Source organism: Musca domestica, unplaced genomic scaffold (genome assembly GCF_030504385.1).
Source record: "Musca domestica strain aabys unplaced genomic scaffold, Musca_domestica.polishedcontigs.V.1.1 17, whole genome shotgun sequence".
In the NCBI taxonomy this organism is placed as follows: Eukaryota; Metazoa; Arthropoda; class Insecta; order Diptera; family Muscidae; genus Musca; species Musca domestica.
In genome coordinates, this window is record NW_026712230.1 from 12,254,829 (window position 1) to 12,399,007 (window position 144,179).

At 34.6% G+C, this 144,179-nt stretch overlaps 2 protein-coding genes across 8 annotated transcripts; one reads left to right on the forward strand and one right to left on the reverse strand.

The window, feature by feature from the left end:
• Positions 1-34,957: 34,957 nt before the first annotated feature.
• Positions 34,958-52,000, reverse strand: LOC101896525 (zinc finger protein 569). 5 transcript variants are annotated; one of them, XM_059120551.1, is made up of 12 exons: positions 51,171-52,000; positions 45,886-46,016; positions 45,739-45,815; positions 45,450-45,668; positions 45,010-45,146; positions 43,950-44,052; positions 43,295-43,619; positions 43,058-43,222; positions 42,432-42,615; positions 42,186-42,352; positions 41,469-42,117; positions 34,958-39,451 (listed from the first exon to the last, which is right to left on the reverse strand). In XM_059120551.1, exons 1-12 carry the CDS (start codon positions 51,300-51,302, stop codon positions 39,149-39,151), a joined length of 2,592 nt encoding a protein of 863 aa, XP_058976534.1. In that variant the 5' UTR covers positions 51,303-52,000; the 3' UTR covers positions 34,958-39,148. The 5 variants fall into 5 exon arrangements, 4 of the variants coding, with proteins under 4 accessions (XP_058976534.1, XP_011292432.2, XP_058976532.1 ...); XM_011294130.3 differs by having other exon boundaries at positions 45,010-45,170; XM_059120549.1 differs by having other exon boundaries at positions 45,010-45,184; positions 45,449-45,668.
• Positions 52,001-59,847: 7,847 nt separating this feature from the next.
• LOC131800356 (DNA-binding protein Ikaros-like) lies at positions 59,848-111,313 on the forward strand. Of its 3 annotated transcripts, none has more exons than XM_059120552.1 (7): positions 59,848-60,963; positions 107,019-107,768; positions 107,846-108,064; positions 108,130-108,469; positions 108,602-108,997; positions 109,907-110,023; positions 110,090-111,313. In XM_059120552.1, exons 2-7 carry the CDS (start codon positions 107,023-107,025, stop codon positions 110,483-110,485), a joined length of 2,214 nt encoding a protein of 737 aa, XP_058976535.1. In that variant the 5' UTR covers positions 59,848-60,963; positions 107,019-107,022; the 3' UTR covers positions 110,486-111,313. The 3 variants fall into 3 exon arrangements, with proteins under 3 accessions (XP_058976535.1, XP_058976537.1, XP_058976536.1); XM_059120554.1 differs by having other exon boundaries at positions 59,850-60,963; positions 108,602-108,991; XM_059120553.1 differs by lacking the exon at positions 59,848-60,963 and adding an exon at positions 74,109-74,351.
• Positions 111,314-144,179: the final 32,866 nt, after the last annotated feature.

The following is a 144,179-nucleotide window of genomic DNA, read 5'->3' on the forward strand; positions in this document are numbered from 1 at the left end:
TAAAATTCTAAGACGATTTAGCCCTGTCCGTCTGTTGTAATCACGCTACAGTCTAAACGAATTAAGATAGGAAGCTAAAATTTTGCACAGATCTCTCTTTTGTCTGCAGGCAGGTCAAGTTCGAAGATGGGCTATATCGGTCCACGATATCGTATAGCCCCCATATAACGGTACCCCCGATATTCTGTATTTTTATGATTTTACCCACATTTTCCAAACGTATTGTCTGAAAATCCACACACGGAGTTCTTTGTGAGCACTTTACACCTGAAACGGAATTGTCTATATAGGTCCACAATATCGTATATCCCCCATTCAACGGTACTCCCCTATATTCGGTATTTTGATGATTTTAGCCACTTTTTCCAATGGAATTATCTGAAAATCCACACAAGGTGTTCCTTGTGAGTACTTTACACGCAGATAAGATTTGTCTTTATAGGTCCACAATATCGTATATCCCCCCATATCGGCACCTTCCTATATTAGATATTTTAAAGATTTTAAAAGAATTTTTAATGGATTTTATTTTTTTGAAAATTTTCTAATTCGTTCTAAATGGTGGAGGGTATTCAAAGTTCGGCCCGGCCGAACTTACTGCTTTTTTACTTGTTATTGCTACATTTTCCCAGCGCCTCAATCGCACTCAAAAGTATGTACAAAGTATTTTGTACACCATTTTAAAGTCTTCCTCCTGTAGAGCAGTTTCTGAAGGTATCATCTTAAAAGAAGACTACATAAATTGCAAAAATTACTTACAAAAACGACCTTCTTAAAGTCCTTTATTGGAAAGAACTCCTTCGTGAGGCCTCCTTTGATAGAAATGCATTCTAAATGTCTTCTATTTATAAAAACCTATACAAAGCTAGAGAAACACTTCAAGAAAGAATCCCTTTTTATTGGAGATTTTCATAAGCTATTCTTTCTATTGACCCATAGACAGATGACCCCCTGTCTACCAGAGAAGTTCGTATATCGATAACTTCTTAATGCCTTTTGCTTATATCAGACCTTCTGATCTTCTCATTTAAAAATATTCCAAAGCAGAGCTTTGATATATACTTTAATAGGTGATTCAAATATACCTTAATACCTACTTAAATTTCCAAAAAAAAATAAATAAAAAAACAATATATTTGAAATTCAATACCCGTTAGTTGTTGCTTTGTGTTGTATGCGATTCCAGCTATTTCGTTGACTGATTAACAATTTCTGTTCGATGACTTTATTGGAAATATGACTAAGACTATCTTTATGTGATCAATAAAAATATGTTTAGTTTGACAACTAATATCACAGTTATGACAAGAATCTTTACTAGACACACTTGAAATTCTATAAAAAAAGAAACTCAAAACAGATAATCGCTTCTTTTGATATATCAATAGTATTGTTCAATTCAATCCATTTGATGTGGAATTGTGTTTCTTGTTCTTTGAGAATTGAGTTTGAAATAGAAAAAAAAAACAACATTATTTAAGCGTTAAGAAGACTAGTTGTCCCCAACTTGGTTATTTTGGGGACAATAAACTAATAAAAAGTAAATACTTGGAAAAAAGATTGTAAAAATATAAACTCAAAGTGAAGGAGATAGAAAAACTTATTCACATTTGAAGATTTGAAAAAATTAATCATTTATTTGAAATATAATCAATGGACGGAATTTTTTTCGTATATTGTCAATATGTGTGCACGACAACCCAATTATTTATAAGAATTTGTAGGATCATTGGATTTTATTCGGTAACTCAAAAACATAACATTTGAGGTACTGAAAGCCTTTGCTCAGAGTTGGTACCAACCCTGACACCATAAGTCCAAGGGACCTAATTAGACCAATTAAAAACAGAATACTAAAAAAGTAACCCTTCACCATTTGACAGGAATTTGAAAAATTTTAACGTTTTATAAGTACTCTATGTAAGTGATTTAAAAAGCAAAAAACCTTAACACTGTAATTCATTTAAAGTAAAAAAATAAATATTAAAAGAGATCATATTTCAATGCAAAAGCCAAACTCGTACACTTCGTATAATTTAGATAATTTCTAGACATTAATATTTTATATGCATTCCTTTACATTTTTTACATATACCTTTTTTACTATACTTTTAACAAGTTTTTCGCAAAAGCTAGTTTCAATTTTTTGTCATTCTTACAACAAAGCTTTCTTCAAATCTTCTTTGCAAGATATGGTATTCTGGCGGATTTTTCTATCGCTTCATTTGCCTTTCTCCTTGCATAAGGTCTGCCATCTAAACCAAAAAGATTGAATTTGATCTTCCAAAGTGATAAATCTTTTGATATGTGCTCCTTGGCAAATCGCAATCTTACTTCTTGATTTCGCTTGCTGATTAGAGGTTTATGTCTAGCTCTTCTTCCATTGTATTACGACTTATGCAGTATATTTCTTATTGTTGAGGGCAAAATACTTTTCCCAAATCCTTTTCAGCAATTTTTGTGAGCTTCGGTGCACCCAAAAATAGATCCTTTTTGATCTGCCGTAAAATATACTTTTCATCACTCAAGGTAAAAATTCTTCTATTTTCCGTTTTTGACTTATTTTCTACACATCCATCTGTTTTGAACCAATTTGTGTTGTTCTGAACTGTAGATCGGCTTCTATTAACAATCTCAGATATCTGACTAAGCGATTTATGGTTTTTGTAATGTTTAATTACTAAAATTCTCACTTCAATAGTGGTTTGTCTTCGTAGTCTTCCCATATATTTTTATATTTACGTCAGCACGTGGAAATTTGTGATAAATTAGCTTTTAGGGACTTCCCCAAAGACATTTTCCAACAATCGCGTGAAGTTGGACGCAGTTCGGAACGGGGTTATACGAATACGTGGACCTGCATAAATAACTGTTTGTCATAGACTGTACCACCCATTAAGATCTTCAAATACGAAATTTGAAACAATAATGTCGCTAAAATCATCAAAATACCGAATAAAGGGAGACACCGTTGCACGGGGCTATAGTACCCACTACAAACTTCGAATACAAAATTTGAAACAATTCGGGTGAATGATGTTGCCAAAATCATCAAAATACCAAATATCGGGAGGTACCGTTATGTGGGGCTATGCGTCGGCCACTGCGACACGGGTTTCGATCAAGTCGCTTCTTTACTTTTCGGACCATTTCTGCTGATGTAGCTGTTTTCTTCCGTCCACTTCCTCGACGTCGGGAAACGCTGCCAGTATCACGGTAACGAACGATGATACTACACACAAAAGATTTATTCACATCTAAATGCTGGAGTGCTCTAACGATAGCCACTTGTGGTTTTCCATTTCCAAATTTAATTGTCAATCCGGCTCGAAAGACCAAAGGTAAATGAGAAAAGAATACAACCGATTCGTAAGAGTGTAGATTCAATTCTGCTATCCGGTTAGAGGGATGAATGCAGAAAGTGAAAAAAAACAACAACCTTGCAACAACGGTTCGATTCTAGATCCTCCTTGAAGAATCAATGTAGTAGTAGACTGTTTTATTGCCACAGTGTATTTTTGATACATAATATATTTATTTTCAAATTTCATATGGCAACGCTGCCTAACATCAATCAGCTGATACATTTTTTTAAGTTTGTTACACAAATGGTATATCAGATTTTTAATTAAAAAATTGTTGAAATTTCAAATATTCGGAAATACTGTAAATATTGGAATTGCTGGTTATAAAAACTATCTAAAACAAATACAAAAAAATAGATAGATAATTCTTGTAGTACATGTAGACATCTTTATTTGTAACAATCAACAGAAATATGTTTTCTTATCAGTTATATTTATCAGCTGATATCGAAAAAAGACAAAAAAAAAACAATAATAATAATAATAAATGACCAAAACAATAAAAATAACAAAACAAATGGAATGGAATAAAGAGATTAGTCATCGATCTATGGGAATCGACGGTGACAGCACCAAGTCAAATTAATCCAATGATTCAACAACAATGTAACGGAATGGAATGCCTGATAGTTTCGAATAGAACTTCATATTTGGTATTGTTTATGCCTACTTACCTATCTGTTTACATGATAAGCCTACAAATTTTTTGCATAAATTTGTGATTATTATTTATGTTACATAATTGATAAGCTCATGATTGGGTAGGGTTTTCAGTATTAATTTGGTCAATGAATGTTGCCATATTTAGTATTACAACGGGTTTGGGTATCACTCTCTTACTTTTACACTCAGTGATATGTTAGATTAAGTCCTATTATCAAAAGTAGCTCCTAAGAAATATTTTTAATAAATAAATGGGTGTATATTTTAAGTCCCCTGTTCACATTGGTCCTTCGAGCCGGATAAGTGGCCGGCAGTGGGGAAAAATCAATGAATAAATGTTAAGAAATTTGCCTCAATGTAAAGGAATTGCTGATGAGGAAATAGCACATGTGGTAAGAACTCAAGCAAGAAAGTGAAATTACTTTCGGCGGAAGAAAGTGAAACTACTTTCGGCGGTTTGTCTGATTCGGAGTAGGCTCGTAAAGTGGCTGAGACAGGAGCTGATGATTTCGCTGCGAAAATAGCAAAAAAAATTCCGGCAAAGATTTAAATTGGAGTAGAGGGCCCCATTACTTAAGTTGAAGTACTTGGGGAAGAAAATAAATCATAAGTGAAAAACCAGCTACGTTCTCGGCCGAACTTTTAATACCCTCAACCATTTCGAAGGAATTTGAAAATTTTCAAAAAAAAAAAAACTCCGAAAACTACCTCTTATATGGGGACTATACGAAGACGTGGACCTGCATAGTACCAATACGGAATTTGCAACGATTCCGTGAATAATGTTGCTGAAATCATCAAAACACCGAATATCGCTATGTACCGTTATATGGGGGCTATACGAAGACGTGGACCTGCATACAACATTTTTTATCATATTTTGTAGTACCCATTAGGAACTTCCAATACGGAATTTGCAACGATTCCGGTGAATAATGTTGCTGAAATAATCAAATTACCGAATATCGGGAGGTACCGTTATATGGGGGCTATACAAAGACTTGGACCTGCATACAAAAATGTTTGTCATAGGCTGTAGTACCAATTGCGAACTTCAAATACGAAATTTGAAATAATTCCGGTAAATAATGTCGCTAAAATCATGAAAATACCGCATATCGGGAGGTACTAGCAGTATTTACGAACTTAACTAACTATGCATGTATGCAAAATTTTAGCCTTCTATCGCAACTCGTTCGAAAGATAGCGTGATTACAACAGACAGACGGATATCGCTAGATCGTCTTAGAATTTTACGCTGATCCAGAATATATATACATTATGGAGACATGGGGAGGAGCTTCCTGGTTGCTACAAACTTCAGTTATATTTAATAATTTCCAATGCTCCATTTTTTAAAAAGTTGTATTTTATATATATGTCTCTGCCGAGAATACTCACAGCTAAGTGAATATGTTTATACTCTACAACACTATGTGTTGGGGGTATTATAAGTTTGATTGGGCCAAAAATTATGTAACACCTCGAAATATTGATTTCCCACATAGGAAAGTATATATGGATCTTCCTATCTCGCCGAGTTGAGTCGATCTAGCTATGTATGTCCGTCCGTCCGTCCATCTGTCCGTCTGTCCATGTTAATTTGTAATCACGCTACAGGTCGCAATTATGGCCCGATCTTCACGAAATTTAGAATGGAGGTGGGGCTAGGGTCAGAATAGAACCCTATTTCTTTTGGAGATGATCGCATAATATTTAGGAGTCGAAATGGAACAGAAACTTAAAAAATTTCGGATTTTGCAGTAGCTATAGAGGTCGCAATTATAGACCAATTGACGCGGAACTTCATGTAGCTAGAGTTTAGGGCGGGGAAGAAGCCTACCAATTTGGGTGGTCATCGGATAATATTTAGCGGGTAAAATAGACTATATCTTTTGTGTTGAAAAAATTCAAAATTTTTCATTAAACCGCGAATATTTTAAATCCCGGCAAAATCACAAAGCCATGACAAGGTTACTTCTGATCTTTACATTGATGTTAACATCCAACAAAACGGATATATAGCAATATATGTGCGATATATATGTCTATCAAAGAAGATATGCTTGAAAGATCTATTACATGTCGAGAACGGCTGAACTGATTTCGACAGTTCTTATTAATTCAGAATGGCCTCTTGGCAGGAAAGAAACAACGTCTAAAAAATCGCATAAAATATCTCTCTAAAGATGAAAACATTGATTTTGTAAAATTTTCTCATATTTTTTTCAATTTTGTCAAAGTTTTGGCATATTTTCATTTTGAATTAAACATTTGGTAATATTTCTACAGCTAACAAAACTAAGTAGTTAGGATATCAGGATACCATATACAGATCGCACTTATGGCCCGATCCTTACGAAATTTTGCATGGGGATAAGATGAGGGTCAGAATAGAAGCCTACTCTTTTTGGAGATGATCGCCATATATTTAGGGGTTGAAATGGACCAAAAAGTGCAAAATGTCAGCAGGTCGTAATAATCGCCCGATCCTCACGCACATTTGAATGGGGGTTACCGGACATTGCAAAAGCCAAGCAGTTTTGAATGGCCATCCAAAAATATTTAATGTGTGAAATAGTCTGCCAACTTTTGTAGACAAAATACGAAAATGTCCATTCCAGTGACTTTTTGGAGAATTCCCAAATACAGGAAAGACGCACTTCTGACTATTTCATTAACGTTGATTTCGTTGAAGAATATAGTCAAATGTCTGTATCTTATATAGATGCGTTTGAGTCAAAAACCAATAATAAATGTTAATCTTTTGCCTCTTCTGAGAGATTATAGGTCTTTGGGAAATATTGGTTCCAGATCAAGGAAGACCATTTAAGTGCAACATCTACCAATAAATTGGAAATGAGCAAATTAGTTTAAGTTGCTACTATTCGAAAATTAGAGAACGAAACCTGATGGTTTTCTTTTATTATTTGTCACAATATCTTGTGGAATTCTTTCGAGTATCTCGCCCATATAAACTGTACCGTTTATTATAGTGTTGTAGGATATTCAACGGTCGGCCCCGCCCGACTGTATACTTTGCTTACTTGTTTTATAATAAAATAGAATAGTGAGTCTACCTAGTGTAGAAATGTTAAATTTTTGTTGACCAGCTATTTTTAATGCAGCCCAAAAAAACTGATTCGGTGCAGAACATAGTAACACAACATCATTGGATGCGATATCCACACAGTTAAGTCGAGGACTAAACTAAAAGTATTATTTTAAATATCTTGCATAATTGTTCTAAGAACCCACTTTCTATAAGTCTTCGAAGGGGGTTTTTACATATTCCGTGGAGTTTTTACACCTCGTATTTCCTCTATATTCTAATCCTTCAATTAAGAAAGCAAGGATGTCCGAGGGTATGTCTGATAGTCGAAGTTAATTTTTGGAAAAATCGTAGAGTCCACTTTTAGTAATCTAATACTCGAAGGTTAGATTGGATGTTTTCATCTTTTGGCAAAACTTCATATCGAAGAATTTAAAAGCGAAATCGACTTTATTGACTTTGGTTTGAAAGTCGAAAATAGAAATTAAAAATCGGTTGTGTAAGAGTCTCTTAAGGTTTACCATCCATGCCAGAGACTGTTTATACTGTTTCAACTTTTCTGAATGAGATCCCATGTTCAGCAAGGCCAACCCACGCAATGATATTTCTCATTCGTTTGCCACAACATTGAAATTGAAATTCTCGAATAATTTTCTTCAAGTCATTTTAATATCAACTACAAAATAACAAAGTAATCAGACATACAGGCGGGCACAACATGTACACATGTATGAATGGTGCGTTCCGTACCTTGTCGAAACGGAAAATAATACAGCCCGCAGAAATCTAAACAACAACGTCTACAATAATAAAAATAAAGAAAAGTAACTTAAATTAAATTCACCTTGAAGACTGATTTAGGGAGTGAACATAAAGCTTCTCTACAAACTAAGAAACTAATTTAGAATGGAATCAAACTCTCGTGCACAAAACAACAACAAAAATAAAATGACGATGATGGTGGCTATGGCGGTGATGACGACAACTTTTTTTGGGACATCAACACAATCAGCAACAACATACCAAAATAAACATATATACAAAATTTATAACCTCAAATTCCAACAACATTTCAGGAGAGTAGTTTGCTAGAGTTCAGTACGATTTCGAGAGAGAATGTGAGAGAGCTAGATAGGGAATACTAACTCAATATGGTCAGATTAGATGTGGAGACTGACACGCGAACAAATCAGCTGAGGCAATTGGGTAATTCATACCTTCAGCGACATTAGGTATAAAATCCAGGGATGGAAATGCAGTGCGATTGTATTTTTCGGTTCTTTTCTACTGGGGAAGGTATTATCAGCATTTCCCAACATTAGCTCAATGAAAGAACGTGGTGAGGAAGAATCGCACAAGAGAGATCGCCTCTAGTGGGCAGTACTGGAATGTATGGGGTTAGCGGTTAATAGCTGTGAACTGTATTATTTGCCTAATACTAGGAGATTACAAAACCCACAGGGAGGTGTGGCATTGCGTCTTAGGAAGACCTCCGTTCTTCATTTTAAATGAGGATTCCCCATCCGAATAAGAGGAGAGTATCGCAGTTCTGCAGGCTTGATTTGACAAATTAACAGTGGATGTCAAACTGTGGGTATAAGAAGAAAAAATTGCTTATCCATACCGATATGAGTAAGAGATTAACACCCATGTCGGCTGATACGAAGAGAAGAAGAAGATGTTATTCAAAACCAAAATATGTGTTGTGAACCCTAAGATTGATAGGGCGCAAGAATTATGTTTCTTATATGTGTTCCCGCCGAGGAGGTACGACCATAGTTTACGATGGGTGATGTTACAAATCTAATCCAAAGGACTAATTCATCCAAAGTGTTGGTCTGAAGTTGACTACCTGATAGAAGTCCTCAACCTGTCGCTATCCACTCACATTGTTCCCGAAGCCTGGAAAATGGGACGGGTGGTCCCGCTACTAAAGCCAAACAATGATGCCAGCAAAAGTTAGTTATGGAGACTGATTTGGCTTTTGTCGCCAGTAACGAACTTTTGAGGCTTTACACCTCCCCATCATTAGAGCAAGCTATCCAGTTCCCTACCATTAACTCGGATTCCGTCCACAATATAATACCACAACAGGATTGCTCGACGTATACACTCGTAAGTCGAGGACCAAACTAGAGCAAGTAGTTCATAGAACAGTGTTGGTATCCCTTAACTTATCACAGATATCTGATACAGCAATTCCCTGTTTGAAAATGGCGAGAGAATTACCGTACGGGCAAGGTTGAAACGTTGTATAATCAGCAATATGTGTGGACCCCACTCGAACGTAGAATTCCGAAACAAAAATTTAAAACTCCGTAGATATCTCCGGAACTGTTTATCCTCTACATTTCGGGAATTCCCCCAAGACGATCATAAGGTATTCCAATGACTGCACAGTCATGTCGTGTCTCACGGAGCTTCTACAAAGCGAGGAAGATGAAAATATCCGCCACTAAGTCAACGGCCATATCTTTTACCACATGATCTGTGGAAAAGATAACAACGCTGAATATGCAGGTCGAGAGACGTTTATTTCCGATCACAAACTACCCTAAATTTCTAGGGGTCTTCGTGCTATCTGCGAAAAATTGAAAAGTAGAAGCAAGTTATTCTATGCGCTACAAGGTAGCACTTGGTGCGTGGACAGGTACACCTTATTGGCATCTTATAAATAAGTCAGTCTTCGATTAGCTATGATTGTGGTCTGCTTATACTAATATTACTTGCGGAAGAGTATCCAGACCTACCAGAATGCTGTTCCGAGAACTGCAACAAAGTACCTTCCTATGACACCCAAGAACCATCTACATGCTTTGTATGCATTGTAGACCGCCATAACGCAATAACACTTCCCGATCCATGCATCTCACGAAGGGGCTTACACGATCTAGAGAGGGAATCAAAGTTATGAGAGAGAGTCTCTAGAATAAGAGCTCTCTCGACAGTCCAATTTCTCTTAGTTCTATTATAAATAATCTTGGACAATATTCATATTAAAAAAAGATTGAAATTAATCGTTAAATATTAAGAAAATAGAAAAGGACTTATTTTAAAATAGCTTCTGGAGAGAATATGCTCGACAAAGAGGATAGGTGGCTCTTTCCGAAACGTAGGTATTGGTGGCTCTTTCAGAAACTTAGGTATTCCCTGCCTTACCACCTGGTAAACGTTGTTTATACTTCAAGGATTATCACATACCAAATCTTCTTAAATACCAAATTTGAAAAAATTTTGTGGGTAAATGTGACTAGGATTATCAAAATACCGAATATCGGTGTGTATCGTTATATGTGGACCTCTACATAATATGTTCCACCAGAGGAGCTAAAATCCACAACGAACTACAAATGCCAATTTGTGGACAAATCCGTTGAAAAATGTGGCAAAAACCATCAAGACACCGAATATCGGGAGGAATAGATATATGGGAGCTATACCAAAACGGGGACCAATACATGTTCCACCACCGGAGCTAGAATCCATTATGACCTACAAATACTAAATTTTAAACAAATCCGAAAATCATCAAGAGCCTGAATATCGGGAGGTACCGTTATATGGGGGCTATACAAAAACGTGGGCCTATACATACAATGTTTCGCGACCGGAGCTAGAATTCATTATGACAAACAGATACCAATTTTCAAATAAATCCGTGGAAAATGTGGCGAAAATCATTAAAATGCCGAATATCGGGAGGTACCGTTATATGGCGGTATCAACCATCTTAGACACAATACAAATTCTGCCAATTTTTGTAAGTTCTACGTCAAATAATGTGGGCTGTATCGTTTTCAAGCATCTTAGACACAATACAAATTGTTCTGCCAAATTGTGAAGCTCTACGTCAAATAATGTGAGCTATATCGTTAAATCCACTTAGAATTTTATGCTGATCATGAATATATACTTTATGGGGTCTACGACGAATATTTATGGATGTTACAAACGGAATGACAAAGTTATTATACCCTGTTTTTCAAGGTAGAGGGTATACAAATGTTGTTGAGCAAACTTTCTGTTTTTAGCTTCTACTATTTGAAAGTGTTAATTGTAGTTTTCGTTTTGTCAAAAATTATTTTTCCATCCCTGCAACAAACCCTACCCATCATTTATATCTATTCAGCTGCGCGAGAGAGAGAGCCAAAGAGTCTAGTCAAAACTAGAAAGCAAACATCTGAAGGTATTTAATGTACCCGGTGGTATCTTTGCGTTTCTTCTACATGCCTACCTGTATGTCATACCAAATACCACATCTGTAGGTATTTACGAAGCTTTGACGTTGATTTTGGTCATGCAATACAACAACTTGCCGATATAGGTAGGTATGTACATACCTACGAATACGTAATCAAATAGTTGCTCGTGCGGTTTCTTCATGAAAAAAAACAACTACCACAGACGAAAGGTAACACCAAAGCTAAACACCATTCATACCACAACCATACATCGACTATAGAACTTGTCTACTCTCCTATGCCACATAACAGAATGGCTTTCATTACTCCAAACGCCTAACAAAAAACGCACAGCAAACGCCAAGCAGTTACAGCAAAATGTTAGCGATTGAAAAAACGTAAACTTGTTTAGATTACCACAATCAACAAGTGTCAGTTGTTTCCACTCTCATTGTGTTGTTTCAAAGATATTCTGAAGCTCTCGGGTGAGTACCAACAAACTGACATACTCTCACTGTCTACGTCAAATACAGCCCCCATTAAATACAATAGAGCTAAATATTTATTTTCTAATAAGAAAGAGAGATAGTATTCAATAAGGAGGGAACTTTCTCTTTACACTGTGCTCTTAAAATATGAAGCTCTTTCTTTCGTTTCTATTTCTTAATTAACTTTTTGCTTAATTTTTTTCACTGTTGGGAATGCAGCCCATGGGTTCAATATAATTTTCTAAAACAGCACATATACTATTCCTTATTACCGGGGCTGCTCAAAAACAAGAGCTCGATCAGTAGTTCAATTTCTTTTAGCTTTCTATACCCTACACCACATAGCAGTAAGGGTATTATGTCTTTCTGCATTTGTTTGTAACAGGGAGAAGCGATATGGACCCATAGTTACTTTTGAGGATCTCTATGAAGAGTTGATTTATGCATGTCAGTCCCTCTGTCCGTCCGTCCATGTATTCTTGTGAAAAAAGCAGGTCGCATTTATTATCCGATTGAAATGAAATTTTCCAAACAATATTTGTTTGGCCCAAGGACGAAGCCTATAGCTTCTTTACATCTCGGATTTCGGATTAATTGTGCACCAAATGGCCAATATAAGTCCAAATGATCTGAATTTTAGCATATCCAACCAAATTTAGTCTAGAAGGAAGTACATCAAGTATACGGAAAATCGGTTCAGATATAGCTATAGCTCTCATAAATATGTTTCATTCGATTTGGTGTTTATGTCCCTCACATGCGTAATAAGCAATTCACAACAATGATATTTTGTACCACATATCAGATACATTACAAAATTACCTTTGCCAAATTTTTTTCAAGATCGGTTCAGATTTGGATATAGCTCCGATATATATCTTTGTCTTATTTCGGATTTATAGTGCACTAAATGGCCAATATCAGTCCAAAAGTCCTGAATTTTAGTATATCTGACCGAATTCAGTCTAAAATCTAACACATCGAATTCGGAGAAAATCGGTTCAGATATAGCTATAGCTCCCATACATGGGTTTCATCCGATTTGGTGTTTAAGCCCTCCACATTCATAATATTCACCCCACAAGAATGATGTTTGCTATAAGATATCAGATACAGTCCAGAAATACCTCTGCCAAATTTTATCAAGATCGGTTCAGATTTGTATATAGCTCCTAATTGAACCGATTTCGGGTTAATTGCGCACCAAATGACCAATGTAAATCCAAATGATCTGAATTTTTTCACATTCAACAGAATTCAGTGTAGAAGCAAGTACATCAAATTTAGTGAAAATCGGTTCAGATATAGCTATAGCTCCCACATATATGTTTCATCCCTTATAGTGTTTAAGTCCCTCACATTCGTAATATCCATTCGACAACAATGATATTTGGTACCAGATATCTTATAGAGCTCAGAAATATCTCTGCCAAATTTTATCAAGATCGGTTCTGATTTGGATATAGCTCCCATATATATATTCAACCGATTTCGGGTTAATTGTACATCAAATTTTTTAGACAAATCCGTGAAAAAATGTGTCAAAAATCATCAAAATACCGAATATCGGGAGGTACCGTTATTTGGGGGATATACAAAAACGTGGACCTTTACATACAACGTTCCGCCACCGGACCTAGAACTCATCATGACCTACAAATACCAATTTTTAGACAAATCCGTGATAAAATATGGCGAAAATCATCAAACTACCGAATTTAGGGAGGTACCGTTATATAGCGTCGAATGGAACTAATATATTTCATTTTCAATAACAACCATCCCAGACACAATACAAATTGTTCTGCCAAATTTTGAAGCTCTACGTCAAAAAAGGTGGGCTGTATCCTGATTTCAACAGACTGACAGGCGTACATCGTTAAATCGACATAGAAGTTTATGCTGATTAAGAATATATATACTTTATGGGGACTAGGACAAATTTATAGGGATGTTACAAACGGAATGACAAAGGTGGAGGGTATAAAAACTGCACAAATCATCACTTTTGATTGTTATTGCCTGCCATGTACCCTGTCTGATATTCTTTAACTTGTTGTCAAACTAGAGAGTTCAACAGGTTTGATCGTGACTTCAACTTTTGATCCGATCTGAAATAATACTTCTGCAAACTGGTGTAAAATATAAATACTCACGATTTAAATTTGTAAGTAGACACTTGGATATTCGTTTGTTTGGACATTTGAAACCCTGACTTTGAGAGTCAAACTTGTCTGCCTATTAAACCGCAACGTACATGCCATAATATCTCTATATAGGAGAGAACCAATAAAAGATTGTTTACATTTTGAGAGTGCTCCATTTGTCTACACAAAGAGAAAAAGAGATATATTTCCAGAGATATGAACGTACAACACGAAAGTCTTAATGAATATTTGTTTACATTGCTATTTTTTTCTATTTCGCATTTGTTCCGCTTTCGGTGAAGGAATTTTTATTGTTGTAAAAATGTTTTCAATGTTAAACACGATGAGTTATTTTAGCAGGAAAAAATGAAGACGACTCACACATTTAGAAAAATACATTGTTGTGGATATTTCACATTTTTGTTCCATTTTCGGCACAGTGGGTGGATCTGTTAAAATTACAGTAAAGGTATTTACTATTTTAAAATTTTTTTTACCAATATATATATTTTTTAATAATAGAAAAATTTTAAGCGTTTTTCTTTTTCCATCGAAAGCAATTTAATATCTGTTAATTTGTTTGGAATTGTTTTTTAAACCACAATTGCGGTTAAATACCAGCCAGCGAACACTAAATACCTAGGTGCTGATGATTGGTTGGTTGGTAACATTAGAAGGGTCTGTGGTTTTCTGTTTCTTCAAAGGAACTGTCACAATCGCCGTCTATTCCACACAAATGATTAGCCATGTGGTTGGACTTGGGGACACTAAAAGTAGTTATTGCATCAAAAAAATATTAATTTACCAATTTGTGATTTAGTCACAATATTAATGAATAACAATTCGAATGAAGGTATTAATAATGATGTAACGAGAAAATGGAATAAAGGAAAATTTCAATTTATTTTTGCTACGTTTCAAAACAGCAAGAATGTGAAAACTTTTACTACGATAACCGAGTTTTCTTATATATGTTATCGATTATGTAGATTCTTGCAGGCATTTATTTGTGGTGATGAGGCTTTGCATATTTAGCAGTTCTATCCCTAAAAATATATGTTTACATTGTAAACTTGAGTGAAAAAACTTTGAAATAGGATGGAAATAATGCATGGGAAGTAGGATATCTGATATGGTGGACAATAACCGTAAAATCGAATATATATAAAAATCCGAACCGATCTCGATAAATTTTAGCAGAGGTATTTTCGAGCTGTATCTGATGACCGGTATCAAATGTCATTGTTTCGGAGTGCATACTACGCATGTGAGGGACTTTAATACCAAACCGGATAAAACATATATGTGGAAGCTAAAGCTTTATCTGAACCAATATTCACCAAAATTTGAAGTACTTGTTTCTGGGCTGAATTCCCTCGGAAGTGCCAAAATTCAGTCTCTTTGGCCTGATATTAGTGATTTGGTGCACAATAAACCTTAAATAAATATATATAAAGATATACATGGGAGCTATATCCAAATCTAAACCGATCTGTACAACATTTTAGGCACTTATTTCTGAGCTGTATCTGATATCTGGTCCCAAAGATCAGTGTTGTTGAGTGCATATTACGCACGCGAGGGACTTAAACCCCCAAATCGAATGAAACATATATATTGGAGCTATTGCTATATCTGAACGGATTTTCATCAAATTTTACGTACTTGGTTCTGGATGAATTCAGTCGGAATTTGCACGATACAGTTCATTTGGACAGATATTATCCATTTTGTGCATATTCAACCTGATTTCGGATAAAACATATACAGGGTGAGATGAAAAAACTGCAACCAAATTATTCCAGTGATAGCTCATTATATTGTTTACAAGCGTACAAAACCATTTTGGTGAGAATTTTCCATAAAAATGAAATTCGTGATGGAATTCTAGCGTGGTAGTGTAATCTCTTTATATTTGACTGGAAAACCACAAGTGGCTATCGTTAGAGCACTCCAGCATTTAGATGTGAATAAATCTTTTGTCTCTCATACCATCGCTCGCTACCGCGATACTGGTAGCGTAGCCCGACGTCAAGGAAGTGGACGGAAGAAAACAACAACATCAGCAGAAATAGTTCGAAAAGTGAAGAAGCGACTTGATCGAAACCCGCGTCGCAGTGGCCGAAAAATGGCTCGTGAGCTGAACATATCGCAATATTCCATTCGGTAAATATTGAAAAATGAGTTCGGGGTAAAGCCATTGAAAAATTCCAAAAAGTGCAAGAACTTACATTGCAATAGAAAGAAAATAGACTCAAAAGAGCAAAAGAGTTGCTTCGCTTGGCCGAAAGTGGTGAACTGCCGAATTTGATTTTTTCGGATGAGAAAACATTCGTTGTCCAGCAGTTTGTAAACAAACAAAATGATCGTGTTTACTTGCCAAAGAGGTCAGCTGAAAATGTGCACCTTCGGTTGGCCACCAGAACTCAAGCACCGACCATGGCCGCCATAACAGTCGATGGTCACTCTCCGCTCGTAATAATCGACTGTGGCATCAGAATAAATGCCGAATATTATCGTGAAAATATTCTGGAGGATGTATTAAAGCCTTGGGCACGCAAACATTTTGGCCGCAGACCTTGGATATTTCAACAGGACTCAGCACCATCGCACTCAGCACGCGCCACCCAAGAGTGATTACAAAATGAGGTTCTTCGCCCAAAATCTCCGGATACCAATCCGTTGCACTATTGTGTCTGGAGTATTTTGGGAGGCAAGGTTGGCACTAAAAAATACTAAAGTGCCGATTGCCTCAAACAAGCGCTTCGCTGGGAATGAGCCAAAATATTGCGGAGCAACATTCGGGCAGCGTGTGACGGTTTCATTGGCCGTTTGAAAGCCATAATTCGTGCCAAAGGTGACCAATTCGAACAAAACTAAACCTCTTCTAAAATTTGATGCTATTTCATACATTTTTTGCTTTCATTCAATAAAAAATTAAAAAAAAAAAATGAAAAAATATTGGCATTAGACTTTGTTGCAATTTTTTTATATCACCCTATATATGATTGCTATGACGATTTTAAAAACATTCTTCCAGATAAAACTCGGTCCTATGTGCCGAAATATTTTTCAGCTTGTCAGATATTATGCATTTGATGTATAATAAGCTATGTCCAAAGCTGAACAATTACAACATCAACAAAAACCCCTCTACACAGACTGTCAGAGGGAATTTGGGTAGACTAAACTCACAACGAGAAATCTTCCAGTCTATTGAAGATTTCGGTTTGACCGATAATATTTTTCTGTGTTTAGTAAACGGGAAATATCATTTTTCTTAAGTGTATTTTTTTTTTGTTGGCAAATATAAACAAAATAATACCCGCATTAAGCTACCTATCATAAGGTGGTATTCTGCCCCACACTCCTCCCGTCATTTGTTGTTATTGTTAAACGTCGTACCCCCCAAAATACCACACTCACCACACATACAACTGCTCCACAACAAGATATTCCCATTACCTTCGGATAGTTCGTCGTCATTGGGTATCTTGCTATATTTTGTTTTTTTTTTTTTTTTTTTGATAAAAAATTATGTTGACGCTAAACATGACGTCATTTTTTGGCAAAAATATTTTGCTGTTCCTTTTATTTTGTTTTTTTTGTTTTATTTTCTGTATTGTTTTATTTTCTGAATAGAATACATAAAAGGAGGAGAGAAAATGAATTAACAAAAAAATAACCAACTGAAAAACAAACAATCATCAAACAACCACAACAAGCTATTATTTAGACATGATGAGATAAAACCTGATTTTAAAGTCAAAACTAATGGCATTAATGGTCCGGCAAATATTAAAAAAGCTTTTGAAGCGAAGTGGAGAACACAAAACAAAGTGGTAATTGGAGTTTATTTATAACTGAGAGGGAGAGGAAACTAAGAAAATTAAGTCAAATACTGTTTTTAATAGAAGTTCAAACGTAGATCTATACAAAGTCCAAATGGGTTTCTATACAAAAATTAATAGGAAATCTTGACTGTCTTCTCTAAGTTGATGTGTACTTAAATAAAGTGTATCCCGACTAGAACGCAATATTTAAATTTTAAATAAAAAAAATATTTGAAAAAAAATCGTGAAACCTTTTTATACGATAAAGTAGACAGAATGAAACAATGTATGGAACGAGATATCGTGCAGATGGCCGCCGCGACTTTGCTGGTGCACTGTGATCTTCTATATCTATAAAAGAGGAAAGTGTTTATTTGTTTGTTTGTTTGTAATTCATGGACTCGAAAACCGCTTAACAGATTTTCCTGAAAATTTCCAAGTATACTAGAACATCGCCTGAAAGTAACATAGGCTATACAAATTTTTATACCCTCCACCATACTATGGAGGGTATATTCATTTTGTCATTCCGTTTGTAACTCCTCGAAATATTCATGTCAGACCCAACAATGTATATATATATTCTTGATCAGCGTAAAATTCTAAGACGATTTAGCCATGTCCGTCTGTCTCTGTGTCTGTCTGTCTGTCCGTCTGTCTGTCTGTCTGTTGTAATCACGCTATCTTTCGAACAAGTTGAGATAGAAGGCTAAAATTTTGCACACATGTATTTTTTCCCAGTAGGCAGGTTAAGTTCGTAAATGGGTCATGTAGGTCCAAGTTATCATATAGCCCCCATATAACGGTACCTCCCGATATTCGGTATTTTGATGATTTTAGCGACATTATTCACCGGAATTATTTCAAATTTGGCATTTGAAGTTTGCAATGGATGCTACAGCCTAAGACCGAAAATTATCTGTGCAGGTCCACGTCTTCCTGTAGCCCCCATATAACGGTACCCCCCGATATTCGGTTTTTTGATGATTTTAGCGACATTGTTTACCGGAATCGTTTCAAATTTGGTATTTGAAGTTCGTAATGGATACTACATCCTAAATCAAAAAATGAGCCATGTAGGTCCACGTCTTCATATAGCCCCCATATAACGGTACCCCCCGATATTCGGTATTTTGATGATTTTAGCGACATTGTTTACCGGAATTGTTTCAAATTTGGTATTTTAAGTTCGTAATGGATACTTCATCCAAAGTCAAAGAATGCGCCATGTAGGTCCACGTCTTCATATAGCCCCCATATAACGGTACCCCCCCGATATTCGGTATTTTAATGATTTTAGCTACATTGTTTACCGGAATCGTTTCAAATTTAGTATTTGAAGTTCGTAATGGATACTTCATCCAAAGTCAAAGAATGAGCCATGTAGGTCCACGTCTTCATATAGCCCCCATATAACGGTTCCCCCGATATTCGGTATTTTGACGATTTTAGCTACATTATAAACAGATTTTTCTTCAAGTTTCGCATTTAAATATTGTAATAATTTATGACAAAAGTTGCCTATGCAGGCCCACGTCGTCGTATAAGCATTCGGTATTTTTAAGATTTTAACAGAATTTTTAACGGGTTTTATTTTTTGGAAATTGCCAAATTTGTACCAAATGGTGGAGGGTATTAAAAGTTCGGCCCGGCCGAACTTACAGCTTTTTTACTTGTTGAAATTCCACTTGGAACTGGAGGTATGGCATCAGAATCGGAGGTACCTCCCAAAAATTTAGATTTTAAATGCTCATATCTATTGATTGATTACAGATACACCCTCCAAATTTGGAATGCGAAGCGGAATTTGGAACAAAAATAATTTTGCCAAATCGGTTCAGATTTGGATATAGCTCCCATATATATTTTCGGCCGATTTCATGTATTTGATGCATTAAACACGCTATGTACGCCACATTTCAACGAAATTTGGAATGTGTGATGGAATATGGCTAAAAAATTTGTTTGCCAAATTATATTGAAATCGGTTGAGATTTGGATATAGTTCCCATATACATATTCGGCCGATTCATGTATTTGATGCACTAAACACGCTATGTATCTCTAATTTCAAAGAAATTTGGAATGTGTAACGGAATTTAAAACGAACATACGTTTGTCAAATTATATTGAAATCGGTTCAGATTTGGATATAGGTCCCATATATATTTTCGGCCAATTTCGTTTATTTGATGCACCAAGCACGATATGTATGTTTGGAATGTGGAACGGTATTTAATCAAAAAATAAAGTTGTCAAATTATATTGAAATCGGTTCAGATTTGGACATAGCTCCCATATATATTTTCAACCGATTTCGTTTATTTGATGCACCAATCACGATACGTATGTCCGATTCCAATGAAATTTGGAATGAGTGACTAAATTCGGTACAAAAATAAGTTTGTCTAATTATATTAAAATGGCTTCAGATTTGGAGATAGCTCCCATTTCATATTTGATGCACTCCACTCGATATGTATGTCCGATTCCAATGAAATTCAGAAAGAGACACGAAATTTGGTACCAAAAAAAATTTGACAAATTATATTGAAATCGGTTGAGGTTTGTGTACGCGGACTAAATTTGGCATGTTTCTGCTTTTCTCATGGGCAACTGTTCCTGGCATGTTCATGCGTTGGAAAACCGAGCTATTTGTTTGTTTACGCATGAAAGTATTACAATAATTACGTTTTTTATACCCTACAACACTATGTGTTGGGGGTATTATAAGTTTGATTGGGCCAAAAATTATGTAACACCTCGAAATATTGATTTCCCACACAGGAAAGTATATATGGATCTTCCTATCTCGCCGAGCTGAGTCGATCTAGCTATGTATGTCCGTCTGTCCGTCCGTCTGTCCATGTTAATTTGTAATCACTCTACAGGTCGCAATTAGGGTCCGATCCTCACGAAATTGTAAATGGATGTGGGGTTAAGTTTAGAATAGAACCCTATTTCTTTTGGAGATGATAGCATAATATTTAGGGGTTGAAATGGACCAAAAACTGAAAAATTTCCTGATTTTGCAGTTGCTCTACAGGTCGCAATTATGGACCAACCAAAGTTAGCATGGGGCTAGAGCTTAGGGGTGGCTAGAAGTCTTCCAATTTTGATGGTCATCGGTTAATATTTAGTGGGTGAAATATACCATTACATTTGTGTTAAATAAAATTTAAATTTCCCATTAAAACGCGAATATTTTTAATCCCGACAAAATCAAAAAATGGACGAACAGGTCAATTCTGACCGTTACGTAGATGCCGATAATAAATATATCGGATATATATAGCGAAATATATGCAATGTATATATACAAAGGAAGGGGATGTTAGCTAGAATGTTTATATCTTAAGAATGGCTGCCGCGATTTTGACAAATTTTGTCAATTTAGAATGCCCTCTTGGCATAAAAGAATAAAATCTAAAAAAATCGCATAAAAACATGTCAATAATGATGTTAATATAGATTTTTTTGGTATTTTGTGACATATTTATATTTTTTCATATTTTTTATCGCATGCGATTTTTTCAATTTGACTTAAAATATTGAAGTGTATATTTTGTAACATTTTTTCACATTACAACACCGGTTGGGTATGGCTCAGAAGGGATAGGCCTATGGTTTTAAAGATGTCCGCAATATATTTGGGGGTTGAAATGGACTAACAACTAAAAATTTTCCTGATTTTGCAGCCGTTATAAAGGTCACAAATAGAAACCAAAGGACACGAAATCTCGCATAAAGTTAGAGTTTAGGACAGCGGGTAGAATGGACCACTACTTTTGTGTGAAAAATACCAGCACTACTTACAAGCGATATCCGAAATACACAAAAGCCGAACTTTTGGCTTTTTTATGCTGATTTCGTTGACGAATATAATCATAAAGAATCATGTAGATGAGTCTTAATTTAGAGATACAGAGGGGACTCTTGCTTTTGGAGATGATCGCAAAATATTTAGGGGTTCAAATGAACCAAATACAGAAAAAAATTTCTTGGTCACACAATTGAAGCCAATCGACACACTTGAGAAGAGAGTTTAGGACAGGGAATGATTCAAGAATTTTGGATGGAAAATGGACCACAACAACTAACTGCATGACGGACTGCTTAAATATTGGGCAAATGTCCCTGGTCAGGTCAGTGCTCCGTGACGTAATTTCAAAAGCGAAATCTTCAAAAATCGATCTGCGTATAAGGGGGCTTCTAACATATGGTAGTGTTGTAAGGTATCACATTGTCGGCCCCGCACGACTATAACCTTTGCTTACTTGTTTTAATTTTTGAATTTGTTTTATTTGTTTAATCCAAAAAATATTGGTATATAAAATTTTGAGTGCATATAAAATCAAAGGGGGTAGCGAAGCGCACCGAGTTCAGCTAGTATTTTAATAAACTTTTCATTAACCAATGTTTTGGTATCTCATTAATGCAGCGTTCAATATCCTATTTTTGAGCTTGAGTCGTCATTGACTTATTCGCGTAAACCATCGACTTCAAATCACCCCAAACAAAAAAATTAAAGGTGTTAAATCTCACTGCCAATTCTGGTCTCACTAATGCAGCAATTGCATTTTTTCATGTGGGACTGTCTTGTTGAAACCACATGCCCTCCATATTCATTTATTCAATTCTAGGCAAAAACAAGTAAAAAAGCAGTGAGTTCGGCCGGGCTGAACTTTAAATACCATCACCACCACCATACCACCATTTTGAACGAATTTGCAAATTTTCAAAACAATAAAATCCGTTCAAACGTATGTTAAAATCTTTAAAATACCGAATATAGCCGTTATATTGGGGTCTATATAAAGACGTGGACTAGCGTAGGCATCTTTTGTCATAGGTCATAACAATTTTTAAATACGAAACTCGAATAATGTAGGTAAAATCATAAAAATACCGAATATGGGAGGTACCGTTATATGGGGATTATGCGAAGACCTGTACCTGCATAGACAATTTCGTGTCACAGGCTGCAGTACCTATTAGGAACTTCAAATACTATATTTTAAACAATTCCGGTGAATATTATACCTTAAATCGTTTCCGGTGAATATTGTACCTAAAATCGTTTAAATTCCGAATATTGCGAGGTACCGGGGGCTATACGAAGACGTGGGACTGCATACGAAATTTTTGTCATAGGCTGTAGTACCCATTACAAACATTGAATACAAATACACACTCTATATAGCCCATTTTCAATACCAAGAGTTCTGCAGAGCTAACGCACCTCTACGTAAAATTTTATCTACCTAGATTTCGTTCGGAAGCTAGAGTGATTTCTACAGACGGACAACGTAAAATCGGCATAGAAATAAAATGTTATGTCTTATAGTTTTAGCTCTACTTTCCGTAATCTACTGAGTTATTCAATTGCAAACTTCTGTGCCAAACCCAATTTAGCAACTCTCCACAACTAATTGATTGTTACACCTGAACATGCAATATCCATATCACGTACAAGTTATCATTCATAGATCGAACATCTATCAATAATCCCCCCACCCTGAAAAATGAGATCTAAAAGTAAACTTAATTTGCATATTCTCATTTTGTTGTTGTCGGAAATGCCAAACATTCTGCTTAGCTATAATTAACTCGCTAAATTGCTATATAGTTTTGTTAGCAGCTATATTTAAAAAGATAAGAAAATCTCTAAAGTAGAAAGAAAAAAACATCAGTGCACCATTAAAAACCGCAAAATTGTATAACCTTAATTGCAATTATTAACACCACATTGAGCCAAGATCTACATAAAATAATCAATTAATGGACTTGAAGAGAACAAATTGAAAAAAAAAATCTACACGAAACAACATCGGCCGGCCAGTGGTGGAAGGGAGGGTCGTCTCTATTGCCTGGCCAATTGCTGTTAATGAAATGTCGTTGTTGTTCATTTTATTATTTTGTTTGCCAAGACAACGACGCTGATGATGATGATGATGACGACGATGAAAGTGCTCATGATAATCATCGTCATCATTGTCAAGTTCATTATTGAATTAATTTGAAAATTGTATTCGTCATCTCGTTTGTGTTGCATCAATTCTATTTCTTTATCAAATATTTTGTCGGGCAAAGAAAAAGATTTTAGTAAATTTTGTTTTCAAATATTTCAAATACAAATATTTCGTTTTTTTTTTCGCTAGTCATTCATTCATTCTATGGGTAATGGAAACTATTTTTGGATTATTGATTCATTGATTTGTATCAAATATATTGTTATAAGTATTTTAGTTATTATTCATTTTCATTCAATTGAAATTGGCATAGCTATAACATAGCTATAGCTATAACAATTTGTTTCTTCTCAAAAAGGGTATTTTAGAAATAAGCCAAAATATAGGTAGGCATATATTTACAGGGTGAGATGAAAAAACTGCAACCAACTTCAGACTGCTGTCATTTCTAAGCCACTCGTCCGACAGCTTTTAAAATTATTTCAGTGACAGCTCATTACATTGTTTACAAGCGTACAAAAGCATTTTGGTGAGAATTTGAGAAAAAAAGTTATTCGTGATTGAATTCAAGCGTGATAGTGTGATTTCTTTATATTTGGCTAGAAAACCACAAGTAGCTATCGTTAGAGCACTCCAGCATTTAAATGTGAATAAATCTTTTGTGTCTTGTATCAACCGTACCGTGATAATGGTAGCGAAGCCCGACGTCAAGGAAGTGGACGGAGAAAAACAGCAACATCAGCAGAAATGGTTCGAAAAGTAAAGAAACGGCTTGATCGAAACCCGCGTCGTAGTGGCCGAAAATGGCTCATCGCAATATTCCATTCGGCAAATATTGAAAAATTAGCTCGGGTTAAAGTCATTGAAATTCCAAAAAGTGCAAGAACTTACACCCCCACAGAAAGAAAATAGACTCAAAAGAGCTAAAGAGTTGCTTCGCTTGGCCGAAAGTGGTGAACTGCCGAATTTGTTTTCTCCGATGAAAAAACATTCGTTTTCCAGCAGTTTGTAAACAAACAAAATGATCGCGTTTACTTGCCAAAGAGATCAGCTGAAAATGTGCACCTTCGGTTGGCCACCAGAACTCAAACGCCGGCCATGGTGATGGTGTGGGCCGCCATAACAGCCGATGGCCACTCTCCGCTCGTATTAATCGACCGTAGCATCAGAATAAATGCCGAATATTATCGCGAAAATATTCTGGAGGATGTTTTAAAGCCTTGGGCACGCAAAAAATTTGGCCGCAGACCTTGGACATTCCAACAGGACTCGGCATCATCGCACTCAACACGCGCTACCCAAAAATGGTTACAAAATGAGGTTTGTCGCTTCATTTCCAGCGCAAAATGGTCACCAAAATCTCCGGATACCAATCCGTTGGACTATTGAAAAAATACCAAAGTGTCGACTACTTCAAGCAAGCGCTTCGGCGGCGCAGAGAAACATTCGGGCAGCGTGTGACGTTTTCATTGGTCGTTTGAAGGCCAAAATTCGTGCCAAAGGTGACCAATTCGAACAAATCTAAACTTATTCTAAAACTTACTTCTCTTTCCGATATTTTTTGCTTTCATTCTTTGATACCCACACTGTGGTACAGGATATTACGATCCTTTTATACCCTCGATCATACTAGGGATGGTGTATTCTCTTTGTCATTCCTAATTGGTTTTCGGGTAACTGAGATGGTCCAAATGTCAATGTCGTATTGGATCTCATTATTTGTCCGGCAAAATATACCCCCTGTTTGAAACTTGGAATTAAGTGATAAATTCGAAGAAACACATGAGCTGATGTATCAACATAACTATGGTGATCGATGATGTACACTTTTTAGGATCTGCGACAATAAAGTCTTTGTTTTGAACAAACTCAAAAAACTAAAGCATATTAAACAAATAAAAAATAATAATGGGACTGAAACTTTATTCTTTTATGACTTTTGGGCAAAGTACTTTTAAAGCATATAAGAACAATAAACTTCCCAATTTTTATTATTTACTCTCTACTCTACCCTGCATATTTATTTAGATTTTCTCTTACTTATTTCTTTAGCTACGAGTACTTCAAAAAAGACAAGCTTACCCCAGCAAGAAAACAAGACGCAAAAAATCAAAGCGTACTTTAAACAAACCAACAAAACGATCGACAATTAAAATAACATTTCAGAACTGGTTTACGGGCAATAATTACCTACTGTTGTCTGTTTTGTGTGGCGTTTTTAATTTCTGATTCGTGTACAACAATTTGAATACAACACGAACCTTCATTTCCGTTTATCTATTGGATTTAAATCTTATATGCGTACAACATGAAACTTACTTTTATATTGGAGAAAATAATTGTAAAATATTGAAGTCCACCAATGATAAAATATGAATTTCATTACGTTTTTTTTGCAGTGGCTGCCAAAAGGATTCAAAAAAATTATTTTGTAGCGAGGATTCAAAAAATTATTTTGCCAGCCACTGCTGCTTAGAGGAACGGATGTTCGACGCAGATCGGAAATATTGATATTAGAACAGGAATAGAGGTGTAAAAATCTGCGATACACATTATTCTCCACGCTTAAGTTCATCACGAATTAGAAGCGAATATACATTACTCTTTTTTTTGGAAGTAAAATTCGCTCAAAAGCGAGCATTTTCCTTTGAGAGTATTTTTGGCTCGCAAGTAAAATCAACTGATTAAAACTCATAGTATTTTAAATAAAACAAGTAAAAAACTGTAAATTCGGCCGGGCTAAACTTTGAATACCCTCCTCCATTTGAGCGAATTTGACAATTTCAAAAAAAATTAATTCGTTTAAAATTCTGTTCCGATCTTAAAAATAGCGAATGTCGACGACGTGGATCTGCATAGGTAACTTTTGTCATAAGCATTTACAATATTCAAATGCGAAATTTAAAAAAAAATCGCTGAATAATTTAGCTAAAATCATCAAAATGCCGAAGGCGTGACCTGCACAGAGAATTTTCTGTCTTAGACTGTAGTATCCATTACGAACTTCAAATACCAAATTAGAAACAATTCCAGTGAATAACGTCGCTAAAATCGTCATAGTACCAAATACTGGGAGGTACCGTTATATGGGGTCTATACCAAAACGTGAACCTTCATGGCCCGTTTTCAATATCAAAAGTCCTGCAGAAATGTTATCATCCTACTTCATCAACATAGAATTTTATGCTGATCAAAAACATATCTACTTTGAAATGTATGTTTCGAGGTGTTACAAACGAAATGGCAAACTTAATATACCCTCCATACTATGGTGGAGGGTATAAAAATTACACACTTATAAGTAACAATTCCGTGAGAAATTTATAACTTTTGTTACCCAGTCGAATCGTGAATTATGAATCCGTGAGAAATTTCTCATTCTTTCCCATTTTTACTTTAAAAAATATTAATTCCGAGGGAGAAAATGTTTCTAACAGGAAGCTGGGAGATATTTTGTCGGAATGAAACGGAATGACAAAGTTCATATACCCAGCATAGTATGGTGGAGGGTATAAAAGAATTTGTTTTACTTTAAGAATTAATGTTCCATTTTATCGTAATCATGTATTTTTTATTTTCCGCTGAGCAATGCGGATTGGTCGAGCTGCAATCTACAGTGAAGCCAAGGTCATTACCACAATATTTGGGAAGGCAGAAAATTCGCCGTCGTGCCTGTCTGAGAGATTCTGTGAGAATTGGTGGCTTTAGTGTGAATTCCATCTGCAGTTGGTCTCAGTAATATAAAAGGGATGGTTATTGAAGTAGCCACGGATAAAGTCAGAATACTGTTGAGCTATTTCACTTTCGTTTCCCACAAAACAAGCAGTCTTGGACCAGTAGTCTGGCCTCAACCCGGTGCAGATTGCAGGGCCGCGGCAGACGACGCCAAATATCGATATCGCCTTGGTCCAGGAGTCCTATCTTTTCACAATAGGTTTTCCGGGCTAAGCGGCAAGAACTTAAATTAAATCGCGAAGAAAAACTTAAATCTAATACATCTTTCTAATTTAATTAAAGAAAACATCAACACCCTAAGGCTGGATGGAGTTAGTAGTAGTGGTAAGCCAATGCTGATATCCTCGACCAATATGTCTTACAAAGACCCAGACCCACCTCACAAGGACATCCTGAACCTACTAAAGGAAGTACATGCAATATCATACTAGGATGTAACACAAACGCCGAAACATTTAACTAGGGAAGCTGTAGCAGGATGAGATAAAAAAAAACTGCAACAAAGTCAAACGCCATAATTTTTACATTTTTTTTAATTTATTAAACGAAAGCAAAAAATGTCGTAAATAGCATCAAATTTTAGAATAAGTTTAGATTTGTACGAATTGGTCACCTTTGGCTCGAATTATGGCCTTCAAACGGCCAATGAAACCATCACACGCTGGCCGAATGTTGCTATGCCGAATGTTTGGCCCATTTCCGTATAGTATTTTTTAGTGCCAACCTTGCTTTCCACTCCAGACACGATAGAGTCCAACGGATTGGTATCCGGAGATTTTGGTGGTCATTGTGCGCTGGAAATGAGGCGAGGAACCTCATTTTGTAACCATTCTTAGTAGGCGCATACTGAGTGCGATGGTGCTGAGTCCTGTTGGAATGTCCAAGATCTGCGGCCAAAATGTTTGCGTGTCCAAATCTTTAATACACCCTCCGAAATATTTTTGCGACAATATTCGGCATTTATTCTGATGCCGCGGTCGATTAATACGAGCGGAGAGCGGCCATTGGCTATTACGGCGGCCCACACCATCACCATGGCCGGCGCTTGAGTTCTGGTGGTCAACCGTTGATGCACATTTTCAGCTGACCTCTTTGGCAAGTAAACACCATCATTTTGTCTGTTTGCAAACTGCTGGACAACGAATGTTTTCTCATTAGAGAAAACCAAATTCGACAGTTCACCATTTTCGGCTGAGCGAAGCAACTCTTTAGCTCTTTTGAGTCTATTTTCTTTCTGTTGCGTTGTAAGTTCTTGCACTTTTTGGAATTTCAATGGCTTTACCCCGAGCTCATTTTTCAATATTTGCCGAATGGAATTTTGGGATATGTTCAGCTCTCGAGCCATTTTTTGGCCACTTTGACGCGGATTTCGATCAAGTCGCTTCTTTTTCGGACCATTTCTGCTGATGTTCCGTCCACTTCTTTGACGTCGAACTACGCTACCAGTATCACGGTATCGAGCGATGGTACAAGACACTAAAGATTTATTGACATTGAAATGCTGGAGTGGTCTAACAATAGCCACTTGTGGTTTTCCACAAGTGTGTACGCTTGTACACAATATAATGAGCTGTCACTGGAAATAATTTTAACAGCTGTCGGACGAGTGGCTTAGAAATGACAGCAGTCTGAAATTATTTGTAGTTTTTCATTTCACCCTGTACGTAATAATATAACGACATTTCAGGATAGTATATGATGGGAAGTCATTGACAGCACCACCTTCAATGTCGACGACTTTGCTGTTAGCAAGTGGAAGGTATCTAAAAATCATTTTCATTCAATGCGCCAAATATGTAGACAGACAGAAATCCAAGAATAAGGCAAATTCAAATCTTTTGGAGCTGGAATTCATCACTCTTACTTAGATTTTTTAGACAACAACGTACATTCGAAAAATCTGAAAATTGATTGATTGATAGATGCGACATTTTCACTTACAAGAATGAAAAACTACAATTAAAAAATTCATCTACATTTTTTCATATTTTTTATTAATTTTTTTCATTTTTTTCTTACTTTTCAGTTGAGCTTATATTAAAATATATTTTTTATTCGGTTATTTTTTTATTCGTAATTTTTAAAACGTTTCTTTTGTTATTTATATTTATATGTATATATAGTAGGCTTAACTAAATATTTATACACAACGTTGGTTTGTTCCTTTTTTATTTTAATATATATAATTTTATTTTATTCTTAATATTATTTATTTTTTAAGTGGAAAGAATTTCCACTGTTTTTTTTTTTTTCTTTTTCCTTGATGTGATAATTTACATGGTATGTATATAACGATGTGGAGTTATTGTGATTTTGAGATTGTGGTAGTAGTGTGAATTTTGTGTGCTGTAGGCACAGTATTATTAGCTCCAGTATTTAAATATATATATATATTTATTTTTTCTCACATGTGATATCTATTTTTCTATTATTAAATGTGTGATTTTGTGTGTATAATGTTTTTAATTTCAATTTATAGTTTTCTTATTTCTTCTTTTCAATTTTTATGACTGACTGTGTCTCTTTATATATTAGTTAAAACTTATTATTCTTTATATATATGCATGTATATCTTCACCTTTATATATACTATTTATATATAAATATGTATAACATGTTTATGTTGATTCTGTTAAACTAAGTTTTTCTTTGTTTTTGTCTAATATTAAACTTCGTGTAATTTTATTTATATAGTACCTGTGTGTATGGGGGTGTTCTTTTAAAAAGACTTGTATATGTTTTAATTTTTTGCATTTCTTCTTTAAATTGGGAAAAGGAAAAAACGAAAGAAACTCATTTTAAAAAATCTACATAAAGGGACGAAATTTGAACTCCCGAAAAATATTTCAATTTTTATTCTTTTATAAAATATTTAAGAAATAACGAGTAAAAAAAGCTGTTAGTTCGACCGGGCCGAACTTTGAATATCCTCCACCATTTGGAACGAATTTGGCAATTCTCAAAAACAATAAAATCCGTTAAAAATTCTGTTAAAATCTTAAAAATACCGAAACTTAAAAAAATCGGTAATATAATGTAACTAAAATCATCAAAATACCGAATATCGGGATGTACCCTTATGTGGGGGCTATACGAAGACGTGGACCTGCACAGACAATTTTCTGTCATAGGCTACAGCATCCGTCACGAGCTTAAAATACCAAATTTGAAACGATTACGGTGAATAATGTCGCTAAAATCATCAAAATACCGAATATCGGGAGGTACCGTTATATGAGAGCTATATGGAGACGTGGACTTGCACAGACAATTTTCTGTCATAGGCTGTAGCATCCGTTACGAACTTCAAATTCCAAATTTGAAATAATTCCGGCGAATAATGCACCAAAATCCGGCAAATAATGCACCAAAAAATACCGAAAAAATGGGGGTACCGTTATATGGGGGTTATACGAAGACGGGAACCTGCGCGGACAATTCTCTGTCATAGGCTGTAGTACCCATTACGAGCTTCAAATACCAAATTTGAAACATTTCCGTTGAATAATGTTGCTTAAATCACCAAAATACCGAAAAAAGGAGGTACCATTTCATGGGGGCTATACCAAAACGTGGATCTACATCACCCATTTTCAATGCCGAAAGTCTTGCAGATATAATATACATTTGAGTAAAATGTTATCAATCTACTTCATTTCGTTCAGAAGCAAGAGTGATTTCCACAGACGGACACACGGGTAGACGGACATCGCTATGCTGATCAAGAATATATATACTTTCGAGGTGTTACAAACGGAATGACAAATTTAATATACCATCCATACTATGGTGGAGGGAATAATAACGGCAATGGAACAAGCAAATTGAAAAGCAGTGCTCTGTTTCAGAACCTGCAGAAATCTTTTAGATTTACGAGACATTAAATCGAGGGTTACTCTTGCATGCAAGAAAGCCTCCTCGAAACACGTGGGCTCATAGCAATATAGTTGGAAATGAAGTGGCAGATGCGGGTCCCAGTAGATTTATATACCGATTGATGATACTGTTAAACCACCAATAAGCTATGACATTAGCTGCTTAAAAGTCTCATATTGAAGCTGGCATTTGGAAACCGGTTTCTGGGTATCTAAGGTCATCTGGCCGGTAATCTCGAGGGCAAGAACAAGGTCCCTTTTATAAGTTAGTAGGTCTGATCTAAGAATCGTGGTGGACATACTGACTGGTCACTGCAGAGATATCTGACCTCAAGATGGGGCAACAGTGTTTCTGACTACAGTAGACTATGTGAAGATGAAGAAGAGGTAAAGACGATTGAACATCTGCTTTGCATGCGTTCAATGTTATCCAACTAAAGACAAAGGCTATTTGGCTACGTTCTTCTCGAATATATTGCATCATCATTTACACATCCTCCAAAGGCAATACTTTTGGTAGACAGACCAACCTCCTAACTTAACAGCTCGCTTCTATATCTACCCTATTCCCAGATTTTTCATTTCTGTTCGGATGAACACAATGGTCCAAAGGTCTCCGAGTGAAGCAGTTGCCGAATTCGTGTAGTGGCGTATCCTTAAACCAGCATTTTTTCGATATCACAGAGGAATAATCGTTTATCATAGTACAAACTTTTACATTCTTGCAGTTATGGAACAGAGCACAGGTTGTTTTCATGACCTATGGAACTCTGATCGACTTTAAGCAACAAATTTCGCACAGCAAAACTCAATGGCATTGAAAATTAAAATTAGTTAAACCCTTTTGTCATGAATTTATGTATAATACACCTACAAAGTATCATTTAAGAAGGATAACGTCAAAAAATTATCCTTCATCAAAATTCAGCAAATAAAAGAAATCTCGATTTCCATTACATACCTAGAAAAATTGCATCAATGTTTCCAAAAAACACGAAAAATAAACTAATTTTTCGGATCTATTTTAATGCTGTCTTTATTCGAGTTAATGAATGAAAGTAACATAAAATTTCTTTACTGTGTAAAATTTCATGTGAATTTGATAGTATCCGATTTGTATTATATCAAAACCCTAAAACTGTTTCGGGTTCTTAGGTCAAACTTCTTAAGGCATTTATATACCGTTGACCATATACAAAGAGACGCCAATATGTTGAGATATATTTGGCAACATTTAATTTTACTTTATTTTGGTCAGAAAATAACATCTGCCAGACTTGGAGACCTCCCGGTCCTTTGGACCATCCTAAATTGAACAAAAAACCAGTAAAGAAAGTCCTAAAGTCGGGCGGGGCCGATTTTATGATACCCTACACCACTTTGCTAATTTAGTTGAGCTCCACATAACAAGTAAAAGTTTTTATGGGAGAATTCAATCATACACCCTATGATTAAAATTATAATTTAAAATTTAAAGGACTAAATACGCCGAAGCATTTGTATATTTTCAATTCGGACTTGTATTGCCCATTTGGTGCAAAATTAATTCTAAATCAGATAAAGATATATATGGGAGCTAAATCCAAATCTGAACCGATCTCGATAAAATTTGGCAAAGATATTTCTGAGCTGTATTTGATATATTTCCCTGAATATCGTTGTTACGGAGTGCATATTACGGCTGTGGGTAACAAATACAACAAATCGGATGAACAATATATATGGGAGCTATAGCTATATCTGAACCGATTTCCATTATATTTGGCATGCTTATTTTTAGGCCTAATTTGGTTGTATGTGCATATATATGGGAGCTATATCTAATTTTTTACCGATTATCCCCAATTTCAATAGGGTTCGTCCTTGGGCCAAACAAATGTTGTTTGGAAAATTTCATCTCAATCGGATAATAAATGCGACCTGCATTTTGTTCACAAAAATACATGGACAGACGGACTGACATGCATAAATCAACTCAGAAAGTGATTCTATGCAGATCATCAAAAGGAACTATGGGTCTATCTCGTTTCCTTTTGCCTGTTACAAACAAATGCACAAAGACATAATACCCTGACCACCTTGTGGTGTAGGGTATAAATAGATTTGTAATCTATTTATCATGTTGTCTTTAGTCTTCTGATTAAATAGAGAATGACTGCAGATTCTGTGTTGGAGAATGCCTATTTCTCACACAGAATAGTGTTGGAAAGTGGCCGATTAAATGTTCGACCATTTCAGTTTCCTCCTTATCGTAAGAGAGCTTGTAATCGCTATCCCACTTAAAAGTCATTTACCTTATGTTACAGTTGATGATAGTTATAGTTTTGGACAAATTTTTACAACCCCTTCCATATATCCAGTTTTGGGGGTGTCCTCTCTTCCATTTTGTAAAACAAGGATTATTTAAAACTACTAGTCATCCCACCATTTACATGAGGAGACAGAGGTTCATCTCTTATGGCAGCATATGCATATATGCTTTCGTTGCCGTATGAGTTATCCTAACCATTATATGGTGAATGGAACTCCTCACCCAGGCGTGCCAGGAAGGATGCATGAGAGAGAGAGAGAGATAGATAAGTCCAACGGTATAAGCGAGAGCCTTTAGATAATGAAGCCTATCAAGCGGATCTGAATAGATGCAATCACTGATATAGTTAACCATTACAGACTGAAGAGTTAGAAATGATTGAATACCTACTACACCATGTTAGAAACTCTAACGTTCTTCTAAGATGTAGATACTATCATAATCTATAGGTTTTGTAAAAGCATATCGTAGCCTAGCAAACCACTCTTACTACAAGTCTTTCTTTTTTTTTTCAATTCTATATCTCCAAAAAAGTCCATAGTGTAAATCTTCTTTCTAGGGAGGTCAGTAGTCTATTATGACCTTGAAATTTTCGTTGACGGCATATCGTCACTGAATGCAGTACGAAAATATTTCTTGCATTTTTGACAACATTCCTAGTCCTACACCAAAAATGCTTCGTTAGAACAGAAAGATCCTGCTATTTGGCAAGCATCACCGATTTAAACCTTAATTTCCTGAACTCGAAAATTAATTCAGAACTTAACATTTTCGTTGCTGGCAGGTATATTTCCACAGAATAAATACTGCCAAATACTTCCGGTAGCTAACAACAAACTCTTACAATTTTCCTTTTATACCGTCCTACATCAATAAAAATAGGTTGGTCCTAAAAGCTCCAGCAGCTAAACTCCTTTGGAAACCTTTTCTCAAGGATACATCCTCTGTGGCTTGAATCGAAATTTGGAGACTTTATTTTTTGTTAAGTTTTTTTTTTTTTTTTTAATGAAACATTCATTAGAGAACTTGTCGCGTTAAAGAATATGTCATGCAGATTTTACATTCATTTTTCACAGGGTCTTTTTAATAAAATATCTAATTTGAATAATTGATTTCAAAGTTGTTCAAATGTTGATTACCATCAGTTAAATATTTGAAATCAATTTATTCAGATCAAAAACTTGTTTACAAACGTGGGAGTTTTTGTCGCAATCAAGTCTCTTTGCAATCGTCCTCTTTCCCTTTTTGGCTAACTGATGTGACAGAAATTGTTTCTATTATTTTTTTCTTCTCTTGCTACACATAAAAAAATTAAATGAAAACAAAAAATTAGAATATTTTTACAATCATATTTTTCTTATATTTTGCTGTTGGGTTTTTTCTTTTGTTTTTATCTTTTACACAATTTTTCTCTTACTTCATCTGTATATTTGTTTTTTGTATAGCTTAAAAGAGAGGTTGTAGTTTTAGATGCGACCAACACATCACTGCATAGATTTTTCTTTATATATTTCTTTTTCTTTGTTTATTAGTTTTTCGTTAAATTTAAATTTTAATTTTTTAAAAAAATATGGGGAAGAATTCGAAAATGGGTAGTTTTATATTTGCTCATTTTTTTTTTGTCTTGCGTGATTGTGTGTGTGTTTAAGGGTGATCATAAAAACTAATTTTGTAGAGGTTGAATAATTAAAACTTAATTGGAAATAATGCAATAGAGGTGTAAAAATCATCATTTTTCTTTGTGTTTGTTTTTTTTTTTTTTTTTTCTTTCATTTTCTTTTCATTAACATTAGACCTAAAATTTACAATTTATGATATAGATATATATATATTTAAATGTATGTATACTATTTATAAGTTATAAAATATAACATTTTAAAATATAAGTATACGTGGGTAGTTGTTGCAGTAGTTATTGGTAGAGTGTAAGGTAAAAAATATCTGTATGAAACTAAAAAATAAGAAGGTAAATGGCTTCTTAACAACTAAGTAAATTACACAATTCGTATATAGCAAAAAAAAGAAAAGAAAAATGTTGGCAACAATATTTGTAGTTACATATCAATGATGATAATGAATAATTTTGATGACTACTTAAAACCGGCGACTGTTTGAAGTTTATATCTAAATTGTTGGGCTATCCTGAGCTATTATGTGTGTAGGGGATGTGTAAAGATATTGACAAAGATTTCAAGGAAAGGGTGATGAAACGTCTCTTGTTCAATTTTTCACAAATGTGTTGACAACTTAAAAAATGGCTGCTTATGTATTTTCTGATTATGAATATCCCATGCAAAGACTAAAACCTATCATTAAAGGCAATACATGGAAGCAGAATAAATCGAGGACTTGGGAGACTCGCCCTGGGAGGTCTAAAATTCCCAATATCCTTGGTATCTATATACAATAAAGAACGCCAACTTGATATAAATGTTGGGAGAAAATATATATTTTTAAAAACAAAATTAAGAGCATACTTTAAGGCATAAGTGAGTTTATTTGAAAAATGAAATTTGCAAGGGAATAAGGAGGTATCAAGGATCACTTGCAAAAGAGCCTTACGTACACCACGCCTAATAAAACAGGAATGGTCCTTTTGAAAATTAAAAAGAAATAGAGTTAGCCTGGAACAATTGAAAGCACTCATCAGGTGGCCATAGGCACACAAAAGTGTTAGAATACTCAGGAAAATGATTTGAACAACACGGATAAGATACTTTGGGGTATACAAGGAGATCACTTTTGGGAATGGAACAAGGGATAACGACAACATCTCTGGTTTCATAATAACATTGCAGAAAAGAATAGATAGTTGCAAAGCAGACTAATTCCGAATGGTCGTGTCATCTTTACTTTTGATTACAGATGAAGGAATAGCTGAACCAAAATAACGGTTGGGTAAACGAGAGTATCGAGAAGCTCTTCTAGTATGTCCTCGATTTTTAGATAAGAGGTGTTGACAGATGTATGGTTTTGAATGACAATACGGTTTTTGAGGTCTTACTTGTTCTTCCTTTTTAGAATTCTTTTTTCATTAAAACATCATAGTTTCGTTTTTTTTCACACTCTCTCCATTGCCAATTCTACAACTAACATCCCCACATCATTCATGCAGCATAACAACTGTCCTTAGATACAAACTTCCTTAGATCATGACAAGATAAATATCCTTAAATATGGATATAAAAATTGCAAAACCATAAAATTCTATCAATGATTCTCCATTTTCCACACATCACAGCTAAATGGGGTTGGTGGTTTGGTGTTAGAGGCGTGCACGCTTTTTGTTTTCTCTGATCCAATGACTTTTTTACTACAGAAGTGTAATTAAAAAGGGATTTTCCGTAGTACATGGTGCTAGAATCTATGTTTCTGTTTTTTTAAAATAAAAATCTTTGCTAAAGATTTTACTTTTTATTACGTCCATTATATATTTCTGATATTCCTTTTATGCTACAATTTTTGTGTGGTTGGTTGTTTTTTTTTTTTTTTTTTTTTTTTTTTGTATAAATATCGGGAGCTATGTTTCAGGATATTTTCTGTTGCTGTTTTTAATTTTATTTTTTTTATTGGGGCGGGGGATTTATGGACTGTGCAATTTTAAAGAATTAATAAAAAAACAAAAACATTTTTTTACACAAATATGTACCAATATTTCAAGTGTTTCATTGTTTTTGTTTTACTTTACTTTTACTTTAATATTTAAAAAATAATAAAATTAATAACTATATACAAACTACAATTAAAATAAAAAGATGAAATTAGAAAATTGATAAAGAGAATATCTAAATAATAATAATAATGGAAAAATTAAAACAAAAATATTATATAACTGCATTGTGTTTTAAACCTAGGTAATGTACTTTTGTTTTTCATACTTCTACTTATTTATAAATTAAAAAATATATTGATTTTTATTCTTTCTTTAAAGGGTATTATTTAAAAAATAAATGTTATTAACTAGAGAGGGGGACGACGATGTAATTTTTCTTTTTGTAAATTTTAACTGTAATATTTGTAAAAAAATGTATGTGTATGTGTCAATAAATGTTAAAAATATATTTATATTGTAATTATATATGAATATATATACACATATTTGTATATATAACAAAAAAAAACTTAGACAAAACAACAACAACGACGAGGTCAAACTATGATAAGGTAATCGCCTGCGTAACACAACATGGGTGAAAACAAATTTCCCAATTGTAACAGAAATACTGATGGCTTTCGAATTTCGAATTCACTTAATTTGAACTACCAGGAAGGTCTATTATCGATGGAATACATTTAAGCTGTAGACGATCTTCCATTTGTCTGCTGCTAAATATCAAGATATATATAATGCTACTGTCTGTGTAAAAATCTTATTTAGAAAGGGTTTCATGGGTTTATAGAGCTCTTATATGTGGAAAATATTATGTCTATGTTGTGCTAACTGGAGTAATTATGTCTATAGAAGACATTTCCAAATGTGGGAACCCTTCTGTCTATAGACAAACTTTTGTCTTAGACAACTATGCAACTATGCAACTTTTTATTTTTAAGAGACCTGTTGAACGCCTTCTAAAGAAAACATACTGAAAGTATTCATTTTTTAGAAAAACTATTGAAGTCCACCTTTTCTTCTAAATTATAGAAGACATACTCACTGTGACAAATATGTGGGTGATATGATAAAGATCTTTCTATTTATAGAAGATTTACTGATGGACTTCAGTCTATGGAAGGTGTGTATTTTATAGAAGAATTGGTGAGATCACAAAGATTACAATATGAGCATGTATTATTCAACATTTTGGTATTAGAATAGCTTTTCTATTACAGCTTTTTCCCCCAGACAAGTCGTAAAAAAAGAATTAAAAAAACTTGGAATTGCTGTATATTACAGTAAACAATCTGCTGTTTATAAGAAAGACTGAGCACGCACATGTTTTCTTGACGACTCATAAAAAACTTGTATTCGAGCCGATAATTTATGATTTTAATTAATTAATTTTAGTGTTTCTATGTTACAATCGGGACTTTTCAGCCCATATATTCAATATGAATGCCAGATTAATTGGTATTTTTAATGTTTTGTTCCAAAAAGAGAGAAATATAAAAACCGAAAAAAAACAAATTCAAATTTGTTAATTTTATGTGAAATTAAATTATAAAATATGAAACAATAAACCCCTCTCCTTCTTGGCTATGACTTAGCTCGCAACGTAGTAAGGCAAAGGTAACAACAAATGAGGAACGGGTCGTTTTATAACTGTTTGGGGGAGTGGTGTTTTTGTGGGGGAAGTAATGTTTCCTGCTTCCTTCCCAAGGGAATTCTTACCATCATCATTTGCATAAAAAACTAACGGTTACTCGGTTTCCCAGATATTTTGGTAAATGCTTGTTTTGCTTTTGTCCTGTCGTCCTTATTCGAAGTATTATAGTTTTTTGTTTTTTTTTCGTGTTAACACATCTTTATGTTCCATTCTCATTCCTTGGGATTTGTTGCGAAGGATTTGATGACATTAGCTATCCTTGCTATTCCATGTTTTGATTTTCTTGGGGTATATTGATTTCATATTTGATAACTTGTGCTGTATTCGTTCCCTGTAATACTTGCACGTGAACGGCCTGATTACCAATCATTACTTCTCTGGTATTCATTTGTTGTTGTTGAGAATTTTGTTGCTGTTGTTGTTGTTGCTGCTGCTGTTGGGCCAATTGCTGTTGTGCCTGTTGTTGCTGCTGCTGTTGTTGTTGCTGTTGCTGCTGTTGTTGTTGCTGCTGCTGTTGTACGTGTTGTTGTACGACGTTGGGATCCTGTCGAAGAAGAAAATCAAGCTGCTTGTATTGTTGTAGTCAACAAGACTTTGCGTCTCATTTTTAAAAAAAATTAATAAATTCATAATGAAAAATGAAAAGAGAAATTTGAAAACAATTTTATAATAGGTATGATGAGAGAGAAAGAGAGAGGAGAAGGAAGTTGGGATAGAGATATGAAGAGATCTAGTGAAAAAATAACAATAATTTAACCAAAAACAAATTTAAAGAAGATAGATAGAAGAGATTTTGAAAAGATACTTGAAACGTAGAAAAAAATAATGATATAATATAAATAAAAATTAATTTAGAGGTTGGCGGTTGTGTTGTGTGTGCAGGTATGTTTTGTGTTGTAAAAAAGGGGCAATTATTAAATCATAAAAGAATCAAATTAGGGTAAATTCATATGACCTCCACCACAAAAAAAAAAAAAAAAAGAAAAAAATACTCTTTGTCGACCCGATAGAATGACATAATCCGCCATTGAATGTACGCAAGGAGGAGGATAAAACTGAATGTTAATATCGGTCGTAACCTTCATGATTGCAACAGTGACTACATTGATGACTTTGAGATCCTGATTCCTAACAGAGAGAATGGAAGAAAGATAATCTATCTCTGCTTTATCCGTCAACATGCATAGGCGAATATAAGAAGGAAGGAGGGAGTTATAAATTAAACATGGGCTTGTAATGTGTTTTTAGAGAGGCGACAAAATTAGTAGGGCTGATGTTTGTACCATATTCAAAGATAAATTTTGATTTCGTCCATAAATATAGATTCACTCTAGCGAATCTGCTTTTTACTTTCGGTCTATGTTGGGTAAGGTGTCAGAAAGAAATCAGAAAACTGACTTGCAGGAAGCGATTTCCAGTCTTGGAAGATAGGGGACTATTGACTCCACTAGACAACACTCCAATGATCTTTGTAGCATTGGTGGGAAACAAATGAAATTTACTAAAACCAAGATGTAAATTTGGCTCATATTATCGAGACGATAGGAGTAATTTCTAAAGATTTACAAAGGACACAATCAAAAATTAACCTCAATCTTTTTCTTGCCACTTATCGTAATGGTGTAACCTCAAATCTTTGATATTCAACAAATGGAGGAGACGCTTAGCCAACGATGAAACGCATTGCATAATGGTGACTTGGGTGTGAGATAGTTTCATTGCAAATTTCAGATAATTAAGCTCGTCTCGAAAGAGACGCACACAAAGGAACCCCATTTTACTGGTCGTCAGCAAACTACAGGAGCTTTAAGTGTCAAATCTTTTATAGATTGACGTTTGCAGTTGTTCTTCTATAAGGTATTTCCATGTCCTTTATGCATTCCGGAACTTGAGAGCTAAAAAACAATTCTACCATCATCCGAGAATTCTATTCTATAAATACACTCCTATAAATTTCGATATTCAAAATCTTCTCACACGACCTCGAACCATATCTAACATAATCTACTAAAATCAGTAGGATTGTGTAATGTGTAAAATAATCATGGAACTTAATAAGAAACCAACACCAATGTTAAACAAATTGCAAAACAAATAATAAATATTAATAAGAAAAAAATTAATCAAGAAAATATATCTTTTTTACTCAAATAATTGGGAATTGAGGAGAACTGTTTGTTTGTGTATTGTGTTGGGGTGTTGTGGGGGATATGTTAATTAAGGAAGGGAGATTGTGGTGTGTGTATGTGTATGCAGACATATTAACAAAAAGAAGAAATAATATATAAAATTATTACAAAAGAAAAAATCTAATAATTTCTTGTTTGTTTTTGTTTTCGAATTTCTCATTATATGGAGAATAGGTATAGGGAGGGAGGTTTAGAGAGCATCATATGGTGGACGACTCATTTTCTTTGCTTTCAAAAAACAAAATATTAATTAATTATTTGGTAAATCATCTTCAACACTTACGTTGCACAACTACAACCATTGATTTATTTGGAAAGATTTAAACTCATATTTAGAGAGCTTGTTTGTTTTGTTTGAGAGAATGATTGTGAGGAGTGAGAGGTTCAACACACCTGTTGCTGTGTAATGGGTGGTTTCGTTTCCAGATGTTGACGTTGATGTAGCATTAGATGATTCTTCTGGAAGAAGGCTTTGCCACATTCGCAAACATGCGTGCGTACGGTACAGCCGCCGTTCGGATGGCGTCGATTGTGTTGCATTAAGCCATGTTTTGCGGCAAAACCTTTACCACAGCTGGCACAGAAATGAGACTTGGGTTTGGTGGGTGTTGGTTGCGTTTGCTGCTGCTGTTGTTGCTGCTGTTGCGGTTGCTGCTGCTGTTGTTGTTGAGGATGGCCTGCGGGATTACCATTTTGTAAATGTTGAGTTGCCTGTTGTTGCTGCTGATGATGTGCCTGCAATGGCATTGTGGCAACTAAACTTTGCGGATGAGTCGTAGCGGCGGCCTGCACCAGTGTTGTCTGTGAAACAACTTGACCCGTTGATGATATGATTTGAACTGGCATTTGGTTTTGGGCTATGATATTGGGATTTGCAGATACCACGGTTGCTGTTCCAGGATTAAGACTGCCTGTGCTTAGGAGATGGGTTGGCAAGGCAGCGGTTAAAGCACACAAATCGGTCATAAGACTTTTATCGCCGGTATGTAAACGCAGGTGAAGGGCTAAAGCTTCGCGACTGTTAAAGGCACTTCCGCATTCCCTAAGAACAAAATAAAGCAGAATTAGCTCTCACCCGATTTCCAATAAAAATAACTGTTCATAACTTACCGGCAAACAAATTGTGGCCTATTATTTGCATCATTGGTTACTGTCAGCAATGCTGAGTTGTTGGGATTACTAACCACGGTTACGGTCTGTGGGTGGCTATTTTGCACCTGATGCGCTTGCTGCTGCTGTTGCTGGTGTGTTGTTTGGGCTTGCGTTTGGTGTATTTGCTGGTGAACGGAATCAGAATGAAACGAAATTAGAACAACCTATTCCAGAAATAATGTATCATTCAACTGATAAACTTACTTGTATAGTTTGAGTTTGTTGTTGAGATGTTATAACAGCATTATTGGACGGCACTGATGCTGTATTTGAAGAATTTGGATTGACACCGCCATGTACACTGCGTATGTGTTGATTTAAATCGGGTCGTGTCATAAAACCTTCACCACAACTGATACAAGGATGTGGTTGATCGCCAGTATGAACGCTAGAATTGCAGATGGGAATTAATTAATATAAATTACCAATAATAATGATTATGACTGAACATAGGATGAATTTCCCTGATTTAATTTTTCTTATATAGATTTTTCAAATTTTTGGTATGGACGTGATTCGCATTCATGTGTGAATGCTCGAAGCTTATGAAGCTTGCTTTTCAAAAAAAGTCGTCATATCCAATAGCCTACTCTATACTGAGAAACCATGTTCTGAAGACGTCTTCTATAAATAGATAAAATCGTCTATGCATAGATGACCTTTCCTGTGGCAATAATATAACTATTTTAAATTTTTTTCCATATGGAAACCAATGAAATAATGTCTTCCTAATCTATTTGAAAAAAAAAAACATTATATTATACCAGTATAATAGAATTGACCGCTACTATATGATTTAAATACAAATTTTAAGTAAAAACCCAACTTACCGCATATGTGCCACCAGAGTACGCTTCTGTAAAAATTCCTTGCCACATACCGTACATGAATGTGGTACTTTGCCATGTATGCGAGCATGATTGACCAATTGAAATTTTCGAGGAAATGTAACACCGCAATCCTGACAAACAAAGGGATTTACAGAACCATGGAAACTGGAAAGAAAATTAAAAACGAAGTTTCACAAAATTAACATGTCCAATCGATTGGTCAAATGAAACGCTTACCGTGAATGCATAATTAGATGATTTTCCTGGGCAAAACTTTCGCCACATTCGTCGCACACATACGGCCGTTCGCCGGCATGGAATTTACTGTGTGTCACCAGGTGACGTTTGAGGGGAAATGTACGACCACATTCCTGGCAAATAAACGGCCGATCACGCGAATGAACACGTGAATGTGTTAACAAATGATGTTTCAATGTAAAACTTTTCTTACACTCTGTACACTGGTAAGGGCGATCGGTGGAGTGTAACAGTAAATGTGTGTTTAAGCAGTGTTTGTGGGCAAAGCTTTTGCCACAATGTGTACAAACATGAGGACGTTCGCCTGTAGAATAATGAATGTTAAAGAGAAGAATTAGCAAATCAATAGGAACTCTTAAAGATTTGATGGCATATGGAAACCTAGGCTTTCAGGCTTAAAATGACTTTCAAAACGAAAATGACAACATCGTATTTTTAATTATTTCTTTGCCAACTGAACAACAAAAAAACAAAATGCAATCAAAAATTATAGACATGTAATAAAGAATCCTGTATGTTTTATTCAAACTTTGCTCCGCAATTTTTTTTCTGGTGATTATTTATTTCTTTTTTATTTTTTACTACAAGGAATGGGGTTTGGGGAGTATGATTTCAGAGGTGCTCTATAACTCACCTGTATGCACTCTAGCATGAGTGGTTAAATGATGTTTCAGTAAAAATGATTTACCGCACTCCTCACAACTGTAAGGGCGCTCCTTCTTTATTGTGGTATCGTTCTACAGGAACAAAAACAATCGGAAACAGAAAAAACAATACAAATCAATGGAAAATTTAAAAATCAGTTAATTTGGTTTTAGTAAAATCAAATAAAAAAATTAAAAATCAAATAAATACACCATAATTATGTGGGTAAGTTGACAGTTTAGATTGCAATTTAAATTAAGACCGCATAATTGAGCAGTAACGAGAGCGAAGTTGGGAAGAACAGTAGACAAAAATGAAAAAAAAAAAACGGAGAAAGCTTCTTAGTCTATGAAGGTTGTTGGACACATATGGGAAGTTTTCAGAAGTTGTGGGTCGATATATTTTTTCTTTGAACTTAATCTAGGTTCATGGGAATAATAATATGTGAAAATGGGAAGTGAGTACTCCCTTCACTTTTAATGAAGTGTACGATTTTTTAAATGTTCTAGATCATAATGCTCGCATTCGATATCAAAAAAATCCGATCGAAAGGAATGTGGAATACAGCTTTACGATTTTCGGTAGAAATGTTTTAATAAAGAATGTGATTTTTTTATTATTATTAAACTATAATGCACATAAATGAATTTATTTCGATGGAAATTTGTTCCATATTGAATACAAAAATTTTGGCCCCAAAAATAACATTTTCCAATTTTAACCTTTTTAAGGATGTAACACACGTAGTGAGCCGTATAGTACGTGCTACAACTGGATCAAAAAAGGCATGATTGAGTTTAAATAAAAAGATCTCGTGCAAACATTTATGAGGTCTTAACCAGTTGTCGAAGTGCCACATTTTTACCCTAACGAATATATCATCAGTATTTTATATATACGGGGGACATATTGTCTCTGAAAAAGAGGTTTACAATACAATATACAATATCGTTATTAAGCGGGCTAAATAATTTTTTTCTTAATATCATCATTCAAGCTACCCACATAATATTCGGTGTAATTTGAATTTAATTATGACGCGAACTTACATCACTAAAATGCATTGTTTCTTGTAATTCGGTTTTCGGTGATAGTTCCAATGTACCCGGTTCCAATTTTAGATTTGGTGTGTCACCTTGTGATTCATCATTTTCTTCCAGACCTTGTATAACTTTCTGTACTTGCACTGAAATACCAGGCATAATGTCACCTAACATTGCATGGCCAATATTTTTAAAATAGTTAACGGAAACGAAAATAAAAAAATAAAATTAAAATTTCAAATGATAAAAACAAAAAAGACGAAGAAGGTAAATAATACAAATCAGATCACAAAAATTACATGGATATAAAATACAATAAATGATAGAAAATAACTAATACTAAAAATAAATTAAATTAAATAAAAAGAATATACAATAAAGAATAAATTAAATAATAAAATCAAATGAAAAATTGAAAGAAAAACGATTTCAGGTTTAAGCCTTACTTGCTGAGGTCGCATGACCATCATTCGCTGTTATCGACTGAGGATGTGAAGCGGCCAAGGCACGCTTCATTAAAATCTCATTGCACTCCTCGGCCGTTAGGTGCAATGGCCCAATAGGGCTAAAGTGTGTTTTACCCGCTGATGTTAATATCGTTTGTGCTTTCGAATCCACAATGCCATTGCTGAGATGTGTCTGATCTGTTTGATCCACCAAAAGATCTGCAAGGAAACGAAAAAAGAAACTCATTAACGCATTGTTAAAAAAATCATATAGTGAAATTAAACCTACAATTTTTGTCACAATTTAAACTGAGAACTTGTTGATCTGGTTTCTTGACCACTGTGGAATTTCCACTTGTTATCACTCTGGAAAAAATAAAACAAAAAATATTGATTAGAAAAATTAAAGAATAAAGAGTCATATAGCATTGCCCACCTTTGACCTCCTGGCGAAAAGGGATCATTGACAAGCACCATGCGCCGTACAAGGCCTTTACTGGGCGCCAAGCCGGCTTTTACATCTTTTTGAACTGTTAACGACCCATCTGTAGATAACAAATATGGCATCTGAAATAGAAATGTAAATGTAAGATGAGTTAATGGCTTGAGCTTAATTTCAGTCTAAAAAAAAAATTTTTTGAAAATCAAGTTGTTCTACAAAAGTTTTTTTATTGCCAGGGAGAACGTTTATTTATTTGAAGCTTTTGATCAAAAATAAAACGGAAATTAGAAAAATACTAAAACAGTAAAAATAGATATTATGAGTTTATTAACCGCTAATATTAAGACAGTAAAGACATATGGTATTGAAAAATTATCGACCCATATCTATTATTTGAACTTTCTTCACTTCTCAATGTAGCTGATATTCTAACTATACAATATGCAGTTTTATCTCCCTTACTTGAATGCACGCCTTCTGTTTCGACGGTCGAGCATTCTTTATCCTCTCAGGAAGGAAACCTTTATGAATAAAAAATCCGGATTCGGAATAATACCATTAAATGGGCGGCACCGATCATAGACAAATTTCTGCTTTAGAGGGCTATAGAAAAACGGACATCTACGTAGAAAATTGTAGATGGTTTTTTTATCGATAGTAAGTTCAACTACCAAATATGAAACAATTCCGTGAAAATTGCAGACAATCGGCAGGTACCTTTATATGTAGCCTATAGAAAAATATGAACCGATATAGCACATTTTCAATACCAATCCATCTACACACAATATGAACACAATTCGAAGATCTACGTCAAACAATATAAACTGTATATTGATTTTAACGGACAGGCAGACTATAGGACATCATTAAGTGGACCTCCTTATGGGGTATTTGACGAATTTCAGGAGTTGTTACAAGCGGAATGACAACTTTAATATAAACCCTCTTTTCTAGGGTGAAGGGAATAATAATTTTAATAACATTATAATATTAGTGATGAAAGATAGAAGACGCTACGGAAAGAAATAAAAATAATTTAATAAAATAAGGCATCGAATAAAGGGTAAAAACAAAGAATTGACATGTTCATGAATAAGTAAATAAAAAAATAGTTAAATAAATAAATATATATAGTAGACTTATTGAGGAGCGAGATCTATTCACTTTCTGGAACGATCAATTGGCTGTTTAGATCGTTTCGCCCTTTGACTTTTTCTTGCGGTGCTATGGTCTATACAGACGAGCCTGCTTCAATTGTCGCATTGGACGGCAACATTGAAGCATTTATTTGTGTGATGCCGGCCAAAATGTCGGAAATAGAATGTTTAAGCAAGTGTACTATTTAAGGCTCAATCGCGGTCAACATTTGCATGAACTAATTTTGAAACATTAAATTCTATGAACCGTTCGAACAATTCAAACGACAATTTTATGAATTTCTCTGAATTTTATGGGTTTTCTTTTTTTAACTTTCCTTTAGCTTTTATAAAATCACCCTTTACATGTGCATAGGAGGATTGGTAGGGATCAATATTATACGAGGTACAAAATTAACATCAACGACCACGTTCTTATATAAAAATAGCTATTCTCGAGATCTGAACCACTCTGTACACTCCTCCCTTAAATAAAATTAATATTGGTACTTAGACATATATTTTGGTTGGTTCAGTCCAGTGGTTCACATTACCATTTGAACCATAATTCGGTTTTTGAAATGGTTTTCATGCGGCTCGGTTCAGTTCAGTGTTATATGTACATATATATCCAGTTTCGCTGTGGCTAGCTTTCAAGCTATTTTAAACATATTTATAGTAAAATATATTAAATGATATGGTTTTAACTGATTTTTATAAGGAAGTAATAAAAAAATAATAAAATAATAAACGTTGTTTACGTTTCGATACAAATTCATAATTTTGGATACACAACTTGTTTAACCTAACCAAACAATTCTTATTTGAAATAGGTTGGTAAAATGGTTTGGCTCGCAAAAATTTCGGTCCGAAACCGGTTTGCATCCCAGCTATTTTGTATGTATGTGGTTTTTAAACTGATGTTAGCAATTAATTACATCTGAGGATAGGTATTATCTATAACTACAAACAATTTCCTAATTTCCAAACAAAATAGTAAAAATTTTTCAGTTTGGATTTTCCTCAAAAAAAAAAATATATTGTTACAAACCGGTTTTTCGTATTGTGAAGATCCAGTCTCTATTCATAATTGAGGGGAAAAAGCCTAAATAGGTTTTAGATGTACAAATTATTCATATTCCAAAGCTCAAATACATAAAATGCGAAGAAAAGAACAGTCTCCGATCATGAAATGAATAGGCACCTACATGAACATCGTCCTTTTAGGGCATGTTTCTGTATGACAATACAAAAGTGTACTCGATAGAAAAACATCAATTCTGATTTTTTTAATTAAAGAAAACATAAAAAATTTGTGTTTTCGATGTCATTTTTGAATCGTGATAAAAAAGGCCATGCTCAGGATCTCAACAAACTACACTATGAACATTTTAAAACAATAAAATGGCCGATAACCTGCCAACATACCAAAAATACAAGCTTGAATGAAAAATACAGCTTGAAAATAATATAATAAAAATAGTTCGCCATAACAATTTTTTTTCAACAATGTTTGAGAAACACTTATGTTGCACAAACTTTTCTCAAATAAGACTTTGTTTACAAATTAGTTTTATATTTTTTGTGAAAATTGTCGGCTACAATTTTTTTCTTTGGTAACAAGTATAATTAAGCGAACTTAGGACCCATTTCCGGACCGAATTATTAAGGTAATGATGTGGTATATATTATTTCAATATCGTTTCAGACTGGAGTCAATCAAAAAAAGTTGCAGATATGCAATAGAAGTGTAGTATTAGTGGGGAAGATGCAGAAGCTCAAATAAGGAAAAAGGAAGCGTCAAGGTATCAAGGCCACTGGTGGCAATGGCAACTGGGTTGGCCAGCAATGAATGAAATGTGTAAAATGATTAAAAAAATGAAAAAATAAATATTTTATACTATTATAAAAATAAGCTTAAGATAATATTACTTCTTTTGAAAGTTTGTTCTACAATCACAAGTATAAGCTTATAAATAAGGGTTCAATTTCAATTATTCCATGGTACAATAAAAAGGTATGGTAGAGCTACCAGCTGATTACAATTTTGTGCCCGACTTCTGCCAATTTTGTGTTTTGAAAAATAAAAACAAAATATTTTCAAAATCAATGATTGGAAAACGCGTACATTGCGAGACGCGCTTTAAAGCCATTTGCCAGTTTTGCCACGGAATTGAAAGATAGAACTGTTTAGATCATATTTTTGAAAGAAAATCCAGGCATTTAATTCATTTTTCCCGCTGTTTAACTGATTTTAAAAAAGCGGAAAAATATTAAATAAATTAAAACAAACTGTTGCATGGAAATTCGACAGAAAGCGGGCATAGCCTTAGGGCTGTACTTATGTAGTTTTACGAAGCTGTTCTTCCTTCTTATTTTACCATGGATTATTTTATATTTGTTACACAAACATTTGTCAATGTTTTAGATTATCTCTGGCAGATTGTAATATTATTCGTAAACCATTTTGGTATGTTGGGTTCATATATATAGCAGGGACGTATGCAGGCTGGTAGCCAGGCCCTATCAGCAATTGCTATATTTGCCATTTTTTGCATATTTTACATGGAAAGGTAATTTTTTGTTAAACTAAGGGAATGCTTAGATTTTGTTGGATTAGCAAATATAAATATTTAAGGTTTTAAAACTATGTCACACATGTATGGCAATTAGGACATTGATGTCCTGAATTCACTTTTTTCTCTAGAACTATTGAGTTTCTATGGATGATACCTTCATCGGTGAGAAGCCTGTTGCTATGGACCCCATAGGTATGTGCAAAATGAAGTGAGATTTTAGATAATCATGTCTAATCGTCACATCTGCAAATTGCCCAATTCCCCGAGATTTTTATCGATACGATTCTGCTTTTGAAGAATAATCAGCGCATAGCTATTCCTACTGAATTGATTACTGACATGCCTGGATGGCCCATCTTCAAAATATCCGATACCTACTGAAAGACGCGCCTTTTTTCTTTATCCAAAAAAAAAAAAAAAAAAAACAAGTTGGTCAGGAAATGATGGTGATGTTTTGCTATTTGACAGTTTTCCCACTTCAAAAAGACAGGCATGCTGCATATGCGTATGCAGAAGAACAAGCATATTGTTGTTTGTTTATTTCTATTTTCTATACAAATCTCATGCTACTAATTCATACTAATTCTCTGCAAAAATGTGTGTTAAAATTATATGCAACTGTATGTGCTTTGCCGTTGTATTTATCAACAAAAAACACACATTGAAGAAAAAAAAAAAAACATAACACTAAACAAAAAAGCAAAACAATTAAATTAAAAAAAAAAAGAAATACATTGCATCAACACGTATCGATGTATGGTAGAAACACTTCATAATATTGGTGGCATAAACAACAGTCTTCTGGCGCGCGCAATGCCACCATACTATGGTTCTAAGCAAAAGCAGCATAAAACCTCCCGTATGCCAAACAATGACAATACAACCCTCTCCCACCCAATTCCCCCCTTTATCTATCATTCCGTTGAACAATCCCACAACGAAAGAGCCAAGCAAAAGAAAACACACAACAAAACATTTCATACTACATAATCATTACTTTGTTGAGTCGACCGTGTGTGTGTGAGCGGTGGGAAGGAAACCAATAACAAGAACACAGCCATACATCATCACGCGCGCGCTTTCTTACAATATGGACTGTGTGCTTGCTTGGTTGCTGGTTTGCTTTGCTTACTTGCTTGCTAGACTGCCTGCCAGTTCGTCTGTTTGCTTGTCAGCCAGCCGTTCGTACTCGTCGTTGTCGATGTATTGTGTGTGTGTGTTGTTAACTTCTGCTGCTCTTCTGTGTCTCTAAACGGGCAACAACAGCACCACTTCCAACAACAACGACACACACTGGCAAAAGCAACGACGACGACGACTACATGACGACCACGGCTAACGAAACTACCACGACTATCACAAGTACAGTCATATAAAAAAATTTTTATGTGTTGTATTTACATTTTTGTTTTGTATTGTGTTAAGCACAAGCAAAAACAAGAAGAATATCAAAATGAAAACGATTTGTAATGTAGAACCAGGTTCTTCTCTTCAATCTAGAAAAGCGAACACGTCGAAATAAACGTAACTCCCCCGAAAACTACAATAATTTGGAACTTACAGATTCACTGCTCACGGTATAGTTGATATTGGGCGATATCTCCAATACGGAATCTGCCCGAGTATTGTCGGCCGCAAAACCCCATGTGTAAGGACCAAAACTTTGCGTCGGATTACTTTGAGCAGCACACATCCTCAAGGCCTCCTTCTACGTCGAGTTCGTCGTGTAATTCAAAAAATTCAGTTAATGAAGAATAAAAAAAAAATAAAAAAAACACACGCACGAACACGTATGAATGAATGCCCCAAAACGACGAATAAAACTGTTGTGGTGGGCAAATGGAAACGGCAACAAATTCTCTTGTTTTTTTTTTTTTTGTGTGCCTCCTCTATCGTGGTATGCTTCGTATTGTATGTTACTGCTGCTTGGCGTTGCGTTTTAACAGCTTTGATATAATTTATTTCAATAGATTTTCTTCACATTCATTTCATATTCCTTTGAGGAATATTTATATTTTAGTAACTTTTCAATGATTCCAATAACGTCGTATGCGAATTATTAACAAATTAAAAAAGAAAGTCAAGACATCATCGCAGGCGCCATTTTTATTTTTTCGTAACTTTTTCACTTTTTTCACTGCGACGTTCTTTTCGTTCATCGAATTGATGATGTTGTTTTGTATTTTCACTTTTTATTTGATGCATTTGCGAAAATTCTTTAACATTTTCCACTAGATTATTTGTTTGTGTTTTCAAAACTGCACTTTATTGTTGTAATTGGGTTAAATATCCACCAATATATGTATATATAATATGAATATAAAAAAGAATCAACACAATTGAAAAAATTCCTCAATTCCATCACTCTACTGACGTCGCCATTTTAGTTTAAAGTCATACACACACACGGTCACACATACACTAAAATCGTGCCTGAGTCGAATGTTTACAGAGCAACGGCGTCAAAAGCAGTGTTAATTGACGGAATAACGGCGTCATCGCGTGTGTTTTTTTCATTCGTTATGTTACGCTTTTTTAAAAGGTTGCAATAGAAGTAAAGAAAAAAGAATAAATTAAACGAAATGGGGTTTTCTTCGCTTCCAGCGTCAGAAGGTATGTAAAATATGGTTCCGAAAAAAACATATAACGGTACCCGAGGAGTTCATTGTGAGTACTTTATCCCTTGGAAGAGAATTATCTATATAGGTCCACGATATTGTATATCCTCCATATAACGGTATCCCTCGATATTCTGTGTTTTGACTATTTTAGCCACATTTTTCAACGGAATTATCTGAAATTTTACACAATGAGTTCTTTGTGAGTACTTTACCCCCAGTCATAGATTTGGTTTATAGGTCCATAATATCGTATATCGCCCCATATATCGGCACCTTCTGATATTTGTGGTCTGCTCCAGAACTGTAAGAATACGATAACCGATTTTCCCTTTATTATATCGAAGAAAATTGCAAAATTAGTAGATTCTTGTATGTACTGGAACGGACCATTGGTATTTTAAAGATTTAACAGATTTGTTAATGGATTTTATTTTTTTATTAAATTTTCTAATTCGTTCCAAATGGTCGAGGGCCCGGCCGAACTTACTGCTTTTTACTTGTTTTCTTCACACTTAGTTTTAGTAAACACTAATTAACAAATTTTAATAAAGCCAGACGCTGCAAATTACGCTTTAGTCATTAAAACAAGACATTATAGTTTTAAGAATTTGTTTCGTGTTAAGAAAACAAAGACTCAATAAATTTGAATTGAATTGAATTACTTGTTTTCTTTTGGTGCCCTTATTTTGTCGAGACATATACACATTTTGAGTATGTGTGTGCATTGTTTTGAATAAAAAACACAATAATTGGATATTATTTCAAATTCGGTTGCCAAATAAATGGATATTTTCGAATTTGGGATAAAACTGTATTGTCCTACTATTCTAGATTCAATCTTGTAGAATAACCTCAAAATGCCATTCTTGTTTCGCGAGTTTTTCCCAATATAAGAATTTTGTTAAAAAAAAAATTAAAAGTAAACTAAACCATATGAATATTTAAAAGTATATTTGACACTATAAGACTCCAGCACAGAGTTGCATTTTTCTAGTTTTTTTCAAGTTGAGCAACCTTTCATGGTCATTATGTTATGAATTGGTATAATGGCATTCCTTTGCAAATATGATATATATGAGTTTCAACATAATTACGTTTTTATAACATTTTTAAACATCTTATTTACAATTTTAAATAATTCATAGACAATGTTCCTTTTATAATTTTGATTTCTAATTTTCGTTTATCCCATCGGATTCGCTGATGCGAGTGCCTTTTACGTCAACATTAGCTGGCCAAAGCCAGAGGCTTAACATACGTCGCCGTTATTTTGAATGCTTGATGACGTCTTAAAAATCAATAACAATAAGGGTTGTTCACAGGTGTAGATATTGATCAGGGTAGAAGAATACAGGTGGATGCATCAACACTTCTGAACATTGTTGATACGTCAACATTTTTAAAAATAAATAATAAATAAGTAAAATCAAAAATAAATATATTTTTATAATACTTCTTATACGACATCAATCGGAGGTTTTCATGATATGTATTTTCAAGAATTGTTACAAATATGACAAATTTTTTATTCAAAATGTTTAATTTCAAAATTGGTTTGACAGTTCGTTGTTCCAGCAGCTGTGTCGAGGCGACTATCTTCTACTATGAATATTGGTTACACATACCATGTCGCGTACACATGATGAATTGTTTTAAATCAGAGTTGCATAGAAACTCCATTTACATATAACCGATGTTTGATTTAGAATAGCTGTTTATTAACTTTTTAAGGATAAAATAAAGTACATTGCATTTTTAAATCTCTTTGCGCATATTTTCTATTACCATTTCGTATGATTACATATATTGTTAAATATTCTATATTGTTATAATATCTAAATTTTCTATTAAAGAGTAAAATAATGGAAAATCCAGGATCAAATTTAATGAAGTTATATTTGGTCCGTTCCAGAACTGTAAGAATGTAAAAGTTTTTACTACGATAACCGATTTTCCCAACAACTAGTAGATTCTTTCAGTTTCTGAAAAAGACCACTTATGTAAAAGCTAAGCGGACTTTAGAATATAAGATTCGACAATAAATATAAGGAAAGTAACGCTCATGGTACAATTACCAATAATCTATATTTGAATTCTTCCTTAAATAAGGGCGTACAACTAACAAGAAGTTTACCTTTGTTTCCGATCAAACATTCTGTCATTTTTCCCTACCTTTAGAGGGTATAAAAGTCAAGGAGAAATATAATCTAAATTAGAAAACTAAAATATTAGCCTCATAAGCATGGTCGAATTTTTCGAAATTATTCCTTTGACAACATTTCATTGTCAAAATTTACATTTATAAATCCATTGCATATACAAAAATTAAATGGAAATGGAAACCTATTTTCTATGCAGTGAAATTTTACAAGATAGATTACAGAAAATGTACAGATGGATATGCTTATTTTAAATGACTTTATGAAAACGTAAACAAAAATTTTGAAAATATGTACGTATTTCTATCACAATAATATTAATTTTCCTTTGTGCTTACACGACCTGTTTATGGGACTTTGGTACAATTAGAATGATCCAATTGGATTTTCCCTCCGTTTCATTACCCACCAGAAAATTTAACTTTTTATTGGTCACCCTGTTTTGCTAATTGGACACAACTCAATCGATAACTTTTCTGGCTCTCCCTGTTCTCTCCCACTCATTTCAAAACACCTCAGCTATCGATAAATGTTTGTGCATGTGTGGAGCCGACAGTCATTTGCCGAATATCCTTTTTACGGTCTTTTCATTTCCTTATAGAATTATAAGCTGCAGTACAAAAATTGTTAAGAATAATTGTTTAATTAATAAAAAAATTGTTAAAAAAAGTATATTAAAAATACTTAAAATAAAATCTGTTATCTATTGTTATAAAACATAAAAAATATGAAGGAAATTAACATCTAAATGTGTGAGTGTAAATTTACAAAAATATAGCAAAGAATTAAAGTAAATCAAAAGAAAGTGTAAAAAAGGAAATAAGAAGCACTGAGGAAGAGTTGAAACGAGAATACAAAAATCATGTAATGAGGAGGGATTTAATCAAGGAAGAACGTCCTACCCATGTAGGTGGAAAACGTATGTATGTGTATGCGAATTTTTGTTATGCCAAAGAAAACAAACATTCATTATTCCCAGAGAACTTTCCAAGAATAATTCAAAGGGAATTTCTCTTATACATTGGTTATTATGTAGAAATTTATTGAGTGTGTGCGTGGGGAAAGAGCGTGTGTATCATACGTTTTTATATTAAGGCTTGCTGCCTGACCATCACTATTAACCTACAAACTGCTGTGATATTATTATGTTCAGATATAGGCATGTGTGCGTGCCTTCATGTGTGTTGACTTGCTCCCATTTACAACAACGTGCTGTTTATAGACAAGCATGTAATAATATAGTGCTATATTCCTATATGTGTACAAGACTCCTACTTTTGTTTGTAGGTGACTGTAAATTTAAAATTAGGTTAGCAGGGAGAGTGTTACAAAATATGTCGCATGTTGGGACCTAAAAAGGTACATAATTATGGAATATTTTTTTCGGAAACAGCAAAATATCTGCTTTACTTTACCTGCAATGAAGTTTTCTATAAGAAAAGAAAGAAAGACTGCTACAGCGACTCGTTCTTACAAGGACGTTAATTTCACAGACTTTCTTATAGTGGATTTACAGTTTATAGGTTATACGCAAACCCAATGATATCAAATTTGCCAATTCCATTACATATACAGCGTGAGATGAAAAATTGCAAACAACTTCAGACTGCTGTCATTTCTAAGTCATTCGTCCGACAGCTGTTAAAATTATTCCAGAGACAGCTCATTATATTGTTTATATGCGTACAAAAGCATTTTGGGGAGAATTTTCCATCGTTATCGTTAGAGCACTCCAGCATTTAAATCTGAATAAATATTTTGTGTCTCGTACCATCGCTCGTTACCTTGATACTGGTAGCGTAGCTCGACGTCAAGGAAGAAAACAGCAACTTCAGCAGAAATGGTTCGAAAAGTAAAGAAGCGACTTGATCGAAATCCGAGTAGCAGTGGCCGAAAAATGGCTCGTGTGCTGAACATATCGCAATATTCCATTCGGGAAATATTGAAAAATGAGCTCGGGGTAAAGCCATTGAAATTCCAAAAAGTGCAAGAATTTACACCGCAACAGAAAGAAAATAGACTCAAAAGAATAAAGTGTTGCATCGCTTGGCCGAAAGTGGTGAACTGCCGAATTTGGTTTTCTTCGATGAGAAAACATTCGTTGTCCAGCAGTTTGTAAATAAACAAAATGATCGTGTTTAATTGCCAAAGAGGTCAGTCGAAAATGTGCACCTTCGGTTGGCCACCAGAACTCAAGCGCCGGCCATGGTGATGGTGTGGGCCGCCATAACAGCCGATGGTCGCTCTCCGCTCTATTAATCGACCTGGCATCAGAATAAATGTCGAATATTGTCGCGAAAATATTCTGGAGGGTGTATTAAAGCTTTGGACACGCAAAAATTTTAGCCGCAGACCTTGGACATTCCAACAGGACTCAGCACCATCGCGCTCAGCACGCGCCACCCAAGAATGGTTAAAAAATGAGGTTTCTCGCTTCATTTCCAGCGCACAATAGCCAAAGAATTACATAAAACTAAAATTATTTTGGAAAATCTTCTAAATCTTACAACCGCACTTGTAAACATTTCCATCTTTTTCCACTTGTTATACTCTCGTTTTACATGAACGAAGTAGCATAACCATGTAAGTTGTTTTTGTCTGTTACAACAAAAACCCCTTCGTCTTCCTTTTTATACCCTCCACCATAGTATGGTGGGTATATTAAGTTTGTCATTCCGTTTGTAACACCTCAAAATATACATTTTAGACCCCACAAAGCATATATATTCTTGACCAGACTAAAATTCTATGCCGATTTAGCGATGTCCGCCCGTCTGTGGAAATAACTCAAGCTAATGAATGAAGTGAAGTAGATTGATGAAATTTTACCCAAATATATATTATGTCTGAGGGAATTTTGGTATTGAAAATGGGCCATGTAGGTCCACGTTTTGGTATAGCCCCAATATAACGGTACTTCCCCATATCCGGTATTTTGATGATTTTAGCGATATTATTCGTCGGAATTGTTTCAAGTTTGGTATTTGAAGTTCGTAATGGATACTACAGTCCATGGTACAATGAATTCAAGGTAGGGCAGAACTACCATATGATTTCAATTTTTTTATTTTCTCGGCTTAATATGTCATCTTTATTTGTTTATGTATATGTTTTCTTTTCAATAACAAAAAAATTGTTCAGAAAATATTCAAATTCGGGTGTTTTCAAAATGTTTATTTCAACGTATGCATCTACAAAATCTAGAGTTTTTGTAGCGAAATAATCCTTTAGAGATATATAGTACATGCTTTTGAAAAGAAGTTTTGACCTTTCATTCAGTTATCGCGTTTTTTCAATTACTTCTTAAAAATAAATGCAACAAGTTGTTTGATTTTTTATTGTTTTGATACTAATTCTGACATTACAAGCCAAACAGGTAGACCTCTATACTTGCAATTTTTTCAAAGTTGACCTACCTTCTCTTCATTGTACCATGCTACAGTCTAAGAGAGAAAATTGTCTGTGTAGGACCACGTCTTCGTATAGCCCCCATATAATGGTACCTCCCGATATTCTGTACTTTGTTGATTTTAGCGACATTATTCACCGGAATTTTTTCAAATTTGGTATTTGAAGTTTGTAATGGATACTACAGCCTATGACAGAAAATTGTCTGTACAGGTCCACATTTTAGTATAGCCCCATATAATATTGATGATTTAAGCTACATTATTCACCGATTTTTTTTTAAGTTTCGCATTTGAATGTTATAATACCTATGCAGATCCATGTCGTATTATAGACCCTAATATAACAGCTACATTCGGTTTTTTTACTTTTTTAATCAGACTATCTACATTAAAAAAAAAAACAAAGTTTCCGTTCGTAATTTTAAAAATGTTAGTTGTTTAGTCTCATTTTTCTCGTTTCTCCTTTTCTTTTGATCCTAAATAAATTCGATCATTACTCCTTAAAAGAGAACTCTCATTCAAGACATGCATAAACCCGGTTCACACAGTATATTTTATTCTGGACAAACTCATTAGGAAACCTGGCCAAATATCAAATTGTACCGACACTATTGAGTCATATCGACATATCTCCAGTTAGTTGTTCCCACATTCATAATACACTTTCCGAAATCGACTACCACGGGTGGTAAAACCAAGAACTTTCATGTCGGATAAACTGAGGTTACTCCAGAAGATTCTTGCAGGTTCGGCAACAGATCAAGATTAGTGGTTTACTAGCAACAGGAGCATAATTCAATGTGTAAACAGAGCTTACAAATAACAACTTCTGCAACTTTTTTTTTAAACGTTAAAAGCGATTTAAAGTTTACCTTTTTCTCGTGTTAACATCTTTTGTAAGGGTTTACTTGAGGTAAAATTAAGAGGTTAATGTGCAACGGAGCTGACGAGTGGGTTCGGTACGGCGAGGCCCAGATCGTAAAGGCTTATTAAATTATTTGCTGGCTGTAAAATAGAAGTTAAGTTGGCTGCGAGTGAAATTTGCTGCATTCACACACCACACGGTCATATTCACAGTGTCGTCTCCAACGCCAGGTTAGTACAACAAACGACCAGAGTTTGCGTGTATGAAAGAATCTTCAACTTTTGCAACTTTTCAATATCAAATTTCATTACTGTGACACAAAAAGTAAAATATACCTTATACAGTGTAAAGAACAAATTTTGACATTTAGTCTGATTCGTAAAACCTGCTGGAACACCTTGTAATTGTGCTATGCTCCGATAACTAATAGATGAACACAGTGTCTTTTTTAAGACTAGATCCCAGTTCCTGAATTTTGAGTATTATTTCTTTATTGAAAAATTGCCTTGTTGTATCATCCATCCAAGTTAAACTTCCAAATTTCCCAATCAATAAATGAATGAATGGATGGATGCATCCGTGTCGTTATGCATTTTTATTGCAATTGCAATCATTGCCCTGAGAGTTCTTCTTCATATTCGCCTTTTACAATGTAACCATAATGAAGTATATTTGTGTGTGTGTGTGTTTGGGTTTGCAACTCGTTTGCGTTGTTGTTGCTTTTGTTTTTGTTCTCGTTTAGTTTAAGAAAATTCTTTGTGGGTTTTGTAAGTTGCTGAAATTGTCTCACTACTACTCTCGGTACTCACTAACCATAAACAAGCAACAACAACAACAACACAAACTATTACACCCCAACATACTCAATGCACTCCACTTATGGGTCTCCATGGGTTGTGTGTGTGCATGGGGCGAGGGAGGTAATAGTGTTGTTATTGGGGAGAAGAAAAAAACGATTGTAAACGAATCAACCAAGCCCGACAGACGACACGAAACGACTCTTGTTTGGTTGGTTTAGATCACTTGAGATTTTTGGCCTAAATCTGTAGGCCTTGAGAAAACGCAACAAAAAAAATAATACAAAAAAGAAAAAACAAAAACAAGCAAGCACACTATGAATGAGGGAAATACCTGCAGCAAAGCAGCTCTGTCGACGTTGAATTAATAACGTTGGCGTTCGACGTCGCTGTTGTGTTTCGGCTGGTGGTGTGGGGAGAATATGAGAAATAGTATAATAAGCATTCGTTCACACAAACAACAACTATGTTTAACCATCATCTCCATCACTCACATTTGGAGTATGCCATTCATGTTGCTGGCGTTCTTGTTGTTGCTGGACAATTATTGCTGGGTTGTTGAAGGTGGGCCGCTGCTGCCACCACCACCGCCGACAACGATCTGATGTGCATGGAGAATCCCCAAAGTCGGGCATTTCGAATGTTGTTGTTGGTCGAGCGTTGCTGCCAGAGATTTGCTGGTTTGTTTTGCTTTTGAGACCAGCAAACACCACTGGCCCCATTGACAGTCATTTCAGTATGTTTTTGTTTTGCGACCATTGCGGATGCGGATGAATTTGTTGACGACAACGACAGGCGAACGACCACACACACTCCGAGCATCAGAAGTCGGCTTCTTCTTGGACTTTTATATTTTACGTTAATTTTGTTTCGGTTTTTTTATTTTTTTAAAATAAAAATATATACATATATTTCTCTGGATGTTTGTTAAACGGTTCCGTTGTGGTTACAGTGTCAAGAAAAAAAAATACAATCAGCTAACCAAGAAACCAAAGCGCAGCAAAATAGAAACATTGCGGTACGGTATATGTTTGGTGTGTGCGCTCGCCCGTTGATGCTTTCAGTGCGTTTCTGGGCTTACAAAGAAACGCGTCATTTTACGCTTTTTTCCTACTTCTGATCGTTGGACCTACAATATTGTTCTTTCGCAGCATCAACATCATCGTGGTCGGTAAAAACGGTCGATCATTTTAAAAGTATTGTCTGTGCAATCCGGGTTGGTACATCGTCTTCCACACGATCTCACAAGAAAAAATGCAATACTTTTCATTGTTGTCGTTATTAAGAGGTCGAATTGAAAAATTTATAAAATAAGAAAACACATTACAATAAAATTAAAAAGAACAATCCGCATCCAGAAGTTATAAAAAGTGCAATTGCCAAAAAATTTCGTTTGTAATTTGAAAGCGAAAAACCCTCGGTTACAGGATCACTAAAACTGCAACAAAATTGGATCATACTCAACGATAAACGATTTCCCAGTTCTAAAAGTTCTTCAAAAAGTGAGTCAAAAATTTCCAAAATGCCCCGACAAATTAAAAAAGAACTGTCCCAATTTCTAATATCAAAAAAAAAAAGAAACTCACTCCCCCTACAAAGAATTAAAACACCTTTACCCTGTGCTGCTTCTTCTCGTTTATATTGTTTTTGTTATTATTTTATTACAAACTGAAAAGTGTTCTAAACGAAACGGCAGAAAACTAAAACAAATGACCCAAATAATTTTTAGAACAACAAATAAATCAAGAATACGACAACCCGTTGTGTTGTTGTAAGCAAAAAGTAAAAAAAAAAAACGAAAATAAAAGTGGGAGACTAAATGCTTTATCTTTTAGCGTTTCTTTGTGAGTGTGCAGTAAAAATGTCCACCAGCTATTTGTACCGTGTAAATAATTGTCCACAACCACACACCTGCAGTTTATGGCTGAATGGTGGTGACAGTGATTTTTATGCAGCCCTTCTCACACAGCCTACTCTTACATAGGCAAATTTAAATACAATTTTTTGGGATATCAAATTGTCACAAATTTTGACTGTTTGGCCTTTTTGCGCTACCATCGGTGATGCAATCTCTAATGATTGCATATGTGACAGAGTTGCCACATAGTTAAGGTTGGTTGGTGTATGTGAGGTGTGTGCGTGGGGACTCGGTAGCCAACAACTGTCAATCGGTTGTCAAACCATCTGTGGGAGTTTACTGCGGCAGGTGTTGGATTTGATTTTGAAAAACTGAATGAATTAATGTCAAACGATGTTTGACATTAAGATGACAGTACATATGTGATGTTACAGTAGGAAAGGTTAATAAGGTTTACGTTCACCAAATCAAAAAAAAAAAAAAAAAAAAAAAAACCTTGTGACAATTCTGATTAAATGTTAACTATCAAAATTGATGTGTGGCCAGATCACTTAATTAACATGGCAAACGTAATACCTATATTGTCTTGTGTGAACCGTGCTAATGTTCATGACATTTATAAATGGAGCGACAATTTAATTTAACAAATAAAAAATGAAGAAAACGGTAAAATACTATTCTTTTCAAAAATGTTTAATATAATACTCTAATTTTTAATCTTAAAAATATTTAAGGAATAGTAAATCCAGTGGATTTAAATTGCGTTAAACATACGTCAATTAAATCCTCTTGAAGGCTTTTAATCCGGTGTACGTGTAAACATACTGTGTACGTAATTTCGCAGATAACTGCGCTAACAGGATAAAAGATCGTTACAACTCTTGTGGATAGACGAGTTCTCGTTTTAAAGTTCATGGAAAAATCTACTTATTAACTACTTTTCACAGCAAATGGTTAAATATGTTTCCACAGAAAACTTGCACGGATAAAATAGTTTCCATAAAAAATTTATTGGATATGCTTTTTTTATAAAAAAAAAAACATGCATGGATAAGCGTATTATCATGGAAAAGCATGTATTAGCGTATTATCATGCTTGGATAAGCGAGTTTTCCTAAAAAACTTTTTCATAGAAAACTTGCCGGGATAAGCGAGTTTTCATAGACAACTTGTTAGGATAAACGAGTATTCATAGAAAACTTGCCGGGATAAGTGAGTTTTCATAGAAAACTAGACGGGATAAGCGAGTTTTCCTAAAAAAACTTGCCGCGATAAGTGAGATTTCCTAAAAAAAAACTTGCCGGGATAAGCGAGTTTTCCTAAAAAAACTTGCCGGGATAAGTGCGTTTTCATTATTACTTGCCGGGATAAGTGAGTTTTTATAGAAAACTTGCCGGGATAAGCGAGTTTTCCTAAAAATCTTGCCGGGATAAGCGAGTTTTCATTGAAATCATGCCGGGATAAGTGAGTTTTCATAGAAAATTTTCTTGGATGAGCGAGTTTTCATGGAAAACTTGCTTGGATAAGGGTGTTTTCATCGAAAACTTGCTTGCTCATACTAATTTTTTATTGAAAACATTCCGAGAGATAGAGATAGATTTTTAGTAAATAAACTCTGATTTAGACTGGTTTCGTATAATTAGACAAGACATACATTTTTTTTAAAGATTTCGCTTGATGTTGTATTTACAATTTCCAAAATCTTGCTCGACAGTCATATCCGAAGGTATTCTCATAAATTTCATAACGAAGTTTCCCTTTGATCGCAACAATGTTGATCAATGTGATCCCAATTTGTGTCCCCTTTTTTCTGTTTCAGTTAAGCTTTCACTTCTCAGAACATTTTTGTTCATTCGTTCGTTCGTTCTTTTGTTTTGCCATCATCATTTCAAAAGAATGCCAAGTGGCAGCACCAACACCAGCAATTGCAACCACTCTGTCATCTAATATCCGCTGATCTTCTCATCGTGCATTTCCCTTCGATTGCATTTGTCACAGTTTTTGTTTTTATATTTTTGTTGGTTTCTGACAAATTTGCCATGGCCTCCTCTCTGTTTAGATTTTCGCTGTTCTGTATTACCCTGCAATGTTCTGCGCCTCCTCCCCCGTCCGAGGTAAATGTCTGTCCCCTCCCCATCAATCTCCTACGAATTGCGAAATCCCAGCTTTATATCAAGTAAGAAACAAAAAACTGGGTTACTTGTATTGTATAAGCTCACTTACCTTGTGGGCCGTTTCGTTCAGTTCAGGTTGTTGTTGGTGGTGGTGGTACTTGCCAGCCAGCAAACCAACAAGCTTACTGAAATAAAAATCAAAGAAGCCAATAGCAGCAGCAGCAACATCAGCCACAACAACACTAAAACACCAATATAAAGAGCTTTAATGATTTCATTTGCAGGTGGCTGACTGGCTGGCTGACTGTGTCAGCTGGTGAACACCATGTGTCTGTCTGTGTAAAAATGTTTTGGATTTCTGTGTCTGCATGGTTGGTTGGGTAAATAGTCTGTCGGTTGGTCGGTCGGCTCGACTTGGCTTACTTGCAACTTGGTTTCATTCTACTTCTTTGACTTGGTGATTTCATATTCGGTCGTTGTAACTATTTTTTATGGTTTTCTTAAGATACATTCTCATGTTTTCCAAAGTCACTTTTTGCGTTACATTTATCCAAAATAGCGAAACAAGACAAAGGTGTGAACGCAAAGGCCAAAAGAGAATTGTGGGCCTTTTTATTTTAGTAGCCATTTGTTGGTTATAGAATGTTTATTCTCCGACTGAACTATATACTCGTTCTTCCCGTATTGGTGATATATTTAGTAAATCAATCACTTTCAGAAGCCTTGACATCATTGTGATCTCTGGGACTGTATTTTTAGGTCGTTTAGGACGTGTCAAACCAATAATCCTCAAAAACTCGGTGATGGCGCCAAAACTGAGCCTCTTAGTGAATGAATCCCTAGAAATTACTTTATAAATATCTGTCACATGCTGTGCTTGTTTACTATTCATTAATTTGGTGCCCAAATAATTGTATTTTTCGTAATATTTCTTTTTTACGATCCCTTAATTTGGCGCCCAAAAAATCAGATTTGTTTGTTATTTTTTATTATTGTCCTTCGAATGCCTAGTAATGGCAGCATCTTTAAAGCAGTTCTTTTGCATTCATATGTAAAATTCCCCAAAGCTGAGCACAGGTTCGCTCATTAACTCAAATACACATACATACAAAATACAACAGAGTTATAACAAAAACTAAAAAGCAAGAGTACTATCTGCTCGATTTTGAATAAATTTTATTCCACTCAAAAACCATGAAAATATGGACACTCATATTCCAGCGACATCGAAAATTTCAGTGCGCCCAATATTTTTTCTGCTCTCAGGAGCGCGCTCGCTTGAATTTGCGTGAGTTGTACTCTTTAAACAACTTCGAGCGAATTTTTCAAAGGTCTTCCCCAAAAGCTTGGCAATGGTATCAAAAGTGGGCCTCGTTGGGGATCAAATTCAATTAATAAAATTACTTTTTAAGTTTCTTACTTACTTTTTAAGTTTCATATCATGCGCCTTCGGTGAAATTTGAAATAAAAATTGTTGTGCATTCTTTGTCATCCACTGGCAAAGAATCAATCGAGGATTTCTTCAAGGAAATCAAACCGATGCAATCTACACAGACTTCAGTGAGGCATTCGATAAAGGTTATCATAAACTACAGGGTGAGAAAAAAAAAACTGCCACAAAGTCAAACGGGATAATTTTTGCATTTCTTAAATATTATTGAATGAAAGCAAAAAAATTCGGAAATAGCATCAAATTTTAAAATAAGTTTAGATTTTTTCGAATTGGTCACCTTTGACACGATTTATGGTCTTCAAACGGCCAATGAAACCGTCACACGCTGCCCGAATATTGCTCTGCGGTATTTTGGCCCATTCCCGGCGAAGCGTGTGCTTGAGGTTATCGACACTTTGGTATTTTTTAGTGCCAACCTTGCTTTCCAAAATACTCCAGACACAATAGTCCAACGGATTGGTATCCGAAGATTTTGGTGGCCATTGTGCGCGACCCACACCGAAGGTGCACATTTTCAGCTGACAAGTAAACTTGTTGTTTACAAACTGCTGGATGTTTGTAAATGTTTTCTCATCGGAGAAAACCAAATTCGACAGTTTTCCACTTTCGACCAAGCGAAGCAACTGTTTAGCTCCTTTTAGTCTATTTTTCTTTTGTTCCGGTGTAAATTCTTGCACTTTACCCCGAGCCAGGGGTAAATATTCCACTGGCGAATGGGCTATTGCGATGTGGTCAGTAGGCCAGTGGGTCGCGGATTTCGATCAAGTCGCTTCTTTACTTTTCGAACCATTTTTGCTGGTGTTGCTGTTTTCTTCCGTCCAGTTCCTTGACGTCGGGCTACGCCACCAGTATCACGGTACGAGCTTTGGTACGAGACCCAAAAAATGTGTTCACATTTAAATGCTGGATTGCACTAACGATAACCACTTGTGGTTTTCCAGCCAAACATAAAGAAATCAACTATCACGCTTGAATTCCATCACGAATAACTTTTTCCTGGAAAATTCTAACCAAAATGCTTTTGTACGCTTGTAAACAATATAATGAGCTGTCACTGGAATAATTTTAACAGCTGTCGGGCAAGTGGCTTAGAAATGACAGCAGTCTGAATTTGGTTGCAGTTTTTACATCTCGCCCTGTATTACGATTAAAACTTTATTTATAATGTCAATATGGGTGATATGTCAGCCGGCTTTCTTGTTAGCAACATCAACTCCAATGTTCCTCAACGTACCACCTGCCACTATGTACCACTAGCAATTCAATTTCCAGAATTAGCTGGAGAATATCATTTGCATGATAACCATTTTTCAATAATGTCAAAAGATTTTAATGAATTTTGAAATTTTGCTGATTTTGCAATCGATCTTAATACAGTAAAAAGTAAAATAATAATTTTTTGTAGATTCTCAATTTTATGCATAAAATGTCATAGTCTGTAAGGAAACAATACAATACAATGTCGCCCAATTTGTCGTTCTCAGCATCTTTTGAACTTACCTTTAACATTTATGGAAAAATTACCCAAGGATTTTAGGGATCGATCACTGCAAATTACATTCTACATTTCTATCGGGCTATAAGAGTGATTTCACCAAAAAATAGAGGTGCTTTTTTGTCATCTTCTAAAGTGACACGCAACAGAATGAATTTTTTGTAATATTTATTTCTTAGACCGATATTTTATTAATGCCAGTCTTTTAATTTTAACCAGCTTTCGATCAAACGCATTATTTAACCCAATTCTGGCAAGGCCCTTTATTTCCAAACCCCTAATCATGGTGTCCAACAGTTCGATTGCAACCAAAACAAAGTTGTTTCTGTGCTAAAGTAAAACCTCTACGAACAAGCACTTGTGTAGCTAAAATAAATCACGACGACCACCAACACTGGGATAAGTAGGCTAACTGTTACAGTAGTTGTGGTAGCTGTTGTAGAAGTGGTAGAGGTATTACAAAATTGTGACACCAAAATAACTAATAAGGAAGGTTAACCACACTCCAATTATTGTCATTGTGATACCCCATAAACATTTCTTGTTGGTCGCCCCTCAGGTCAAGATGAAATTCTTCATCAATGATTAGGGTTGTTCGACGCACATCTATCTCATTTGCATGATTACAATAACTTGGGTCAAAGCTTTTCTTCTCGCTTATGGGGATGTGAAGCAAACCGGTTGGAAGCTGTTGGCTGTGTCAATCATTGATCTGCTCAAAATTGGGGAACACCCTTGGATTAGTAAAAAAAAAACTACAACAATAAAAACTCCGATTTGCATCACTCATCGCCGTTCGCTCAGTTCTCAGTTTTGTTTCTTTCTGTTTACACCTACGGTTTTGCACAAAGTAGGTTATTTGAAGGAGCGATACCGAATTGCGTTGGCTTGGCATTGATTTAATTATTTTCGATAACAAAGTTATTAGTTTGATGATAATTTTGGGGCTGAAAACTTCAACAAATGAACGGTAATCGGTTTAGTATCAATGTTTTAGGAGCCTATTCAAATGAGTTTCGTTAAGAACAGATTTTAACAGAACCTTTTTTAATAGATATAAAGATGAAGGACTCATTTATATGCTTCTTAGATCAATGACTATCGTTGAGATCTTCTGGAAAAAACTGTTGGCTTTTATTGTAAAACAATAAAAGAATTTAGGGTTACCGAGTTCGAATTCAGCCCATAATTGCATCTAATGAATTATGCGAGTAGAAACCCTTTTTGACTGGCTTAAGTCATCGGCTGGCTTAGTTCGATTTGGCCCTACGCTCCTTTGTTATTTTCCAAAAAAGTCAGTCAAAAAAAAGTGTTTTATGTATTCTTACCTTTATGCGATAAGGTTTTCGTCCTACAGCCCTGCATATTTACAGTGCCCATTTTATTAATTCAAATCTTATTATTAGCATAGGTTGAGTGGCTTAAACCTAACTATTCTATAATTAAATATGCGTTTATACAACGTCACATTATATTAAGAAATCGTGTCACAACATAAGTTTAGATTTAGCACGAATTATGGCTTTCAAACGGCCAATGAAACCGTCACACGCTGCCCGAATGTTGCTCGGCGGGATTTTGGCCCATTCCCGGCGAAGAGCTTGCTTGAGGTGATCGACACTTTGGTATATTTTAGTTCCAACCTTGCTTCCCAAAATACTCCAGACATAATAGTCCAACGGATTGGTATCCGGAGATATTGGTGGCGCGTGCTGAGTGCGATGGTGCTGACTCCTGTTGGAATGGCCAAGGACTGCGGCCAAAATGTTTGGCTCTTTGAGTCTATTTTCTTTCTGATGCGGTGTAAGTTCTTGCACTTTTTGGAATTCCAATGTTTTTACCCCGAGCTCATTTTTCAATATTTGCCGAATGAAATATTGCGATATGTTCAGCTCACGAGCCATTTTTCGACCACTGCGACGCGGGTTTCGATCAAGTCGCTTCTTTACTTTTCGAACCATTTCTGCTGATGTTGCTGTTTTCTTCCGTCCACTTCCTTGACATTGGGCTACGCTACCACTATCACGGCAACGAGCGATGGATACTGGAGTGCTCTAACGATAGCCACTTGTGGTTTTCCAGCCAAATATAAAGAAATCACACTATCACGCTTGAATTCCATCACGAATAACTTTTTTTTTGGAAAATTCTCACGATAAAGCTTTTGTACGTTGGTAAACAATATAATGAGCTGTCACTGGAATAACTTTAACAGCTGTCGGACGAGTGGCTAAGAAATGACAGCAGTCTGAAGTTGATTGCAGTTTTTTCATCTCACCCTGTACATGCAGAAAGAAGTTAATTTAGTTTTCCTTCTAATCTGAGAAACGTTTCTTTTCAACTCACGGAAACAAAAAAATAAGGATTTTGACAATTATCTATTCAGATAAACTTGAAAATCAAAAAAAAAAAAAAAAAATAGAAAATATAATTTTGAGCTGTCAACATTTTCAGAACATGAATTTATGATACAATTGTTCTATGAAACAAGACAATTGTTTCTGATATTCATATGTGTTCATTTTCGTTCAATAAAAATCAAGAAGAAAAAAAACAATTATGTTACTTTGAATTACGAATCATGCCGTTAAATCCTTTACGGTTAGAGTGGAATGAGAACATGTCATTAGGGCCTTCAATACGAAAAGGCAATTTATCGATTTACAAGTCCCTATTTTAGAAAATAATAGGAAGAAAATCCGGAGAATCCAGCATTTTGTAAATAGCCGAATTGTGTGAGGGGAACACAAAATTTCTCACCTGCTTACTGAGTTCGTTGTGACCATTATCGCTTTTCATTTCCAACTACGCTGCCAGCAAAATGTTCCTCCGATTTCTAAAAACAATTATCTTACCTTGGCGGTATTCTTAAAAGATCCATAGCATATAAATCCAACATTGCGTATTTTCTACAGCTATGGCTTTTTTTATACTCTCTTTCTAATATCTCTGAGCTCCAACATATTTTTCACCATGTTTTAGCTATGTATATGTATTCACCACATGATATTCTCCATGCACAACTGCAAACAAACCTTTCTCGTTAAGTTTGTTTTCATTCCAAAAAAATCTATTTTAACTTTAAAGTCATAAAAACCACTACTACTACTACTTCTTCATTGAAACTCTTCAAGGTCAACAGGTCAAGGCCATTTCAAAGTAAAAAACAGGCGCCGCCACAAGGCAATTCAAAAGGAGAAACAATAAACAAACGCAACAACATAGCTAGCCATATCCTTTTTAAACCAAAAAAGAAAAAACTTTAAAACTAATGGCAAAATTTTACTGCTTCCCACTACACTACAACAATATCTCTTGGGTATACTTCCCCTTACCAATATATATTTTCGCTTAGAACTATGAACACAACAACAACGGCAGCGGCACGATTGCAGCAATACACATCTCTCAACTAAAACACAAAACCCAAATACGAAAAACCTACAAACATTTCACACAGCACCAACAACGACTGACAGCATCAGCGAAGCCTGGCAGGTTATTAGAATAGAGGAGCAAGTTACACCAACATACTCACATTTGCCTGAGACGAAACATTTGAAACGAATGAAACCGAAAAAATGTTGTAAAAGAACACCAAACCAAATCAAGCCAACCATTCAACCGAGCCGAAAAACGAAACGAGTCGCCGCCGCCACTGTTGCCGAGAGATGTAAGTAGGTAGGTTGGTTGTGATTGAAAAGGTATGGTGGATGTGTGGCGGGAGTGGAAACGGAAAAAAGGTGAACCATCATCTGTTTTGGGGGACAAGACGTGGAGCTCACATACACACACCAATGCAATTAATAGTTGGGGGTACGAAATAGCTGGTGTGCGTTTCCGTTGCTGCTCTTCCCGCCACCAACCAACCAACGGACTGCCTGTCATTAGACTGGAATGCAATGCAATGCGAAATTCATTCGTTCTACGAAATTTCTCAATGGATTTGCAGATTTGTTTTTGTTCCTATCGTTAGCGGCAGCGATTTCTTGACGCTGTTGTTGCAAGCATATTTGCACAACACCGCAACGAGACAGTCGTGGCGTAGCTTTGCACAACTCTCATCCAAAAAAAAAAGAAACTGACTTGGCAAATATATGAGAATATCTCATTTGGTGTGTAAGTGTGGGTGCATGCATTTTTGCAAACATTAAAACAAACAACAAATTCTTTTACATCCATGCAATGCACTTCACTCGGCCCCACCACCCCACACACATGACTTGTTTTCCCAGGTAATCAACGAATCGGAACTAATAGACAATCGGCAAAGACACTGAGAACTTGATGTGTTGGTGTGTGTGTGCCTATATGTGGGAGGATGTGGGAATTCGTGTTCGGTGCAACGTGTTGTATTGTTGGTTCTTTCGTTCGTTTATTGGAGGAGATATGAGAATTTCTAGAACACAACAATCCCTAAAGAGGGAATTCGATTGAGAAGTAGTTAGGCATCTAATTTGTCAGAATTCCCAAGCTAATAAAAGTGTCAAAAGCCGATAATAGGGATGCCAATACAAGGTTTATTTTCATTCAAACGAAACATTGAATTTATTAAACAAAACCAAATTAGTACTAAACATTAGTACTCCATATTTGTGAATTATAATATTAAATAAAATAATATTACTTATAAACAAGTAAGCAAAGGCTACTGTCGAGCGGGGCCGACCGTTGAATACCCTACAACACTATAATAAACCATACAGTTTATATAGGCGAAATACTCGACAGAATTCCACAAGATATTGTGACAAATAATAAAGAAAACCATCAGGTTTCGTTCTCTATTTTTCGAATAATAGCAACTTAAACTAATTTGCTCATTTCCAATTTATTGGTAGATGTTGTCTTCCTAGATCTGGAACCAATATTTCCCAAAGACCTATAACCTCTCAGAAGTGGCAAAAGATTAACATTTATTATTGGTGTTTGACTGAAACGCATCTATATGAGATACAAACATTTGACTATATTCTTCAACGAAATCAGCGTTAACGACATAGTCAGAAGTGTGTCTTTCCTGTATTTGTGAATTCTCCAAAAAGTCACTGGAATGGACATTTTCGTATTTTGTCTATAAAAGTTGCAAACTCCTTCACACATTGAATATTTTTGGATGGCCATCCGAAACTGCTTGGCTTTTGCAATGTGCGGTAACCCCCATTTAAATGTGCGTGAGGATCGGGCGACAATTTTGCAGTTTTTTGGTCTATTTCAACCCCTAAATATATGGCGATCATCTCCATAAAGAGTAGGCTTCTATTCTGACCCTCATTTTATCCCCATGCAAAATTTCGTAAGGATCGGGCCATAAATGAGATCTGTATATGATATCCTCATATCCTAACTACTTAGTTTTGTTAGCTGTAGAAATATTACCAAATGTTTAATTCAAAATGAAAATATGCCAAAAATATGACAAAATTGAAAAAATATGAGAAAATTTTACAAAATCAATATTTTCATTTTAGAGAGATATTTTTATGCGATTTTTTAGACGTTTTTTCTTTCCTGCCAAGAGGCCATTCTGAATTAATGAGAACTGTCGAAATCAGTTCAGCCGTTCTCCACATATAAGAGATCTTTCAAGCATATCTTCTTTGATAGACATATATATCGCACATATTTTGCTATATATCCGATTTGTTGGATCTTAACTTCAATGTAAAGGTCAGAAGTAACCTTGTGATGGCTTTGTGATTTCGCCAGGATTTAAAATATTCACGGTGAACGGTTTTGAGGTTGTTGTGGTGAAATATCAAGACTAAGGGTGAATAGTCGGAAAAATCGGTTAATATAAAACGCTATAATTTTTACATGTTTTTTTAATTGAATTGGTCACCTTTGGCACGAACTATGGCCTTCAAACGGCCAATGAAACCGTCACACGCAGCCCGAATGTTGCTCTGCGGTATTTTTGCCCATTCCCGGCGAAGCGCTTGCTTGAGGTGATCGATATTTTATTTTTTAGTGCCAACCTTGCTTTCCAAAATACTCCAGACACAATAGTCCGGAGATTTGGTGGCCATTGTGCGCTGGAAATGAAGCGAGGAACCTCATTTTGTAACCATTCTTGGGTGGCGCGTGCTTAGTCCGTCGGCGGCCAAATATTTCCATGCCCAAGGCTTTAATACACCCTCCATAATATTTTCACGATAATATTCGGCATTTATTCTGTTTCCACGGTCGATTAATAGAACCGAGAGCGACCCCCGGCTGTTATGGCGACCAACACCATAACCATGGCCGGCGCTTGAGTTATGGTGGCCAATCGAAGGTGCTCATTTTCAGCTGACCTTTTGGCAAGTAAACACGATCATTTTGTTTGTTTACAAACTGCTAGACATCGAATGTTTTCTAATCGGAGAAAAGCAAAGTCGACAGTTCACCACTTTCGCCCAAGCGAAGCAACTCTTTAGTTCTTTTGAGTCCATTTACTTTCTGTTGCGATGTAAGTTCTTGCACTTTTTGGAATTTCAATGCCTTTATCCCGAGTTCATTTTTCAATATTTGCCGAATGGAAAATTGCGATATGTTCAGCTCACGAGCCATTTTTCGGCCACTGCAACGTGGGTTTCGATCCAGTCGCTTCTTTACTTTTCAAGCCATTTCTTCTGATGTTTCATATTTTTCTAGTTTTTAAATAGGTAAGTGTTTTGCCAAGAACTATTTCAGTAAAGTATCTTTTACAATTTTGACAAACTTACTTTTCATTTATTTTAATATATATATATATATATATTTTTCAAAACATATCCACCAGGTTAATATTTTGGTAATACAATTCTCATGTCTGAAGAAGTGAAGCCCTTCACCAGTTCCAAACACATAAATATAAATTTCCCCCACAAATCGATTTGATAAAATTTAAACATTTCAATTTACAAAATTCCTCACACTATCTATTCTTGTGAAATTTCGCAATGCGATCCCTATCCCCCACACACAGTATGATCAGAAATAAACATAGGCATTTACACACACACATATATCTACTCATATGCACGTGAAATGGCATAAAATTGAACTGAACCTGGTGAATGATTTCTTTGGTGTTTCTGTTTTATCTGGTGCTATGGGCAATTGTTGTTGCTGCTGTAAATGTTGCAATCAATGCCGCGGTTACCGTTGCCTGCCCCTCTGTTTCGTTGAGCGTTGGCGGGAAATTGCAAGAGAGCCAGAGAGTCATCAAACAAATGCCGAATTTAAATGAGAACCTGCCGAACAGCATATGTACATGCGAGAGAGCAGAACAACGAATTAAGGCCTCTGTCAACGTCAACATTGACGGCGACAGAGTCACGTTAATACGAGCCCACTCCAAACCTGTTGACCTAATTTCACTACGTCCGCTCTGTCGTTGACGTATGCATGTTGTGTATGTTGGACAGTGTGTGTTTGTGCTTTGTTTTCAAAACTACTGTGGTGGTGATGTTGTTGATGGTAATGATGATGATGACGGCAAAGCTTGTTGGCTCTGCAAACTAATTTTTTGTTTAACTGAGGTGAGTTTTCCAATCGGAAATATACACTCGGTGTTTTTTGAGAGATTAGAGGAGAGAACAAGAACGAGCATCACAGGCCAAACAATGACAATAGTCATGAAATGCGAAACAAACCTACCACACTTTATTATATTTAGGCAGAATAAAACAACAACGACAAACACAACACAAAACACAGGCAGCTAGAGTCGACCAGCCCGCTAAGCAGAGCAAGCAAATCAGGCTGACTGGTGGCTGCCTAGCTTTGCTGGCAAACAGCTACACAGCTGCCGTCATGGCCATCGGCATTCCATAGAGTCCCACCAGAGTCGGTTACACTTCCAAACGTCAAACAACTGAAGCTCGCTCGCTGCTCGCTTAATAGCTTCTTTTGTAAACTTACAAAAATACCTAGACAAAATAAAGCACACATAGAATATCCCGTGGATCACAACAACCATAATCCAATAAAAAATTCTTCAAATGGTATGGGAATTACACGAAAATAAGCAATAATGAAAATCTTGAAAAAAAGTTCTGGAATAACGAAAAATACCTCTTTATAGAATAAAAAAGTGAAAAATTACAAGGATAAAAAGTGAATTTTTGTGATTTCGAAATGAATGCAAAAGTGTTCTATGAAAAAAAAATAAAAATAAATTGTTCCCTTAACTTCGAGAACGACAACCAAATTGCAATTGCATCGATTACGTTGGGATTATTGGCGTATCTATGTGTAAATCTGTGTCCCATTGTATTTTGTTACACACACACACACGGCCACTCAGCAAAACATTCTTTTGTATGTAAAGTAGTTGGTTGGTTCCTTCCTTCTGTCTTTCAGCAATGTGTGCCGTTTGTGTTCTTTTTTATTTTATTTGGACCTAACCTACCACATTTTCATTTTTTCTATTCACGACCCACTTGCCCCGCCACCAACTTATTCTTCTAACATTCGAAATCCCTCGACCATCACAACATAGAAATCTTCTCACATATTCAACCGCAGCAAGAAGAAAAAATGAGTACAAACCCAAAAACAACAATAACAAAAACCAAGCAGAATGAAAACAAAAAACTGACAGCAAAAATATTTGATGAAGAGAAAAATTAGGTCAACAAAACAAAGCCCCCGCAATACACCTGACACCGTTCGTTCGTTGCTCTCGTGCCTAATGTGGACTCGCTTTTGTTGTTGTTTTGTCGTTATAATTTTCACAATAGTGTGCGCTCGGCTCATTTAGCACCCATTTGGTGGGAGAGCAATATCAAAGAGCTAAATAACATATGAGATGTAAATCAGTGTTGTCAATTTGGTGATTTCAATAAGATGATGCTAAGAAAGATGGTGTTTAATATGACCGATTCACCACTCGGAAATCTTATAAATTTTGTACTGACACGTTTAACAATGTTTTTACTCATTGTTATTGAAAAAACCTTGCAAAATGTTCTAGATTTTATGGTTTACATATAGAAAATTAATAAATATTCCGAAAGAATAGTGTATTTTACAAACCCCAACATAATATAATAATGACTCCAAAAATCTGATTCGCATAAAAGTTGTGGTAAAATCCAGAAATACTCAATAGAGTCACATTGAAATAACAGAAAAGGTATAAATCAATATTGAGACGTAGGTCTATGGAAAATGGTACAAAGTAATACCAGCATGTGATATAACATTTTTCCATAATATTTAATTGCCAACATCCAACTTCCAAAAATAAAAATGAAATATTGTTTCCATTTTGAAATTCCCTACTTTTGTACATAATAGAAAGAAGTTGTAACAAAAGGCAATAGAACGTGAGAACAGTGCGGATCGCAGAGTGGAAAATATTGTTTTAATTTCACCAATAAAGTGATCTGATAAGATTTTTAGTGTTTTTATGTCAATAAACACCTATAAAAAAGAAAAAAAATGTTCCATTCAATCAACACGAAAACGTCAGACTGCTTTACTTTTTATTTTTTTTTTTAATAAAAAGGGTTGTCATAATTGATTTGGCAATTAAGATTAACTTATTGATTCTGAATTCCAAATTCCTATCCAACAAAATTTAAAGGAATTTGTTCTATATGATGCAATGTAACATGCACAAGTAGTACATATTTATATATGACATATATTTGTAATTTTCCCGTCTTTTATACACTCCATTAAGGAAGAATGTTTGCAATACCTCTGATATCAGCTCCATAAGAAATGCAAGGCTTGATTATAGAAAAATTAAATTTTGTTCCAAAGTATAGTTTAGTTTCAACTAGGAATCTAAAAATCTGCAATATTTTTATCATAAGCTGTTGAAAGATTGTATAGCAGACGAACTAAATAGAGCGGGATCTGCCGCTAACGAATTTCCAAGAGCATCAGTCGCAACCCCAATGGAAGTATGTAAAGGGGAGCTCAGATGGGACAAGACTGAAACTTGTAAAATAAAAAATCTACACAACCACATTACAACTTTTAAAGTACAAAGTTCCTGATTAGCCAAACTCGATGTATCATGGCAAGATTTATTGCGATGCTAACCGGTTACTACTACTTGGTCTGTTTCAGAACTGCAAGTATGAAAAAGCTTTTACTACGATAACCGATTTTCCCTTATGGTATCGGAGAAAATTGCAAAACTAGTAGATTCTTGCAGGTTCCGGAAAAACCAACTGTCACAGCTCCTCTTCTCCCAAAATTCTCAAATGCAACGTATGTTCAAAAATCTAGGACTATAAAGGTTATATAGCCACCACGTAAACCAACCAAATCCATATAGCAGATATCATAAAGATTTCCCAAAATTTTCAGCTGCTTATTCTGGGCATGGAAGAACTAAGAAGGTAAAGTTAAATGCAGTCATATGTTTAAAATTTTTTTCAAACTTTTTCCTTTGACAACATCTCATTGTCAAAATATATGTTTATAAATCCATAGTATATGCACTATATCGGAGATGGGAACTGTTTTCTATGCATTGAAATTTGACAATATAAATCACAGAAAATGCAGAGCTGGGAATGATTATTTGAAACGAGGATACCTTCATTTCATTGTACCATGATTCTGGGTTTTGATCGTTAATGAATACCTTTTAATAAAATGTCATTCGAAGACTTCTTAAAAACTAGCAGCACTAAGATAATTTCCTTACGTTGGAAATTAGATATATATATTTTAAACGGATAAGAATCTGTTTCTACGATCTACGGAGAGTCGAAGATAAAAATATGATTTATATACAATCCAAAACTGCAAGATTGTAAAAATTTTTACTACGATACCCGATATTTTCCTTATGTTATCGAAACGAATTGCAAAAAAAAAAAAGATTCTTGCAGGTTATGGAACAAAGCAATAATATAGTTGACTTTGACAGAATATCATTTGCGATCAACTTTTTTCGGTGCTCATTTTTTATGTGAATACGAACCCTATTGAAAGTGACGATGAACCGTCAGTGTCGGATATAGCTACCATATACAACTTCTCCATATTTCATATTTATTGATTACTGACTTTATACCAGAAGAGTGTGTTAATTTTGTTAGAAAGCATTATTAAAATACGATAAATTCAAGATAAACTTATTTTAAATTATAATATTGAGGTCTGAATTTTCTGCAATTTACCATGTAATATTTAACTTTATAGGAAACAGGTTCCTATCTCTGATTTGAGAATATAAAATGGATTTATATAAATAAAAATTTTGAAAATGAGACGCCACATGAAAAATTAAAAAAAAAATGTGAACATAATGCTAGGAACACAATTGGAGCGAACGACGAATTTTTTCGCGGCGTATGTTCGTCGTCAAAAATAAAACACATATGTGTATATGGAAGTGCACACAATCACGGCACCGGCGAAAATTTCGTCGGTCGCCGCGAACTCAATTAGCTTTATTTCTATTTCATACGCCGGCGACCGGCGAACAAAACGGTACAAGGTGGCCATACTTGTACGAATTTTATGTGTTTTAGTAAATAAAGTTACTTTTACTTGTTATGGTCACTCTACTATCTGTTACTCGTATAAAAAAAAACATAATTAATTTGTTTATTTATTTGTGTACTTGCGCCTGAGTGAAGATGGATATCAGTGAATTTATAATAGAGAAGATGGACATAAGTGAAATTATAATAGAGAACGTAAAGAATTATGTGTTCTTGTATAATTCATTGTAGTCAACAAATGAGCAAAAAGTAAACAACTTCATCAGCTGTTTTATAATTTCGTCGGTATTGTGTTCCATACGACGAATTTTCGCGGCTCATTTTGTCGCCGCGTAGGGCGAAATTCGTCGTTCGCTCCAATTGTGTTCCTAGCATAAGGTTGCAAGACATTACCTTCTTAATTTTAACATGATGCTCTTCATAAAAAATAAACTTTGAATTGAAATTACATTTAGATATAGCTACAATAAATATATGTATCAGCAGATTTGATGTTTGATGTATATTAATTTGACAAAACATCCTTCAAAATGTGAAGCTTCAAGCTACCTAACAATTTTTATAAAGAGGATAGCTGAAACGGTAATTTATTCTTTCTCACAGGAATATGCTTAATTTAGGCCATTTTTTCGATGGATAAAAAATTATGCTGTCGACCAAATAAATCCTTGTATCTTTTAACGTCAAGTTTACTTAATTCACGTTGCCATATTTTTTATTGATAACATGGCAATAACAGCAAAATATATTCAATTAAAAAAGTCACACATTTACATTTACTAAATGTAATAATTTTATTGCTATATGTCCTAAAAATACTTTTTTTAAATGTAATAATGAAAACCCGATAATGTAAACTGTATCATTTACCTTTGTCTCACAAATCTGGATATAAAGAAAATATATAATAACGGGTCTTAACTTTTTTGTAAAAGTATCTAATGATTGCAGTCCAAGTAGCGCTTTCTTGACACTGAAAAATTGTCAACACTGGTATTATACTCTCTAAATAACAGTAACATTTTTGCAATGCCAACTCTCTCTCTCTATCTCTCTCTTTGGCTTTTGCTCAAACAAAACAAAGTGAGCCAAAGACAAAAACAAAATCCGAAGCTCTCGCAATAAATGAATGGAAGCAAAAAAAAAAGAGCAAGAACGAATGTCATCATCAACATCAAACTCACAGTTGAGCTAAAAGCGCTTTACGCCTCGCCGCCTTTTATTTCAATGGGTGTAAACAATAACACAACAACAATGACAACAGCAGCATGCATGACAATTGCAAGTGCATTTCAGACATGGTTTTTTTTTTCATCACACACACATATATAAAAAAATTAAAAGAAGAAGCATAAAACAACAATTGCTACTTCTTTTTCTGCTACTTTGTGACAAAGTGAATGTGCACATGAATCGTGTGTGTAACTGGATGTATGTGTATGCGGCTGTGATGTGTGTGGGATGCAGTTATAAATACAGTGAATGCAACTGCAGGGCATTTGTTTTAAGATGCTGCGACTGCTGCCACTGCCCCTCTGATGCTGTCACCGCTATACTATTTATGAATGCAAAGGGAACAAGTTCATAATACATCCTATGGATGCATTTGAATTTTAAATTTAGTTTTTTGCTGTTGTTGTTGATTTTCAAAAGCGGCACACATCCGTGCCAAACAAGCAAGGCAAACAAAAAGAAACACACACTGTAATAAAAATAAAGCATCTGTAAAAGTGTAGTGTTTGCTACATTGCAAATATCAAAGTTTGTCGTTTTTTGTTTGTTAACAAACAGAGTTGCCGCTGAGTTGGTTTTTGAGACCGTAGTTCAACTCCTCCGTAGGCAGATAAATACAGTCGGGACCAGAATCATTAAATATAACGATTTTCACGGTTAAATGAATATCAATTTTAATTGTACAATATTCCAATATTATTCCACTATTTTTATACCCTTCGCCATTCTATGGAGGGTATATTAACTCTGTCATTCCGTTTGTAACTCCTCGAAATATTCATAGTAGAAAAGTATATATAGTCTGGATCAGCGTAAAATTCTAAGACGATCTAGCGATGTCCGTCTGTCTGTCTGTTTGTTGTAATCACACTATCGTTCGAATGAATTGAGATAGAAGGCTAGCATTTGAAGTTCGTAACGGGTACTACAGCCTATGACAAAAATTTGTGTATACAAGTCCACGTCTTCGTATAGCCCCCATTTAATGGTACCTTCCGATATTCGGTATTTTGATGATGTCAGCAACATTATTCATCGGAATAGTTCCAAATTTCGCACTGGAAGATCCTAATAGGTGCTAAAATCTATGGCAAAAAATTTCGTATGTAGGTCCATGTCTTCGTATAGCCCTTATATAACGGTACCTCCCGATATTCGGAATTTTCATGGTTTCTGCGACATTATTTACCGGAATTATTTCGGATTTCGTATTTGAAGTTCGTAATGGGTACAACAGCTTACGAGAAACATTTTTGTATGAAGGTCCACGTCTTCGTATAGGCCCCATATTACGGTAGCTCTCGATATTCGGTATTTTGATGATATCAAAAAAATTTTTCACCGGAATCTTTTCAAATTTCGTATTGGGAGATTTTAATGGTTACTACAACCTATGGAAAAAAATTTTGTATGCAAGTCCACGTCTTCGTATAACCCCTATATAAGGGTACCTTCCGATATTAGGTATTTTGGTGATTTTTTGATGATATTATTCACCGGAATTGCAACAAATTTCGTACTTGAAGTTCATATTGGGTACTACAGCCTATGTATCGTGTATCCCCCATAATCCGGAACATCCCGATATTCGGTATTTTGATGATTTTAGCGACATTATTCACCGGAATTTGGTATTTGAAGTTCGTAATGGGTACTGCAGCCTATGACAAAAAATTTTGGTCCTCGTCTTCGTATAGTCTCCATATAACAGTTTCCATTTAAGTGGTGGTTTCCGGAAGTTTTTTTTTTTTTGAAAATTTTCAAGTTACTTCCAAATGGTGGAGGCCGAAAATAGCTGCTTTTTTACTTGTTAGCCTTAAAATCATGAGGCAAAGACAACAACACGCCTTCGAGCAGTTCCATCGACAGAAAATATCGCATCTCTACGCGACAACGTCGATCAAACTCCATCCTCATAAATTCGAAACCGAGCTCAGCAAATTGTTGTCTCCAAATCCACTATGCAGCGAATTTTGACGAAAGATTTGCATCTTCATGGATATATAGTTCATTTGATTAGGAACTGAAGCCAGGTGATCTTGGACAGCAAGGGAGTTAGTTTATTGCGTATTGGAGAGACAACACGAAAATGCTGATCTTGGCGATAAAATCACCTTCTTCGTCAGTAGGCAGAATTGCCACATCCGGGATGAGGAAAATCCTTGAGTGATTTACGAGAAGCAGATGTATCCTTATCATTCTGGTATGGTTCTTGCAATAGTGGAGTCATTGTAACTTTTATATGAAAATCAGGCAATTCAAGTGCAAACAGTCAATAGTATTCGGTATCGTGAAATGATAACCAGTTTTTTCTTGCCTAGAATTGAAAAATATATGTTGAGGTCATGTGGTTTCAACAAGACATCTAGAGAAATAAATTTGGAGACGAGAATTGGATTTTTTATTTGGGTTTCTTTTTTTTTTTTTTTTTTTTGAAGTCGATGCTTTACTCGAATAAGCCTTAAAAGAGGAAATTGGACGATACATTAATGAAACACCGCAGCATTTATTCAAATCGGCCATTTAAAATTTCATTTGTACCAGCAAAATCGTAACGGCACTATCTTTCACAGATATTTTTTTAAATTTTAAAGAACATGATTATAAACTTTTGTCTCGTTTTCATTTGATTGACTTGATCATATAGAGCTTGTTACCATAGTGAGGAAGGTGTTTTTTTACCTTCTCGTCAAGTACAAATCAAACCATTTCATTCAACAACAACCTCAATAGATTCCACAAAAATATTATATGATTCAAAAGTATAGAAATGCTCAGAATCCAAAAAAATATAATTATGCTTAAAACAAAAGATTATGAATTTCTTAAAGCTCATGGCAATTAATTGAGAAGTTGTTATTAGTCATGTATGAAATTTTTGTAAAATTAAACGCTACTGTTTTTATTTGACGCCACAGAATGAGTGGGGGAACAACCTCCAAGAAGATGTCCTTAAAACTTGAGTCTGTGGTTTTCAACGTTTTAAAAGATTTGCCGTATAGGAACTCTTTGTGTAAATCACCCATTAAACGATTTATTTATACCGAAATGTAGTATAAAAACATGTGGGATTGAGATGTGGTTTCAAAAGAATTCCATAATAAAAATAGACGCATTTAAACTGGACATCCTTATCAGATAAGAACCATTAAATGATTGCCAGTAAATTAGAATAATTTCTATCATTCCCTAAAAATATACAATAATTCCCCTCCACTTTGTACGGCATTGGCAACTCTGTTTGCTGTGCTAATTTTCCTTTTTGTAGCACACAGTTATTTTCCCGCTCTTGGTAATTTGTTCTCTATTCACCACACTCTGTGCTGCATCCCTTCACAAAAATACAAAAACAAGCTTGGTTGTGAAAGGCTTCAAACATATGATATGTATATCGTTATAACCACATGTGTGCGAACATCCGTGCAAAGTTTGCCTCCACCAAAGACCATTACCAGCGACGGCAACTATCCAACCAACCACCACCGCCACCACCTGCAACAACGACTAAACATAGAATTTAAGCAAACAATGTCATTAAGTTTGGCCGCATTAGACATTTGCAAACACACACCGACACCAAACACACATTCACACACATCAATACTGACTTAAGTAATTTGCTCTCATTTCGGCAAGTTGTTGTTTTTTCTCTGTACTAATGCCGAATAGTTGTTGCTGTTGTTGTTTATTGCGGCAACAACAAATAACATTATTTGAGCTAAAACAACTTCTATCGACTCGACTGTCTGTCCGTCCGTTTCTTTTCGTAAATCCGACTTATTGGCAATCAAACTGCCACCATCATACATCCAACAAAAGCAACCAACACACAACATAGAATTTCAACGATTAGTTGGAGAACAAAAAAAATGAGAGTCTAACAGTCTAAATGTTTTTAGTTAATTAGGGTGGATTGTTGAATAATGACATGGGTACATATTTCGAATAATGACCACAATTCAAATAAGACCACATTTTAAACGACAATTAACATGATTTGACCAAAGGGGGAGGTAGTGCTCAATCCGACCCACACTTCGCACATTTTCCGGGAAATAGTTCTGACTCATCCAGTTCGTCCCATACGAGCTAGAACTTTGATACTTTGCATGGGGGTCAATGTTTGGGTGAGATAAGCACGATTTTTGGAAACTCGTACTAAAATGATAGGAAAAGTGGAAAATTCTACTACGTCGTTACTGAGCAAGATCTGGATCTTTTAAAATTTGCGCAAGGGTCACTATTAATGCGATGCGAAAGATATGAGTTTTTGGAAATTCAAACCATTGAAAATGCATGTAAGGCCTTTAAGTCCTCGATTAGGTATGTGAGATTATAGACGAGAGCTTTCAATATCGATTGGTAGAAGATGACGCGCCAACAGTTTTTGTACGGTCAGCTGTGTGATTTGCATGGACAATTCACTCGACTTCGAAAACAAATTACTTGAATTTTCAAAAATTAATATTGGTTATTTGAATATTTCTTGATGTCATAGGGACACATCTTCTGATTCGATTTTTTCTTTGATAAAAGGTGATATCTTTCCTTCGTCTACATATTTATTAGTTTATGGCCCGTTCTTATATCTTTTCTTTATGGTCCATTTTTGTTATGCCTTACATTAGGTGAGATAAAGGTAACAGTTTAGATTATCGGGTTTTCATTATTAAATATTTCCTTTAAATGCTTTCTCTCAGAGATATAGCAATAAATTATTACTTTTAGTAAATGTAAGTGGTAGTCACTGATATTTTTTCACAGTGGATCTCATTTACGGAACTTTTGGTTTACGGAACAATATTTTAATATTTTGTATAAAATATTGGGTACATTGTACACAACTTTCACCAGCACTTTTTCTACCAACATAAGCTCTGTCCAGGACCTACTAGAATCTTCTAGTTTTGCAATTTTTTTGCTTATAATTGGAAAATCGGTTATCGTAGTACAAATTTTTTTATTCTTTCAGGTTTTGGAAAAGACCTATAATTTTTCTCCCAATAAACAATCTTATGGAAATCAAGATTATAATTTTGTGGAACATATAGAATATGTTCTGGAGCCTTTTTAAGCATTAAAACATTTTTTATTGGACAAAAAGGCTATAAAACATAAAATGTACATTTTTTGTTTGTTTCTCTTTCGAGATGAGCTTATTGATCTGAAATTTGAAATGGACAGGAAATTCAGAGAGACACAATCACAAACTCACCACAATGCGACGTTTTTCGCCATTGGTTAAGGCATATTTGATGTGGATTATTTGTGGATATATTTGATTCTCATTCACTTTTCTAAACTTGTGAAGCCAAAGAAGATCGTTGGTGCATTACACAGACAATTTCTTAGCATTATTACCGTTATCTTCATTTATCGAATTCATTATAGAATTGAGTACATTATTCTATTGGAGGATTTTAGGACATTTTTAATATGTGAGTATTTCAGCTAATTAGTATAAATTCTATGCAAGCGTATATTGGAAACAGTAACAATAAAAAACAAGTAAAAAAGCTGTAAATTCGGCCGGGCCGAACTTTATATACCCTCCACCATTTGGTACAAATTTGGCAACTTCCAAAATAAAAAATAATTATAACATCCGTTAAAAATTCTGTTAAAATAGTAAAAATACCGAATGCCTATACGACGACGTGGACCTGCATAGGCAACTTTTGCCATAAGTTAACACAATATTTAAATGCGAAACTTGAAGAAAAATCTGTTTATAATGTATGTTAAAAACGGTAAAAGGGCTGAATTCGAAGTTACAAATGTATCTAAAAGCATCAAAATACCGAATATAGGGGGTACCTTTATATGGGGGCTATACGAAGGCGTGGACTTGCACAGACAATTTTCTGGCATGGGCTGAAATATCCATTACGAGCTTCATATGGGAAATTTGAAACAATCCCGGTAAATAATGTCGCTAAAATCATGGAAATACCGAATATCGGGGGGTACGGTATATGGGGCTATACGAAGACGTGGACCTGCACAGATAATTTTCTGTCTTAGGCTGTAGTATCCATTACGAACTTCAAATGCCAAATTTCAAACAATTCCGTTAAATAATTCCGCTAAAATCATCAAAATACCGAATATCGGGAGGTACCGTTATATGGGTGCTATATGATAACTTGGACCTACATGGTCCATTTACGAACTTAACCTGCCAACTGGCAAAATATACACGTCTGCAATTTTAGCCTTCTATCTCAATTTGTTCGAAAGATAGCGTGATTACAACAGACAGACAGACGGACGTCTTAGAATTTTACGCAGATCAAGAATATGTATACTTTGTTAGGTCTGACATGAGTATTTCGAGGAGTTACAAACGGAATGACAAAATTAATATACCCTCCATAGTATGGTGGAGGGTATAATAAGGAAAATATCTGCGCTGATAATGCGATATTATCCGCGATGATTTCTATCACTTATGCGTGACTTCTAAGTCAATTCGGGATATTTTTGCTTGCAGGGATGGCTTTCGAAGTTATTGTGATAAGACATATGCGAATAAGACACCAGAACAATCCAAGCTCGACCCATGTCCTACTAGAATATCTACCTTTTCGAAATTAGAAGTCCATCCTGTCAAGGAACAATGCGCTGATAACGCAGTTTTTTGTTCAATGGGTTTATTTTGCACTTTTGATCGGATTTATGACCACTTATCCTGGTTTTGAGTTTGCTTTTGGTAGTGCCGACATATACCCTGTGGCATATGTGTCACCATTGCAACTTTTCCTATGAACGACGTTGAATTTTTCTTCAAGTGGAGTCTTGGATTTTGTTCGACTGTGTTGAAATTAAACCTTGATTCAATGCTTTTAACTTTATATGTTTTAAAAGTTCAGTGATGGTCTTATTAGGCAAATTGTTCATTTTCAGGATTCTTCTGACGTCGTGTTCATTTTTGGAATGGACCTTGCTATCACTGATATTGAATGATAATGCGTCATGCAATGAGGCCAAACTGCTTATGTTTCATCACTTTTAGCCTTTAATTCATTTTTTCACAATAATTGGTTACGGCATTGATATGCGTCCCATCTATTTCGTCTACATTTTTTTCCTTTCCTCTTGTAAATATATTATTATTGACGACGGACCCACCTAATACACATGATCTAAAAAAATTTTTGCGGCCATGCTTGTTATTGAGGCAAGTGTAGTTTCGCAACACACAAAAACAAAAATAGTGACGACGGCAGCAACAACCACATAAATCTGTTGTGTGGCAGCATGAAATCATCGTGGCGTAACGTTAACGCTCCGATGTTGTTATTTTTGTTTTTGCTAGTTTGTCTGCCTCCTCTTGACGTTCTGGTGGTTCCATTTTCATTCACCGCTGCTGTTGTAATTCCCTATGCTGGCTATGATGATAATGATGGGCAAAGCTCTTTGGCTGTGGCATTGATATGTCAGCAACACCAGCAAAGTTTTTGCGAGAGGAAAATGTGTGGAGAGACATACGTGCCAGAGTGGGGGCATTAAAAAAGAGGGAAATTCCTGTTCCACTTTCTATGTTTGGGAGCACACAAAAGAAGAAAGCAAACAGGCTAGGCCGTGTAGTTGGCTGGCTGGCTGGTTAGTTGGCAGACTGTGTAACACCATACATAGCACCACAACACGCGACAAAGTATGTCATATCGTGGAAAGTGGTTTATTGCTGTAATTTTCTTGTTGCTGCTGTTGTTGTTTTTAAAGCCTATGTGTTCTTCTTTTTCTTTTTCGTTTCCATTTCTCTTGTTTTGATTTTCTCCCACTTAACAGTAGTTTTTTGCTTGCTTTTGCGGCGCATGGTTGTGTGTTTGAATGACGTCGTCGTCGTACGTTGCAACGTACATTGGCTGGCATTAACTTATACCACCGCAATGTAGCACATGTTTTCTTGTTTGGCGCTTTCTTTTAGTTTCGTTGGCGTAGATCATGTTTTAGGTGGAGAAATGTCTATTGGGGGAAATTCAAGAGAGAGATATATATATGGGGAGAAGATTAGTGGATAATTGGGATGTGCAAGCATTTGTGCTGTGGGCGTGTGTGTGGCAATAGGCCTGATGTGCATATTTAGTTTGGCGGGTTTGTTGTTGTTCTTGGTTTTTTATTTTGTGTATGATTTTTCTCTCTGTTATATTTAGAAGAAGATTGTTGAGTTGTGGGCCACCGACTATAATCGTGCTCTGGTTATTTGTAGCCCGTTGGTAAAATTAGTTTTTCTTGCAAAATATTTGTTGTTGTTGTTGGTTGCAAAACAAACACATTTTTGTTTTCCGTTTTGCCTTTACTCTTTCTCTCCATTGAAAAAGGTATTTCTCTTTCGCCGCTCATCATTCATGCCATTTTTGGGGGCGACTTATGCGTAGAAATATGTAGACCAGAAAACTAGCAACAACAACTACAACGGAATGGAATAAATTTCGCCGCCGCATCGTTGAAGGAGAAAACAGGTCATGGTGAAATGACCGCTTAACATTGTTACCTAAATCAAAAGTGTGTTGTGTTGAAATGCTTTTTAAAGGATGAAGCAAACATGCAATTTTCTTGTTGTTGTTGCTTGTTCTTCTCTTTGGTGTTTTGTTTTTATTTTTTCAAAAAAGGTGTTGTATCAAACTAAATGGGAGCATGACGCATGATTAGTTGAATTTTTAATCAATGCTGTGTAAAATGAGAAAAGGGGAGTTTGTGTGTATGACTGTTGTGATTTCCACGGAATGTGGCAACTTGTCTGGCGCAGTTTGGAGTGTGGTTAAAAGGGGACATTTTCTGGTTTCTGGTCTTTTTTATAAATGTTATTAATGTCTTATTATAGTATAAAGAGTTTTATGAATATGCCACAATTCTGCATGTAATGTCTGTGTGTGTATGAGTAGGGGTCATGATGTTCAATTTTATTTTTAAGAATTTACGACGAATATTGTATTTGACCGCAGAGATTATGAATTATGACTAACTCACATCGGTTTTAAGTGTTTTTTTTTTCTCAAATCCAATTCCGAAAATTTTTTATTTTAAGACTTACGATAAATAATGAGGTCATTCTTAATAGAGAATATTCTATCTCTATAGTAGCATGTTTACAATAGATATTTTTGGTAGTTTATAGTATGTTTTCATTAGAGCTTTTTGCCGGTTTATACGTTATAATTGACAAATCACAATAAATTAAGTACTTGTTTGCCATAGTCAAAGATGTATCCTTGAACATTTTCCCACATTGGGTCGAAACAAAATTCTACTTAGGGTGACCATATGAAATATAGGTCTGGCCACTGTGGCATGATCTATCCTGAAATGAACACCACAAAGATATATCCTTGATAATTTTCCCACTGTGGTCCCAAGCCATTTTTCTCCTTGAAGTGACTACACAAATCTTTTATTTGAATTGAGAATAAGGTGCATATAATTTAATGTTTTAGTTTTCTCATTTTGTCAAATTGCCCACCTGCTTGGTCAAATTTTGACACATTCTTTCCGACATTTCGGCCGGTATCAAACGAATAAATAAAATAAATGTTAAAACTCTCCTAGATTAGTTTTCGTTATTAATACCTCAAACATGTTATATTTTTCGAAACATGACCTGTAGTGGAATTCTTTAACTCATATTTTGAGTTACCGACAAAATGCCTATAATTTCGGTATTTAACGAAATTTGTCGGAAAGTTAGCAACGAAATGAAAATAGTTGCTAAGACCTATCGATAGATACAAATCTTGTTAACCTTAAATTTATTTATATCAAAATTTTAGGTTTCAAAATTACCGATTTTTGTCTATTTAGAATAAAATTTCGATTTGTCAGAGCAAGTCATGAAAAATAAAAAATGCCGAAACTAGTGCCAATGTCCCCGCATATGGCAACTCTATTTACTCTGTAAAGCACAATGTCAAAAAGTGTTTCGTTTCAAAGATAACGGTAAAAAACTTAAGTCAACGACTGTTATTTTCGTTTTTATTCAAAGCAAAAATGAGCCAAGTCAGTGTGTTTCACTTTGAATCAGTACTATTAGTGAGCAAGTGTATATTGTCGTTCAGTTTTCAGCAATATTAAAAAAAAACAAGTTAAAAAGTATCAGTCGGTTTTGCTGACAGAAGTATACCCTCAGCCATAGTACCCCTATAGTATGGAGGGTATATTAAGTTGGTCATTCCGTTTGTAACACCACGAAATATATATTTTAGACTCTACAAAGTATATATTCTTGATAGGCATAAAATTCAATGTCGGTTTCGCAATGTTCGTCTGTCAATGTGTGGAAATCACTCCAGCTTCCGAGCCAATTGAAGTAGGTTGATAAAATTTTACTCAGACGTGTGTTTCGTCTACAGGGCTTTTGGTATTGAAAATGATCGGTATTTTGATGACTTTAACGACCTTATCCACCAAATTTTTTTCATATTTCATATTCATTATTTTAATGTTTTTGCGATATTATTTACCGGATGTTTTCAAATTTCCCATTTAAATATTGTAATGGACTATGACAAAACTTGCCTGTACAGGTCCACGTTTTCGTATAGACCCCCATATTACGGTAACTCCCTATATTCGGTATTATATGATTTTTAAAAGTATTTTCCAACGTTTTGAAAAGACGAATAATCCCGGCAAAGTGGAAGCACAATGTGCGTAAGCTTCGCTGCAACAGTGGAAAAGCATACACAAATCAGAAGGGTCTTACGACTTCCGCAAAAACGTTTATACCTAATTATGATTGTGGATGCAAAATAAAATGTAACAGCCAGGGTGAATAAGTCATTTTAAAAACTTGACATGAAAATAAAATTTGATGAAGATGAAAATACAAATTTTATTTGGCAACAGAAACTTCATTTAAAAGCAGCACAGCTATCTCGAGACTCACTGAATACAGAAGTACCATCTGATGGACACTACATCTGTACTTTCGGCCTTCAAAAAGCATTGCCTTTTCCAAAGCTATCAACATCAGTTGCTTATTACAAGCGGAACGTCGAATATATTTAGTCATATAACGAACACTTTTTGACTTGGTTCGCCTTCAAATTTTATTCTGAGTAATAATGAACCAAAGTAGATGTTTTTTTTTTTTTGTTTTTGAATATTTTTTAGTAATATATTTAAATATATATATTTTTTAAATTTATATCATTAGTTAATTTTGAATATAGATTTGTACATTTTCTTTTGGTAGACTGAAATATTCCTTTCAGAAATTAATGGCAGTGCATTTACTTTTCCTCTAAATATCTTCGAATAATGTTTTATGACTTAGTTCGGTATAGCTGTGAGCCCTTCATTTATGATTCGAAATCACGTTACTATTCGTCAATATTTAGCACTGCGATTGGAAGATTTTTGGAGAGATGGGAGTTGAAAAGTCTATGACCATTGCTCTTTACCACAGGAATGTTAAAAAATTAACCAGTATTTTATAAATATAAATATACATAAATACAGACTCTAATTTCATGATAACAAGAATTCGCAGGTGAATAATACGTATTTTGATAACATTTTTGAGTTTAGATGAGTTTTGCACGACGAAGTTGTAGAAGCTTTTACGACCGTATATTTAAATGATATTGGTTTCAGATAAGTGGACATCTTTGAAGACGTGGACCTGCTTAAGTAAATTTTTAGGCTGTAGTACGTTCAAAATGCTCAAATACGAAATTTGAAATAATTCCGACGAATAATGACGGTAATGTTATACGAGGGCTATCCAAAGTCGTGGAGATGCATAAGATTTTTTTTTGTGCATAGGCAGTGGAAACCTTTACAAACTTCGAATACGAAATTTGAAAAAATAGTACCGAAGTAATTGCTGCTATACAAAAACGTAGACCGACATGGCCCATTTACGAACATACTGGCAAAATACACATGTTAGACTTCTATCTCAATTCGTTCGAAATATAGCGTGATTAAAACAGACAGATTGACATCGCTTAATGGTCTTAGAATTCTGCACTGATCCAGAATATATAAATACTTTGTATGAATATTTCGAGGAGATACAAATGGAATGACAAAGCTAATATACCATCCATAGAATGGTGGAGACTATAAAAAGAGTGTGGCGGAAGAAGAGAGATTTTTTAAACTGGGATCTTTTTAATACAGTTCACATTAAATACGATAGAATTGTGCGTTGCTGCATGTGGTATGTTTGAGTTAGATTACGAGATGTAACATTTTTCATGTATGCGGATGAAGTACAGTTATCGGTCCAACAGATAAAATTGAAGATTGTCATTGACTGAATGTCATGCGAATGCCTTAGAGTTATAAATGAACTTGCAATCTCAAAATTTCCTTATTCTTTACCTTATCGCATCACATTCCAATCATAATCAAGAGCTCATAAAAATAAACTTCTGTGGTGAATCCAACTATAAAATTACAATCAAATACTAATTCTAATCCGAAAGCAAAATAGTTTGGAAAAACTAACCACAGGGTTGAGGTACATTTTTTTAATGATTAATAAAGGAAAATAGCAATCCATAAAGTCTCACTCGCAATGTACAACAAATAAATGCATTAGAAAGAACTGCATCTTTAACACTGCACTTTACTTATTTATTATTTTTAAATATTTCTCATCGATATTTAGTTGTTTATTTTTCACTGTGAGTCACAATCGCCTAAGAATAAGTTGATCGATAATAACTTTCTACAATAGAATGGTATCAGCGATATTATCTTGGATTCTCGATTGGGATTGAGGATTAAAATGTTTCAATTTTATCTTTGGGAAACTGTGTAAACATTTTAAATATGATGACACTGATATTACAATACCAATTATCGCGGTTGATCCGGGTAATAATTTTCTATGAAAACGCGCTTTGAGTTTTCTATAAGTCTAAAGGTAAGAATACATAAAACGCTTTTCTGACTGGCTTAAGTCATCGGCTGGCTTCTTCGGAAAAGAAAAATGGAGCCTTGGGCCGAAATCGAACTAAGTCAATCCAAAACTCCTTTGTTTCTTAACGAAGAAGTCAGCCAATGACTTAAGCCAGTCAAAAAAAGCTTTTTATGTACTTTCACCTTTTAGGTAGTTTGGCATCACGGCTAGGCATATTAATGTCAAGTTATTAGATCTGGCATCCCTTTATGATATGTCACAAAATATACCATGCGAAGAAGAAGCTGGTTATGTACCCACACCTTGAAGGTGCAGATAGTGATGACACTATTGATGGAAATATTGATAAAAATCGATTATTTTCCTTCAATTAACCCCCGATTGAATTAGTCGATTACTCCAAATAATAATTGAGAAACAAAAAAGATTCGTCGCCAGCCGCCAAAATGTATTCATTGAGCATTGAGCGACTAAACGTCTGAAACTGCAATCCTAGTTACTAACGTCGTTCGCGGCAATGTAATAGACGCAAAAAACGGAACAATAGAGTTTATGAATTAATTGTCAATCTACTAGCACTGGCAAATATTAGATCTCAATTCTTTGGGAATGACTCCATACCAGCCCTAATTAGATCATGGTAAATGAAATAAAATAGTTAAGGCAACCGCATTTCTGTAAAATGCCCGTCTTCTTCCAATAACAGGCCTATACCATAGACAAATAAAAGTATAGACTAAAATGTTTCAATGTTTACACCTCCCAGGAGAGGCCACCATGGTTGATCATTGAGAGAATAAAGTGACTCAGGGCTAGTAAAGTCACTCGACTTCGAAAACAATTAATTCATTTTTCTGATATTTACTTTGTATATTTTTATATTTCACGACATAGATGAAAACAGGCAGATGCATCAACGCTTTGGAATATTGATATGTAAAAAATATTAATGTTTTTTATTCAAAAAAAGTAGATTTATATATATATTACTATAGTTTTTTTTTAAGAATATTTACAAATTGGAATTATTTTTCATTGAAAAATTTGGAGTCCAAAATAGCATTGACAGTTCATTGTCCGATCATCTGTGTCGATGCGACTACCTGAATTCTTCTACCATGGTCTATACATTTATCTTTTATTTTGGTTTATTTTTCGCTCCTGTATTTGTTCGACCTACTCGACTTCGAAAACTTCCAAATAATACGTTTTAAGAAAAAGTACTCGATATAAGACTAGGTAGTGCAGAACTTAAATGATGTGGGGGAAGTTTCCTTGGTTCCTATTGGTGAATACGAAAAATCTTGGGGAAATGCCGGTTACATTCATTCATTTTACATTATTTCTTGCATGTTCTTTCCGTTCGCTATAGTTCTACATTTTTTCTATATACGACAAGGTCTGCACATGTATTATGCACACACATGAAAAGAAATTTACAACGTACACATGTACTTGTGGTTGTATGTAAATTAGGTCCCATTTTTATACCCTACACCACATAGTGGTAAGGGTATTATGTCTTTGTGCATTTGTTTGTAACATGGAGAAGGAAACGAGATAGACCCATAGTTACTTTTGAGAACCTTCATAGAATCACTTTCTGAGTCGATTTATGCATGTCAGTCCGTCTGTCCGTCCGTCCGTCCGTCCGTCTGTCCATGTATTCTTGTGAACAAAAAGCAGGTCGCATTTATTATCCGATTGAGATGAAATTTTCCAAACAATATTTTTTTGGCCCAAGGACGAACCCTATTGAAATTGGTGAGAATCGGATCAAATTTAGATATAGCTCCCATATATATCTTCATCCGATTTCGGGTTAAATGTGCACCAAATGTCCACTATCAGTCCAAATCAGCTGAATTTTGGCACACCCAACCGAGTTCGGCCTAGAAGCAAGTATATCAAATTTGGAGAAAATCGGTTCAGATATAGCTATAGCTCCCATATATATCTTTCATTCGATTTCGAGCTAAATGTGCACCAAATGTCCACTATCAGTCCAAATCAGCTGAATTTTGGCACACCCAACCGAGTTCGGCCTAGAAGCAAGTATATCAAATTTGGAGAAAATCGGTTCAGATATAGCTATAGCTCCCATATATATCTTTCATCCGATTTGATCTTTAAGCCCCTCACATTCTTACTATGCACTCCACAACCGTGATATTTGGTACCAGGTATTAGATGGAGCACAGAAATAGCTGTTTTAAATTTTATCGAAATCGGTTCAGATTTGGATATAGCTCCCATATATATCTTCATCCGATTTCGGGTTAAATGTGCACCAAATGTCCACTATCAGTCCAAATCACCTGAATTTTGGCACACCCAACCGAGTTCGGCCTAGAAGCAAGTATATCAAATTTGGAGAAAATCGGTTCAGATATAGCTATAGCTCCCATATATATCTTTCATCCGATTTGATCTTTAAGCCCCTCACATTCTTACTATGCACTCCACAACCGTGATATTTGGTACCAGGTTCAGATATAGATATAGCTATAGCTCCCATATATATCTTTCATCCGATTTGATCTTTAAGTCCCTCACATTCCTACTATGCACTCCACAACCGTGATATTTGGTACCAGGTATTAGATGAAACACAGAAAAAGCTGTTTTAAATTTTATCGAAATCGGTTCAGATTTGGATATAGCTCCCATATATATCTTCATCCGATTTCGGGTTAATTGACCACCAAATGGCCAATATCAGCCCAAATGGCCCGAATTTTGGCACATGTAACCGGGATTAGCCGTAAAGAAAATACAACAAATTTGGAGAAAATCGGTTCAGAAACAGCTATAGCTCCCATATATATGTTTTATCCGATTTGGTGTTTAAGCCTCTCACATTCGTAATATGCACTTCACAAGAATGATATTTGGTACCAGATATAAGATACAGCCCAGAAATAGCTGTTTGTAATTTTATCGAAATCGGTTCAGATTTGGATATAGCTCCCATATATATCTTCATCTGATTTCGGGTTAATTGTGCACCAAATGGCCGATATAAATCCAAATGGACTGAATTTTAGTACATCGGACCAAATTCAGCCTAGAAGCAAGTATATCAAATTTAGTGAAAATCGGTTCAGATATAGATATAGCAACCATATATATGTTTCATCCGATTTAGTGTTTTAGTCCCATACATTCGTGATATTCACTCCACTACCGTGATATTTGGTACCAGGTATTAGATGGAGCACAGGAATAGCTGTTTTAAATTTTATCGAAATCGGTTTAGATTTGGATATAGCTCCCATATATATCTTCATCCGATTTCGGGTTAAATGTGCACTAAATGGTCAATATCAGCCCAAATCACCTGAATTTTCGTACATAAGACCGAATTCAGTCTAGAAGCTAATACGTACAATTTGGAGAAACCCGGTTCAGAGATAGCTATAGTTCGTAAAATGCACGATAAAATTAGATAGATTTTGATTTTGTACCAAATATCATAGAGCTCTGAAATGCCCTGTATAAACCTTTTTACGAGAGCTCTACTAAATATGCATAGTGGTGTAGGGTATCATATAGTCGGCCCCGCCCGACTTTTGAGCTTTCCTTACTGGTTTCGTTTAAATTTTTCTTTTTTGCTTTTTTTTTGAGATTTTTTGTTGAGATTTTGATTTGTCGTGTGTGTACGTGAAATATTTTGCAGCACTGTCTAATTTTTTTGTAACACAACTGAACCCTATTTTTAGTAACCGTTTGCCGAATAAACTGAAAAAAAAACAAAAGGAAAGGAAAAGTGACATCTACTAGGTAATGGAAAGAATGGGGCCTATTTTGCGTTTACTTACACACTTACATTTGCATGTATATTTGGTGTGTAGGAGATTATTTGAAAATAGTGGCAACGTTGTTGTTTTGTATGATGGTAAGGCAAAAGAAAAGTGCAATAAGAAAACCCTCCGTTTTTAACACTTCGAAATATACATTTTAAACCCCGCAAAGTATATAAATTCTTGATCAGCATAAAATTCTATGTCGATTAAGCGATGTCCGTCCGTCTGTGGAAATCACTCTAGCTTCCGAACGAAATAAAGTAGATTGATAAAATTTTACTCAAATGTATATTATGTCTGTCGAACTTTTGGTATTGAAAAACGTTACCTCCCTATATTCGGTATTTAAATGAATTTAGCGACATTATTCACCAGAATTGTTTCTATTTTGGTATTTGTGGTTCGAAATGGATACTACAGCCTATGACAGAAAATTGTCTGTGCAGATCCATGTCTTCGTATAGCCCCCATATAACGGTACCTCCCGATATTCGGTATTTAAATGATTTTAGCGACATTATTCAGCGGAATTGTTTCAAATTTTGTATTTGAAGTTCGAAATGAATACTACAGTCTAAGACAGAAAATTGTCTGTGCAGGTCCTCGTCTTCGTATAGCCCCCATATAACGATACCTACCGATATTCGGTATTTTGATGATTTTAGCGACATTATTGTGTCAAATTTGATATCTGAAGTTTATAATGGATACTACAGCCTAAGACAGGAAATTGTCTGTGCAGGTCAACGTCTTCGTATAGCCCCCATATAACGGCACCTCCCTATATTCGGTATTTTGATGATTTTAGCGATTATTCACCGGAATCGTTTCAAATTTGGTATTTGAAGTTCGTAATGGATACTACAGCCTAAGACAGAAAATTTTCTGTGCAGGTCAACGTCTTCGTATAGCCCCCATATAACGGTACCAATATTCGATATTTTGATGATTTTATCTCACTATTCACTGATTTTTTCAAGCATTTGTATATTGTAATGGCTTATGACAAAAGTTGCCTATGCAGGTCCATGTCGTCGTATAGACCCTAATATAACGGCGATATTCGGTATTTTTAAGATTTTAACAGAACTTTTAACGGATTTTATTTTTTTTCGAAAATTGTCAAATTCGTTCCAAATGTTGGAGGGTATTCAAAGTTGGGCCCGGCCCAACTTACAGCTTTTTTATTTGTTCTTGCTAAGAATCTTCAAAAATTTAAAGATCTTTAAAACAACTACGATTTTTTATATTTAGGGTATGTTGAAAAATAGTTTAAAAATTTCAAGGGATTTCCTCTCCAGGGAACTTTAAAAAATCTTCAAAAATCCAAGAGTTTGGATCCTTAAGGTAGGTTGGAAAAACGCAAAAAAAATTCACAATATCTTATATTCTTGTAGGTTTAATATATATATATATATATATATATATATATATATATATATATATATATATATATATATATATATATATATATGTATATATATATATATATATATATATATGATCTTGAGGTCGCCTAAAAGCATAAAAAGTAAACGATTTCTCATTTTTGAGAATGCTTCTTTACAAAATCCATAATTTTCAGGTTGATTAAAAAAATTCACGATTTCTGGCCTTTATGGGTTCTTTTTTTAAGAAAAAGGAAGACTTTCACAAAAAAAGATTATTGGTTTTCATCAATTTCTGGTCTTGAGCGAGGTTTTAAAATCCCCAATTACATGTCTCCAGGTAGACCTAAATAAATATTGTGAACATTTTTATATTCACTTTTCAGAACGGATAGATTTGACACAGTTTTTGCCATGTATGTTTGGAATCTGAGGGGTTGCAGGACAGCATTTTTTTTTAAATTAGTCTCTTTCTATTCAATTAGTAATATTTTTTTTTGAGCTGGTTCTGATTCCCCTTCTTATGAATCAATATCTCCCAAATGTCCACTGCAAAGAGTTCAATACTGTATTTATTGAATCAGTGTATTGTCGACTACAAACTAAATCTAGTTGAAACTCGGTTATTATGTTACTTGCATTCCTTTTCCCTTTGTTAATATATTCCATCAACATTTTAAGGCCTTGGCCTTAAGGCAAATTTTAACGACATTTGGATGATGCCGATGATGATGAAATTATTTTCGGGGTAACATCTTAACTATTGGCAAATTTGAATAAAAGTTAGGCGGAATTTGAGTGCCATTATCTTTTCACATTTCGTGTCACACAACATCAATCATCACTTCCCTTCGCAAAGCGGGTCATTAAAATCAGTGATGACCCATTTTTTGTGGGCTAAATAGCATCTTTGGCGCTCATCTGGCAACGTTGTTTACATCATTTGCATAATATGAATGTAGGTAGATAGGTTGGTTGCCCACTGGGCGAACTAATAACACTAACACCCTAGTGGGCGAGTGTGTGTGTGCCTGTTTTGCATGAAACTCAAACGCAATTTTCAGGGCTGTCATATAAAAAAATATATTTTATGGGCTAGTGTTCCCAATGTGCTTGGATGAGGAAGGGAGGTAGGTGGAGATGTGGGGCCCTCTTTGACTATAATGCATGTGGTGGGTTAGACACCAACTTACCCTCTACCAACACCTAATGTTATGGTTTGTAGGCACTGACGATGATGATGGCTGTGTGTTATGGGTGCCAATGATGATGATGTTGGGGCCTGGCCTCATGGCTGCCCCCCACCATCCTAGCATGGTGTTGTTGATGGCGTACCACATTCACCCCCTTTTTAAAAAACCTGGTGTTCGTGAGTTATGTGGTCTTGTGAATTTTTCTCTTCTTCTAATTTCTTTTTTTCTCTTTCTTTTTTGCTTCTGTTCAAAACATTTGCTTTGAGCCACAACAACCTTTACGTTGCTGTGGTGGTGTGGTGTTTTTGTTTCAATTCAGTATCAAAAGCAAAATGACCTAGTTGGCCTTAAAAACTTGACCTAATGACTTCGTTAAGATGCGCTTTGTGCTGAAGTCGTTTTTTGTCGTGTGGATGTATAAAAAAAATGTTGGCTAAAAAATAAAGTCAAAATAGTCAGCCAGCCAACTAGTCAGCTATGTAGCCCTGCTCATTAATTTTCTGACTATGAATCTATTAATTAATTATTTGCTAGTTTGTGTTTTTTATTTATTATTCAACAAATTCCCAAGCATTCATGGCATTGTCTTTTGCACAGAGTGGGACATGAATGTATTTTTTGAGTATCTGCTGGCCTCATCTGCTCCGTCATAAAACTTTAAAGAGCGGTGCATCATTATCTTGTTTTGGTAATCCAGTTTAGGTGTTTTTTTTTGTGATTTCTTCTTTCACGCACAGTCTTTGACGAGATATATCCATAATGAATCTGTGGAATTCGGAACAGCATTTTGGGTTAAACAAAAAAAAAAAGAATACTTGACCATGAAAATAGATAAAAGAAGGTCTAATCGGAAGGTTCCTATTAGACAAGTTAATGGAAATGTACTCAAAAGAGGGCAGAAGATGTTTCCATTTTTTAATACCTCTACATTTTTCCATAAATACCTTAAGTATGCTATATTTCCACAGATGACTTAAAAAGTGGATTTTTTCGAGGGAAGTTTTTGAAACGAAGGTTATTTTATAGAAGTCTTCAAAAAGTCTTCATAGAAAACCGTTGAAGAGAGGTTTTGTTCGTGGCAGTCCTCAATGGAGGCCTTTTCCATAGATGACCTTAAAAGAGAGGGTTTCTCCTATAGAATAACCCCAAAAAGGTCCTCTGTCATTAAGAAGCCGAAGAGGTGTCTTCTTTAATCAGATGTTTTTTTTTTCTTTTTTTAGAAGATGGATGCAAGTCATCTTGCATTGCAAGACCTCAAGCATAATAGAGTACGTTTTCGAGGATTTGTATAGAATACGTCATCTTTCGAGGTTGGACGTTTTCTATACAATGATAAGATATTTTGAAGTATTCGATAAAAGAAGAAGAAATCTCTTGGGTCATTTTTGAAAATCAAAACCTTTTATAAAATAAGTAGCCCTCTTGAGATCATCTTGAAGGCCTCATTTGATGTCTGCTAGAGTAATAGACATTTTTTCGTTCTATGAAGCAGACCTCTCTTTAGGTCTTCTATTGAAGTAGACCTCATTTGAGGTCTTCTATAGGATTAGACTTCTCTTGAGGTCTTCTATTAAAGTAGACCTCGCTTATGGTTTTCTATGGAGAAAGAAGATCTCTCTTGAGGTCTCATTTGAAAGGAGATCTCTCTTGTAGAAGAAGTTCTAGAATAGAACACGTCTTTTTTTAAAGAAGAGTTTTTTAGAGACGATTTTGAATGGACCTTCTTTTGTGGGAGTCTTCGAAACAGCACTTCTTTCCTTAATAGTCTTTTATAGTCCTCAAAATAGTTATTAATTTTTAGAAGACCCCAAAAAGGCATACTCTTACAGAAGACGTCCAAAGGGGTCAAACGATACTTCGAAGGTGTCTTCTTTTGTAGGATTCTTCAAAAGGCGATCTCTTTTATAAAAACCATCGAAACAGTGAGGACCTCAATAGACCCCCTCTTTCTTGGAAGACCTCGAAAGATGTATTCTTTTATAGTAAACTTCGAAGTGACCTTCTTTTGTAGGAATCTTTGAAGGGGATTTCTCTCATAAAATGAGCCTTATTTTACTCATCAGTAAGTGCTGTTTCTTAGGAAAACTTAAAAGAGATCTTCTTCCATAGAAGGTCGTCTGTGATAAAGAGGGTCTCTTTTGGAGGCTGGCCTCTCTTGAGGTCTTAATTTGAAGTGTTCGGTGGAAAGAAGAGAATTCCTTTAACACATTCTATGGAGGAAAGTCCAGTTTTGTGATCTATGATACGAGACCCCATTGAAGGTCTGGTATGGAGTGAAACCCTAGTTGGGGTCTTTGGTAGAAAAATAGTAATTTTGTTGCTTTCTGAATGAAGACCTACATAAATATAGGCCACAGTTTGGAGTCTTTTTTAAAAAAGACCTATTTGCGTCCTTCATAGAATAATAAGTTTAAATTCCCTTAAAATGAGTTATATTGTTTGAGAATAGTGTCAAATGATTACCTCTATAGTCTAATTCCGTTGGGTTTTGATATCAAAACATAGCAACCAACCAACAACACCTTCTTTCTTCGTTTTTTATGTAGCATTCTTCTTCTCTATTGTCTGCATCTTTTCATTCAATTTGCCAAAGTGTTCCACACACACACACAGACATCTCATGGCATCCATAAATCAGACAAAGATGAGCAATCTTTCACAATTCACAACAAAAATACTGGTGGCTGGTTTGTTGTTGTAAACATCATTATATTCCCATTCCCAGCTCTGCATTAATGCTAGGCAAACTTAATGACGGACGGATGGATGGAATGGTAATGGTGGTGGCTATGGCTTTGTTACTGCTTCTGCTGCTGGATTAGATTTGCTTTTTGGCCACATTCAAGATTATAAAGCGTATGTATTGGAGTGTGTGTGCCTGTGTGTGTGTGGGTTGTATTGTGGGGCAAACAATCTTTTCCGTACCATTTGACACAATATTCAATGTTAATTGGATATGGTCCAAAAACACAAAATGATTTCTTTGTTTTATGGAAAAGCTCCGTCAGTCAAGGAAGATGATCTGGTGTTATGTGAGACAGTGTGTGTTAGTGCGCATTGTTTGCGCAATCTAAATGCAGTTTTTTCAGTTAATCAAAAAAAAAAAAAAAAAAAACAATAATTCAAATCGAACCCGAATACCTTCTTCTTCTGTTTGCTTTTTTTCGTTTGGAGGGGAGATTTGTTTTTTACTCTTGCTCTTACCTGGGGAGTTGCTGATTACACACACACACACACTCACAAACCAATACCAGCTTCCTGAAGTTCAAGGTAACCTTGGCGGGTATTTTGTGTTTTTTGGATGATGATGACAACGACGACGACAACAACGTTCCACTTGATGATATTTTATTGTCGAATTTGACACTTTGAACTGCTTTTTGGATATCCCACTCTATTTATGTTTTTAGTTTGCCTCATTATGAGATGAAAGGGAAAAGACGATGGAGACACTTGAAAACCATAAATCATCTTTTCAAGGTTTTTGAGTACATGTAAACTTCAACGGCGATAAAAAAACGTATTTCGTTCCAGGTTATCTACAATTTATTGTTTGTAAAATATATCTTAAAGGCATTTTATGCAATATCTGGAACCGTAAGAAATTCAAAAGGAAATTCACTTTTGAACCAGAAATTTTCCAGAAGATATCTGAAGAGACGTTGTTACAAAATACACCGAAGGAAACCGTCAAATAAGTAATTCTATTATCAAAAACATCAAATGAAATCTTCTATTATCCTAAAGACCTAATGTTCTTTTATTATCCTAAAGAGAAATGTTCCCTTAAAGAAGACGTTTAACTAGCTCTTCTCGTACTGAAGACCTTAAAAAAGATCTTCCTTAAACATATTCTCTCATACAATTCATCAGAAGATGGTTTCATTTATAGAGGAAATTAAAAAAATTTCCTTCTATGTAAGCTATTGGTTTATAGCCGACCTCAAAAGAGGCAGTCTTCCAAGAAAAATGACTTTACTAAAAGGACTCAACAAGGGACTCTCCTCTATCATTGAAACAGAATGCTCTCCCTTATAAATATTCTATCATAGAATTAATCAAACGATGTTTTCTTTTATAGAAGAAATTTAAAATGTCTGTTCTATGAAAACTACTGTGAAGACGTTAAGTTCGTTTCTCTTTTATCGACGCCCGTAAAATGAGAACTCTTTAAAAAATTATGAGGAAAGAGGAAATTTTAACAGAAGATCTCAAAAGAGGTAGTTTTTTTTTAAAAGAGAACGGCTTTGAAATCAAAATAGTCTTATTCTATGAAAAATATTCGAAGGAACCATTTTGGTCATTGACGATGATCTAACAAAGAGATCGCTTCTTTATGGAATAACTTAAAATAGGGATTTCTTTCATACAAGAAGACTTTGAAAGAGCTATTGTTTATAGAAGAAAGCTGTTGGTACAAGAACTCTTATAGGACCTCTTTCTTAGAAGACCCCCCCACAAAAAAAAAAAGAATTCTCGAATCGAAGACTTCCAACGGGGTATGTTTCTTTCGTATGAATCTTCGAAAGGGGAGCTCTTTTATAAAAACCCTCGAAAAATTGAAGGTAAAAATACCTTAAACTGACCACTTTCTTGTGGTACCACTTTCATTTTTAAGAAGACCATAAAGTGACATTCTTTTGTATGAATCTTAAAAAGGGATTTTTCTCATAAAAACTCTTAAAGAGAGCCTTCTCTTATGCAACGCAGTAGGTTCCGTTTCTTAGTAAATCTCAAAAGTGGCGATCTTTTATAGAAGACTTCGAAGGGGCTTTCTTCTGTAGAAATCTGCGGAAGGGTCCTCTTTCTTAGAAGATGTCGAAAGAGACATTATTTTATATAAGACTTCGAATGGGCCTTCTTTTATAGGAATCTGCAAAAGCCGATTACTTTAATAGAAACCCTCGTAAGGGGTTTTGTCAAATAGGGCCTCTTTTCTTAGAGTAGTTCCTTTTCTTAGAAGACACATAAAAAGCTTGTCCTCAATAGAAAACCTTCGGATGTTGTGTTCTATAGAAAAAATTGAATTCAGCTTAGCTAAAGTTATTTTTCTACACATTACATTTAATTTAGCCTGGCTAAACTGATTTTTCTATAGAAAAAAAAAAAATGAATTCAGCCCGGCTAAAAGAAACATTTTACTTGATTTTCCTATAAAAACTGTAAATGGCTGGAAATTTTGAATTCAGCCCCGGCTGAATTGAGTTTTCTATATGAAAAATTGAATTCCGCCTTGGCTGAATTGAGTTTTCTATGTGGAAACTTGAATTCAGCCCTGGCTGAATTGAGGTTTCTATGTGGAAACTGAAATTCAGCCACGGGTGAATTAAGTTTAATATGTGAAAACTTGAATTCACTTGAATGTTCTATGGGAAAACTCATGGTACAATGAAGAAAAGGTAGGCCAACTTTGAAAAAATTGCAAGTATAGAGGTCTACCTGTTTGGCTTGTAATGTCAGAATTAGAATCAAAACAAAATTGAATTCATATGGTATCATAGCCCTACCTTGATATCATTGTACCATGGGAAAACTTAAACTCAGCCTCGGGGGCATTGAGTTTTCTTTGGGAAAGCTTGAATTCAGCGCCGACTGAATTGAGTTTTTTTTTCTAGGAAAACTGAAGTTCGTTCAGCTCCAGCTGAATTTACGTTTTTTATGAGACAGGTTAAAGCTTTTACCTGTGTTAGATACAAGTTTTCCAATAGAAATTGCGTTTCAGCTGACCGAGTGCAAAATCGTCAATCAGACTCAGCTAAATCAAAGATCATTGAAAGCTAAATTCTATTAAAATCTTCATTCAAGCCAAAATACATTATTCCTATAGCTTTGTGGCCCATTGGCACTTGCACCTGGAGTCTTAACACTTCATCCTCTAACATTTGCGTTTTGCTGCTCTGCCTATTTTGTAAATCATATTTATTTTTTATTTCAAGTGTTACTCAACTCTTTAGAAACCCACAAAAAATCGCCAAATAAAACCCCATCAAATCAAACAACCAAAACGTTCCAAAAACAAGACAAAAAAAGAATTGCAACATAAAACATCTTTTTTTAGTGTTGCTTCTTCTATGGTGGGCCATAGTCTAAAAGTCTATGGGTTGAAGCTACGAAACACGTCTATTTTCGCAATAAGTATCTATCTATCTATCCATCCATCTGACTACGACGTACCTGTGCTAGCTAGCTGGCTGTTCAATAACTTCTATAATGGCTAAAGTACACTGGTGGGTTACCATATGCCAAAAACAGCAGCAGCCACGAAACTATAGAAGCAACAACAAAAATATTCTTGAAATCTTCAACCACCAGCGCCATTACCATTACCATCATCATCAGCCAAAAAATATTCACATTTAGCACAACATCGAATTGGCTGGCTGCACACATACCGAATATTGCACATAGAATGCATGCTTAATAGCTGTTTTTGTTGTTACTGTTGTTGCCCATATCCACCTGATGGAATACAAAAACACAAACTACTGTTTTTTTTTCTTTGCGACAGAGTCAATGTTCCAAATGCCTTTACCATAACATTTGGCTAGTCGAGACGCCGACTTCTTTGGTCTGCCAAACAACCAGCCAAACCAATCGGCAGCAGCATGATGACGACAACGTCCTCTATGACGAACCGTCCATGGGTTGGGAAATCGCATCAGAAACTAGTTTATATAGCTGACTAACTGGCTGACTGACTGGCAAGCAGGTAGGCTGGCTTGACGGCCGTATAGCCAAAAACCAAGCAAGTAAAATTGAGCACAAGCTCTGCTCGCTCTGCTTTACACTTGCATGCGTTCGTCGTATCTAACGACGACCTAGCTATTGTACAACATGCTGTTGGCTATGTATATGGTTGTAGAAGTAATCTGTTGTATTAGTTGTGTTTTTGTTGTTGCTATTTTGGGGATAAAAACAAATTCTTGAAAAGTGGGGATTTCCCTGCAATATAAAATTCCCTGGGGAGCTATATAAATTCCATATGGAATTAACTTAGGTTTTTGACATACATATCATTAAAAAATTGAAATTTTATTTTAGAAACACCAATTATTTAAGTTTTCTGGGGTTGAATTCCAGCTTTTCCTATAGAAAAATAAAATTACCGAAGCGGAATTTAAGTTTTCCTATGGGAATAGTCAATTAAGCCTGGGTAAGTTTTCTTATGGGAAAAGTCAGTCAAGCCTGGCCTGAATTCAAGCTTTCCTATAAAAACCACAATTCAGCCGGTGCTAAATTTAAGTTTCAAGTCAAGGCAGGGCTGAGTGCGCTGAATTCCAGCTTTTCCTATAGAAATCAAAAGTCAGCCGAAGTTGAATTTTTATTTTCCTAAGGGAAAAGTGAACTAAGCCAGGGCTGAATTCAAACTTTTCTATAAAAACCACACTTCAGCCGGGGAAAAACTCAATTTATGCGGGGCCGAATTCAAGTAAACCTGGGTTGAATTCCAGCGAAATCATTCGAAGCGGAATTTAAGTTTTCCTATGGGAAAACTCAATAAAACCGGGCCTGAATTCAAGTTTTCCGATACAAATCACAATTCAGCGGGGGCTAAATTCATGTTTTCCTCAATTCAACCTAGTGCTGAATTCCAATTATTCGTCTATAAAATCCCTCCATTGCAGTTTCCACTGAAGTATGAGTGTTTTACTAATATGTGCATGCACATACGTACATACGTACTCATATCCGACATGTGTGCCATGGATATGTTTAGATACAGTAGCAGCATTTCATTCTCATGTATTTATTTTAGTTGAGTGTTGAAAAATTGAGATCAAATTCGTCGCAAATACCTACATATGTTAATCCCGCATATGAGTATGTATTTTCGAACTTCCCCATCCAAATGGTCTCGGCTGACCATGCTGTGCTTAAGCTCGTTTGTCAATGCAAGCTGTATTTGTGAATGTAGGTTGAGTTGAAAGTTCACTTGCAGAGACCTTAATCCAGCATCGAAAAACGTCAACGATCAATCATAATCTTCAACTACATTAAGTGTTGATAAAGCTGACGCGATGTGATTTTGATAATGGGAGCTTGTTTTTAAAAAAGCTTTAGTAAAAAGTATTTGATCTTTTCAAAATAATCGGTGGTAAGTGAACTGCGGGCAGGTGAGGTCTTATAAATACGTACATACAGATTTGCTATTGGATATACAAATAGTTTCTATGGAAAATCAAAGAATACTTATTTTTAAAGAATATATTTCTTGGTAGCTAATGGGGAATTCTCAACCTGTCCTCAGTGAGGTGTTTTTCCTGCATCAAAAAATGTTGACCTCTGATATCGTTTTTCTATAGGAAAAAATCTAACCTCAGCTGGAGAAGCATGTTTTTCTATATAAAATCTAACCTGTGAAACTAATGTATTATTTTCTATAGAGTTTTTTTTTTCTATAAAGATTTAGGTTTTTCTATATAAAAGGCCTTTCTATCGAATAATAACTGACGTCATCTCAGAGGAATTTTTTTATTGAAAAAAGACGCTGCCATTGTTTCTCTAATTTTTTTTTCTATACAAAAATCGGCTTGTAAAAAAATATGTCTTTATTTTTTTGATAGAAAAAAATCATTCAGTTTATTTTTTTAAAGAAGGAATCTCATTTCTCACTCCCAAGTAATTGAGAGCTATATTATTATTTTAATTTGCCCCCATCAACGTAACTAACCGTTTCTTGTTCTTTTCCAATTTCTTTGCAGCAAAATGACCGACACAATGAGTTCTGCCGGTCAAATGGAGCTATCGCTCAAAGATAATGGACTCATTGTTGATATGTCAACAACAGCGTCACTGTTACATCACAATACATTAGCCTCACACGCTCATGCCTTGCGTAGCCTTAAAGAACACCATCATCATCACCAGCAGCAGCAACAACAGCTTCAGCTACACCACAGCTCCGAAGATCAGTCGTCTTCGTCCTCAGATAATGGTGGCGAGAAGCCCATCTCCACACCAGTTACAGCCAATGTCAGTATATCGCCAACAAATCTCTCAACGAACAACAACAACAGCAATTCAAATGCCTCCAATAATCCTACAACATTCCGTTGCGAACGCTGTGACAATTTCGAGACAAGCTCCCGAGCCACATTGCTCTTGCATGTAGTACAATGTTTATCGAATTCAGCTGCTGCCGCAGCACGCCTTAAAAACGAAGATGTCGATGGGGGTGATAGTCTACAGAACTCGGCAACGAGCAGTGGCGGTCCAGATCAGCATCCGGGGGGTTCGGTAACACCGGTCAGTGGGGGTGTGGTCAGCGCCATTGCCAATGGTAGCAATTGCACTGCCCCAGCCAATTCAACAAATCCGTCTCAGCCAGCGTCCCGCAAAGTGTTCGAATGCGATGTCTGCAATATGAAATTTTCGAATGGTGCAAACATGAGACGTCATAAAATGCGACACACCGGTGTCAAGCCTTATGAGTGTCGAGTGTGCCAAAAGAGGTAAGCAACTGGTTTCTTATGGCTGGTGGCTCGGATGTTGCAATAATTTGTGTCTGTTTGTTTTTTTTTTTTTTTAGATTCTTTCGCAAAGATCACTTGGCGGAACATTTTACCACACACACAAAAACGCTGCCGTATCATTGCCCGATATGCAATCGGGGTTTCCAGCGACAAATTGCCATGCGGGCCCATTTCCAAAATGAGCATGTGGGCCAACATGATCTCGTCAAAACCTGTCCATTGTGTAGTTACAGGGCTGGATCCATGAAATCTTTAAGGATACATTTCTTCAACAGGTCTGTCGCTCCATTCACACCACGAATTTAAATAGCTAATTGTAATTTTTTTTTTTTTGGTTTAGACATGGCATTGATTTGGACAATCCTGGACCGGGCGGTTCTTCGTCGCTGTTACTCGCTCTGGAGTCACAGGCATCACAGGTGGCTGCCGCCGCCGCTGCAGCCGGTTATGTGCCGACTGGTCTGAATGCCGTTGCAGCAGCGGCCGCAGCTGCTGCTAATGCAGTTAATTCCAATGCGGCCATTGTCTCGGCCGCCAACAGCATGCCCAGCCACCAGAGCGACAGCGGTGAATCGCTACGCTCCCTGGAAAATGCAACACCGCCAATGCATTTCCTAACGCCCCACGTGGAGATCTCAACACTACCCGACAATGGCCTCTCGGATAACGCTATGTTCAATGTAAATCAATGTTCCAATTCTAATGATTCTCTTATGTCTGTAGTAAACTCATTGACTTCCTCTACTTCATTCTATACTCGTTCGTCCGTTGAGAATGTCCTCTTATGCGTTTTGCGTGCATTTGATTTGCAGGGTCACACCAGCACCACCAATGCCAGCAACACCCCCAATAGCAGTAGCAACAATAATAACAACAATACGACCACATCATCGGCCGGCAGTACCACGGGAGATGTGATGGGTCCCAATGATCGTGACACCCTCATGGAGTCACCAGTGCCGTTGACCATAAATATGCCGCCACAAGAACATCCGCTAGATTGTAATGCCAAATCGTTGCCTTCAAGTACCAGTAGCAGTGCCAGCAGCAGCAGCGGCGGCGGCGGTGGCGGTGGCAGTGGCAACGGTGTCGGTAGTATGGGACCGGGTGGAGCTTTATGTGGTGCCTTGACTTCCGTATCACCGAAGAACCATCATGAGAATCACATAACGCCCTCCATTAGTCTCATACCAATTAAGCAGGTCAGTGTAAGTTTCCGGAGACGTTGTTGTTGATGTAGTACTTAATTTAAATATATTTTCCCGAAAATATATACTATATAAATGAACATGCTCCGGATGTGGAGGGTAGGTTATGAAGTGGAAGAAAATATTTTTTGTTGTTAACTTTATTTTTGGGAACAAAAGTGTTGAGTGAAAAATTAAGCCATCATTTCGATAAGGTTTAGGAGAACAAATCTGTCCGTATGTATTCAGTGTATGGAAAATACATTTTACACAGTGAAATTTCCACAGGAGAATCCTAATTCGGTAAGTTTTCCCACAGGGAAACTCAAATCAATCTGTCTAAATAACAGTTTTCGGACAGGAAATTCAAAGATATTTCTACTCAGCTGAGCTGATTTTTTTTCCATTTTCAATACAGCATTAAGGAAAATTAAGGATAGGAAAATTTCGATTCAGTTTGGCTGAATTGAATTTTCTGTAGGAAAACTTCGATTCACTTTGGCTGAATTGAATTTTCTTTGAGAAAACTTCGATTCAGTTCTGCCAAACTAAAAATTAGAATTTTGCTTGGGAAAGCTTCAACTCAGCTTGGTTGAATAAAAAATTTAAATAGCCAAACTTCAAATGATTTGACTGCATAAAATTTCCCATAGGAAAACTTCAGAAGTTTAATGAAAATGTTCATATAAACTTAGGCGAATAGCGGTTTCTATAGCAAGATTTCAATTCTTCATATATGAGTTTTCCATAGTTAAAATTAATGTCACCTCGACTGAGAAGCTTTTCTCTGCTAATTGGGGTCTTGTGGCAAAAAAAAACTTATATTAATTTTATATATTTCGATTCTTTTAATGGGAATTAAATTGAAGAGAAAGGAAGAGGAAATGTTGTTTTATGAAAATAAACTGATTCATGTTTGATTTTTATTAGGAACCTCCCAGCGAGGACACTGGCAAGAATTCTATCAATGGCGAGACCATGAATGGTGGCGATAGCAGTGAATCGGAATTCTCAGCACCAAATACGAGACTAACGTCGCTGATCAAGGTAAGTATGAGGAGATAAAATACCAAGAAATGCTTTTATTTATTGTTGTGGTTTTTTTATGGCTAGGTTTCCCCCTTAAAATCATTGCTGCGGGAAGATCTGAAACGCCGTATTTGTGCCAAGGCCAATAATCGTATTACTCGCAATGCTGCCTCCATGGAAAACAATAATGTGATACAAAGCAGTTTGACACCAACATGTGGAGCTGCCACTTCGTCCACTACGCCGATTTGTAATGGCACCATAACATCGACCGGACCCGAAAACGATTCGGCTGGTCTCAATCGGAAACAAATACTCACTTGTCTGTTCTGTGGCATTGAATTTCCCGACGAAACTCTCTACTTCCTGCACAAGGGTTGTCATTGTGAAAGTAATCCATGGAAATGTAATATTTGCGGGGAACAGCTGAACAATGTGTACGAATTCAATGCTCATCTGTTGAGCAAAAGTCATCAATAGCAACCAATGCATAAGGGTGTCTTGACACCTGCGGCAAAAGATTAAAGAAGGCGTGGTAGAATGCATAAAGAAGAATGGCCATCATTCTGCAAGGAGAACAAGCGGGCGTTGGGGCTTTATCAGATCCCATGATGTAAAGAGCATAGCGTAATTTTTTGTTTTGTTTGAAAATAGGTCTCGAAACAAAGAATGAAATTTAGAGAAGATATCATGTGAGAGAAATAGAGCGAGAGGCATTTGATTCTTATTATAATAATTATTATTGTTTTTTTTTTTTACATTTTTCATTCATAATGGTTTTTTATATATATACAATTTTTTTAATTTTTCGTTGTATTTTTTTCATTTTTGTTATTCATATCTCGTATAATTAATTGTAGATATATTTGTAGGTTAAGTGAAGTAATACAAAAACAACAAAACAACACATTTTAAAGCTAACAAATCAGAAGAAAATAACAAAAAAAAAAACAACATGGGCAAAGGCAATATTTTAAGTAAACGAGATTTAACAAAACTACAAAAACATCAACATAAAGAAATAATTTCAACAAATTTTTAAAAATACAAACATTGGAGTGTGATAGTTAGTCCTTAGATTTTAACAAAGTGAAAAAAAAAAATACAAAAACAACATAATGTACTTTAAAAGAAAAGTGAAACAAATCAACAACAACAATTACAAAAACAGAGAAAGAGTAAAAATTTTAGATTTTCAATTAAAAACCATAGTAAGAACAACGCATTACAAATAAACAAATAATAACAACCGAATATATTTGCACTTGTAATAAACAATAGCGATAATATCCAATTTTTTTAAGAACATATATTTTTTTGTTTTTTTTTTATAGTTTGAAAAGACGCAGTCCAATATTGGGCCCACATTAATCATTTTTGTAAAGAATGTGATAAAGGGGAAAGTGATAATGTTGATAGAATGAAAAATGTTAAATACAGTTTTAAGCACAACATAAATTTAATATTCGAGATGATCAGCAATAAAATGACTTAAGCCAGATTTACTCTATTAACATTTTCTTCAAAGTGGTTCAAACTGGAGCAAACAGCAACATTTCTTCAACATTTATTGACCAAATAAATTAAAACATTTTGAAGAAAATTTCAATTGTGTAAATCCAGCTTTAATTGCAAGCGAAGGACCAAATAAACAGAATCCCTTTATTGTGCATTTTTAAGTTGAGTGACCGGTCTTAAAATACGTTTCCTAGCTATTCGAACAGGTTCGCAATCCATTCGAATTCTAACTTTAATCGTTTATAAACTTTTCCAGTGTATTAAAATTCCTTTGGATTTTAACAAACGCTCCGAGGACGAAAAAAGTACTTTGTGCATTTTTCAGAGAGAAGGTCCAGACTTTTTGGAGGTAATTTTTTTATGAATTGTATATATAGACTTGCCTTTTTCAGCTTGTTTCAACGTTGAACGTTGATTAGCTGTGGTAAATAATATAGTTTACTATAATCCCTACGTTGGTAGACGTCGTTTCTTTTCGCCTCTGTGGCACGTTGTGGGACCCTCCTTATGTGTTGTCGATTGTCTGTTTATGACCGGAAGTCTCTAGTAAACAGGCTGAGTACTTGTCCTGTGCATGAGTCGTCATATTTATGTGATGGGACCGGATCATCAGTCCGGGTTTGTTTGCTGTCAAACTTGTATGAGGTCGGCTGCCAATTCTAACCTGATAACGTGTGCCGCAAGCGTCTAGACTTGTAGGAGTGCAGATATCTAATAGTGCATTAGGGTGGTTGTGATTCACAGAGATGAAGATTGAATACAGATGTGGATTGAATGTTATCCTTAAGCACCAATATTATCATTCCTTTCAGGACTAAATTCTGTGAGACAACAGTGACCGCGGTTCATATTGAGCCTGAATTGGTGGCATAATGTAGAACATCTAGTTGGAGTATAGTACTGGTCGGCATGATAGCTACAGGTTCTAACACCGTTTTAAGCTTCGACCACCTTCGACAAGCATTTGACTAAAATATACTCATCAAAATAACGGCTTTAGATCCATGGCTGTTTGGACGGGAATTTAAGTCGACCTAGCCAGAATGATGTCCATCTGTATAGTCCTCTTAAGAGGAAAAGTTCTTTCTTGATGTAATTGGGTTAAATGAGCATTTTTGGACGTTTTCAATGCATTTAATTCTTGCTCAGCATAGCTACGCCAACCAATTGGTTGATTATAGTCAGATATGCGATCATTTGATGGCATGTATTCCAATATGTTGAACCGTGCCGACATTCTTCTTTTCTATTATTCTCGTCCAAAACAATATGAATGTCATGGTTTGACAGCTCTAGTGGGTTTCATCTTCGGCTAGGACGTGGGAACAGTTAAGGATAATTTTTGAAAAAATAACTTGCTCTTATTTTAAACACATTATTTTTTCGAAATAATTCCAACTTTTGAACCAAATAAAGATGTATGAAAGCCTTCTCTTACATCAATCAATTGAAGATTCAGTCGACTGTTTCGGATTTGTAAAGAGCAGAAAACCATTTTACAAATGTATTTATTAATGGCATAGGTCCATATAGTTTAAACTTTTCTTATTATGAGGGGTAAAGTTTACTTCGGTCGAAATGATATTGAGGTTTTATTTTTAAAAACAGCTATTAAAAGTCTGCATGTTTTAAATTTTCCGATAAAAATTCTTTGAAATCCCAACATTTTAGACATACAAAGATTATTTTGGTCAAAAATTTTAATCCCCAAACGAGTCACCAAGATGTTCTTTTGGACTTTTCTTTAAAATATAGTTAAAAACTCCTAGCAAGTCCAAATATTCTACAAAAAATGGTCCCAAAATGCAACTATACATTTTAGGGTTAAAGCCATACTTTATATTAATTTATGAAAAATTCTCCTACAAAGCATCATTATAGAAGGATGAAGTGAGAGATAATAATATTCTAATATACCAAATAGAAGACATTTATATTCTCACTACATGTTAAGAAAATTTTGCACTAATGTTGTGTATTTTGATTATTTGTGTCACACTTTTCACCGAAAATACTTCAAATTTGGAATTTAAAGTTCCCAATGAGTAGTACATCTTATGACAGAAAATTGCTAACACAGGTCCACGTCCTCGTATAGACCCCATATAACGGTACCACCCTACATTCGGTATTTTAATGACTTTAGCGACATTATTCGGTGGAATTCTTTCAAGTCTCTTATTTGAACATCGTAATGACCTATGACAAATATTGCATACATAGGTCACGTCTTCGTATAGGACCCAATATAACGTAACTCCCTATATTCGGTATTTTTATGATTTTAGCAGTATTGTTCAATATCTTTTTTAATGTCTTTATACTTGAAAAGTCATTACGGTTTTTAGAGGACTGGCGTTGTCTCTATCAAAATATAAAATTTTTCTTTGTAAAAAACCTTTTTCAAAGAATTTGGTCTTTCGATACAAAATATAATTTTCTATTGTTTTTGTCTTAATTTTGCTCCGTCTTAGGTGATTTAATTTTCCCCTTTATGCTTGAATACAAACATGGTTGGTTATATATATACAGATCACAAATATTTGTGCATATAATTTGTATATTGTACTTGTTAATTCATAAATATATGTATATTTTTTTAAATCTGGTCATTCAAACATTCTGCGTGACAAAGTACCTTCATTAAACCAATAACAATTGTTTTTTTTTAATACATTTCAACGTATAAACAGAAATATACAAGAAAAAATTGCATAATATACATACATTTAATACATACTTATTTACATATTAAGTCTAAGAAAAAGAAAATAGACATTTAATTTAATTATGAGAGGAAATACTACACCAATTCTATAGAATTTTAAATACGTTTTTAAAAGGAAATATAAAAAAATGCAAACATAAAAAGCAATAACTAGGCATAGAAACCAACAGTGAAAAACAAGGTATTTGAAACGAAAATAATTTTGAAAAATAGTGGTTTGAATTTCCCAAAAAATATATCTATTTAATTGGTATGTTTGAATAAATAAGAAAAACTGATTGTAATTTATCGAACTTAATTTCTTAAGGCTAGTATATGCATAATGATAGTAATATGTAAACTTACTTTCTCTTCATTTATATTAAGTATTCTTATAGCATATTTTAAGGCGTTTCACACAATTTTTTATATGAAAGGAAACGCTTTACAATATAGTATATATTCATGGTATAAATGTAATATAAATATAATACATCTACATTATATAGCATTGTAATATATTTTATAGCGTTTCACATAAGTTTACAAATTGTTGGGCGCGCTTAAAAGTCTGCTACAAAACTGTTAATTATAAAATGAAAAAAAGTCACTTTACATATGACTCTATCACGATGTGGAAACTGGCCTTTCTGGAAATATTTTCTGTTTTAGGCACTGTAAAAAAATATCTTACATCAAATTTATAATGAATATATACAGGGTGAGATAAAAAGAACTGAAAAAAAGTCAAACGTCATAATTTTTACATTTATTTTTTTAATATGAAAGCAAAAAATGTCGGAAATAGCATCAAATTTTAGAATAGGTTTAGATTTGTTCGAATTGGTCACCTTTGACACGAATTATGCCCTTCAAACGGCAAATGAAATCGTCACTCGCTGCCCGAATGTTGCTCTGCGGATTTTTGGTGATCCAATGTGTATTGGCAGTTTTTAGTGCCAACCTTGCTTTCCAAAAAAACCCCAGACACAATAGTCCAACGGATTGGTACTCGGAGATTTTGGTGGCCATTGTGCGCTGGAAATAAAGCGAGGAACCTCATTTTGTAACCATTCTTGGGTGGCGCGTGCTGAGTCCTGTTGAAATGTCCAAGGTCTGCGACCAAAATGTTTGCGTGCCCAAGGTTTTAATACACCCTCCAGATTATGTTTGCGATAATATTCGGCATTTATTCTGATGCTAGGGTCGACTACTACGAGGGTCGACTACTACTACCACACCATCACAATGGCCGGCGCTTGAGTTCTGGTGGCCAACCGAAGGTGCACATTTACAGCTGACCTCTTTGGCAAGTAAACACGATCTTTTTGTTTGTTTACAAACTGCTGGATGTTTGTAAATGTTTTCTTATCGGAGAAACCCAAATTCGGCAGTTTGCCACTTTCGGCCAAGCGAAGCAACTGTTTAGCTCTTTTGAGTCTATTTTCTTTCTATTCCGGTGTAAATTCTTGCACTTTACCCCGAGCCCGGGGTAAATATTCCACTGCCGAATGGAATATTGCGATATGGTCAGTAGGCCAGTGGGTCGCGGATTTCGATCAAGTTGCTTCTTTACTTTTCGAAGCATTTCTGCTGATATTGCTGTTTTCTTCCGTCCACTTCCTTGACGTCGGGCTACGCTACCACTATCACGGTGACGAGCGATGGTACGATACGCAAAAGATTTATTCACATTTAAATGCTGGAGTGATCTAACGATAGCCACTTGTGGTTTTCCAGCCAAATATAAAAAAATCACACTATCACGCTTGAATTCCATCACGAATTACTTTTTTCTTTCTAGAAAATTCTCACCACAATGCTTTTGTACGCTTGTAAACAATATAATGAGGTGTCACTGGAATAATTTTAACAGCTGTCGGACAAGTGGCTTAGAAATGACAGCAGTCTGAAGTTGGTTGCAGTTTTTCCATCTCACCCTGTAAATGTCATCTCTGATTGATGAGTTTTTATCGATGTGCAATTTTTTCATAAGGTAAAATTAAAAAATCTCTTGAACCGTAGGTCCGTATTTCGTAATGATCCACAATGGTAGAATTAAATGGGTATAGTCATTTCAGATATGCATGTCAAATTTCACTGTGTAGGAAACATGTTTTCATCTCTGATTTGTGTATAAAAATATATAAATATTCATTTTGACAGCGAGTTGTTGTAAAATGAGCATAATTTTACTTTATTGATTCTACCATGAACGGAAAACTGCTAATAAGATATTTATGTAATGCAAATGTTTTTTCGCAATATTAATGCAAATATTTTCTTGATATATAATGTATATACATAAAAAATGCTTTGTTAGGGATTTTTGCAGAACTCACATTACCCTAAAATATGTGTTTTAATAAAGGCAGTTGTGAAATCTTAAATGATAACCAGTTTTTTTTCTTGTCCAGACTTGAAGAAATGAACGTTGAGGGCACGTGGATTTAACAAGACGGCGCCACATGTAATACAGTTAAGGAAACAATTTAATTGCTGCATCAGTCATCATCAGTTATAAATAATCCATTATATATTCCCAAATCAGATGTGGAAACCTTCTTTTAAATTCATTGAAATTTGACAAGGTAAATTACAGAAAATGCAGAGATGGATGTTATTATTTGGAATAACTTTACCCTCGTAATTTTACCATGTTTCTTCCCATGTTAGAATTAGGAAGGTAAAGTCATGCAGTCATATGTTTATAATTTTTTTTCGAAATTATTCATTTGACTATATCTCATTGTCAAAATGTATATTCACAAATCCTTTTTATATAAAGAAATCAGAGATGGGAACCTGTTTTCTATGCAGTGAAATTTGACAAGGTAAAATACAGAAAATGCAGAGATGGATATGCTTATTTTAAATGACTTTACCTTCTTTATTTTACCATGGTTTCCTCCTTAGAAATTAAATATTTTGCTTGTGGTTTAGGACATGAAACAATTGAAATTTACAACTACACACTTTTCAAATTATTTCCGTTTCCAACACCTTGAAATTGTTGATAAAACAAATTTAAATTTATTTTAAATTATTTTTAAGATCTTATTAAATAACATTTAATCAAAATGTAGCCTAAAAAAACAACAAATAAATAAGAGAAATATTTTTGTAAAACAAAGCTACGTAGATACCTATCTTCCTTAGAAGCATTAGTGACAACAACAAAAACACAATATTAAACTTATATTTAATATTATATTTAAAAAATGCAAAAACTACACGTATATATTGAAAAAAAAAAAATGCAAATCGAAAGACAACATTTTTATTGTCAAAAGCAATCTTCTTCGTAGTAAATTTTTTAGTGACAAAAAAAAAAAAAAAAAACGTAACGAAAAAGTGAAAACTGTAGCAGTAAAAGTGAACAAAAAATGTTAACACAAAAATTCTTTTTAAAAAAGAAAAACAATTTTAAAAATTAAAGGGAAAAAAGAAAAGAAAAAACTATTTTTTTTTTCAAATATATAAATTAATGTTACGACTCAGCGGCAGAAAAAGTGAAGAAGAAGAAACATTAAAAATAACTCCCTCTTGTTAAAATAGTAGATAGTTAGTTACGGCTCCACCCGTTGTTATTACCAAGATAAAGATGAAATATTATAAAACTTGTTAAAATAGTAAATAATTAAATTATCAAAGAAGAAAAGGAAAGGTTGAGTAGGAAAATCAAGGAAAAGCTTAAAACTAATTGTTATTGTCGGAATTTGTTTGGTTATGCCAAGCAATTTTGGTATTGATAATAAACCCCGCTCCTCCCTTAAATGCAATATGTACTATAAACAAATCAAATTTATTAGATAAATTTAACACAACAAGAGCAACAACAATAATTAAAAATATAATACTAATACCACTCTATAATATAGTAACTATAATAGTTATAATTTGATATTAACGGTAAATTAGATTTTAAATCAAACAAAATCAACAAGAACAAAGAAAACAAAATGAAAAAGCACATCACTTAAAATGGCCTTTACGAAATGGCTTTAAACAAATTGTTATAATTTTTCAGAGTTTATTAAAATTAAAAATTAAAAATGAAAAAAGTAAAAACCTAAAACGTAAAACAAAACAAGAGCAATATAGAGCAACCACAAGAACAACTACAAAAAAATTCTAATACAAAAGAAAAAAAAAATAATGAAACAATAAACGTTATCTCTTTGCAAAATACAAACTACAACGTCAACCACAACCTTAATAATTTACAATTTGTTCTAAATTCAAGCAAACAAAACAAAAGAAATGTAAACAAAACAGAACAAAACAGAAATAGAACTAAACACTGCAATAATAACTAAAGGAACACACACACACGAACAAATAAAAATAAAACGACATTAAAAAACAAAAAACAATATATATGCCAAAAGATTGTTTTACAATGATCTGACAATATAACATAAAACACCAGAATTGAAAGGGAATGGGAAGGAGATGTCTTATTTAGGATATTATACATTTTTTTTAATTTAATTTACAATTTTAAATAGATTCATTCATCTGTTCTTGTTCAAGCAAAAAATATCTTTTTCGAAAAATGGATTTATTTGTTGTGTTCCCTCCCGCTCCTTTTTATACCCTCCACCATATAATGGAGGGTATATTAAGTTTGTCATTCCGTTTGTAACATATCGAAATATAACTTTTAGACCCCACAAATTATATATATTCTTGATCAGCATAAAATTCTATGTCGACTTAGCGATGTCCGTCCGTCTATCCGTCTGTCCGCCTGTGGAAATCACTCTAGCTTCCGAACGCAATGAAGTATTTTTTACGCAAATGTATATTATGTCTGCAGGACTTTTGGTATTGAAAATGGGCCATGTAGGTCGGTATGTATAACGGTACTTCCCGAAATTCGGTTTTTTGATGATTTTAGCGACATTATTCACCGAAATTGTTGCAAATTTCGTACTTAAAGTTCGAAATGGATGCTACAGCTTAAGACAGAAAATTGTCTGTCCAGGTCCACGTCTTCGTATAGCGCCCATATAACTGTACTTCCCGACATTCGGTATTTTGATGATTTTAGCGAAATTATTCACAAATTTTTTTAAGTTTCGCATTTGAATATTGTGATGGCTTATGACAAAAGTTACATACGCAGGTCCATGTCGCCGTATACCCTAAAATAACAGCTACATTCGGTATTTTTAAGATTTTAACAGAATTTTTAACGGATTTAATTGTTTTTGAGAATTGCCAGATTCGTTCCAAATGATTGAGGGTATTAATAGTAAAACTAGTAAAAGAGAAAAATGTAGCTTTAGCACAGAGAGAACTGCTGCCCAAAAAGTACGGGAACGGAAAACTAGTCAAAATCTACTATATCAAAATCCACATTTTAACCAATCTGGCAACCATGCTATTATATTTTACTTGACAAAAGCAATCTTTCCCGCTAATATTAGATCTAATGTTACGTTGAGATATGTAGGTCCAATCTATATGTTACTTTCCTAAAAAGGTATACATAATCAAGTTCAAATACATCAGTCGATTTACCAACAGATATATACATATAACCTCAGCATTTGACCATTTATTTATTTTGGGGAATATCATATGTGGGTCCATATCTCTTTTTGTACACTATGTGCTGGGGGTATTACAAGTTTGATTGGGCCATAAAGTTTGTAACACCTCAAAATATTGGTCCATGACATAGGATGTTATGTATGGATCTTTCTATCTAGCCGATCCTTAAAAAATTTTGCATGTAACATTTAGGACCAAAAACTGATCATTTTATACCAAACCATTGCATACCACCAAACATAGTATGGAGGGTATATAAAGTTCGTCATTCCGTTTGTAATTCATCGAAATAATAATTTTAGACATAACAAAGTATATATATTCTTGATCAACTTAAATTCTAAGGCGATTTAGCACCGTCCGTCCGTCTGTCCGACTGTTGTAGAGTCAAAATGAATAAAGATATGAGCTAAAATTTTGCACAAATCAATCTTTTGTGTGCAGGCAGGTCAAGTTCGGAGATGCGCTACATCGGTCCACGACATCGTATTGCTTCAATATAACGATACCATCCGATATTCGCGTATGCAGGCCCACGTCTTCGTATAGCCTCCATATAACGATGCCTCCCGATATTCGGTATTTTCATGATTTCAGCGACATTTTTTGCCAGAATTATTTAAAATTTCGTATTTGAAGTTCGTAATGGGTACTACAGCCTATGACAAAAATTTTAGTATGCAGGCCCAAGTCCTCGTGTAGCCCCCATATAATGGTACCTCCCGATATTCGGTATTTTGACGATATTATCGACATTATTCACCGGAATTGTTTCAAATTTGGCATTTGAAGTTTGTAATGGATACTACAGCCTATGAAAGAAAATTGTCTGTGCAGGTCCACGTTTTCGTATAGCCCCCATATAACGGTACCTCCTTATACTCGGTATTTTGACGATTTCAGCAACATTATTCATTTTTCAAATTTCGTTTCAAATTTCCTACTGGAAGATCCTTATGGGTACTACAGCCTTTAACAAAAAGTTTTGTATTCAGGTCCAAGTCTTCGTATAGCCCCCACATAACGATACCTCCCGATATACGGTATTTTGATGATTTCATAACATTATTCCCCGGAATTTTTTTTTAAATTTCCTACTGGAAGTTCCTAATGGGCATTGCAACCTAAGGCAGAAAATTGTCTGTGCAGGTCCACGTCTTCGATACCTCTCGATACTCCGTATTTTCATGATTTTTGCGACATTATTCGCCGTAAATGTAACAAGTTTCGTATTTGAAGTTCGTAATGGGCACTGTAGCCTATGACAAAAGATTTCGTATACAGGTCCACGTCTTCGTATAGTTCCCATATAACGGTTTAAGTGGTAGTTTTCGGATTTTTTTAATGTTTCAATATCCTTCGAAATGGTGAATAGAACTTAGCTTCGTTTTTACTTGTTTAATTTAATTTACAATTGTAAAAAGTCTTTTATTGTTCAAGAAAAAAATCTAATTTCCTCAATTTCTCGCTCCTTTTTAATATTAAAACTAGTAAAAGAGAAAAATGTTACATTAGCACTTGGTAGAACTGCTTGTCCACAAAGTACGTGAACGGAAATCTAGTCAAAAGTCTACAATGTCAAAATCTACATTTTTAGCAATCTGGCAACCATGCTATTATATTTTACTCGACAATAGACATCTTACTTCACTAAAAAGGTACATAAACAAGTTCAAATATATCAGTCGATTTGCCAACAGATATATACATATAACCTTAGCATTTGACCATTTATTTATTTTTGTTTTTTTTTTTTTAGTTTTCTTAATGTTGCAAGTAAATGCACGAAATCGGCCGAAAAATTATATAGGAGCTATATCCAAATTTGTAACGATTTGAATATAATTTGAAAAATTTCGTTGTAGAATAAATGCCAACATATACCAAATTTCGTTGAAATTTTAGATACATAGGGTGTTTTGCGCATCAAACACATTAAATTGGCCAAAAGTATATATGGGAGCTATCTGAACGGATTTCAATATAATTTGGCAAATCATTTTTTAACAAATTCCGTTACACATGCTTAATTTGAAGACTGTATCTGTAAACGATCAGTAGATGTGTGCGATTCCCATCAATATTTTTAAAATCACCAATACCAAAAATGCGGGATTTGGCCAGTAAATAAGATTTTAATTCAAAGTGCACAGTAATGCTTTGGTGACAATTACAATCGGCCATCGGCCAGGACACAACTTTTATCATGGGAATTTAGACTCAATGAGATACAGGCTGATACTGTTTCGGTATTTTTAAGATTTCAGACTCAGTTTCCAAAAACATTAACATTAGTTTCACATTTCAATAACAATTTTTCAACGAGGCCGTAGAAGTTTTTGCATCATCTCTCCAACATTTCCACTTTCCGTTGCTATGGCTGGGACATAAAATAATTTCTATATTTTTGCTCTCCCTTTTTCTTCTCTTGTATGACAAGTATACCAATATCCAAAATATATATTGGCAATCCCTCACATCACAATAAATCTGGTGTTTTATGTAAAAAAAGAATTAAATAAAAACAACAAAAAATACTTTGTTTCAAGATATGCAGATCAATCAAAAACAACAACTATATATTTCAAAAGCAAAAATTAACTAAAACCAAACGCAATAAGTACAGAACAAAAGGTAAAATTCTTTAAATTATTCAATAAAATGTAACAATACAGAATCTAATAGCAATAAATAATACTACAAGAAAGAAAACAGAAAATAACAAAATATTCATTAAGAGATCCGTCCACAAAATCCAGAACAAAAATTTAATAAAAAATAAAAAATGTCATGGAAAGAATGTTCTAAAACAATAACAAAGAAAAAAAAAAGAAAAAACTAACACCACATACCTGAGGAAGTGGTTCCCTTTCATTTTCAAAATTACATTTTTGGCAACAGGAATACATTTTTCATTATACTTTTTATTTGAATTTTCTTCAAGAAAATATGTTTCAAAAACAACATTTATCCAAAAATATAATTTTTTAAATTTACTTTTCAATTAAGAACAAAAAAAAACATTTTCTAGTAAACTAATTGTTAATTAAAAATACACGTAAATATGAATTATTAATTAATAAAAACAAACATTGTTAAACTAATTTTATTCGATTTTAAAATTAGAAATATGATTATAATTTAATTATATTAGGGGTTTCGTACTACATAAGACACTCACATTTATTTTTATTTTTGGAAATTTGTTAGTAGTTAATTATATAGAAAAATTTATATATTTTAATATTTTTGTTTTAAATTGGCATATTTTGTTGTTCATTTTCTCTTTTCTTTACATAAAATATTTGTATGTATATGTATAATTGAAAATTTTTATGCATTATTTTTTATTATTATAAATTGTTATCTATCTTTATAGAAATACAATAAATATTTCTTAAAAACAAAAAATCAATAAAAATTATGAAAGATGATAATATAGAATAAAAAATTGTTAAAAAGCTGAATATTTGTCGTTGATTTTTATTCTGGGCTTTCCTGAAAGTGTGAAAAGTTGATTTCGATTAGCTGTGGGAATTATTAACAGAGTCTAGATGATGTGTAAACAGCGAAACGCTCTCTTATACTATAAGCTCAAGCTCACACCGTTTGTAGGCATTTGAATGAAAATAATATCTAAAATGAGAAGAAAATAGAACAGTGTGGCTTGTTTGTTCGGGATACCGTAGTATTTTGTTGTTGCAAAATGGTCAGGCTTTATCCCTTTATTGTTGTTTTTATAAAAACAACGTGTGTTTATTAGTGGAGAACGATGGTAATGTTTACCAGGAGGTAAGGCAGGGAATACCTAGGTTTCGGAAAGACTCACCATTCCTCATCAGTTCCCTTGTTTTTTGTCTGTTCTGGGGTGAATATCCCAGACAAAAACAAGAGAACTGATGAGGATTGGTGGCTCTTTCCGAAACCTAGGTATTCCCTGCCTTACCCCCTGGTAAACATTACCATCGGTCTCCACTAATAAACAAACGTTGTTTTTATAAAAACAACAATAAAGGGATAAAGCCTGACCGTTTTGCAACAACAAAATGAGAAGAAAAAAAATATATATACATATGTATGAGAACCAAGGTTGAAATGTATGTTTGATATATGAAGGTGGTTTGGGAAATGTGTACTAAGTGTGCGAACTGTACTAAATGGTACTGGATTTGAAACAGTTTGGTTTAGGGTGAACGGGTGGAACTGGAATTTAAAAGTTTTTGTATTGGTATTTTTGGGTGATTTTGGAAATGTATAAAAGTGCACGAAAAATACTAAATAGTACTATATTTAGTATTGGGTACATACGTAGCCTGGACATATGGAGGTGTTTTGGAAATGTGTCCTATATTTAAACGAAAAGGACTAAATGGTACTAAAATTGATATTGGGTGAAGGAATAGAGCTGACATTCTGAAATTTTATATAGATACAACTGATGGAGTATCTTGTTAAGATATGGAGGTTGTTTCGGAACTGTGCACTAGAATTGTATGAAAAGTACTGAATGGTACTATAATTGATATTGGGTGAAGGGATAGATATGAAATTCTGAAGTTTGAGACTTAGATTACTGATGGAATCTCTGTGTCCTATATTTGTACGAATAGTACTAAATTGAACTAAATTTGATATTGGGATAACATAACATATGACTGGAACTCTCAAATTTGATATTTGGAAATAACTGTATGAAAAATACTAGATGTAACTGTGGGTGCTTGTGGTTAACATATTGAGTTGGTTTTGGAAATATATACTGTAATCGTTCGAAAAGTACTATATATTCTTTGTCTCTTTTTTTCTCGGTATACTAATCTTTTGTGATTAGTAGTAAAATTTGATGAAGAATATTTAATCATTGACGTTTAGATTTGAGTGAGATATAGATTTTTTATGACTTCTGAGACCCAAACTTTTTCTACTAAAAATTTTATTTTATTTAACGTGCTATTATATCGTTTTTTTACTATGTTGTGAAAAAAGGACCTATTGCATTGGTATATCTTTCAAATCCTTTTAGTGGCTATTCAGTTTGTCATTTTGTTTGCCATTCACTTTTAATCTTTCTAATTTAATTATCTTCTTTATAATTTCATTCCAAAAGCGTTTTTATGTGCATTCTCAAATGTCATCTTCTTTGTATGTACGATTTAATCAACAAGCAATGTAAGATATCTAAAGATAACCATTCTGCAGATAATGTGCTATAACTGCAATAATGTTATTCAGGACATGGTGTGCGTCTAAGATTATACAGCAATATGGAGAAATGCTGCCAAGTTTTTATATAGTTAAGTTGTATACGGCAATATAGAAAAAATAGTGCCAAGTTTTTATCTGGTTATGTCTTAAATTATATGGTACCATTTGTTTGGTGTGGTTGTCGCCGATAGCTATCATAACAGTATTGCCCAAAGTATGGGTCGCACTTAGCTACACACAATCGAAATATCAAATTTTAGCTCTTTGTTACTATAATCTCTGTTCCCAACATTTCAAAATACTGAAGGTTTGAATGTGAAATATTATATAGCTTTTTTTTAAGTAACGAGTTACGATACCCACCCACAACGCTCACGCCACCTTATTTTATACACATATGTATTTATTGACAAGACTGGGGCTATGATTAAATTTTGGAAAGGATGACGATATTTTGGTCTGCAAATCAATGGAATGGAAAAAATTGTCGGTATATGCACGGAGCGCGAGCTATGTGCGGGGAAAGTAACAATGTGGTTAGAAGAGTTCTTTAATAAAGTCCCTTACTCTGAGGACTCATGTAGTCTTCACAGAGAAGCACTGGTTTCAAAAGCATTACCCGACGGTTTAAGAAGTGTGCTAAATAAAGCTGTTCCAATTGTAAATTACATCAAAACCAGGGCCTTTAAAAACTCGTTTGTTTTGAATGTTGTGTAGAAATTGGCAGTCCTCATACGTCTATTCTTCTGTAACCCGAGATATATCCAGGTTATCCAGGGGAAAGTTACAGACACGATTAGTGGGACGGCTTGAAAATACCAATATATTTAGATGGAATTCCCGAATATATTGAATCTCTCCCTGACGAAGGAATTCTGTTTAAATTGACATATCCAACATTTTTGCAGATCACTACAAAATTCGAGCATTCGCAAAAAAGCTACTTTTGAAGGAGAATTGTGTTAAGATCGGTAAATATGATTGCTTTGAAACACTTGAAACCCTCATAGTAGAAATCCAAGTGCAACCAAAGATGAACGCACTTTTTCCAATTGTCGCGCATTTATCATTGTTAAGAAATAACATTGACTTCCATTTCTTGAAGAGATGAAAAAGCTAAAAAAGTCGAATTGGATATGTAACTCATTTCTGGATCAACTACCAAATAATATGTTGACAAAAGCAAATAAATATCTCATGGATTTATCGGAAGATACATCACTAAAAAATACTTGGAGATGCAAACAATTAACATAATTCTGGCACTTGATTGCTGGAAAGTAGTCTGGCCTCTTTGATGGAGCAATCGAAGTCCTCCTCCCTTTTAGTACCTCATTCGGCTATGGTCAAAAGAAAACTAAATACCGAAATTAATTAGAAAACAAATGCATCATATCCACTGAAATAAATTTCTTTTACTCATTTTAGTATTACAAAAAAAAAAAAAAAAAAAAAAAAAAAAAAAAAAAAACAGCTAAGTTCGACTTTTAATAACTTCCCCAATTTGGAAGGAACTTGCGAAGTGTAAAAATATATGGTGAAAAACGTGCTTCTAAAATTATCAAATTACCGGATTACCGGATACAGGCCTGTTGTATACTGCAAATACAAATTTGGAGATAATTTGGCTAAATTCGAAAAAATATCGAATATCGCAAGGTACCAATATATGGGTATAAACGAAGATGTGGATCTTCATAGGTAATTTTCTGTCATAGTCAGTGGAACCTACTTTGATCTCCAATTACCAAATTTGAAACAATTTTGGCGAGAAATGTGGAAAAAGTAGTGAAAATATCAAATATTGGGGGGAATAATTACAAAGATGTGGGACATAATATGGAGGGTATATTAAGTTCGTCATTTCGTTTGTAACTCATCGAAATAGTAATTTTAGACATAGCAAAGTATAAGATGTTTTTAAGCCCTGTCCGTCCGTTCGTCTGTTGTAATCACGATAGAGTCAAAATGAAATATTGATAGGAAGCTAAAATTTTGAACAGATCAGTCTTTTGTCTGCAGCCAGGTATCGTATAGCCCCCATGTAACGGTACCCACCGGTACCCATTCGGTATTTTGATGATAAATTTCAATTTTGAAATTTAAATTTTTTTATGAATTTTTGTCTAAAAATCCACAAAAGGAGTTCCATCTGAGTACTTTACCCCTTGATGTACATTTGTCCACGATACCGTATATCCCCCATATAACGGCACTACCTTATGTTCGGTATTTCGACGATTTTAGGGACATTATTCACCGTAGTTGTTTTAAATATCGTATTTAGAATTCGTAATGGATATTACAACCTGTGACTGAAAATTGTCTATGCAGGTCCAGGTTTTCGTATAGCCCCGATATAACGGTACCTCCCTATAATCGGTATTTTGATGATTTTAGCTACATAATTCATAATTTTTTCAAGTTTCGCATTTGAATATTGTAATGGCTTTAGACAATAGTTGCCTATACAGGTGCACGTCTTCGTATAGACCCCAATATAACGGCTATATTTGGTATTTTTAAGATTTTAACAGAATTTTTAACGGATTTATTTTTTTTAATTTCCAATTAAGTTCCAAATTGTGGGGGATATTCAAAATTCGGCCGAACTTACTGCTCCTTTACTTGTTTTAAATAAAATTTATGTTCATATCAAAAATACGGCATGTAAAAACATTAGGATTTTAAACTCTTCATCTTGAGGAAACTTCCTCGGTGCTTTCAGTTCATGTGTAGTCCTCGAATGGCGTTTTATTTTACACAATCTTTAAGGATCAAAACTCAGAATATTTTAATTTTCTGTTTTAGATAATATGCCTCATAGAAGATTAAAAATTTATTTCATATTTCCATAGAACAAGAATTGATGCCCAGTACTAATTATCTTTATAGCAATAGGTTCCCCATATGTGTTTCTTGAAATTCTAATGTGTTCGTCAATCTAAGTAACTGTATATAGCTCAGTCTTTCTGCTGTTATGCATTTGAATATGTGTGTATGTACATGTCTATATGTACTCTTATGACATGTTTAGTGGCTGGATTAATTTGTCTGGTGGCCTCATTGAGTGCATTCGTATTTATGTGAATTTGTGTGTCGTCTGTTTGTGTGCGACTGCCTATGTGTTGTTTTCCTGACAGGAATGTTGTTATTGCTTGGCTTGTCTGCTTGTCAGCCTACCAGAATAATCAACCAGTAGGATGTAATTAATCTGGCCACGAATCATTGGGGGCAACAATTTCATTTTATCAACAACTACAACTACAGCAACAACAGCAGCTGTGGCTGCTGCTGGAGTAGCAATAACAATAGATTTAGTAGTAGCAGCAGCAGCAACAACAAGCAAAACTTATTTCTCTGAACAGATGTCGGAGCAAATATTTTTATTTCTATAGGACGGGCAGAGAGTGAGAAGCGTTGTTGCATTGTTACACAAAGTGGCAAGTTAAGCAAACACATTTTGTATTGTGCAAAACTCAATTAAAATTTATTCAAAATGTCAACATCAGGCACTCGACGAAATTAATTCCGCAACGAGGGTGAGAGCAATGAATGTTTGGGAAATAAGAAAGTTGTACATGATGTTTGAAAAATATGATTTGTTTTTGGTATTCAAGAGATATCTAAAGGGTCTTCTGAAGATGGAAGATCTTCTGAAAACACTTTCACTGATTTTGTTATGAACCGAATACAATTGAAGACTCTTTCATGGACATAGGACCATAGGTCTTCCATGGACGAAAGGCTTTTACAAAATTTTTTTTAGGCGGAAGGTTTTCTGAAGAGTTTTTTATGAACAGAAGATCATTTTAAGGCCTACTTTATGGACTAAAGAACTATTAAAGATGTTCTATTGACAGAAGACTAAAGGCTCATTTCAAGGTCGACCATGAAAGAAAGTTTTTTTAAAGATCTTCTATAGAGAAAAGTTTTCCGCAAAAAGAATAGTATTGCTATGTGCTGTGCAAGCTACACAAAGAGAAGACATTTTAAAAATCGTCTACAGAGAAATCAACGCTTAAACGTATTTTATGGGGACAAGAACTCTTACTATCTATGCAGAGAAAACCTTTGGAAGATCTGATATGGGGAATGAACTTGTTCTTTTAACTTATTTTTGACATGAAGTCCTTTTATCTTTCTATAGTCAAAAGGTTTCTTCAATGTTACTTGTAGCGAAAAGTATTTTATAGCATCTTCTGTAGAGACATTCTATTGAACATTTTTTTTATAGATTTTTGTTACTTACTTTTGATGGTTTTATGTGGCCAAAAGACTTTTTGAAGCCCTTACATAAAAATAATACATTTTACTATTTGTGACGTAATACATTTTCAAGGCCTTCTGTCGAAGTAATGACTTTTTATGAGCTTCTGTAATCTTCCAGGGAGAGAAGACCCTTTATAGGTATTCCGTGGGCTGGAAAGCTCTTAAAGGAGTTGTATGGAGGGAAACTATTTAACTGGCCATTTACAGAATATTTTTAAGACTTTTTATGGGCAGAATAAATTTTTTAAGCTTTCTATGGATAGAAGACCTTTTAAATGGAAGCTTCTGGAGAGAAGGCCTTTTAAAGACCTTGCCTTCTATAGAAAGACAACCTTTAAAGTGTAGCGAGAAAACTTTTTAAATGGTGTTCTGCGAAGATCTTGTAAGGGGAAAATTATCCTTTGAAGATATTTCAAATGTGTTTTTACGGAGAGAAGAAATTCTTTTAGGGTCTTCAATAGAGAGCCTTCTATAGAGAGAAAAGTTTTTAAGCATCTTCTTTTGATTGAGAACCTTTATAAGGCCTATAATAATATTAAATCCTTTACGAGTCTTCTAGGGACTGAATATATTTTAGGGGACTTTTACGAATAGATTGGTTTATTTTGAATGGGGTTATTGGATGTGATTCCCATTTAAATTTCTGATTGTAGTATTTTAAAGGAATTAACCGTATTTGCCCAAGTAATTTATTGAAAATTAGTTTTTCCAACGTAAACCGATTTCATTTTTTTTGACCAAATTAATATTCTAAATCAAAATATCAAATTATTAGGTAAAAAGCATGATTTTAGAAAAATCCTAACATTTCAAAAATTTGTAAGAGAGGGAAACTTTTTAAGGTTGGTTTTGCGATGTAAACTTTCAATACGCCGATATTTTTAGCTCTGCTTTCACAATCTACTGCTTGTAATTACTTTAAAATTTGATTTTTTTGCATAGTGTAATGTGAATTCTTTTCAAAATTTTCAATGTATAGAAGACCTGTATACAAGAGTTCTTCACATGGAATATATTCTGCTATATACTCAAATTGTGTTCATATGAACCTCGTTGTTGACAATAAATACTATGCAGAATGCTGCTTACATGGTAGTAGTTGTAGTTTTGTGTGACAGCATCGTTTCATGATACAATATTTGCAACATACATTTACTACACTTCCAAAAGATATTCACACACTTACAATACAAATACACATACCCTGTAAGCAGCACAAAAACTCAAGTGGCAGTACTTGAACATTTATTTCTGTATACCTAACAAGTATCATCAAAAACAGTCGGTCGGGTAAACAGTCGATACCATCATCCTGACATTAAATGATCCAACCATTCACTTCTAGAACGAATGGATTAAAAGAAAAACACACACCAGCGAACATATTGATGTTGCCGGGGTACAGCGACAGGTATTGTAAATAAATACGACATGTTGCAATTGCTTGTGACTCGGCAGAAAAAAATCGGTTGGTATTTGGAATTTTATTGATACAACAATGTGTTGCAGAACAGTAGCTAACAACGGTGGCAATGACGAGACAGTATATGCATGGGCCTGTGTAACAACAAACGGCGACAATTACACCAAACAACCAACCAGCCAGCCAACCAGTCAGTCACCCAGCCAGACATCCATCCGTCTATCTAGCCAACCAACAAACAAAGAGAATCGAACCGATAATGACTTGACAAAATGTTGTCTTTCGTTTGTAGTTTTGGTGGATATGGCGGCCCAATTATTATTTTTGTCTAATAATAATGTACACATGACGTTTAATATAAAAGTAATAACAACAACAATAACGCTGCAGTTATAATACCTATATAAAATAAACAAACACAACTGTAACAACGACTCATACTTATTAGTCGGCTCTTTGTGTGTGTTTATTTCGATTGCATGAAAGGGGAGGAGTTGTCTGGCTTACAGCCTCTCACATTAAAGGGCTCGCTCGCTCTCACTCACCCTTTTGTGTTGGGGTAAAGAAGAAATGTAACACCTCCCATTACATGGACGGAACGATAAGAATTTCTCCTCTTCGTTTGTGTACATTTGTTTTTGTGCTAGAAGAGCAAGACTATAGAGCGCATTTTACACAACGAATGGGTGTTGGTTTGTTGTTGTTACAGATGAGTTGGGGGTTTCAGAGTAACAAATATGAAATATTCCTTTGTTGTTGGGCATAGTGTTGTTTTTGTGTGTGTCTCATGAGATTGTTGCTCATCTGAGATTTAGAAATTGTTGTTATTAATCTCACCACTCACTCTCTGTACTATTATACACTGTATTTGAATGATAGTTTTTTTTTTTGAATATCATCTTTAGCTTTGCAACTAAAAAAAACACCATTGCTAGATTTCTTTTCTTAGGAAGAGGATTAACGGTTCGCTCAATGACAACAAATTTTGGTTAATTTTAATAATTTTCTGCTGCAAACTTTAGAGTGGTTAAAGTTGATATTTTTCGAGTTTGGTAAAGTTGTATGCTTATTCATCCGCCCGCATTATGTGCATTCACGATAAGTATCAGTGTGATTTGAAGGATTTATTCAATGGTCGTTGATTTATGCTGCCACTGAAGTTAAATATTCCATAAGATCCTCTTGAGCTTGTGTCGTCGTCCTGCATCAGTGATTTGTGCTTGAATTTGAATTAGTTTGATTTGGTTGTTGATTTAGAAATAGAAGTCATACACATATTATAGAGTTGTGTATGGTTCTTAGTGTAACATTTGATGTGGGTTTCAAATATTTCGTCAGCAAAGGCGTTAGGATTGTTATTAAAGAATGGAGCTAGGAAGGCATTTATTTTTAAAAATAGTCTCGTGTATTATTTCTTTGACTTTGGAAATAATTTAGAATAAACTGTTATAGAGTCATAATATTATTAGTTTCATGAGTGTTTACATGAAGATTTTTGATACAGATATACTGGGCAAGTGTCAGAGTAGTTGGCACTTTAAAGTTTTGAAATCCCGCATATTAAGCATATAAGAAAAAAATTACGTTTTATTTATTATTATTTATTATATGTTTTTTATATATTGGTGAAATTTTAAAATTAAATAAAATAGGGTTTTTGTGTCAGTAGTCAATACCACTTTCCTATAGTCGGCATACAGAATTTTGGGAAGGAAATATTATAATTATATAACAGACCATTTTTATTTAAAAAATATATACCGGCGTTTAATGCATATAACATAGAAACATTTTACGACTCTACTCATTTTTTTAAGAATTTGTATTATCTCGTTTGTAGGTTTTAGACCGGAGGAATTTGCCCAATATTTACGCACTCCGTCGTGTTGTGGTCATCCAAAATCCCAGACTTCTTCCCTGTCCTTAATACACTCTCATGCTAAATTCCGTGTCGATTGGTTTTCAATTGCGACATGTAGACTGACTGGAAAATCAGAAAATTTTTAATTTTGTTGGTCCATTTGAACCTCTAAATGTAAATTTTCAAAAACGAAAGGGTTTAATTCTGACTAAACCATTTAGCATATAACAAACAAACTTTACTGACTGACTGCAAAATCAGAAAAATTTTATTTTTTTTGGTCCATTTGAACCCCTAAATGAAAATTTTTAAAAACAAAAGGCTTTAATTCAGACCCAAATAATGCCCCCATGCAAAATTTCGTGGAGATCAGACCACAATTGCGACTTGTATATTAACACTCAACACATAGTGTTGCGGGGTATCGAAAAATTTTGGGGAATGTACAATTGAAAATTGTAAATCAAATTGAAAAACCCGTGCGATAAAAAATATGACAAAAATTAAAAAATGTTACAAAAAATATACACTTTTTATTGTCACATTTTTATTTCAATTTTCTTAGATTTTATCCACAATTCCAAATAGATGAGAATTTTGGAATATCATTTCAGCGGTTCCTGACTTATGAGCACAATAACTAAGATCTATTTCTTTTACATATATATTTTACCTAATTTCCTATATATCCGATATCAGCTATCAGCATTACTTTAATGGTCAGAAGATACCTTTTAATATATTTGTAATTTGGCCGGTATTAAAAATAACCTTCAAGCCGGGTACCAAAGCTGCCTATTTGTCCTTTTTTCAAATATGGTTAAATACTCACGCTAAACGAGATCGTAACAAGATAACATCTTATACTCAATTATTTGTCCCAAAGTCTAAATCTTATCTAAACGCCATTGAGTCATATATATTAGGAAAGCCTTTTAGGTTTAAAGCCGTACTTTATGTTAGTTTATGTCAAATATTTTTACAAATTATCATTTTAGAAGGAAACTGTCATAGGCAGTATAATTCTTAATCGAATTTAATTTAAGTCATCAGAGAAAAGAAATCTCTATTTCCATTATATATCAAGAAATTATTTGCATCAATATTGCAAAAAAATATCTGATCATTTTGCCTCGAACAAAAAAAAAAATCCCTGTAAATCTCATAATAAACTATATATCTAGGGTTTCTTTAAGTAAATAACCTTTGAAATTTATATATAATTAGTTAAAAGTTCAGTTTGACAAAATGTTTTTGATCATAACTTCATTCATAATACTTAATTTTCAGACTTTCAATGTTTTATATATTTTTAAGCTTTTCGCCTGTCCTGTATTATCGTACACATTTCCGATACCACCTATGAGTACATATGTCCAGACAACACATGAACTGCGACCAATACCCAACCTCAGAATTCAAGCACTATCTCTTCATCCAATACCGATTTATACCAAATATACAGGGCGAGATGTCGTCCGACAACTGTTAAAATTATTCCAATAACAGCTCATTATATTGTTTACAAGCGTACAAAAGCATTTTGGTGAGAATTATTCCCACTTTAAGGAAGTGGACGGAAGAAAACTGCAGCATCGGCAGAAATGGGTCGAAAATTAAAGAAGCGACTTGAAAAATGGCTTGTGACCTGAACATATCACAATATTCCATTCGGCAAATATTGAAAAGTTAGCTCGGGATAAAGCCATTGAAATCCCAAAAAGTGCAAGAACTTGCGCCGCAACGGAAAGAAAATAGACACAAAGGAGCTAAAGAGTTACTTCGCTTGGCCGAAAATGGTGAACTGCCGAATTTGGTCTTCTCCGATGAGAAAACATTCGTTGTTCAGCAGTTTGTAAACAAACAAAATGATCGTGTTTACTTGCAAAAGAGGACAGCTGAAAATGTGCACCTTCGGCTTGCCACCAGAACTCAAGCTTCGGCCATGGTGATGGTGTGGGCAGCCATAACAGACGATGGTCCCTCTCCGCTCGTATTAATCGACCGTGGTATCAGAATAAATGCCGAATATTATAGCGAAAATATTCTGGAGGGTGTATTAAAGCCTTGGGCACGCAAACATTTTGGCTGCAGACCTTGGACATTCTAACATGACTCAGCACCATCGCACCAGCACGCGCCACCCAAGAATGGTTACAAAATAAGGTTCTTCGCTTCATTTCCAGTGCACAATGGTCACCAAAATCTCCGGATACTAATCCGTTAGAGTATGGAGTCTTAAGGGTTTTTTGGAAAGCAAGGTTGACACTAAAAAATACAAAAGTGTCGGTGACCTCAAGCAAGCGCTTCGCCGGGAATGTGCAGAAATACCGCAGAGCAACATTCGGGCAGCGTGTGACGGTTTTATTGGTCGTTTGAAGGCCATAATTCGTGCCAAAGGTGACCAATTCGAAAAATCGAAACTTGTTCTAAAATTTGATGCCATTTTTGCTTTTATTTAATAAAATTTAAAAAAAAATGTAAAAATTATGGCGTTTGACTTTGTTGCAGTTTTTTATTTCACCCTGTACTACTTTTAGTACTTTTCATGCACTTGTAATACACATTTCTAAAACCACTTCTTTATCACAAACCTACCGCCAAAAGGAACTCAATACCAAAATATCGAAATTTCATCTTTATATGTTCCCCCTAAACCAAACTGTTCCAAATTAAGTACAGTTCGCACACTTAAAAAACATTTCCAAAACAACTGTCATATCATGGTACAATGAAGAGAAGGTAGGGCAACTTTGAAAAAATTGCAAGTATAGAGGTCTACCTGTTTGGCTTGTAATGCCAGAATTAGTATCAAAACAATAAAAAATCAAACAACTTGTTGCATTTATTTTGAATAAATAATTGAAAACCGCGATAACTGAATGAAAGGTCAACACTTCTTTTCAAAATCATGTACTATATATCTCTAAAGGATTATTTCGCTACAAAAACTCCAGATTTTGCCGATGCATACGTTGAAATAAACATTTTGAAAACACCCGAATTTAAATGTTTTCTGAACAATTTTTTCGTTATTGAAAAGAAAACACATACATAAACAAATAAATATGACATATTAAGCCAAAAAAATAAAAAAATTGAAATCATATGGTATCATAGCCCTACCTTGATATCATTGTACCATGTGTCATATATCAAACTTACTTTTCAACATTGATTCTGTAGTTGTATGTATTCACATAATACCAATTGGTACTATTTTTGAATTGTAGTGCCATTTTAGAACTTTTCATAACCTTAAAGTTAAAATCAGAAATTCTTATTCCAAATTTCAGAATTCAAGCTCCGTTTTTATACCCTCCACCTTGAAAGGAAATGAGGGTATATTAACTTTGTCATTCCGTTTGTAACATCCCTAAATATTCGTCGTGGACCCTATAATGTATGTATATTCTATTATTATATTATATAATCAGCATAAAATTCTAAGACGATTTAACGATGTCCGTCTGTCTGTCTGTCCGTCCGCCAGTCTGTCTGTTGAAATCACGATACAAAAATTTAGCAGAATTATTTTATTGTGTTTAGGATGGTTTGCATTGAAAATGAGATATATCGGTCCACGTATAGTCCCCATATAACGGTACATCCCGATATTCGTTATTTTGATGATTTTTTTTTTCGAAAATTGGTATTTGTTGATCATAATCGGTTCTAGCTGCGTTGGCGAAACTTTGCATATATAGGTCCACGTTTTGGTATAGCCCCTATATAACGGTACCTCCCGATATTCGGTATTTTGATAATTTTTACCACATTTTTTCACGGATTTGTCTGAAAATTGGTATTTGTAGGTCATTATAGGTCCTAGTTCGTGCGCCGAAACATTGTATGTATAGGTCCACGCTTTGGTATAGCTTCCAAATAACGGTATCTTCCGATATTCTGTATCTTGATGGCTTTTGTCACATTTTATCGCGGATTTTCCTAAAAATTGGAATTTGTTGTTCATAATGAGTTCTAGCTCCGTTGGCGAAATATTGTATGTATTAATGTTTTTACTTGTTAGTCCAAATTTTTGGTTTGCAGAAAATGTTATTTTTAAAATTGCTCTGTAAATATGTTTTTTATGCTAACATGTCGCTGTTGTAAGCAGCACCCCAATATATTTTTCCCTTACGCATTTTGTCCAGTCTTTACCATTTGAGGTCTTTGTTAAAAGATATTTCATAGTTATAGTTATAAGGTTGAAGGTACCCTACAAACACTTTCGTCAAAGACATAGAATTATTAAGATGGGACTAGACAGAGTCAAAATATTGCCACCATGTGTAAATACCTCTGTTGTTATGATATCGTTACAACATAATTACCAATGTTAAGCAATTTAAACCGCTGAGCAATATGTAATTAATTACACAGAGAAAAAAATTAACCTTATACAAGGTTAGCTTAACCATAAATAAACATGATTTGGAGTCTACGTTATGTACGGTTAATTTAAACATTTTCTTGTTGACTGGTATTTAAAAATAATCATCGTTAATTTAGCTATTCCATAATTGACTTTTTTAACCACGAAAATTGTTGATATTGAAAAAAAATGTTGTTTTAACAATGCACTGTTAAATTTTTGTAACCATGAGAATTGTTAATAATAACATTTCATAGTCAGTTTGTCTAAACAGTTCATATGATAATTTTTAATAATAAATTAACCTTTGTTTGAATAAAACAAGAAAAATGTAATTTTTACAAATTTATTTATTATTTATTTATTAATACCGCATATTTCTAAAATATGTATTTCCATTACAAATTGTATGTATATTTAAGGGAGGGCTGGTAAAGAAAGATATATGTTTAATATAAATTTTATTTTTTAACGCCTTACCGAGTGATTTTAAATTATATTCCTCAACCATTGTGAAAAAAAACTACAAAACGCCAAACACCGACTGCAAAAACAGAAGAAGAAACTAGTAGTTAATAAAAGCAAATAGTATTGTCACAACTTACCAAAAATGTACGCACGAGCACCCAAAAAAAAAAGACACCAGAGAAAAAAACAACTGAGAAGAAAAAACAAAAAGATATACATAAATATGAACACTGTCGCTTCAACAACAACAACAACGTACATTTGGTGACAAATTCATACGCTAATGCACGTCGTAGCAGCCACAAGCAAAGACAAAAAGAACACATATGTATGAATAAACACTCACACATTATTTCTCTCCTCATTTTTGCTTGTCGCTGCATATACGTTGTTGTTGCTTGTTCTTTCATGTATTACCGTTATTTTTGTTTCTTTATTGTAATTTATAGTTTATTTGATAGACAAATCTGATACAATTTGAATATAGCAATAACACATTACTATGTTGAAATAGTATCAGGGTTTTCTATTAAAACAAATACAAATTACAATCAAATATCAAATATATTTGTTAATTTCACCAGCTTTTACTTACCATTATACCAAGCACTATTCCCACGAGCACGTGCACTACTCCCTTGCACTATTCAACACCAACTAAAGAAGTGATTGTCTATTTGATCTTTCTTACACATATTCAGACCACAGAAAGAGATTCGATAAAGAGGAGGAGGGGGAATATGACAGTCATATTCGTTGCAACTTCGTATATTGTAATATTGAACTTCGTCAAACACAAAGCAGTTCAAAATTGTTGACCACAACAGAGCCGAAGGCTCTTTAAATTTTTATGCATCTCTCACATTTTTCCGTCTCTCTCAAAAAACAACAACCTTATACAACGTTAATTAAACTATTTTTCATCTACATTTGACCTTATATAACGTTATTTTGTGTTTGTAATCTCAAACATTTACCATGAAAAAATTAACCATGCACATGGTTAAAAAAGTCATTGTATTTTCGGCTCTGTGTAGGAAGGTCTATGGAATAGAATTTTGAAACCAAAATTTTGTATTATTCAACATTTTATTTTACATTCTTTTCTATAATTGTTGTTTTTTATATTAACATGACTCAGGCATGGGCTGTTAATCAAGATAGTATAGCCGGCAACCATTTGCTCAGAATGCATTTTGTCTAGTCTTTACCATTTTAGGTCTTTGCTTCCGTTACCAATTAATGGATTTTCTATTCTAATTTTATTACTCTTAGCTGGATTTATTTTTACAACGGCATGTTGCCTGAAATAAGTAATTATTCTTGGGCTACTAGAACTCAGAACCTTCGGTTTTGTAGACGGACGAACACACTCTGCGCCGACGTTACTCAATCTATATATATAAAAGAAAGTTGTGTTAGTTACTACGCTTATAACTCAAGAACCGCTGATCTGATGTTAACGATTCATACAAATTCTGAATCGTCTCTTTTCCGAAAAGGATAATATTCGCGGATAAAAATCGCGTAAAAATGTGATATATTAACATTTTCATTTTGACTTTTGAAATTTACAATCGTAATGTTTTATTTTGAATGTTTTTTTCTAATTTTGACTTACTTTTTTCTAATGTACATTAGTAGTGTTTTTATATTTTATTTTTGAATTCGAATATTAATACCAATTTATTTAATTGACTCGATTTCTTGAGAACTGGAATTAAAGCCGGGTTACATTGAAGTGCCGTACCGAATTATGTGGTGGCGAAACGGAATAGATGTTATCGAAATAATTTAACGCGGTCATACCGAAGTTAAGTCAAAATCGCTAAAAAATCATAAAAAAAGAGATCTCATTGCAAAAATTCTCAAATCGGGAAAAAATCAAAAAAAAAAAAAAAAAATGCAATGGAAATAAAATAATGGTACGTGGACCTACTTCTTTCATATGACAATAATCCGTCCAATGATGCAATATACTCGAGCGAATTGGACATCTAGGAAAAAAGAATGAAATTCTTCTTAAACTTTCAAAATACCTTAAATCACTTTTGCAGGTCATGATATATGACCCCCGGGTCATGATACATGACAACCCTATTGTACAGTTTATATGTTCGGGGTCTTCGACATTTTTTTTCAGTTTTTAGGCCTTTATTTGGCATTTTTGTTTCTAAGGGTGTACAATTTTTTTCTCATAATATTTTCAATATTCGGAGTATAGTCCATCTTTGTCTTGACTACTATCATCAATTGATTTGGCTAAAAAATTGTATTTAGGCTACTCTAGGGTAGAGAATTATCTTACTTGATAATTGTCCACATAGGCATTTATTTGAGTATAGTTCCCACATTAGTGTGCCCACAAATGCGCTTTCCTAACCAATGTTTGGTCAGAAAAGAAAATTTGGTATACTATTGAACTTGAAACTCCCAAGAAAATATTGCCATAAACTCCGAAATATCAAATTGTGACAAAAACATAAAAAAAATCACGAATATTAATTTTTTTTTTGATCGTTATTGAATTATACTATGATGAAATGTATGAACTTTATGGGTTATCCAACGCACAATTTAAATGACAAAAATAAATGAATTCCTATCTTAGGGTATTGGGTGTAAAAGAGTAATAATCTTTGACTATTTTGATATCATTCCCCTCCCTAATTATGAGATGGACAAAACTAAATACCACGCAACACGGCATTCGTAACATTGGAAATACAAATTCCAAATTAAAGTTAGTTTGAATGGAAAATGTTGGTAAGCTCTTTACAATACCAAAGTTGAGCCGAGTTTTCACATGGGGCTATTATAGAAGTTCGATGCAATATAGGTTTTTAACACTCAATTATAGTCTAAGGCTGAAAAATAAGTCTATTTAGTCTATTCAAAATATCTAAAACCGACGGTAGGTGATTATCTATTATAATTTTTGCCATGAGTGTTTATTTCTATTTAGAAATTACTATGGAGTTATTTTACTTATAATAAAAATTATGCCGCTTACATAATTCAGATCTGTGTTCTATAATGCTTTAAAAAATAGGCATTAAAGAGTAAAAGTAGTGGTCGGCAACGCGGACCGGGCCAGCTAGTACTTAATAATGAGAAAATGATTTTTTTTGGAAATAGCAAATTATTTTCAATCTACTGGTAATGCCGAAGATACTTTGTTTACATACCTACTAAGGGGTTATTCGGCTCATACCAATACCGAGCCCAACTTAATAGGGTCAAACAGGAGGGAATTCAGAACTTAGCTTGCTATTGCTGCGAAGTTCTTGCTGCAAAAAAAAAAAAAAAAAAAAAAAAAAAAACGAAAATGGGAAACTCTAATAAATACTTCACATATTCGTATTTAAACGTGGTATACGGTACACGGTGTATTAATTTTGAAAGCCAAAGAAAACAAGGTGTTGTCTTACAGTGTCGCCATGTACAAACTCCTCGAAAAATACTTACAGATTTTCAGCATTTTCTTCAATACAAAACCATTTGAGGGTTCTTTAAAACAACAATTGAACAAATGTTGCTCCCTCCTGGAATGTTGGTAATATGATAATGTCTGGGAAATTTCCTCTCTGTCAATCGTCAATGATAAGAGGAAGATAGAATACGATTATAATGGCGACTGATGAATATAACGACAAACAATAATTTCCAAATAGAATTAAATTGTTTTTCTAAATTAACAGCAATTTTGTAATGAATGGCATGATTATCAGCAGCAACAACAGCATCATAAATGCGACCAACAAACAACTAGCCATCCATTCATCCATCCAACCAACCAACCAACCAATCAGTCAGCCCCATTATCACAGCCTCCCAACCACAATTAAGGCGACCTTCTTCTCCTCCTCCGCTTCCTTCTCAACCCTAATCTAGAGAATGCATCACGAAATGGAAACAATTGTGAAATCATATTTCTTAAACAAGGAAATAAAAACTGTGGAGCGGGGGCTGAAGCAACGTAGAAGTGAGAAATGCGCTGCAATGGAGGAGAGTGATAAAGTAACAGAATATGAAACCAGAAACGATGACATTTTCGTTAACGAATTCAATTGAGAAGAATTTTTCATTTAACGTTTTATTTAATAAATACCCTGACGAGCTATGCCATGACATACCACGGGATGTGATGATGAACATTTTCCATCCATCTCAGCGTTCAAATAACATCAGCATCAACATTATGTGTGTATGTGTTAAAGTTGTTGTAATAAGGATGAACAAATGGGGACAGTGGTTAAATGATGTTAATGGAACGTATAAAAATTAAAATTGTGCATATTTTGTGGATTATACGAAAATTATACACATATTGTGGTTAGTAATAATATTATCGAAAATTTTGTGGAGAATATGAATTTTATCCACGCATATTGAGGATAACGTGGGAAATGTATGTATATACTTTATGGGGTCTATGACGAATTTTTAGAGGTGTTACCGAATGACAAATTTAATATACCTTCCTTTCCAAAGTGGAGGGGATAATAATATGGAAACTGCTCACATTTTATAAGAACTATAACCTGTAAATTTGCTATCAATGTATCGTTCCCCAAATAAACCACTGTTCAGTTTCAACTCTTCATTGTTGTAAACAAGGTACTCTGCCATGGAACACTATATGAAATACATGATGGATGAATGAACAGACCGACAGAAAGACGAACAAACGGATACATATTGCCACAATTGCATACCTCGTCATAGTTGTCGTTGTTGTTGTTATCGTCGTCGTTGTTGTCGTATAGCAAGTACCAGTCACACTATTCGCCATTGAAACAGACGGATCGAAGATATACACTCGCTCTGACATAACGTGTCATACAACGATTTGCTGCTTGAACAATAGCAGCATGAAATAACAATGACAACAACAACGACAACTGCAGGATGTGAGTGCGATGCAATGTGATGATATATAATAATGGCGACATTTTCATTTCATGTTGTGTTCTATTCACATCCCATCTAACTGATGGATGGATGGGTGAGTTGAGCTGGTTGGGTTGCTGTACTTTTGGTTCTGGCATATGGTTTGGTATGAACCATATGAATGAAGTGCTAGATAACAACGTTCAAGATGATACTTTTGAGGATATTCGACTGTTGTTGGGACTTAATCCAAAATTCTCAATCTAAATAACAAAATCATTAAAATGAATATTTGGTTTTGATGTCACGAAGTAAAACATAGATTTTTATTTTCTAATTATTGGCATTTTGAAGGTTTCGACCACAATTTCAAATTATAGGTAACTTGGCAGTTTGAGCCGATAGAATCTTTCCATGAAAAATTTTAGAAGATAGTTATTTGAAGGTTTCGGGCATTTTAGGGGTTTCAGACAGAGTTTTTTTCAATTAACTTTTTTTGATATTCTGTTTCTGAGTGGATTAAAACTCCACAAATTTCCAATATAGGATCACCCTAAGTCTCTGTAGAGTCCAGTGGGGTTAGATCTTTAATTAACATTCATTTAAAGGATGTAAAGCATGTTACTTTTATACTCATTGTTTTGTTTTATGTTTATATCCTAATCAAAAAATACTTTATTCTTTTAAAACCTTCTTATTTATATAAAAATTGTCTAGTCTTATGAAATTGGCAAAGTCTTATTGTTTATATTTATAGAAACAAGGTCAATAGTATCAGTCGGTTTTGCCGACAGATGGGGGAGGTTTCGAAGCTGTTGGCCAATTCGTATCTGACCAAAGTCTGATATAAATATTACAACGTGCCATATTTGGACTATATCGTCTACTGGAAATATGTGTAAGGTACCAATATATTCCAAATATTCCACTTCATTTAATACAGATACAATATTGGTATGCGCAAAATTAAAATGAAATCGAACATTTATATCTAATTTTATACGAAATCATAAATTCCGATAAATTACATATTCATATCAGACTTCTGGTAAAGAGAAATATTTAGATATGGCAAGTTGTATAGAATCGCCGACATGTTTCTCAAGTTATGACAGATATAAATATTGAAAATTGTGACCCTTTGTGGGTGAGGAACTAGAAGGGGTTGTCACAAATATATACATTTTCACAAAAGATTTTGCTTTAGTACCAGAAGAAATGGTCCGATTTCTACCATCATTATTAAATATTGTGTTGATGGAAATATTGAGATGTACCATGTGTGAATGGAATCGGATGTTAATTTCGTGTTTTATGAGCTTCATTAATATTCAAAATTTTGACCCTTTGTGGGAGAGTATCACAAGGAGAGCACCGATACATTCCATCTTCACAGCAGATCTTGTGTTAGTAGAAATAATGAAATGTATGTAATTTAAAGATAATCAAACTCTTGCATCACATTTTATAAGAGTTAGAATTATTTAAAATTTTGACCCTTTGTGGGGGAAGTACTTGATGTCCACTGATGCAAGTATTATAATTCGCAAAGTTGGATCAAAATCGGATCATCCTTTCTATTTCTGTGCAGAAAATATTTCGATCGATATTACCCATCCCCGAAATCGATCTAAGTTTGATAATAATATTACGATGTACCAAGTTTGGACCAAATCGGATACTCCCTTCGAGAGTTATCATGCGCACCAGCCAGACAGACGAACGGAACGAACATCGCTAGATCGACTCCAAATGTCCTGAAACGGATTTGGTCCAAAGAGACCTAGGGTCTAAAACCGTTATTTCGACTAGGCACGTTTTGGCCGTATCAAATGATATATACCCTCTGTAGCCATATGGCTGAGGGTATTAACCTTAAAATCTCTTTTT

Excerpts from the sequence above, each read along its gene's own strand:
- LOC101896525 (XM_059120549.1), bottom strand. The coding sequence starts at position 51,302 with ATGTGTGCTGCTCAAAGTAATCCGACGCAAAGTTTTGGTCCTTACACA. Across the intron at positions 44,053-45,009 it reads AAACAATGCATTTTAGTGAT|AACGATACCACAATAAAGAA; the intron begins GTAAGTTCGCGT and ends TTGTTCCTGTAG. Across the intron at positions 42,353-42,431 it reads AACAAACTCAAACTATACAA|CAAATACACCAAACGCAAGC; the intron begins GTAAGTTTATCA and ends TCCGTTCACCAG.
- LOC131800356 (XM_059120552.1), top strand. The coding sequence starts at position 107,023 with ATGACCGACACAATGAGTTCTGCCGGTCAAATGGAGCTATCGCTCAAA. Across the intron at positions 108,065-108,129 it reads AGGATACATTTCTTCAACAG|ACATGGCATTGATTTGGACA; the intron begins GTCTGTCGCTCC and ends TTTTTGGTTTAG. Across the intron at positions 110,024-110,089 it reads GACTAACGTCGCTGATCAAG|GTTTCCCCCTTAAAATCATT; the intron begins GTAAGTATGAGG and ends TTTTATGGCTAG.